This window comes from Tachypleus tridentatus, chromosome 11, assembly GCF_004210375.1.
Source record: "Tachypleus tridentatus isolate NWPU-2018 chromosome 11, ASM421037v1, whole genome shotgun sequence".
Lineage (NCBI taxonomy): Eukaryota > Metazoa > Arthropoda > Merostomata > Xiphosura > Limulidae > Tachypleus > Tachypleus tridentatus.
Window position 1 is genome coordinate 96,404,581 of NC_134835.1, and position 121,896 is coordinate 96,526,476.

General features: G+C 31.7%; 3 long non-coding RNA genes across 6 annotated transcripts; 1 reads left to right on the forward strand and 2 right to left on the reverse strand.

The window, feature by feature from the left end:
* Positions 1-4,717: 4,717 nt before the first annotated feature.
* On the forward strand, positions 4,718-109,586 carry LOC143232849 (uncharacterized). 2 transcript variants are annotated; one of them, XR_013017814.1, is made up of 3 exons: positions 4,726-5,020; positions 20,314-20,363; positions 109,394-109,586. It is a non-coding gene; the product is annotated as an uncharacterized LOC143232849 (long non-coding RNA). The 2 variants fall into 2 exon arrangements; XR_013017815.1 differs by lacking the exon at positions 20,314-20,363 and having other exon boundaries at positions 4,718-5,020.
* LOC143232848 (uncharacterized) lies at positions 25,764-37,791 on the reverse strand. Its single transcript, XR_013017813.1, has 2 exons — positions 37,683-37,791; positions 25,764-27,787 (listed from the first exon to the last, which is right to left on the reverse strand). It is a non-coding gene; the product is annotated as an uncharacterized LOC143232848 (long non-coding RNA).
* LOC143232850 (uncharacterized) lies at positions 46,194-109,462 on the reverse strand. 3 transcript variants are annotated; one of them, XR_013017816.1, is made up of 3 exons: positions 109,335-109,462; positions 105,625-105,729; positions 46,194-47,062 (listed from the first exon to the last, which is right to left on the reverse strand). It is a non-coding gene; the product is annotated as an uncharacterized LOC143232850 (long non-coding RNA). The 3 variants fall into 3 exon arrangements; XR_013017818.1 differs by lacking the exon at positions 46,194-47,062 and adding an exon at positions 49,121-50,015; XR_013017817.1 differs by lacking the exon at positions 46,194-47,062 and adding an exon at positions 52,813-53,283.
* Positions 109,587-121,896: the final 12,310 nt, after the last annotated feature.

Sequence of the window (121,896 nt, forward strand, 5' to 3'; positions counted from 1 at the left end):
ACGTGCTTGAAACTAGTTGGAGGATAAAACTGCCAGCGGTAGTAAGCGCAGTAAAGCATATTATGCAAGTGGCTTTCGTTAATCACGAGGAAGCCCCATTAAATACAATTTAATAACGATAAGTAGTAGAACTGAATTAGGTTAATTTACACAACTTGACAGAGACGTAAGATCTGTAAATAGATTTTAAAGAAAACGGTAATGGATTAAGTATTTCTATTAATTTATATGTTTGAATGAAGTGAAAAGCTGTTCAAGAACCTTCAATGTTATCTGTCCTGAATTTTGAAATGCGAAGAGCGATTAGTCTACAACGACCACTGATAACTCTTAAACTCTACTTTACTAACGAGCACTAGCATTGATTATCACATTACCATACCTCAACTCGCAGACTGAAAGAACTAGTATGTTCGAGTCTAATGCTTTAACCACCAGGCCATGCGAAGCCACAAATTTCGACGCTATATTTGATTCCCACAGTAATTTGAAGCAATCAGACTGCAGTTAGTAAAATGATAAGAGATAAAAGTTATATTTCAGTTTTATGGAAGTTGTTAGTGTGTGTGTTTTCTTATAGAAAAACCATATCGGGCTCTCTGCTGAGCCCACCGAGGGGAATCGAACCGCTGATTGTATGGTTGTAAATCCGTAGACATACCGCTGTACTAGCGGTAAGTAAGTTGTTAGTAAATATAGGTTTATAACTACTGCTAATATAAATATCCTTGTTGTTTCCTTCTATTCAAGACATAGACAAGAATACCTGATATCTTCATAAACCTTTTTACTCTAGAATTTATAAAATATATCCGCTCTCATTAGCTTTGGAAGAATAAAAACGCTCTATATCCATCACTTAGGTTTAAACATAAAGCATAAACTCGAGACAGTATCTGGATTGTTCTTTGGTTGTTCGCTAGGCACAAAATGCTAAGTGATCTTGCAAACAATAACAAACATCAACTAAAGATGGATTGTCGTGACGATAACGTATAATTGATATAAAACATTGCTATAAAAACTACACGTCTCTTCTGCTGGCCGAAGTTATGTGGTAATACTTTCGAGAATGTAAGAACTATTATGCAGAGTAAGTCAAGCAACCACGTTAAGCAGTGAGTGAGTGGCCTGCCAAGAACTAAAACTGCGACCTTGGCATTTAGGCAGTTTGTCCCTCAAGTGACGGTAGAACTAGATAGAAGGAAGAGAATGTGTGCCTGTGTAAGTTGAGGGGAGGATGATATGGGGAAAGTTTAGTATAATGGAGTTTGACACAATTGCTTAAAGAGGGAATTTCCCTTCCAGTAGGATTGTCTCGCTAGTGGAAAGGAAACGATTCAGAAGAGGACAAATATTTCTTTAGATCTGACGTAATCTAACATTCATAAAAAACTACGTTTGATAAGAAAATCAATAGAATTATACGATAAGATGCAGTTAGTTGCACAGGTAACCAGTTAGGATTTTTCCTTACACTTTCTGCTTCAAATCTTCCTGATAGATAAATGAAATATAGAAGACTTGAAACCAAAAACGGAAGACTTTCAAAACGTCGTTCTCTACACTTGTGTCTCCACAGAGGCATTTGCCGTCCATTCTACAAAGTTTCATCACGAAATATAGGACTTTTAAAGTTTAGTATATAGATATTTTAAAATGTGTTAAAACATTGGTCAGCTAATTGATTAAATCCAGAAAACGCTGTTTTATGAAACAAATCCTCCAGCTTCTCCAGAGAGGTTATTCAGTGGGTATAGCAGGTAGCTCAAGAAGGCTTTGCTATAAGAAAACACACATACAATTTTTCCTTGATGTTAATGGTACAGGAAACAAAATATCTTTATTAGATTTGCACGATAAAGAAAAAAGCTAAAGATAACTATATGTTACTTAGCTGAATATCTTAAAAAGCTTTGGAAACAAAGTTAATAATATTGTAATTTAGTGTAGTTAAACTGAATTTCAAGTTGCTAAGGGCTAAATTTAACTAAAGTGCAGAAATGGGCAATGTTTGGCCTTTTGTTACGACCTTCACTAGCTCGACGATGCATTTTACAAAATCTGTACAATCAGTACCTTCCACTCTACATTAAAATTTTCTTAGTAATACACTCTAATTATATTAATAATAATTAAGAAAAACAAAATTAAACTCAAAGGGTAAGAGTAGCTTTCACAAACCTACGAGCAACAATAATAAAAGAGTAATTCTTAAAGAAAGAGAATTGTGCAGTTATTATAAGTTTTAATCAAAGTAAGTTAGAAACAAAATTCTGTGTATATTTAACTTTTTTTAAAAGCATATTATGCAAAGATGTGTTCCAGCGGGAGGGGACAGCAGTAAGTGTACTAACTTACAACTCTAAAATCCTGCATTCGAATTTTCGCGGTGGACAGATCGCAAATATTATATTTGATATTTGATACTAAATTGGTAAAAAATAGTATTTATAGCAGGGACTGAGAGAAGTATTGAATAAACATATACATGAAGGCAGATAGTGTTTTTATGTGTCAGAAAGTCACACAAGGTTACACAAGGACTAGTTGTATATAGCTATCCCTAAGCAGAAGTCACCGAAATATCTTGGTGTGGTGGAAATTAACCGTTACAAAGCAACCGGGCATAAACAATGGACCCTCATATCAGCAGTTCGGAATGTTTACTAGACCACGTATGGCCAAGCATATAACGAAATACAATAATTTATAAAATAAGGTCATAAAGTAGGTTTTGTCATACGTAATATTTTAATTTAATCTTTGCAAGTTGAAACATTAATATAGTGCATTAAATAACGTATGCTAAAGGATTTTCCATCGAATATTACCTATATTTTGTTTCCAGTCATCACACCGCTCTTACCTAAAAATATTCGACCCTAAAGTTTTTTCCAACGTTTCCCTCCAAAAAAAGAATAATCTTCCGATCGACCCAAACGAAAAAAGCTTTTCGATTCATTTCTTTTTTATTTTCATCAAATTATTGCACTAATCTGCTACCGTATTGTGTAAGAAGAGAATCACAAGAAACCACGTCTCTAATTCGTTAGTTGGTGTGGTGTGTCACCGTTGTCAACCAATTCTGTTGAGCTTCAGTTCTGTCAGTGCCAAATATTTCAATATGGTATATAGAATAAAAACTGTCGTCTTTAAAAAATGCACTATTTTTCCCTAAAGGAAAGACAGCGTCACACTCTACTGGAACAGTTAAAGGCGTGTTCGAATCATACCATTTTAAAGTAGATTCGAATAATTATGAGCAGACATGTTAATCTGAGCGAATCGACCAATAAACACGTTCGGTGTTAAATCAATTGCATTACACTGTCGACCCAAAGCAAAATGCCTGCGGAAGTTGAAAGTACCATTAGGGCAAATAATACAGTAACAAATTACAATGAGCCCAACACTCCTTCTGCACACTTTATTTTCGAGGATGTGAAAATAAAAGAAAAGAAATGCCTACCTATCTGCCTTATTTTTTCAGCATATAATAGGAAACAACGCATTGTTTTCTATGTATTTTGAAATAATAGCTTAAATTGAAACTATTCAAAATATTAGACATTATATGATGGTTAAATGTGGAAAGTAAAAAATATTAATATATTGGTGCGTTTCGTTTTAACCTATATCGGAATTCATTTTCGAACTTTTTTTGTAATACACCTGTCTGAAAAACAAAGAGAAATTAAAATGGTACTGTATAACATTTACAATCTCAGAGTCCAATGAAACTACCTACATTCGTCCCAATACTCCCCATACAGGTTATAGTAACTTTCATACACATGTGTTGACTTAAAAGTTCAAAGTGACTAAATGACTAAATTTTGGTAATATTTAAACTGAGTAAATATTCTCAAATCATGGTAAATAATTCTTCAAACCTAAGTGAAATTATGCTAATCTTCAAATGTACTGTAATATTTAAGCCAGAAGAAATTTATGTAGTCTTGGGAAGGCTTATAACACTAAAACTCGAGGTTCAATACCCGTGGTGGTCACAGCACAGGTAGCCTATTATGCAGTTGTGCACTTTAAAAAACAAACCAATAATGTAGTCTTTGAAGTCTGGGTAAATTACACTAGTCTTCAAACATAAATAAATTACAGTTGTCTTCAAAAGTGAATACATTACAGCAGCTCTTGTATCTTATTAAAATATGATAAATGCAGTAGTAGAATGACTACGAATATAGCTAACTGCAACGTGTATTGTTTAAGAAGTTGACAAATAACTTACATTATGTTTACAACGCAGCTGAAACAGCTTTAATAAAACTATTGTTATTTAATGTGGTGTAGGAAAAGGAAGAATATTACGTCAGAAGCTGTTTATCGGTTCACAAAGCTATTGTTCATTTGTTACTCTCTGTTACTAGCTGACAGGAAACGCACTTGTAGTTATAGTTAACGGAAAAAAGTTATTTTTCACATTTTTACTGCCATATGTTTTCTGTTTAAATCAGTCATCTATACCTGCCTGTTTCTCGTGAATCATTAGAAATTAAAACATAGCATTTGATAAAATAAACCGGATATGCTTTTATTTTTAAAAGAAAGGACATAAATCGAGAAAGGAGAACAGAGTTATTTATTCTGTATTACAACTACAAGTGAGTGTAGAATATAGTTTACGACATTCAGTGAGTTAACCGAATTGCATTTCATCCTTGACATTTACCGTTTGCTGCTTCGACGTCAGATACCATTTAATTTCTCAGAAGCTTTCCTTGAACAAGTCATATTTGATTCATGACATCTGACTTCTGCTTATTTTATTGTAGGGTTTCATTCTCCCTTCATGGTTATATTATCTTATGAGGAATTCTTCAGATCGCGAATACTATCAGTATAAAATTGTTGACAAAAGGCTTCATCACAGATATTTAGATTCAAAGTATTTATGCAAAAGTTATATATTAACATTATTCTTATTTGTAAGGAGTATTCAAACAGCTGTGGATAATGGATTATAGCATTTAGAACTGGCACCGACTGACTTATGGAGGTAATCAACTTCTTACTTATGTAGTTTAGAATATGCGTAATTTCCTTCATGAAACTTCCCTCATCATCCACGGGGAATTTTTGTATATAATTACTAATTTAATAGTAGAGGTATGTCTGTCAAATATGGAGATACTTATTTAAAAATACGGTTTTTATCAACACTAAGTTTTATTAATTTTGTGCCAGAAGGAGGTCAATAGTTTGTTAGATTTCAGTAGAAATCTGAAAAGTCCCGAACAAAAATAATTACTTTTACTAAAAGTTTTAAATTAACTTTATTTAACTGATTTTAATTTCATAGATTTTAGCACTGAAAATTACCTTTGCTTCTATGCCACATTTTATGCTTTTATGTGAAAATGTTCTTTCGTGAAAAGGCTCGGCTTGGCCAGGTGGGTTAAGGCATTCGACTCATAATCCGAGGATCACGGGTTCGAATCCTCATCACATCAAACATGCTTGCTCTTTCAGTCGTGGGAGCGTTATTATGTGACGGTCAATCCCACTATTCTTTGATAAAAGAGTAGCCCAAGAGCTAGCGGTGGGTGGTGATGACTAGCTGCCTTCCCTCTAGTCTTACACTGCTAAATTGGGGATAGCTAGCACAGATAACCCTCGTGTAGCTTTGCGCAAAATTAAAAAACAAAACAAAAAATCTTTCGTGTATCCTCATTTTATTTATTTAAAACATTTTAATGAAAATATTATGTTTTTTTCTTCAAAAGCTAAGCTAAACGTTTTAAGCTAAGATTCACAAGTTTTTTGAGTAAAATTACAAAACGTTTGAGATAAATATTTTTGGTCCTGCGTTTAAATTACCGATATAGTATATTTTGGAAAGGAAATATCTCTATCAACTTGTTTCCAGATTTGTACGGTTCAGATAATTTTATAATAAATTTACAAATTATCACTAATAGTATGATATTCGAATAACATGGGAAGGTTATTTAAATAAATAAATCCCTAGAGGGAATAATGAAACATTTTTTTCTTAAACTCTATTTTATACACATATAAAATAGATACATGTTGATGTATAGCGGGTAATGTTTCCGCTCTTTGAGCTCTATATGCCAATATCGTATGCATATTAATCACCGATATTATTATGGCAATAAAGTAAATTTGATGTTCTTTATGATATTAAATATTTGGGTTATTTGTTTCATAATAATTACCAGTCTCGTTTATCTTTCCATTGTTATGAGTATTGAGTCAATCGCAAGAAAAGATGAAAAAGTTTATATGTTTACAATGACATCCAAATATTACTCAATCCATACAAGCAGCATACATAATTAATAGTAGTTTCTGTAGTTTGTCTGTATAAACTATTAATGTATTTTTAAAATATTTATATGTATTATGACCATTATAATACATATTAATAGAACATACTGGGAATAATTTAAAGCTTTCTGCTTAACGTCTCACACCATTATTAATAAATAATAATGGCTTCTTCAATAGAAATACGTTGCCAGAATGCACTTCCCTCTGCTGCAATCAATAAATTAACGAAGAAATGATATATTTTTAATATCTTTTTTCAAAGGAGATCTATACAACTCTCTAAAAAATTGCAATTGATTTTAAATAGTATTTAATATATTACTTTGAATATGCTTGTTTTTACCTATGTTGAATTTCACGCAAAACTAGTTGACGGCTATCTTCGGTAGTTAACCATACATAGTTTCAAATCATAGAGTGGAGAAAAGCAGCTAGTGAACATCGTCTATTGCTAACTGTTGAACTACTATTTATTAACCAATAGTGGAATTAATCAAAAACTTATAACTCTCTGAGACTGAAAGGACGAGCATATTTGGTGTGACGGGAACATACAAGAGATTCTACAGGAGGTAGTTTAAAACAATACAACTTAAACTACACTATTTATTATTAACTCAAAATGTGAAAACTCTGTAATTAGAACATAGATATACTGAGAAAGGATGTACTCTGAGTTTCTTTCGGAAGTGACTGTAAAGGGCAAAATCTTGTGAAATTATTTACTATTTAAAGTCGCTAACAGTAGCGAAGGAAGATTTCTGCCTTCGAAACACACAAAGGAAAAACCAACTACGTGTAAAATGTATCGAGAACTGGATAAATTCTATGAGAAACAAACTGTTGAATCATTACTATATGAGGTTTACATATGAGGGAAAATTTCTTCGTTAACGTAATTCTTTAAAAGAAAGGACTAATGAATCAATAATTGTTACCTTATTGAAGAAACTGTATTAGAGAGTTGACTGGGTAAAATTTCAGGTGGATACTATGAAGAGAAAAACTAAATATAATGTTCAAAAATTCTTATGTTTTCAACTAAATTAAGCTTTGAGCAAGTTATAAAAATGTTTGTAAAGTATACAGTTGGAACAAATATTAAAAGTGAAAATACATAAAACTGACAATTTTGTATAGTTTTATTTTTACGACAATAATAACTATATATATATAATTGCCCTTTCCGCAGTGGCACAGCGGCACATCTGTGGACTTTGAACGCTAGAAATCGTAGTGGGCAGAGTACAGATAATCTATTGTGTAGCTATGTGGTTTATTTAAAACAACAACATATATATATATAACTAAAGTCGGTAAACTGTAAGGCACTGTTAAATAAGTTATATCTAAAATGGCTCGGTACTCGACTCGTAATTCGCGGGTTCGAATCCCCGTAGCACCAAAATGCTCGCCCTTTCAGTCGTGAGGGAATTTTAATGTGACGGCCAGTTCTACTATTCGTTGGTAAAGGAGTAGCCCAAGACTTGGCGATGAGTAGTGATGACTAGCTGCTTTCTCTCTAGTCTTACTGCTACGCTGGAACGTTTAGCGCAAATAGCGCTTATGTAGCTTTGCGCAAATTTAAAAAAACAAACAAACATACACCTAAAACGTAGGTCTCAAGTGAACCAAACTAATGAAGAATATTGCTGTGTGTATTATAATAATATTTCAAATGTAAATTATGAAATGTTTGAGATTCACATGTTAACTATTTCAACGTGACGATAGAAAAAGAAACGAAGTAGTATCAATTATATCAAAACTAAATTGTATATATGTATCAAAACCAAAACACATACAAGTTTCTACATGTGGATAAGTATAACCTAAGAATTCTTATTTTTTCCCTTCTATATCATTTCCTACTGGTTTTATGTTGTTTTTTTTTTTTTTAATTTTGCGCATAGCTGCTTGAGGGCTATCTGCATCAGACGTCACTAATTTAGCGTTGTAAGACTAGATGGAAGGTAGCTAGTTATCACCACTCACCGCTAACTCTTAGGCTACTCTTTTACCAAAAAATAGTGGCTTTGACCGTCACATTATAACGCCCCCACAGCTGAAAGGGCGAGCATGTTTGGTGCAAGCGGGATTTGAACCCGCACCCTTCGCATTACGAGTCGAACGCCTTAACACGCGTGGCCATGCAGGGCCCAGGTTTCATTACTTCAAACGATAATAAACATTTTTTGAAATCTAAAAGTATAAAGTTCAATCTTTATATAGATTAAATACTTTAAAATTTACTAAAAATACTCAAACTACTTTTCATATATATCCCGTCCGAAAAATAGTAGATTGTGAGTCTTTAGTAGTCTGTAAATTCATTTAATAAGGCTTTAATTATAAAATGAGTCAGTATTTTTTTACAAATGGTGATTCAGTAACATTTTTTTAATAAGAACACAAAAAATTAACGTTTGTAAATTTTTGAAGCATACAGAAACCTTTATTAAACGGAAAAGTTACAGGAGTACAAAACCGCATTAGTAAATATAACGTAACCTAATTTGCTAAAATAGCTTGTTGCCGAGACTTCTAGATGCCGCTCCAGCTGCAATAGCGAGATGCATATTCGAAAAACAGCAGAGAATGCTCGTGATATAAGTGTCCTTACCGGCAACCTGGAACAGTGTTTATATGCAATTGTTTCTTCATCGTGCAAACTATCACGAAACCATATACTGCTGCATACCATATATTCCCGACATCAGCAGAAAAAATAACCAACATTTGGCAAAATAGTAACAAAATATGACATTCCAGTTAATACCAAATTTATTCAAAAACCAGACACAAAACTAAGGTCTATACTATGTAAAAACTACACTGACAAACACAACACCAACATTATTTATAAAATACAATGTGATAACTGCCATGACTTTTACAATGGAGAAACAAGTAGAAAAATGGAAACCAGATTCAAAGAACATAAAAAGTCACCTTCACACGTTTTCAAACACTGCAAGTCAAATAAACACAACATAACCATAGAAAACACTCAAATACTAAATAAAGAAACAAACATAAAGAAACGCAAAATTAAAGAACCCTTACTTATACGACAACTCAACCCCAAAATAAACCAGTACAAAGGAACATCTTTATACCTATGTTAAAAATAATATAATGAATAATAATAGTAAAATAAATAATATAAAAGTATATATTCAAACATCTAAGCACGCCCTCTACATTCCAACTCTCAGTTACACAACCCCTTTCAAACATATGGTCAGCTTCCGGTCAGTTACCTCTTCCTTTCTTTGTGAACCTGACGATGACGAAGAAAGTCGAAACCTTTACGCATCTCTACGTAAAAAAAAAAAAAATATATCAACCCAAACGAGACGTTTTTACATATATATTTATCTCGACATCACTTAGTTAAATTACTGCTAGCTAAAGGATTTCAGCTCAAAATAACATGAACAATGTGAATTGTCCGTGGAATTAACTTAGAAAATAACTTTGTTCCGTAGCAGCAGTTAGAAGCGTAATACCCCCTGCTAGTACAGCGGTATGTCTTCGGATTTATAACGCTAAAATCAGGGGTTCGATTCCCTTCGGTGGGGTCAGCAGATAGCCCGCTGTGGCTTTGCTATAAGAAAACCCAACAAACCCAACACAGAAGCGTAATTGAGTTACTTCTGTATGCATGGCTCGTGAGTTGAAGAATATATTGAAGTATTTTTTGGAGAAAATGTAGCAGTGTAGAAACTTATAATGACCTAATTGATCTTGAGGAATAGATACTAGAGCTAATGAAATGAAAGCATTGGTCTAGCATCTTAGAAACTCTTTACATGAGTTTATTTCATGCTAAGTGTTAATACTGTTCATAGTTATTATTCTCAGGTTCTTAACCCTATTAAAATAACAATGATATTTCTTCGGGATTTTCATGCAGTATTTTTGAAACATTTAATTCGTATATAAAATTTTCTCAATAAAATTGAACACTTGACACAAAAAAAGCTAAAATTTCTAATTGTGAAATGCGATAATAAATAAGTGATTGCAATTAGGTTTAATTTTATTTTGTAGAATGCAAAGATTGATCTTAATATTAATAAAATTTTGTTAACTAGCTTAGAATTATGTGAAAATGTTGACTAGATTTTGGGTAGCGTTGTGTTAACCTTATAACATGACATATAAAGAAAAAAGGTCTTCATTTTAAAAAATAAAGTGTAAAATAATTTGAAACAATATATTAAATTTTAAGCATGTCATAGTATAGCTTTAACCCTAAAAACTATTAAAGAATTACGAGTAATTTTAAATTACTTAACATAATCTTATTAATATATTGATCAGTTACTGAGGTTTACAAAATCAAATTTGAGTTTAAGTTTAAATTATACCACTTATTAGTTGATTTGAAAACTAGAACTTTTCTCTAAGATTGCCAAATTTATTGATATATTTACATAAATTAATAATATATTCTAAAAATATTACAAGCACACCCTGAACAGGTTTATCTGCTATCTCATGTTTACTTTGTTTCGTTTTCTATTAGATTACTTTTGTACTTTGTTTAAGTAATTCATCAGCTTAATCTACTTTGATAATTTACTGTACTAACATATTGTATTTCTAATGAAAAGAGTATTCAAGAATTCAATAAAGTTTTTTACAAATATTTTGTTTTTAGTAAGTTATTAAAAAGTTAAAATTTAGTTTATTTAATTGTAATGATTTCATATTCTCAACTCATTAGTTACTTGACATATACCTTATATAGTTAATTTAATGAAACGGTTAATTTTTAATCTGATAATAACACGAAATATATATGAGAATTACTGTTTTTTGTTTATTTATCCTAATTATGTATTTACACAGAATCAGTTATACATTTTAGGATTACCGGTTCTTGTTGTGAGTGATTTTGTTTATTTTATTTAGTATATAAAAGTAATCTCGAGTTTAAAATTTTACCAGTTAGGAAAAATGATGTATGCGTGCAGACCTAGCTCCGTGCCTGAAGTATTACTGTTTTATCTAAAATACTTTCTAGCCCCTCTTTTTAAATATAAACTATATATAAGTGTTTAAGATTATTGAGAATTACTTACGAACTGGTTGTTTAACGAGTGCAATGCACTCCCATAAGGGATGTTGACCATATCGAGCTAAGATTTTAACATAGTAACAAACTGGTTTCTAATTAAGTTGTATAAGAAAAATAGCTCGTAGTTTCACTAAATTTGTATTGTCTTTGATAATAACGACGTGTAGAAAATACATTTTATATAGTAGCATATCTAATCAATATAAAACTGTGTATAAAAGTATTATTATAAGGTATGTGTGTATCAAAATATCTTAAATCATTTTAAAGTATAAATTTTCATTGAATACTAGATTGAAATGTCATAATTACTAAAGAGCCAAATCAATAGCCAGGATATAAGAAATACAATCTACGTGGGAGAGAAAATACGTTGTTTTAAATATTTATTTTAATACTTTGTTTAATCTGTTTAGTGTTACTTATTTTACACATTATTAATAAACATATCTCATTCAAGGAAACCTTAAACATGCTAAATAAAATCGTTTCAAAGGCAAATGCAAAAGACTCATATTTTAATAAACAGTGAATGACGGTGAGAAAAGTTTAAAACTGAAGAATGTATCAGTATTCATATTAAGGTAAATAATTAAAAGAAATTATCTGTTATAAACTCTGACAGTAAAGACTATACGAAAAGCTCTGATAACTGCATTGACAATAATTGTCAATTCATAATACATATTTTCAACTATCTGTTGTTAATTTCAATTTTAGTTGAACAATCCATCTAAAAATGCACATAGATATCAGCATAGGGTCTATTATCTACCTGTCCTAGAAAAAGAGGTGCAATGTGGTGGTTTCTGTAATTCAGAAAAGAAATGAAGTTCTGTCTCTGTTTCAGATAACACAGAAAACCTGTAGGGTATCTTAGTCCTCTGTAAAACGACAAGAAACCGAAAAAGTTTTTATTCTCACGGAAAATTTTGTAAAATAGTCGAACTTTATCGTATTCTTTTTCCACAAAAATGTGTGAAATTTGATTAATTATTTTCCACATTCCAAGAATATATGTGAAACTCAGGGTCTGTAGTTGAAGATTTAAAATTAATTGATATAATCTATCAACTGTTGAATTTACATTGTAAAAATCATCTCATTTTTAAAAGCCTGCTTTGTGCTTTTAAAACAATCGTTATAACGGAACACCTTCGTGTAAAAATCACTAAAATTGGTCGAACATTTGGATTATGTTGGATCTTCAGTGAAAGACATTGTTACTTTTTTTTAAATGCTTGCTCTGGGTTATATGTTTATTAAGATCAAAACAAAATAATTAATCATATTTTTCGAGAAATTAAAACTTTAGATAGCTAGGAAATTACCCATTTTAGGCCTATATACTTTCATTTTAGCACTATAACCTAGAGTGAATTATCTGTAGCGATATATCTACGAATTTATACCACTAGAAACAAGGTTTTCGACACTCGCGATATTCAGAGTATAGGTAGCTCATTGTGTAGCTTTGTACTTAACTCAAAACAATTATCTCTATGTTTTTATATATTTTACATAAATCTGTTGATTAAATATATAATTTAAAAATCTTTAAAAAAAATAATTTATAAAAGTGGCTCCATAGAGATGTTTTATACGTTTCTTAATCGATTATAATTTCAAATAGAAGTACATAAGAATGAAAATTGTGAAGGCGCATGTGTATTAATAAATAAACTGGGTTTAAAGAAATTTGGAATTGTTTTTTCTGTCCTCATTTAGAGTTTAACAATTAATGTAAAGAGACTGAATATTACGTTTCCTATAAAAACATAATATTAAAAATCTAACTAAAATTAAAATATTTTTTATTGCCTTTCATGTTTTCTCTCAGTGCATTCATAAATCGTTATGAATTCTAACACTTGAATTGATTCAGACAAGACACAAAAAACATAATTCATTCACTTATAAGCATCCGTAATTTAAACTATTTTTAAAACGAACACTTAAGGTAAATATACTGCTCAAAAAATTAAAGGAACAAGTACATGTTTCAGGACATTTTTATCATAACTAAATTTATGTATGAAACGCATATCTGTTCATCTACAAGTGCATTTTTTAAGCTTGCGATTGAAGTTTGAAGCAGCTCAAACGAAACTCACCTCACTCAAGGATAATACAACTCAAGGTACCCTATATAAGGCTGTTACGTGACACTATGCATTCCTCATTAATTCTCGAAACAAAAACCAACATGGATCTTTTGCGATTCGTTTTGTCAGTGTGTAACTTCATCTTGTGTACCCAAGCAGTCAGGCGCCATCTGACAGGGAACGAGGTGGCCAGGGCGGTCCAGATGCTGGAGGATGGCCAAACCCAAAGGAGGGTGGCGCAGCGTGTCGGTGTGTCACCAAGCGTCATCATTCGACTTAGGCGACGCTACCAGGAGACGAACTCTTATGGAAGAAGACCAGGTCAAGGCTGTCAATGCTGCATAACAGCCAGAGAGGACCGCTACATCGTGACTACCGCTCTGCGGGACAGGTTAGCAACGGCTCTGTCACTGCGAAATGACCTTCAGCATTCCACTGAAGCTCGTGTGTCGACCCAAACAGTTCGCAATCGTCTACAAGAAGGATGCTTTAGTGTTTGACGGCCTGCAAGAGACATTATTCTGACAGCGCGACACAGTGCAGCCAGGTTGGAGTTTGCTCGTCAGCACCTGGACTGGGAACTTCGTCAATGGGCCACCGTGCTATAAACAGACGAAAACAAGTTCACTGTGTCTCGTGATGATGGACGTGCGAGAGTGTGGAGATGCGAAGGAGAGCAATTTTCCGTTTGTAACATTGTACAAGTCGACGCTTATGGAGAAGGTTCTGTAATGGTCTAGGGAGACATATGCTTGGGTGGCCGCGGACTTACTCATACTCGACAGGGGTGTTCTGAACGCACGACGATATAGAGACAAAATTTTGGAACCCGTTGTGAGGCCTTTTGGCGGTACTGTGAGCGATGGGTTCATTTTCATGCAGGTTATCGCACGAGCACACGTCGCCAGACTGTGTATGGATTTCTTTGACGAGGAAGGAATAGAGACTTTTAAGTGGCCTGCCAGATCTCCAGATTTAAATTCAATTGAACATTGCTGAGATATGTTGTCTAGGCGTGTTAGTGAACTCCAGCACCCCCTTCAGAATGTACAGAAACTCCGACAAGCCCTGGTAGACGAGCCCTGCCATATCCCAAGATAACATTGATAGACTGATTCAAAGTGTGCCAAACCGTTGTCAGGAGTGTGTCACAGTCCGTGGAGGTCACACTAGATATTAAATGTTTCAAACTTTTCTTGAATAAACACATATAAACTATTTAAAGTATTGTTTTATATGGGATATCAGTTTTGGTGATATTGGTCATTTTTAAAATTTTATTTCTCCATGTTTTACCGTTCATCACACATTAAAAAATGGATACAGATGAAACTGAAATGAAGCAAATCATCTAAAAACAAAAATATTATCAAATTTGAAACACTAAGATAAATTACATAAAAAAACATACTTGTTCCTTTAATTTTTTGAGCAGTTTAGTAGGAGTCGTGCAAAGTTCTTAAGATTATGAAACTTTGTCATAAATATATATGCGAAAGTTATAGCTACGAATTGAAAACAAATTTTTCTAGCATCTGTTCAAAGTCAGTGAACTTTGTATAACCTGTTTTGTTGAAATGTTATCCTTTTCTTTCTCTTTGTTTTATTGTGTACACACGTTTTAAATAATTATGTTTAAGGACATCCATAAATGAAAACTGCAGTTCAGATTCTTCAATGTGCCATCAAGTTTGTTTGTTTTTACGATTATTATCAAGTCCTTTTTCAACTACATATCTTTTTGCATCAACATATCCTAAACCTTTAACTGACTTTTAAATATATATTCTTAGCGATAACATTAAAATGTTATACCAGGTTTTTTTTCCTCACTTTTAGGTTCAGAAGACATTTAAATAAAACTCCTCAATTATCATGAGGCAAGGTTGTGTCGCATGCGATAATGGTATTAATGTCGGTTCGGCGTAGTCTTCTTTCAAAGTAAGACGAATGATAACGCCTGTAGGATCCTACTAAATGATGCTGTTACAAAATAATTACGGTCGTTTTTGATATCACCAGAACTGCGTATGGAAGATGGCTTATTATGTAAATAATATACAATTCTTAAGCCTATGTCTAAAAAACGTTTTTTTTTACAAAACAGAAAGCTATGTATAAAATGTTATGATGAAACTCTAAGTCATCGAAGAACTTCATTGCGTTATACCAGTTTCTTTCTTATTGGCTGACGTAGTTAATAAATCAGATTATGTAAACTTTGTTTAAAAAAGAAACCTAACCCAACGTCTTTGATTGCAAAATTCCTACGAGATGCATTACACGTGTACTAGTGAATTTTAACAATGTTCAAGTACATTTAAAATAATTATTATATAACTTGCTACTTCTTTCCGTCTTCCTGCTAATATCTAATTCTACAATTTAGAAATTTCTAGTATGTGGACGGTAGCGTAAGTTACGAATTAGGCAGATTTTGATATTTCTTTCTTTTTGTTTCTAATTAAGCAGATGGCTACGCAATGGGCTGTCTGTACTTTGCTCACCACGGGTATCGAAATCCGGTTTATAGCTTTGTACGTCCGCAGATACTGTGTTGTCTTATTACTAATGTAAATTTACTTTAAACCTTAAAATATTTCAGATGTGTAATTTTGTCACTATTATTTGCAGAAGATTTAATCTCTCAGCAATTAAAAAATGCTTGTCACTTTCTGTTACATTCTGTACATTGTAACACTAAAAGGTTTACATCCTTGAACAAATATAGATTATCTATAATGCTTTACGTTCATTTTAAATACTCATCAACTGATGTAGGTTTTGTATGCTTTACCATAGGTATGGAAACAAAACTATGAACTATGTTATTACACTTTAACATTAATTTAAGTTATCTAGAAAATGCCCTGTAAAATCTATAGAACTCTTGAACTGAGTCGTTGATTAGTGTGTTACTTATGATTTTAGCATATCTTTAGTAAAATATTTTATTAGATGTAGCTATCTACATGAATACCAAATGTTCAACTTGTTTTGAATATGATACGTATTTTCGGTAGAGATACTGATATAATTGTATGGAACATTTTCTTATTATGTATTCTTTACTAAATGTGTACAACATATATATGAATATAATGAATACTTTAAGCTAACGTATTAAAATTCGACTGATATTTTGTTAAACTGATAATTCATTTCTTACACAAATATTACCGACGGGGTTTGAATATTGAACAATTTCCTGTTTATGGCTGTTATGACAGTCAAGGTAAAGAACTGACTTTAGAAAAGGTAAAGTCACTTATTTTTTAAGTTTTCGAAGTATGGAAATGAGTAAATTTACCCAATGGGATCAATATTAATTATATATATATTTAAAGTGACTCGTATGATATTTAGCCGCGTATGGCCAAAAAGTTAACACGCCCAGATTGTGAATGGTTCGCATTCTGTTGTCACAAATACGTGCTCTATACTTCAAGACGATGGGTGTTTCAAGTAAGTGACTTAACTGAAGTACCAGTCCGTTGAACAAGTGATATAAAAACGTGTTAGTAACAAAGGATAGGAAATTGTGCTTCTATTTTTTTAACATGATAAACAATAAAACTCCAATAAAAATACATAAATTACTGGTAATCAAAAGAAAAACATACTGTTTTCAAGAATATTAACAATAGTGGTTATATAGTTCATTCTAATGCTGAGTGATATACAAAAATATATATATGTATCTATATATATAATCGTCATTATGAAATGTGATATTTATATCATAACTAACTTCAAGTTAAAGATGTATTCTAAAGACGGATGTTCACATTCACAAATTTTTAGAATTTATACAATGCGATACCAAAGGGATGATAGTACATTCGGTAATTATTGCTCGTGGTTCACCAATCTTTGATAAACTAATGCATTATATAAAAAATGTATCTATATAATTGACGGGAACTGATTTTATACGACCTTTCAGTTAGGAAATCAATGACCCGGTTTGACAAGAAGAAGAAATAGTTGAAATACTGGTACTTTTTAATTTCGAGGTTATCGAGCTATTTTTGAAGTTATTGTTTACATACTACTATAAATTTTGTTACATCCAATTATGTATTGTTCAGATGTGTGCATAAAATATATGTAACGCTCTTAATTAGCAGTAAACGGAAGATTTGTACTTTTATGCCTGTTTGAGTCAATAAATTTAAAAGAAAGTAATTAAAAATTCACACTTAATCGCCAAAAAAAATTATATCAAAGCATATTTAAGCTTTTACAGATTATTTCATAAGTAGATATACTGTCAGTTTAAGTGTAGGTATAATTTCATGTGAAATTTTAAGCACAGACGCTTTTTGAGTGTTGTACATATCTGAAACATTATATCTTCTAATTGTTGTTATATTTTAACAACATACATATTAGCAGACATCGAGGCTTCTGTATCTGTTTTTGTCAAATTGTCCCCCAGTAGGACAACGGTGAATCTTCGGATTTATAACGTTAAAATCACGGGTTCGATTCCTCTCGGTGGACACAGAAGATAACCCGATGTGCCTTTGCTATGAGAAAAATAGAAAACATATATGTTCTGTCGACTTATTTTTTTCCAGACTATCTTGACTGGCCTTTCAGTGAGGATAAGTCTGAAGAATGTTTATCATTAAAGTTCGGGTTTCAATAACCGCGATGGGTTGATTATAGAGAGAACACTGCGAAACTTTGTGTTTGACAACAAACAAACAAGTTTTTCAGTTGTGCTTAATGGAAACAAGTGGAATTTCTATTAGTTGTATTGGGTAGATGCAAGACCAAAGTCAGATAGACTTTGTGAAATAAACTTCTTTACTGGCACATTTTTAAAATTCCCGGTAAGTTCCTTTACGAGGGCGAGTATTACTTTCACTTGTAGAATTTCATGCCTTTTCAGTTTATGCACGTTTAACTAATAATTTTGATATTTGTAATATTAATCAAGGAGCTTCCACAATTGAGTCTTTTATATCACGTGCTTTTTGTTCTATATTAACCTTTGGATTTTTCAATATACGAAATGTTTGTTTATATCGAAACTCGGTATTTAACGTTGTAAATCAGCAGACATATAGTGGTACCACTGGGAGGCAATTTAAGAAGAATACATTATTTCTATTATAATATGCATACAATATTAATTTTGATGTAACATATCGAATTAACTCAATATAAAAAGTGGTGCTAAAAAATCTGTTTTCCAAACACAGACTTATGTGAACTATAATATAACAATCTAATGTTTTTCATTTGAGGTTTAGAATATTGCTCTGATGCTGAATTTGACTTTTAATTTGTGTAATAAAATGTTTTCATTTGCTAATATTATATATATATATATATATATATATATTGTATATAATTAAACATAAAGACTATAGAACAACTAAGATATTTGTTTTCTGTTTTCTTATCCTAGAATTATTTTGTTTTTTTACTTTACCTTATCTAGAACCATTTCGAACAGCAAGCTTGTATCGACAGTTCACATGTTGCATTGTTGTAATAAGCTGTTTACTGTGGTCTCGATATTGTTATGAGCTTCCTTAAAGTGTTATTTTATCGTACGAATTTGATTATGTAGTTTAAAAGCTTATTGAGAAACAAATCTGATTCAATCTTGTTACCACATTTTTAATATATAATCTTATTGATTACTATACTGTAAAAAAATTGAGTTAATAACTACAATACAAGCTCAAGTTACAAACAGCAAAGCCGTTGTGGGCTAACATAAGAGAACACAAATGTATTGGTTGATGTGCACTTTTTGTCTTGAATCTTATACATTCTACGTATATACACACATGATAAATAAGATAATTGTTTGTTTGTTTTTTGAATTTCCCACAAAGGTCCTCGAGGGCTATCTGTGTTAGCCGTCCCTAATTTAGTAGTGTAAAACTAGAGGGAAGGCAGTTAGTCATCACCACCCACCGCCAACTCTTGGGCTACTCTTTTACCAACGAATAGTGGGATTGACCGTTACCTTATAACGCCCCCACGCCTGAAAGGGCGAGCATATTTGGCGCGACGGGGATGCGAACCCGCGACCCTCAGATTACGAGTCGCACGCCTTAACACGCTTGGGATAAATAAGATAAATAAAAAGCTTTCAAATAAACACAAGCTTCAATCGAAAACCGCATGTCGTTTATATTGTTAGAAAACACACATTTATTGTTATAGCAATTAATGGTGTTATAGTAGTTCACCAAAGTATGTGTTCAGGAACAAATTTTGTGTTATTTGTGAAATAACATTGTTTGTGCTAATTTACCGCACTACTTTTTAGAGTGTTCCTACAAATGTTTTAGTTTCACAACTTTGAAGTCCTTTCCAATTTCAGAATGTAGATGAACTTATACAATAATGTAAGAAAAACAACTGCAGAATGTTTCAACTTTATAATTTTTTGCACTGAAAGTGCTGTACAATTTTACAACTTTAGCGCGAATAATGAATAGGGAAATAATAAAAGGATAAAGAACATAACAACTGTTCCCCTTCTCCACCCTCCAGTGGCTTTTAGGAAAGTTAAAAGGCTTATAAACTCTAAATTCAAGCTTTGCTACCCATGTTGGATACAGAACAGATAGCTTATTGTGTAGCTTTGTACTTGAAAACAAATAAACACACACTAACCTATTTCGATAACATTTTTAACTTAGAATAAAACTTTTCAGCTATTTAAAGAGAGACTCAGAATTAATATTTATCGAGTGACAAAAGGAATTAAGGGTAAAGTATAATAGCTGTGTTTGACCTTTCATTTGTTCTCTTGGTGGTTGTTCATAGGACAGACGCTACTTAAAACTGGTCAAGTGACGTGAGAAAGCCTCAAAAAAGTAAGTCGTAAAATTATGTTTTGTTATAAAGATTATATTATTGATTAAATACACGATTTTTCAAACAGTGTAATAAAGCAGAGGAATCAAAGCTAAGAGGCGTAGCTCCAATTAGTTATTTAAGACCACAAAAGAAAAACTCACTAAATGATATTTATAGCTAACTGATGGTCCTTAAAACCTGAAACATAGAGCACCATTTCATAATCCAATTCAGGCTTTTTGTTTTTCGACAACTGATAGAGCTCATGGTTTGGTAAGCCAGATTTCACAGCAGAGAATGGTCTAGGATAAGTAAACAGAATACGTATGAGAGTCTTCAAACGATCAAGCAAAGAAATAATTTATAACATGTGGGAGAATGCTCTTGTATCTTGTATAATATAAATCATGAAGCTGCTGCTCTGTAATTTTCTTGAACAAAATCTTTTTTGATTTACAACATATGTGATATCAGTAAAAAATGATCCACCCTTTCCGAAGTACAAAGAAGAAAGCTTTGAAGTTGTCGGTATTGTTCGACAAAACTTTTATTTAATTTTTAACTCTGTTGTAATGGTGTTATAATGTGTCCAACCATGATCAAGGTTCTTTTTGTCTTATTAAAGCCATTGTATCGTTAATAATTATTATGCTAATTTAAAGTATAATAACCTAGTTCATTTATAGTGTGGTCTGAAAGTTAACTAAACAATTTTGTTGAAAATGTCCGAGCGTGTCTGATTTATGTTTGATTTATCAACTACTCGGGAAAGTGGTTTGAATCTTGGAAATAAATCAGTTCCTCGTAAAATAAAGACATAAACTGTGTTATAACGTAAATTTCGAGAACGTAAACTATAATATACGCTCATTTTTGAATATGTTGATGTGGGTCTCAATAGGAGTACAATATGAACTACAGTTTTCTTTAGTCCATAAATCACTTTTGATGTTTCTAACGTTGTTGTCTAATTTACGAATTTAGTGAGATTTTTAAATGTCACTAAGCCAATTAGATTTTGTTTCTTAGAAACTTATTTCAGGTGAAAAAGAAAGCGAAAAACATCATATATAATATTACATTTTGCTTAGATATTGATAAAAGATTTTAAGCATTAATTTTTGATTCTTATGTTCATGATGAAACGATAATCTATAGCTTCTAATTTATGCTTGCACGATAAGCGTAGTGACAAATAAATATAGATGTGACGAAGGAATTGCTTAGATGTCTGAATGCCTTTCGGTAGCAGGTTAGTTTACTTGTTTTTTGGAATTTCGCACAAAGCTACTCGAGGGCTATCTGTGCTAGCCGTCCCTAATTTAGCAGTGTAAGACTAGAGGGAAGGCAGCTAGTCATCACCACCCACCGCCAACTCTTGGGCTACTCGTTTACCAACGAATAGTGGGATTGACCGTCAAATTATACGCCCCCACGGCTGGGAGGGCGAGCATGTTTAGTGCGACGCGGGCGCGAACTCGCGACCCTCGGATTACGAGTCGCACGCCTTACGCGCTTGGCCATGCCAGGCCGGTTAGTTTACTTTCATATGACTAAAAAATTTGCTTTTCTGCACTTGGTGAATGTTATCACTATATTTATACTAACAAATCACTCAACCGATTAAATTTATGTTATAACTAGAGCCAAAAACGACTCATAGAAATGTGAAAACATATTCACGCAGTTATTGATAGAAAATAGCTTTGAAATGAAAAACATTTCAAAGATAAGTTTGTATCGCCTTAAGTGGAAATGTCAGTACACACTTATGATCTAACAATATATCTACAAGTATAGTGTTAACAGTAGTGGTGTACCTTCAAATATCACTGCCGTGGAATCGTACAGAAAGCTGTCCAAATATAATGAAGCAGTTGGTGTCAGTTACACAATCAACATTCTATTCACCACTCTGTTTAAAGCTGTTGAGAATATGATCATAACAAATTTTGACACTGAAGTTTTTTTTTTTTTACAAAACTTAGTGTTTTTGATGATTTTGTAGATAAAAGTTACATAACTGTACCCGTAAAATTGCTTAGGAATTTTTAAAATTTCAGACAAACACCTGCTTCGAGATATTTTGTGTATCTTTCCTTTGTCAACGATGTACGTAAAATATATTTTCCAGTTTGTTTTAGAATCACTTTTCTTCATATTTTATCATCTTTGACTAAATAAATCTTTTATCACTTGAATTGTTGTGAAAATGTTTTACATGCTAATTAAAAGACAATCTTATCTCTACAAGGGAAACCTCTGATACTTGAATATATAGTGTAACTATAACTTGTTAATTCAGCGAGCACTTTGGCTTTTATTCACATTTTCTTAAACTCATTTCTTTTACGACTTAAAATTTAATAAATGGATATTGAAATATCGGAAGCATACGATACCCCTATATGTCTTGTACATGCTGGTGCATTGTATCGTGTGGTTGTAGTAGTATAATAACTCGATCTTTTGTTGTTATTTTCAGAAAATATATTTTTAATAGTACCAAAGGCAAGCCTCTTGAAGATCTCGTTAAATGAAGCTACACACATTGATATGAATAAACTATATTATTCTAAATATAATTCATGAATGCGTACCCGCGGCTTCGTGTATTCATCAACAGAAACCTATTTTTTTCTGTACTGCTTTAATGCTTGTTTTACAACTTTGCTTCCACTATCACAACAAGTATATTTAGAGTAGCTTCAGCACACAATGCCAAAAAATCTCATTAGGTCGAAACGTATAACGATGTGAGTTTAGCTCTATATAAATACATAATTGTAACCTTGATGGTTCATGAAACGTGTATATGGATCCAAATTAAATTCAATTTCCTTTCGAGTTTAAAACGCCCGTACCGTCCTTCTCAACAACATGGCGACGCTTTCTTGTTACAGCACTTTAATAAAAGGAATAGTGAGAGAAACCTTGCAGCATATTTTAATGGTACACAAATGTTTATCTCTTACGTAGTTGTACTGAGCACCTGAGCTAAAAATTGATCTATTTATTTTCTAATGCTTATATTATTCATCTCTATATAATAAATAATGAAAATTATTATTAGAATATTTAGAAGATAGCATCATATTTTGCCATAAGCTGTGATTATTTGGAATCATTGTTTAGTTTATTTTTGTGAATGTAAGTATACAGAAATATGATCTTATTTTAAATCGTACTCATGTCAGGTGCAGAAACTGCGCATTATCAATATAAACAAAGTATGAGGGTTAAACTTTGGAAATTTTGCATGAATGTGACAATTGAAAAAAGAGCTTGTAACGTAATAGCTTATTAGATAAAGCTTAATGGAAAATCTTAGGTTCAGCAAAGTGCTCGTTCAAACTAAATGGTCCATGCAGCTCCTAAAGTAAAAGTAAAATTATTATAGTAAATTTTTCTTTTTGTCAAGCAAGTGTTCCGAGTTTGTTTGGAAACTGATATACTTACTTAGAGTAGAGTTGAACGTATAAGAATTCTCATTACTCGTTCATATAGATACAATTAAGTTGATCACTTACTTACAGTTTGGAGACAATAGAACCTGTATTATATGATCATTCATATATACGAGGTACATTGTGTCCGGAAAATATATATTTATCTTACATATGTAATGTTTTTTCTCAACCCAAACGAGCCGTTTTTACATATATATTTTTCTCTACAAGTGGGTTTTTTCGACATCACTGATTATATTTATCTTACTTACGAATTTACAAATTTTCTCTTTTGAGCAGAACAAGCTGGGTTATTCTGAGGTCATAGGCATAACTTGGGTGGAGATGTCGTGTACACGTAGGTCTCTAAGGAAACAATGACCTTCATTAATCGATAAAGTTGAATTACCTTACGCGTGTTTGCTGGTTTTGCCAATCACATTCTCGTGGTGGTGTTTTGAAAGTAAGAAGTAAAGCACATCGATGATCATTATCTCTTGGTCAAGTTGGTGTTTTAAACCTAACAATAATTCATTTTAACAGATACGTTTAGCTACAATCATAGTTCTTAACATCTGTTCTTGCTTAATTAAAACATAAAGTACAACATAAAAAACGAAAAATATACAATTTAATTTATATTCACTGAATTTTAAAATAATTTTACAATTTTTATCTCTTCTTGAAATATAACACGGGAGATAAAGAACAAATAAATAGACAGTAATTAACTAAAGTAATTTGATTTTATACTGCAAACGAGTTTGTATTCAGTGTAACATTACCCGCTGTTTAATTTCGAAATGATTTTGGTAAACATAATACAATGAACTGTACACTTAAAAAAGAAATTTTAATAAATAAAGCTACTTTAAAAATGTTACAGCAAAATACAAATTCACTTCCATTTATAATAAAGACAACCTCGAAGGAAAACCATTTATACATTTGTAGCAGTTTGAACTATTTAATGGCATTTTATCGTTGGATTAAGTTCATGGCTCACTCTATGAACAGTAATATCTTCATGAGTAAATTCAAGAAAATCGTTGAAGCAATAAAGCTTCTCATATTGGTGTTCATTCTATCTGGGAATCAGCCATTTTAGAAAACCATTTAATTTGTATACTAATTAGTTTATAATTTCAGGCAACGTACAACATAGAGGTGATAAGACCAACACTACAAACAATAAGATGTCTTTCAGTTTAACTTAAGGTTACTTTATACTTGTGAGTGACTAGTGCTGATATAGTGTTTTACATCTGATTGTAGAATAAACATAAAGTTCTACGTGTAAACTTAGTAGTGTTGTTTTTCATTATACATGATAAATTATCAGTTATTTCATTTTCATAGCAACATACAATGTTTCTGATTTGAATGAACAGATCACAAAAAAAAACCTTTATAATTTTTATTATTAGCTCCTTGCGGTTTAAAGCAGTGCAAATGACTATTATACTTATGCATCCACGAATGGTGAGTTTCAGCATAAGAGTACAATGTATGTAAAAATAAAGTAGATATGAAATATTTGAAACATGTATTAATAAAATAATGGTAAAAACTGAACAGTTTTCTTTGTCCTTGTGTGTAAAAGTTGATACAACCTAATAATTTATTTTACTGGTTCAATATATATACATTTGTAAATAAAGCGAGTTTTCACTTACATGTCTATTCACAAGTATTTAAGTATTTAACTTACATTAAATCTCAATGTAAATTAAAAAAAAACAGAAAAAAACAATCTACCGTTGTAATAATCCACTATTACATGTATTACTTTTTTAATCAAGAAATACTCTTACACGAACTATTTCACCATGTTATAGTAATGATGTATTTCAGGACGGTTGGTATTGGTATTAACACTTTTACTAATAAAGCTGAGAACAACGTTTCGACCTTCTTAGATTAACCTGAAGATGACCTAAGAAGATCGAAACGTTGCTCTCTGCTTTATTAGTAAAAATGTTAATACCCATACCACCCATCATGAGATACATTAATAGCTTAGAAGCCTTCGTCTTTAGCTCGATTAACTATCACAAAGTTGAAAGTAATATCAGTCGCAGATGAAAAATGTCATTCAGTATCTGATAAATTCTTATTTTTCCTGAAAACATGCTATTTTATACGAATATTCAGACATTTAGAACATGTAAAGTGGTAGATGGCAAAATACCTTTTCTTAGAGGTGTAGCATTCTATAAATGAACAAATAACTTCATAACATGTTTAAATACAAATTTACTGTACATGTGTGAATAAGTTCTCTCTATGACTGAAAATAAGTTCTTTATAACGTACTGTAACATTTCACGGTAACATCATTCCCATCACTTTTTTATTCGTTTTAAATTTTGCACTTTAGAGGCAAACACTATAGTTATCTTTTACTTATGTTGCTATAAACGAAGTTAGTGAGACGTTCATTATATTTCGAAAAGAATTTAGTGTAGAGTTATTTAATTATACACAACGGTAGTTCATGGTCAGCAGGACATTCCCCCAACCATTATTTTTAACGAAAACTCAAAAATAAATTAACCATTATAGATGTAAGTTTTGATTCTCTACTGATTTGATTAAGTTGAATATCAACTACTCCATAGTAGGTTGTTTATTTGTTGTTAATGGGCTATTTGTGTCAAGGGTATTGAAACACAAGACCAGCTCTCAGATTTACCATTGAACTATTAAATGGCCACTATTTGGCAGAGAAGTTTTGATGTCATTCAAAATTTGTAGCCCATACTGGAAGAATTTACACATTTTTATAAAAATTAAGAAAAAAAAAACGACCTTTATGCTCTAGATAAATATAAAAGAATATAATTTTATTTAAAACAACGTTTCGCCTTTAAGGCTTCTTCAGGGATAGTATAGAAAAATATAAAATAATAGATGATTGCACTGTTATTTTTGGATTTATTCTAAAACATCGTAGTTTAATAATACTATTTGTCTTCCCTTCAAATTTTGTTGAGATGTTTAAAAGATATTTTGTACTGGTGACAGTTCTGACACAGTGGGAATTGTACTAATAGTCTAGCATTGTGTTTTTCATAATTAACAGTTTATAAAAAACTGAAAACTTACAGTATCTCCCAAAAGGAATACAAAGTCCTTACTAAGATTAGAAACAAACGGATTTAGTTTTAACAAAGTCAACTTCTTCATGTATATTAACTAAACCAAAAGATCAATGAAGGCTAGTAAATGATGCTTAGTCATTTCTAATGTATTATATACCTGTGTGCAGATAGATAAATCCTATATAGTATATGATTTCTTACGAACTGTTGAAGACACCAGTTTTCAAAATCAAACTAAATTATGTAACACAAATTTTGTTCCTGGATAGTATGTGTTATTTCTTAATTGCTTATGTTGTAATAGTACAGAAAATGGCCATTATTCTCTTCAAACTTTGCTTTTGTGACCTGGAAAATGAAACTAAGAAATTAACATTGTGGCAGAAGGAAACCCTATTTTGACGAGTGAAAAAGCTTGTAAAATGTCGGTGATGCTTCCTCTGACTTGTGACTTGCACATTTTCATCTAACAAATCCTACTCCTTGAGCCTAGATGTCAAAAGCTCAGCATTCGGCTTTGTTAGACCAAGATCTATGATCAAGTCATTCAGGTCTCTTTGGTTGGGGTAGTATGGGTTTCTCTCACCAGCTGCACCTATGAAAATGTAATCTGGATCTTCAACGTCTACCTCCTCATCTGATTTGCTGCTCTCATCTGAGAATGGCTGCTTTCTCTCTGGCGGGGTGGGTACAGGGAACTCAGGGCAGTTTGGCACTGAGGCGATGGATGATGGAAGGTCCGGATACATGATAGCAGATGCATTGTTGCCAGCCCGACTTTTGAAAAAGTCCACCGGGCAGAATGGCAATTGCTTGAGTGGTCAGCGGGTTCACGCCAAATTCTTGGAATAGCGAACTTTATGGCTCTCTTTTCCCCTCTGTACCATCCTGCAAAAGAACAAAATAAAATTGTTATTATGAAGAATAAGTTTATTTCATCCACAACTAATGTATAATAGATTCATGCAAAATATTTTATGTGTGATATCTTTTTCTATACTAATTGTCATCTTGCCTTTTATCATTGAGAAAAATCTTATTCTTTATCGTGTACAACCCACTGTACTGGGTAGGAATTAAAAAGATGAGCATATATGAACTAATGTATTTTTATTGTTCAGTGTTTTAGTATATCAAATGATATCACAGAAATTACATTTATTCTTTCAAAAAAATGGGTTTTGAATATACAGTGTATTAGTACATGAAATAAGTTCCGAAATTAACAGTGAGCTTGGGCCAAAAGGGACGGAAATTCTATTGTGAAACTACTACAAATGAGAGCAATCACAATTCCGTATAATTCAGTTAATTATACTTGCGTAACAAGTCTACAGATCAATTATTACCTGCTCTGAGTCGATTTCGTATATATGGGTATATAATAACAACGAAAACAGACTAGTTTCTTTCCGTTGGGTATATGTTTTTAACGTTAATAGTATGATGGAAAATTGAAAGTAATTTTTGTGAATAAAAAAAAAAACGCATTGATAAAGCCGCCTTAACTTTCTAAGAGAATCACGCGATTTCCCTTGACTGGGAGCCGACGACATTACAACTACCTTTTCAGCTGAGTATTTGAATGTTGATCTGTATCTTCATAACAACATTTGGCTCCTGGAACATTCTTTTCCAACAAATTTATTCTGAAAAACGACTCTGCGTGTGCCATTCTGTCAGCCAAACAGCCGGTTTGTTTGTCCGTACATTCTGGATCCACGTGCGCTCACTATAAATAGCATTCACATCATCGCGCTGTGAGTCAGCAGACCCGTAACCATGATAAGGCCTATTGACTGAAAACGTTTCAGTTTTACTGTATTCTGTGCTGTTTATTTCAGAAAATTGAGAAAGGACGAGAACAAAACAAACAAACTCGAACTTATCAGCTCAAAAATGACATCACAGTAATGGGAAGAGTTACTGTAAAGGAAGAGATCATGGTAATTGTAGCTTTTGTTCTTGCGGTTACTGTGTGCCAGTAATCAGGTTAATATGTTCAGATAGTAAAAGCATGTACCTTAACAACTATAGCAAATATAATCTTTATATACAGGGTTGATTCTTACATATTTAAACCATTTTGAACAAGCAAGTTAGAGCGTTACGTGAAAACCTACACATGTATAGACTTGATGTGTTATGACATGTATAAAAACTACATTCGGACATTGGAATTTCGTAGGTGAGGTAATATTACCAAAATTTGATCACTTTGTGAAAGGTATGTAACAGCCCTTTCTGGCATAAAATGTTCTAATGCTTAGGTTACAAAGAAACGTTCAGATCGGAAATTTGGGATTTCAAGAATTGAGATATTCCTTGCACTCATGACAACTGAAAACGAAGGGATGTGGATCAACGTGGGTGTCAGAGCCACTCATAAAGAAAGAAACAAGTTGAACCCCAACAAAAATCAGCCCCTTCCCCAAATAAAAAGCATCCTCATATCTTAGGTTACAATAGTCAATATAACCAAAAAAGTCTTCCACCTGGAAAACCGACACAGGTTTTCGGTGTAACACACACATATATAAAAAATTACGCATGAAATCAGTCTTGAGTGTTGTAGTGCAAATGTGAATCAAATCTACGGAAAAAAAAAACAACTGACAGGTTTGGTTTGATTCTCGTGCAAAACTACACAAAGTCTACCTGCGCTAACCGCCCCTCATTTAACAGTGTGAAACTAGAGAGAAGAAACTAGTTAACACCAATGAATAACAGGAATAGCCGTCACATTGTAATTCTCCACGAATCGAGCACTCTAGTCACCAGGCCACCAATAGAAAATAGTTTTGGTGTATTATTGTATCCTTTAACTGGAATTTTTTAAAATATGATATTTATTGCCGGTTTTTATACCGTATTTTTTCATAAATCTATTTTTGTTAAAGACCTTTTTTGCATATAATTTTGTATGCTTGTTTTATATATTTTTAAGGTTCAGTGTTGTAGTATAAGTATTATTTGACCTTTATTTAAGAGTTTAGGTCTGTGCTTGTTTCTATCGTTCAGGTTTAGTGTTGTGTAATTAATCAGCATAAGTATAATCTATTACAGGTGCGAAAGATACTACGATCACCTTGCATTTAATAGGTTTTGAGATTTAAAATTATTGATTGTTAGAGAAGACTGAAGGGAAAGGAAGGAGGATGTAGTAACTAGAAGAATGTTATGTTTTCTCCCTTCTTTACCTTAGTAAGGCGAACAGGCCTACTTTATCAAAGTATTTGAAATTTTCTAAACATATGTATTCAGTGCACATGTTGTTCTTGACATATAGTGAAACCTATTGTGGTCTTGACTTTATTCTTATGCCAGTCCTTCACTATCATAAGTAATCATTCCAGTGTGGTGAACCCTCTATAGAACATGTTGTTAAGCTAGTTTTAAGTTAATGCATCTTCTAGCTGTATCTTAATAGGTCATGGATCAAAGGCCATGTCGTCGCGTTTGTTGACTTGTATTCAAAAGTTTATTGAACAATCAATTTATAAATATATGTCAGTAAGTTTAGTATCAAACTGTAGCATATAATACAAATTTTAGTATTGTTTATTAGTTGATTTCGTAATTTAAAAATAAATATTAAAATAACACACCTAAATATCGATTTTTTTAGCTGATATGTTGAATGTAGTATTGATTAAAATTAGATGCTTGTGGTGTAGAAATACTAAGTTTATAGTTTCATATGAATTAGGAACTGAAATTACCGATATTGACAAGATAGAATATAAAATAAAAACCTTAAATATTTCTTATCTGCTGACATCTTGCCGATATACTGAGTCAAACACAAGTCACCTCTTTCTTTTTTTGGAAACGGCCTCTTTTGCAGCATGTGAATAATCAACCGAAAGCTCAGAATGTCTCTGTAATCGCTTTCTCAACCATTTTAAAGTGGTTTGAATAAAGATTTCAAGATTTTGATTTTTAATAAAATTTAAAATACAGCTTAGCTACTAAGCTTGATAAATTATAGTGATATTCTATGGTATCGATATAGTTATTTATAATTTTTGGATTATTGTGAATTTTTAAAATAATGTAAACTTGCCGAAAACATAATGTAATCAAATATAAAGTTGCATATACTGATAACACTTAATCTTTAGATTTTATTAATAAAATAAATCAGGAAATCTTTCCCCACAGATACATGACGAAAATATGACAATGCCACATGCGATGCAAATTTCTTATATCAGTAGCTGGTACTATATGTGTGTGTGTGTGTAGAATACGACAGTTGTAAGAATAATGTTATTATAAGTTGCCAGAAGTTCTATGAATTATTTACAACATTTTAAAGAAGTAATAAAGTAGATGAATTTCGAACATTATTCTTACAGTGCAAAAGAAATTCATGAATTGTCTAAAAGATTGGTGCTATTTTAGGAGCAATATCTAGCAAATGTTTTGTTAAGCATGAAAGTGCTAAAAGCGAATATATATTATGTACATGATAAATCAAAACGTTTGTGTTTTATTCTAAATTAACGACCTCTTGATTTGGTTTATTACTTTTTCATCTTTGTTTTGATACATAATATGATTGTAAATGTAGAAAACAAATCAAGATATACATTTTCTGTCTGATATTAATGTAATATTTCAGATTATATGTCTTGAGGGTACGGTGAGCCCTGGACTTTGTACATCATTTTTTATGTGGATATATGTCGAGAAATATGTGATATTTACTAACCTGGTGAAAGAAGTCAACGTTAACCTCAGCATCGTAGTATATATTTTTTAATAATCTTCGGAAAGAGATCACAATGTAACAATGTAGGAATAGATATAAAATTCAAATAAACTGTGACCGTTTCAATATGATAGTCTGATTATATATCCATGTTTGATGACCTATTAATATCTACCAAATGTAAGTATTTAATTATCGATAATTCAGACATATCTATATAAACTTAGCATTAACAAAAGTAAATTAAATTTACTACGTCACATATTGTACTTAAGACTTAACCCTTGTAGTAAAAATACACATTCACATTGAAAGTAGTTTCAGTTGACTTGTTTTGTTTGTTTGTTTTGGAATTTCGCACAAAGCTACTCGAGGGCTATCTGTGCTAGCCGTCCCTAATTTAGCAGTGTAAGACTAGAGGGAAGGCTGCTAGTCATCACCACCCACCGCCAACTCTTGGGCTACTCTTTTACCAACGAATAGTGGGATTGACCGTCACATTATAACGCCCCCACGGCTGGGAGGGCGAGCCTGTTTGGCGCGACTCGGGCGCGAACCCGCGACCCTCGGATTGCGAAGCGCACGCCTTAACGCGCTAGGCCATGCCAGGCCTCCTTCAGTTGACAGCTGTGATGAGCAGATAATTTACGCTTGTTGAATGTGCACGTCTATCAACAACTTCATCTAATTTATAATTTCGTTGAGATTACATTTTTCTACTTATAGAAATGTTGATCTGTTATTTAAAAATTCGGCGCAATTTTATCATGTTTTACGTTTTCGGCTTTAAAAATAATTCTACTAAATATTAATATTTGATTTCTATTAAAAACTGTAAACAACTCGAATAATTTGAATAACCGTCCAAAACTGTTAAACGTTCATATAATTATAAGAAAAACATTTTTCTTCTATATTTTACTTAGGTTTAACTGTGTAGTTATCCCTTTTTTTTGTTCCTTCGACAACATTTATCAAAGCATTACCTGACAGTTTTACAGTTTGACCAATAGAGACCCGATGTTTCAGGCAAGTATGGATTCAATAAAATGCATGTTTTGTACGATTTGTTTACACTCTAGAAGCACAAATAAAAACAGAAATATTTCAAATGTTTTAAAATTACAAGTTTATTTGGCATGTTGTTAAGGTGTTTTGGCCTGTTAGTTAGAAATGAATATATGTATCATATATATGTGTTAACTATCAGCAGGAAATGATTCATCACGGTTCAAGAGATATGAACCCTGATTGAAGCTCAGCAGGAGGCGAATAGTAATCCGCTAGAAGTTAAAGGTAGGATCTCAGAAGGACAACGAGTACTGTAAGATAGGCATTACCTTATCTTTATTGATAAAAGGACGAGACGTGAAATGTTGAACGCTGAATAAAGCATTTCATGATGAATTTTAAATATACTCATTTGACCTATCTCCGTGATGGTGTTCTCGCTGAAATCGAAGCCAATGAATCATATTCTGGGAAAGTCGTGAGCCCAAAATATTGAGTATCGCACATAGAATAACACCTGTGAACACAACAGGCACTTTTTGTGCCCAGTGTCTAAAGTAACAGGTTATAAATATAGAATATATAAAAATATACATGTAACCAGAGGTAAAATGTGTGAAGGAACAAAATACTTACACTTTATGGTTACTAACGCGATATATTTAGATATAAGAGTAAAAAATGTTAATTGAAACGAATCGGTTGATATGTTTTCTTTCGGTTAGGCTACTTTAATGTCAAATTTCACAACAGTTTTGAAATTTTAAAGCATTAAACCGGAATAATGTGGCATGTTGTCAGAAATATTTGTACGTGTGTGTGAATGAGTGTGATATCTCTGGAATAAAATACAATACAGATCTATGATAACTTGCAATAAGAAAAGTTATAAGAAGTTAACAGTGGTGTTTTCTAAACAGGCAACTTGATCATAACGCCAATTTAAACACCACTGATAAGCAAAACCATTTAGGACATTTTAATATAATAACAACGCTAAAAACTCTGATCAGTGTGAAAAATGGCAGAATAAACGTAATGTGAAGCTTTTTTACGTTTAAATAAATCATCACGTATCTGTTTATTATATATTGATGGAATAGTTAATGCAAAATATTAACAAAAATATTTCACTAAGACTAGCAATCATTTAATTATAATTGAGTCAATTTATATGTCTCTTAGATACTATGAATCATAGATATATTATTTTATTTTCTGGCCGCAGTGGTCAAAAACACGCCTCAAAGAGAACATATTATAAAACTGATGACAGAAGATAGCCCATTTTAATTTTAGTATCTTAGAATCTATCTATTACAGACCTTTTGAAAGGCACCATCGGTTATATGTTCTCAACAATTTGTAAACACATAAAGAAATTGTATGTATTCTAATTGGATAAGTGATTATATTAACGTTTGATTAGACAAACCCAGTGTAATATGCGCAAGATAATAAATGTTATATCACGTTCTTTATGTCAGGTTGACTTTGTAGTATCAGATATACTGATAGGTTCAACTCATAATAGTGATGATGACATCATCTGTGGCAAACGTTCACGTTTAGAAACAGTGTTTAAATTGGTACTGCGCGTGGTAACCTTAGACTTGTGTGCGGCTGCTCGGCCGTTGAAACCCATTTCATGAAGCTCCCGACGAACAGCTCTTGTGCTGACGTTGCTTCCAGAGGCAGTTTGTAACTGGGTAATGAGTGTTGCAACTGTGGACGGACGATTTTCAGGCGCTACGTGCTTCAGTACTCGGTACTCCCATTCTGTAAGCTTAAGTGGCCTACTGCTTTGCGGCTGAGCTGATGTTGCTCTTAGACGTATCCACTTCATAATAACAGGTGGCATCCTATGGCAGTGCCACGTTGAAAGTCACTGAGCTCTTCAGTACGACCCATTCTACTACCATGTTTGTCTATGGAGATTGCATGGCTGTATGCTTGATTTTATACACCTATTAGCAATGGGTGTGGCTGAAATAGCCGAACCCACTGATTAGAAGGGGTGTCCACATACTTTTGGCCATGTATTGTGTATCTGTATGGATCTCATAAGCACAGCTCTTATAGATTTACTATTTATTCCAACAGAGAAAAATATATCAGTATACATACTAGTATTTCAGTGGACAAAACACTCTTATTAAGCACAGGTTTTTGACATTAATAGTAACGATGTGATTATATAAATATTAGTATTCTTTAAAACAAAGCAATATCGCTAAGTAAAGTTTATTCAGTTACGTAAAATTATGGTAGTTTGTATCTTAATATTAAGCGGTATTTCAATGTTAATATTTTATCCATTAAAAGCAAGCTAGAACATTAGCTTCTGTTTGGGGTGTAAATAAGTTCAATCTGATCGCAAAATAACCGAAATAACTTGTTATGTGTGTTCATTTAAAATTTTTCGCATAGTGATGTTCTTATCAGCAAAGGTACTGTTTGCAGTATGATACTCACAGATCTAAACTTACTCATATGAATGATTTATTATAAGAGGTACTCGGTATGGCCAAGTAGTTAACTCGACTTATGATATGGAAGTCACAGATTCGAATCCCATCCCACTAAAAATGCTCGCTCTTTCAACCATGGAGGCAATATAAAGTGACAATCAATCCTACTATTTATTGGTAAAAGAGTACCTCATGAATCAGCGGTGGAGTGTGCAAGCTGCCTTTCTTCTAGTCTTATGCTGCTAAATTAGAGACGGTTAGCGCAAATAGCCCTTGTGTCCATGTGGTTGGGGCGCTCGACTCGCAATCTGGGAGCCGCAGCTTTGAATTCTCGTCACACCAAACATACTAGTCTTTTCGGCCGTTAGGGCAGTTCGGTTAATCCCACTATTCGGTGCTAAACGAATAGCCCAAGAGTTGGCAATGGCCTTCTTTCTAGTCTTACACTTCTAAATTAGGGACAGCTAGCAAAAATTCCTCATGTATCTTTGTGCAAAACTCAAAACAAGCAAGCAAATACTTTACGTAATTCTGTATCACGTTTAGAAACATGTGTCAAGCAAAGCTTTCCGTCTAACGCTAAAAATAAATTGGTTGATAACTTCTTGATTTATTTTGCAATAAAGATCTTAATGATATTTAGTTTCGTTTGGGCTCTTAGTCTTGTCAAGGAACAGGAACATTTATTCTAAAGTCTATAATATACCATAAACTAAGGTTTGTTTAATACACTTCGGCGCAGATGTTAATATGTTAATGGATGGCGTTCATTAAAAAACTCGTTAGCAATGTCTTACTTTAGTTATTAATGACATTAGTAATATCTCTGTAAAAATAAATTAAAGACATACATTTATTAAAGTGGGTCTAACTATATGTTGGTAGACTTATGGGAAGTTTGTATTATATAGATATATATTTTAGGCATATGTGTTTGAGCTTGTGTTCTTGTTATGTGTGTTAAATGACATTTTTCAACAAGAAAACCTAAAACAGGCCATGTCTTTTTAATATTTTTCGAAGAAAGGGCATGCCACTGTATCTTACTGAATTATCGTCAAAATGATAATATCTTAACTTTACATATTTTGAACTTGTTGATAATTAATCCATTCTTCATGCATGTTTCAAATGTTGCACTACCTCTAATGTCAAGAAATATTGCTATGCAAAAAAAAAAATCACAAATACTGAAATAGAAAACAACGTTTTAATTAAAGTTTATAAAGTGATGTGTTTTTTTTTTTACTGGCGCCAATAGAAAAGTGGTAAACTTTAAGAAGCACCCCTTGTTTTATTATTGGTCTCCTCATTCTTCATTACGTTCAGTGGATATGTATCATTTTCAGAATTCAGAGTTCATTTAAACGTTTTCGCATAGTGGCGTTTTTATCAGCAAAGATGCTATTTGCAGTATGATACTCACAGACCTAAACTTACTCATATGAATGATTTATTATAAGAAGTACTCGGTATGGCCAGGTGGTTAACTCGACTTGTGATATGGAAGTCACAGATTCGAATCCCCATCCCACCAAAAATGTTCGCTCTTTCAACCATGGAGGCAATATAAAGTGACAATCAATCCTACTATTTATTGGTAAAAGAGTACCTCATGAATCAGTGGTGGAGTGTGCAAGCTGCCTTTCTTCTAGTCTTATGCTGCTAAATTAGAGACGGTTAGGGCAAATAGTCATTGTGTAGCTTTGAAGAAATTCAAATGTAACCTTCTCTCAGTTTTTCCATTATGTAGGTTTATTAATTTTAGAGTACAGTGTTTGGCATCGTATAGAAGAATATGAAGCATAATAGAGTTATTACAATTGCTATGACGTTTAAGACGATAAAGGTCATGATATGAAATATTTTATGAGTTATTAACTTATAGTGACAAAGGTGAGGTGTGATGATGGACGTTAGTGTCAGTACAGGGTTTATGTTTAGATCGCGGTCCGGCATGGCCAAGCGTGTTAAGGCGTGCGACTCGTAATCTGAGGGTCGCGAGTTCGCATCCCCGTCGCGCCAATCATGCTCGCCCTTTCAGCCGTGGGGGCGTTATAATGTGACGGTCAATCCCACTATTCGTTGGTAAAAGAGTAACCCAAGAGTTGCGGTGAGTGGTGATGACTCGCTGCCTTCCCTCTAGTCTTACACTGCTAAATTAGGGACGGCTAGCACAGATAGCCCTCGAGTAGCTTTGTGCGAAATTCATAAAGCAAACAAACAATGTTTAGATCGTTATATTTTCTTTTGAGAAGTAACTTGCGCAATATTATGAAGACAATTAATTCTGTGAAAAATTTTTTGTTTAAGCGATGAAACGTTTTTGTGTTTATATTCTTAATGCAAAACTACACAATGGGCTATCTGCACTCTGTTCATTGTGGAGAATCGAGTCCTGGGTTTTAGCGCTGTATATCCATAGACTTATCGTTTATCCACTGGGAAACATTAAATGGTAGAGAGATTAATAATAAGCACAAGCGATAAATGAACATGAATTTTAGATTTTAGTCACGCTTTAAAATAGTTAATGAAGAAAATCGTTTTCACGAGAAACATGATTTTTGATACAAATACTTACCAAAATACTTTAATGACTTTACATTCGGAAGTTGTTTAGTCTCCTGCAGTTAGTGTTGGGCGACATTTCCAGTCATGTTGTCTTAATGGCTTCAGAAATGATGATATTTGCTGGGTATATTTGGGATTTCCAAGGGCATTGCATTCATATCATGGTGAATGCCGGTTAGAAACCCCAAACATACCACAACCTCTCGTTATATTTAAATCCTTATAATCCACTGACATCTCCTTAAAAATAAAACAAAAAAGATAATATAAAAAGATCAGGTACCTTAAAAATTATTTTTCTTACTTAACGAATAGCTGTGAAATAACTATCATGAATATCTAATACCTAGAATAATAATACCATGTTTTCCTATTATCTTAAATGACATAAGTTTAAAGAAGTCTAGTTTATCTAAATGAGCTAAATTAAGGAACTATTTTTCAATTATGGTAAATTCACATGAAAGTTCATTATTATTGTTCATGAAGTAAGTATTTCGGAATAACTGATAGATCAGAAACTATAAATAAGCAATGAGAACGGTCAGAGACGTGTTAATAATAAAATGTTTGATCTATTCTGAGATATAGAAAAGTATAGGAAAAGACTAAACTTTTGAAATAATAGTAAATATAAAGTTTTCTATTGAAAAAATAAAGAAATAATATTTTGAAACAAATAATAGAGTTAATCCATTTTGAAGCACTAGCATAAATAATTCACTGACACATGAGGTTAACAATTTATATTATTAATCAAAATAATGTTTCTGAAAAACATGAAAAAAAATACAGATAGCACCAACAGAAATATACTATTGGATTATAAAAGCTATACAATTTACAAAGTTAAAGAAACATTGTTATCAAAAAATAAAGATAGAATAATTACAGTATTAATATAGAAAACTGTGATATAAAATATAAAGACATTAACACTACTGATTACACTTTACTTTTTTTTTAAAGTATTTTGTAGAACAAAACTATTGACAAACCTATAAATATAAATTCATATTTTTTCTCAGGGAATTATATTCATGCTAGTGATTATTTCCAAGATTTCCTGCAGTTAGAATTTGAGAGAGTTTTGAAAAGGCTTGATTAGTTCCAGAACTACTTGGGTATTTTATTGGTGGCGTGTTTCTATGATGTTTTACTTGACAAGGCTTAAAGGGGCAAAAAACTAAGAAGAGAGCACAAGAAAGTTAACACTTTCATCCCAGTAGGAGACATAGTGTATACCACATCTCAGACGCAAGAGGGCTGCTGGGAGCTCATCTCTTCAATGAGAGGTCTGCCTATAAACATACCACCCACGTGGACACACCTCTGTGTTTTGTAAGGTTGCTGCAAGTATTTATTAGTACGTTTTATAAAATAAATTTTAATTTCTAAAAAACAAGATCATTTATATAGTTGGAAATAAAAAACTACCTGTTTTAAGTCACAGAATATATATATATATGCGTTATTCTTATAATCACGATACATTCTCTGTGAATACCGAAGAGTCAGTCACACTGAATATAACGCTACTCACCCTGTTAGTAAAGGATTTTCACTCGTTACTGAATAACAACTGGTCTAATGTTATACAGATTACTGTATTTATGTTACCCCTGAATACAGTAGCAATCAATGCGTAAGATATTATGAACCTTGTATGAGAGAAATGAAAGTAATGTTTTTGCATATTTTTAGGAAGACTAATAATAATATCTGGAAGTTTTTTTGTTTCTTTCATCATATAAAATTTGCAGCGGAAGGGACATATTATTATTCTCTGGATATGCTGTGAAAACATATGACGTAGTGATACATCTTCATAACATGGATACATAAACATATTTTATACAGTTGGCTGTGTAGAATGAGGAACAATAAAATGGCTTCTTAAATGTAGTCAACCAAAAATCGTACGTGTGAGAAATACTGAGTTGCTCTACAGCCTTTCTTTTCAGTTCCTGCTCGACCTATACGTGTAAAAGAGTTGCTCTCTGTTTCGTTCAACAACATTAAATGCCTACAGAGAACCTAGGGTGATCTATACAAAAATATTTTAAACTTTCCTTTTCAAAATGTTCTTTTTTGTTAGCATATCATAAAATGATATTTTTGTGAGTTACTTGAAATACAAAATCATAAGTTGTAGAAACAGTTATATATAAATATGACTGTGTTTATGCAAGATTGTTATAAATGATTTTTTTAAAATTTCAAGTAATGTTTATGAATATTTATGTTATGTGTATGAATACCAGATAATTTGTTGGTTGTTCAGAAGATCTATTTAGGCAATGACAATTATAATTTTATAAAAAAAAAACTCAACCGTGTAATTTCAGCGAGGTATAATGCCGTTCATTTTAGGATCAATATGACCTTGACATTTATTTTTCTCATAATCTACTTTAGAACTGATTCCTACAATCCCATTGAAAGAAAACGAAGTTCTCCACTTGAATTTTCTCGCGATCTTAAATTTTATATAAATATTTATGCTTAATAGAAAATTTAAAGATGCTAGATCCGATGAAATATCATGTATTCCTTGAAATAAGGATCATAATATTCATCTCTATTATTATAATAGTTTTTTGTTCTCCACGCCATCTGGATATACAGTCTTGGCATGGAGTGGTCTGTTGACTAATCTGCTCGGATTGCAAATCCAAGGGTGGTTTATGGTTCACTTCTATTGGATAATCAAAGAGTAATTCAAAAGTTGTGGTAGATAATCTGAGAAATTTAAAATTAGATATGGCTACACGTAGATTGTCATTTTTGTAGCCTTGTAACATATTTCATGACTTTGATTTTATGTCTAAATTGTTTTCATTGCTGTCCTTAATCTCTTCCTACTTTTGATCCTTATTTAAAACGGTCACTGATTGGCCTGTAATAGGGTTCTGGAATTCAAAGCTCGTGGACCTGTTTTGAATTCTTGCGACACCAAAAAATGTTCTACGCAGTTTAATTTGGAATGAATTAATGTAGCACAGTTAATTTATAAAAAATATATGTCAGGTTTTCAGTTCTTAAATATATATCCTACTGAACACCTTGGCTCACCATGACCGAGTGATTAGGGCACTCGACTCACAACGCCAGGATCGCGGATTCGAATCTCTACCCCACTAAACATGTTTCACCTTTTACCCATGGGAACGCTATAATGTTACATACATTCCCAGTATTCGATGGAGAAAGAATAGCTCAAGAGTTGGCTCTGGATGGTGATGACTTTATAGACTTCAACTTCAGGTGTATGATTTATTATGCTAGAGCTATGTTTCTAGCTATATAAATTATAAGCCTGAATTTGAATCTTATGATTCATTTTATATTGGGACGGCTAGCGCAGATAGCTCTCGTGTAGTTCTGTCAGATAAAGATAACTGACATTTAATTTATAGTTTAGAATCAAACGGTTCTAGCAATTGATGCACTGTCGTTAGTTAGTGCCCTATATTAAAAACTTTCTTTTTTATAGTAAAATCTGATAACTTAGTTGCTATGAGTGAGCTAACGTAAAGTATTTTTACACTGAAATCAAGAATTGTGAGTTAAAAGTTGCAAAGAAAGTAATAATTTTACATTAATTGGTTTATACCAACCAAATAAACTATCCCTTATTACTTATAATTTTTTGTACTGAATGAACTTTGAAAGTGGGGTAGAAACAAAACATTTTATGAGTCTGTTCTAACTAATTTCAGCTAATATTGTGAGTTACGTTTTTAACAATATAAATTATATACCTGAAGTTGAATCCAATAATTTATTGTCGAAATACTTTTGATGTTTTATTTTGATTATTAATAAAATGACCAATACATACATACGTATATTTTGTATACTGAATGTGTTTATAGAACTAACAATATAACCAGCATTAGTTTTTATTATTTTGTAATGCACAAGAGATTTTTGTGGACGTGTTTTTGCTTAAATAAAAGTCCAAAGATACAACATTTAAGCGGATTGTAACTTTTTATGACGTTTCGACCAATCGCGTGGCCATTACTATATGAAAATAGAAACAGTTACCTGATGGTGGCCACATGAATAGTCCAAACATCATAAAGGAGTTAAAAAATAAATAATTGACTCAAAAGCTGTATCTTTTGACTTATACTTAAGGTTTATAGTGGATTTCCTCTTCTCACAAGAAGTTTACTTACTTAGTTACAATAAATCAGCATTACATAGTTTGGTTTCCCACATAGAAACCAGAAATTTGACAAATTAGATTACCATTCTTAATATTGTCTTAAACTACAACTAATACTTTCAATCATTTCAATTAAAATACGATAAATGTACGGGTTGAAGCCCCATAACATTGTACATTTAAATTATCTCTCAAATCGTACTTTTATAGGAAATAGCAAGAAGGTCACGTTCTTAAGCGCTAGAAATAAAATCAGCCAAAAATTGTATAATCACGTATTGATTGTCTAAGCTTATATGGCAGCGCTACTGACGTAAAATTAACATATTTTACATATTATCTGTAACAATCTATTAAATTCTAATATTTTAAATTTATCATTCCTATCTTATAGAGCTATATACTACACAAATATTAAACTATAATCTAAAGTTATCAAAACTAAAATATTTCTTAAGATTTGTTGCAGTTTATGTTTCTTACAACATTTAAAACTTCAAGAATAGCTTTATTTATATCTATGAGTGTATGTTTTAGTGTCTACAACTGTTGTTCAAGGACAAAAATAGATGATTTCAGGCTGCTAAAACAATGTAGCCCACTTCTGAAGTAGTCTCTGTTTTATTATATATAAGATGAAGCCAATTTTCTTTGCATAATACGATGCAAAATCTCCTTTTCCTGTACTTATTCAAGAGCTGTGAAACATATCAAGTCATAATACAAGTACCAATTCATGAGTGTATTAGCTTTATTTTTAATCAAAATGAGTTTTGTAAAATAGGTTCCAAAATATGAGACGTGTAATCAATTTCTTGGGAGAGTTTTGTAGGACAATACACGTTAGCCAGGTCCCAAAATGTCTTGAAATAGTTGATACAGCAACTAGAACACTGATATATATATATGTATATGTACATTACAACAAATTATTGTTTCTGTTTAATGTTCTAATGAAGGAGTTTCAGTTTTTCCAATCGAACAACACATATTTCAGTTTATTATATTGCGCAGTTCAAAGATAATAATCTATATTTTTTATCACATGTATAGTATTATTTCGTTGATTTGTTGTCATATTTTTATGAATGGAATTCGAAATACATTTAGTTTCTTAAGCCTCACGTCGCAATGAGACAAACTTGACTCCATGAAAAATATTTATGTGAATATTTATTAATCATAAGGAAAAAATTAAACCACAGCACAGTGCTGATTTTTAACGCACATATATATATATTACAAGCAATAGAAAGTAACTCTCAACTTCTTGGGTTGACACTTGTAGATTTGAAGATGGAAACACGCAGCGCTTGGGACTTAACAGGCCAGTAGACTTATTCAAGAGACTTCCACCCACTGCACCTCTAAGACCCAGGTGCTATGCGTCATAGTTTCTTGTGTTCCAAACTTGTTATTCACATTATTCATCATCTGTCCTCTATAGAGACATTATTTATTATTTTCAACCATATTTATCCATTATTAATTGAAATAACAAATTTAACTTCTACTGTCTTACTTTTTATTTACATTTATTACCGGTTAGTTAACGATCCCTGAGTACTAATAGTTTTCTTAGTGATGTTAAAAAATGAAATAAACTTTTGTGAATTTTCACGCCCTGATATTACATACTTTTTGCCAATAATATATATATATATATTTGTTTCGGCTTCCTCGTACTTGTAATTAATCGAAATGTTTCATATTAATGCATCATAATACTCGGAACCACTCCTTCCTTATATCAATAGCTTTAACACGTTTCTTCAATAGATAAAAAAATACTGTAGTTGGCCCGGTACGGCCAGGTAGTTAAGGCGCTTGATTCCTAATCTGAGGATCACGGGTTCGAATCCCCGTCACACCAAATATGTTCGCCCTTTCATCTGTGGTGGCGTTATAATGTGACAATCAATTCCACTATTCGTTGGTAAAAGAGTAGCCCAAGAGTTGGCGGTGGGTGATGATGACTAGCTGCCTTCTCTCTAGTCTTACACTGCTAGCTTCGGGACGGCTAATGCAGATAGCCCTCGCGTAGCTTTGCGCGAACTTCAAAAAACAAACATATTATAGCTTAAGATGTCATATGCTTATTATTTTGGCTACCACTGACTGCCATCTGAAAATCTTCTGAAAAAAATTACTTTTTGGTTTGATATTTCTGTACTGTGATATTATCTGAGTACGTTATACATATATATTTCAAATAATATAATCATTTATTATCCATAACACTGTGAATGCTAGGAAGACGTTTTAAAATAACAGCTATTTCGCTATATTTATGTTCTTACAAAACGTGCTTAAAAACCGTAAAGACTAAGATATTAGAGAGTGGATACAGAAAACATGTGTACATAAGAACGTCCTACATAGAAAACTTTCTGGAAATAAATATTTGTTATTTGAGTAATATCAAAGACACACGAGCACGGGTTTGGTTAAAGGAAAGAGAAAACGAAATCGTTTCTTTTGTTTAAGATTATTTTTATATATTATTAATCAATCAGTGAGTATTTATTGGTAGATTTCTTATTTAGAGTAATTATGTAATACCACTGCATTCTTGTTATGTACTCAGATCGTGGCACAATACTTGCCTTTAAGATGTAGATCACCTCCCTTCTGAGAGTAGATATTTTTTTAACGAATCAGCTTTCTGGCCATTTTAGTCTATAAGCTCACAGTAATCAGAGCAACTCTTCTGTTAGAATATACAACAAAAATAACAGCTGCACAAAGAGAGATCACATTGAAGATAATCCCACTAGAAGACTTGGCTAATATACTTCCACTAAAGAAAGTCTTATAGACTCCTGAAAGCACACTCCTACTCACTCGTAATCAAAGAACTGCTTCACTGTCGAACGTTACCTACAACTTAAGATGTTTAAAAGATACTGCACTCAGTGACGTCACCTTCTGACCGCGCCCGTTCGGGTCTACTACCCCTCCCTCTTACTAAATTTCACTCTCAGCGGTCAGTGGCATTGATGACTGTGAACTTATTGGTGGATGAAAAGCTGGAAGAACAGGCCATGAAGTTAGTGGTCGCCCTCTATCGGTGGATTTCATAAAAGCCGAAAATAATACCATTGGTCAGTGACTTCAAAACTTTAGTATTCCACCCACAAATACCTTTAATTAAAAGTTCATTGTTCACTGAAGTAACTATAAAATGATTTCAAAATAAAGATGAATGTCCAAATAATACAATTAAAACAATAATTATTTCGTTTCTTGCCAAAACGATAAGTTTCAGCGTCGTTTAGAAAACGTTTCTACGACAAAGCAGGAAAAATCCACCGGATAGTTTACGTTGACTGCAATACGGCTATTGTAGCTTGCCGCCAACTGGTTTATGTTAAACGAGTAACATGAGCGTTTTGTATACTTGCCAACTTTTTTTTAATCCGTCAAGATAAGAAAATATGGTATTATTGAACCTCGTTTTATTATCATACAGTTCAAAGTATTCATAATTGACCAGTAACAAAGTTAATTCTGTAAAACAAGTTCCAACAAAAGTTTACACAGCATTGAAATTTCCAGTTTTTATAAAACCAAATTTTTCATTATTCGCTAACTCAAACGACACTTTCCGTAAAAATCAATAGCATATGCAGATGAGAGGCGCGACGTAAATCCTTATGACATACCACCTTGTCTAGAAAAATTTTAAATGCTGAACAGGTCTTTTGCCGACCATGCCACAGCCTCTAATCAAGGGCGGTAGGTAAGACTGAACTGAGGAAAGGTGGAATGGAATGAGGTAGTGGTAAACAATGTCCCGTCAGGCTGAACTATAACTCTTCTTGCTTATAATAGCCAGCAGCTTACTCGCTGAATGATACTACATTCCGATTCCCAGAATAAAATGTCAGGTAAAAATGTCAGGTAGCATCAATTCTTAGTCTGGCGCAAATATGGTTGAGTCGCCCGGAATTTGATGTTTTCCTTTAATCACGGACAAATCTCTTCTCAAGAACTTCACACAAGATACGAAGTTAGTTTACTTTTTAATCTAAGCGACACTTTACGTTATTTTGTGAGGGTTGTGCGACACATAAAAATGCGAACAATGAAAAATTTTGGACATTTGCCTTCTTAATTAATGATACCAGCTAAAAAATCCCATAACATAAAAGAATGGTGATTCATGATTGTTGTATTCTTAGTTAGAAAGTTACACGAAGTACTTTAGGTGGGTTATTAGGGTTTGTTTGGAAGGGAAATTACTAACAAACAAAAGAAAGACAAATTCGCGATAAGGTGGGAATATTGTTGAAAAATAAAGTTACACAAACACAAAGAACTCAGGCATAGCAAAAAGCATAAAATAAAGTTTTATTGGATAATCAGCGTCAGTTTTTTTTAATTGACCACAATTAAAATAGACTATCTGACGAAACTGATCCAACAAACCTAACTTGTTACATATTCAAAACAACGTGCTTATAAAATTATAAATTTCAAGCTCTGTTGATTAGACTGCTCTGTTTTGACCCTAGAATGTTGGATTAGCAACTTTTCTGGACAGTAAGGACGAGAGATCAGTGACAACACAGACTGGACTTGTGACAAGTATAAAGGTGTAATATTCATAAAGTTCTTGCTAGAAGCGTGAAGCAAAATTACTAATGGAATTTAAGTAGGACCAAAGTCTAGAAGTATTCACGTAATTCGTAATTAAAATTCGAAGTTATAGAAAAGTAGGTTTCTTATTAAACATACTATACACAAATCAAATGTGGCCCAAACATTCACCAAAATGAGCTAGAAGTTTCAGTAGCAAAGTAAATCAAACCAAAAACATCATATAGTGATTATCATATAATTATAAAAATAACGATATTTTTAAGTTTTTGTTTTCTCCATTCACACTTGATATTTTCCTAAGTTTGTTAAGGAATTTTTGGTAGACATATTCTTAATAAAATGACTTTTATACATATTGTGTGAGCAATGCAGTCTGTTTGGTTCTAAAATTCCAAAACAATTTCTTAGAGTTAAACAAACACTTTAAATTGATACACTCCTTCGTTAATTCAGTTTTATCCGAATTTGAAAAACAAACAAACTGGAAACAGCTGATCCATTGATTTGTATATAATTATATGTGTATTTTTACCGTACATAATAACATTACAAAAGCCCTTGTAAAGTGGATCCGTCTTCTTTGCTAGGCCACTGATGAACAATATTCCCTATTTCAAAAGTAGACATATTTTAGTCCAGATATTTATGCATTTAACGCTATTATAGGTATATGAGAATATTAAAAAAAACTTTAATATTTTATGTTTTTACCGATTTCTAAGCAAATTGTTTGAATATAATGATATTCTAACAAGAATTCAACTTACGCTTTTTAACAACAGTTACTTTTTCACTTTTTAATATAAGCTTATAAAAACTGTCGTTATTCAAGAACTTTAATAAACCTATAGCAGTAGTATCAGTTGGAAAGATTTTCATAGACTCCTGTTTAAATTACGCTGGCAGAATATGAGTCAGTTGTTAATTTTATATTATTATAAACAATTCCATAGCTAGATGTTTAACAAACATACTAAAATAAAGCATAATTTCTACCAAAATATTTATTAAAACTTATCAATAATACAAAGCATATTTAATGAAAATAACATATTTGAATATATTTAGAGTTGCTACAATTGACGAATATTATTTTTATATTAATGCCGTCAGCAGAAGAAAATAATGATATTCAACAACTGTAAGTATCTAGGTTTTTGTATGGCAACAGTAGACTTGTAACTACAGGGAAAGGAAATACATTTAAACACATTATCAGTACGAATTATTTTGAAAATACTTTTAATCAGAAATTAATTTCAAAATATCTGTACTTATACGATAATAGCAGTTACCCATGAATTAAGTTTAGATTTCTACTGCAAACAGTCAAGTACACTGACAACAATTATGACAAAAATAGTATAAGCATGTTTACAGTTAATTGGACAGCAAAACTACTTGAAATTTTGATTCTAATATAAAACAGTGGTTATTTATAAGCTAATTTTGAAATAATAGATATTTTTTAACAAAGTAAGACTTTTTTTTATTGTAAAAGAAATTCATTTTATTATTCCATTACAATTTCATTGATCAAATTGTGGCACACAGTAACAACAACAACATAACATTAATAAATAATTAATAACCGGATTCGAATTTAGCTCTTCCGCGACGTTCACGACAATTAATAGTTTGGTAGTTTATTTTTGGAATAATATATTCTAAAATATACTTATTTATGTTGACAGTCGCTACAGTGCAGTAAAGCTGTGGCATTCACTGATTCCAGGAGCTACATCTCAAATTATTTTATTTTTCGATGACTTACGACGAAGTATGTCTAATAGTTTCTTTCTATTTTTATCATCTCAAATCTAGTGCGTAGCAATGAAAGTGAAAATAGATCCGTTCTGTCACTGTATAAATTCCAATATAGACCATCTGAATAACTTATGTAATTATAATATTACTATCTTTAAAAATGCGGGCAGAATATGCGTGTATATATTTGTTTGGTAATGCTTTATTCAATGGAATAGTGAGTAACACAATATTGTAATACGAAAGCAGAGAAACACTCTTTCAGAGTATCATTACACACAAATAAATCTATGTTTAGATCTTTTTTCCATCAACGAAATTAACGTGTTTATATTTATAAAGGGAATACTATCTTTCTATCTAATTTAAAAGTGATAAATAATTGAGTATGTAGCAATGATACATTCTCATGTTGGATTGAATAAGACTAAGAGTCTAATATTAAAAACATAAACTTTGAAAACAAAACAAAAAACCTTATATATTCTTCAAAAAGAAAACTAGATACTGAATCATTTTAATTTTATATGAGGCTATCTGATTATTATTTGCTAGATTGGTGATTTATTTACGAAAGAGTTTACAATTAACTTACCATTCAGATGTAAATTAGATTAATCGATATTTTATGCGACATAAAAACATCTTCCGGTCTTCCCAAAATTCAAAGGTAAAGAAAAAATAACATTAAAGAATTGCTTTGCGATTATACGTGATATTACTTTACATTGTTTTAGGAGTCGTGAAATTATAACGCTATTAAAATCTCATGATCAAGTCATGCACCAGTGGTTTGATTATAGGATTCGATATGATGAAAACTATCCATGTAGTTTGTAAACCAGTAGCATCATCTAGTACACACGAATGATTTTAGGTTTACGTGCAAACCAAGAAAATTCATTTTTTTTGGAGAAGCTATGCATAACAAAAATCGACAAAAAATAGATATTATAGATTTAATTTACTTTCAGAAGACCGAATACTATTTTCCAATAAAAGGATAACGATAACAGGTAAACAATGCGTGGTTAAATAAACTTTGTAATATTTATACTAAAAATTTTTTGTTTGTTATTGGGTTCTCTCCCTTATTTAAGTGAACTGGTCTTGATGTCAGAGCACCTAAAATATTGAACAACTTACATGGTACGGAATGTACGTGTTTTAATTTCGATTATTCTTTTGTGCTCAGGATTTGGCACATATCTTTATTTTCTTTGAAAGTTTTACTAAATACACGTTGAAGATAGGCCATACGTTTTAAAATGTAAAATTTGTAATGATATTCACTAAAAATACAATGCAACTTAAGCTAGTAGCTACATAGTCGAATTACGTATATGGGGAAATTTTAATGCCCCATGGTGAGTCACTGATAAGCTTAGAGACGTACAAGCACGCAATAAAAAACTACCTGCTATGTAGCTATGCACTAAAATAAAAACAAACAAATTTTTTGATAATTGCAGAAACAATCTAAACTCGTAACATTTTTATATATCTCAAGCATAGGTATGACTATTTAGGCATAAATATTACATGACAATTTCAGGACTGGCATGACCTGCTGATTTTGGAATTCGACACGAAATCTGCGGTTCATGAGATCAAAATCCGGCTTGAACCACTCCACCCTTTGAACTCTGGGGGCTTGTAATATGACGGTGAAAACAACTATTCCTTGGTAGAAAGTAATTCAAGATTCGGCGGTGGGTGCTGCAGGCCGATTGCCTTTTCTCTGGTCGGTAGCTCAAAATTAGGGACGTCGGTAGATAATTTTAGTTGTTTTGTCTTAAATAAAAAACAGCATGTTAGCGTGTGTAGCACAAATGAATAACATTATCCTTCCCTCAGATATCATCATAAAATATCAACAATATGCTTAGTAAGAGTATTTATCATATGAACGGTAAGATGTAGATCGGGAAGCGTGAAAGGTAATGTAAGAATATAAGAAAAACAAAGAGGTGAGAATTCATGCACATTAAGATAAAATGTAACAGATATTAGAAACAGGAAGAGTAAAGAGAAATAATATTTTTTATGTTGCTAAAAACTCATTTTCTCAATTGCTTTTTTAGATTCAAGGTTACAGCTGAGCATTATAACTGAAAACGACTAACACGTTCATGTTTTTGATCATGAAAATATTAAAGACGTATATTTACAATAGACACCGAGCTCAAAAACAGTTAGAAGTTCTGGTATTATTGCTGTAGGAAGATGTCAAAAACACCTTTATGTGTGGAACAAAATCATTTTAACAGGTAGTTTGCGTTTCGTAGTTCAGTATGATAATAGGTATAAACTTATCCGGGTAAAATATGGAATTATGTCCGCCCAATTTTCATGCAGGAACGTAATCTTTATGATGGTGGTGGTAAAAGTATAATGTGGATTGAAATGAGCATCATTGAACGTACAGGTAACTATATTCTGAGGCGATATATACCATTTATGCCACATGGTTGTTTCCAGTTGGTGAGGCAGTTTGTCTGGTAAATTGGTGAACGTACCGTACATCCCGAATAATGATATACGTCATTAATGTCACACACTGAGTGGTTATAGCATGTCGCTAATCTTAGATGTTGGAGCGATTTGGCTAGTGAATTAACGAACGATCGACAAAGGTAAAATTTACTTGAATCAACATCTAACACCTACATTAAAACAGTTATTATAAAAAAAAAACAAGAAGTTAAGAAAGAGGCAAGTTGTAAACAAGAAGTTAAGAAAGAAACAAGTTTTAAATAAATTTTTGATGAGATAGTCGGAAAGGGACGAAATAAGGAAAACAACGAAGACAATTTAAGTAAACTGACAACATGAAATAGAAAATGAATTTAAATACACTTATGTAAAAAAGTATTCAATTTACTCAAGTTGAATAGAATGTAAAATATTTGACTTATAGTCGAAATAACTCAATGCAGCTATTACACATAAATATAAGTAGTATTACGAGTAATCTAAGGAGATTGAATAAACCTTACATCTATTTCGAACAATGGTGTATGTAAGAGCGTTCTCCTATCCCTTTTATGACGGCTGCTTCCCATGCTGAGTTTAAAAATATACGCACGCAAGCAAAGCAAAACATTTACTTTTGAAAGGACGCGAGAACAGGCATGAATAATGTTGATCCAAAATTTTATTTTGTAAGCAGGATGTTCTACTCTCAATTGTTTGGAATTAATTACACTATTATTCACATTTCAACTTGGTTTGACTCGCTCTGAATTTCGCGCTAAGCTACATAAGGGTTATCTGTGCTAGCCGTCCCTAATTTAGCAGTGTAAGATTAGAGGGAAGGCAGCTAGTCATCACCACCCACCGACAACTCTTGGGATACTTTCTTACCAACGAATAGTGAGATTGAGTGTCACATGATAACGCTCCCACGGTTGAAAGGATGAGCATGTTTGGTGTGACGGGGATTCGAACCCCCGATCCTCGGATTATGAGTCAAATGCCGGGATTCATTTCAACCTAAAGAATAAAAATGTAGATTTACCGTATGTTATTGTAAGCGGACTTTTAGCATGACTGAAATGTTGAATAATTACTTTTCGCAATGAGCGCTATTTGTAGCTTAGAGCTGTGGTTTTAAGTAAAACTGATAGTCTAACACAATTAATTTTTTAAAAAAACATTCATGAATTAAATAAATTGATTTAAAATATTCCGTCTCTGGGAACGAGTATTTTTGTTTATAATGTATAAGTTTGAAAATAAAGTAATAAGTAAATTATGAAATCCGTTGCTATCAGCTAGACAGATGTGAGTCGTTTAATAAATGTATACTGTATAGCAGGTCAGAGGGAGAATTTTTTTATGTTAAGATTGATACAAAAGTTAAAATTCAAAACAATAATAGGAGAAACGTTGAGTATGAATCTAGAAGAAAATGATTTAATACCTCCTCATATGTTACGGAACTTTATAATATATGAGTTCTTAAATGAATCAAATATTTTATTAAGTGATAATTAAAGTAGAAATGTAATTATGTTGACACTGTAAACATTGATTTGATGGATGGAAGAAGTTATGTTAACGAGGATATGAATGTAAGGACTGTGTTTGGGCTTGAATCATGTATGCATGAAACAACTAGAGAAGTAAACTAATCAATTTCATGTTGATATTATGTATTTACAAAACAATATTAGAGAACAAAAGAGTTTTTTGCAGTAATTATGAAAATATCAACAACAAAACCTTACCCTATAATATTAAAATTAAATAATTTGAATAATATATGAATAATATAAAACAGTTTAAGAAAAGCCTAATTATCAAAATGTTAAAACAAAATTTAAGTAAAATAAATTATGAAAGAAATATATACTTGTACAGGTATTAATAATACATGTGTGAAATATATACAGAAACATTAAAAAACAATATAATGAAGTTACTGTGTAAAATGTTATAAAATAAACACAAACATTTAAGAAACCATGTATCACAAATGAAATGTGAGAATTAATAAAGGTTATTGATACAATTTATGAAAATAATAAAAATACCTCTTTGATAAATATTATAAAGATATTTTTAATACGTCCCTCAGGAGCCAAGATAATACAATTTGTTGAATATTAAAACTTCCAAAAAGGATGGTTTTGGAAGTATCTTTTCAAGAAAAGTTTTTATTTGTGAAACTCAGCATCCTCAAATTTCCATACTTAAAGTCACACTCTCAGCATCATGAATTAAACAACTGCCAACCTTTTAAGTTTCTACTCTCACTTTTTTTCTTTAGCCTCTAATTGAGATATGAACGGTTTCACCTGTGATTCGGTATGGAAGGTCAAAGCATTATGATAGTCAGTAGTAGGATAAGTAGACAGGAACAGTTTGAAAACAGCTATAGGCATAGCGCTGTACTCGTCTTGCTGCACTACATCTACCAAGGTGATTCTAAACGGTTGCTGAATATCTTATGCCATTTGGAGACTTCCATGCTTCTTGTGGTTGACTGTTAAGCTCGTGATAAGCTGACGGATTTCAGTCGCCTTACCAGTTCATATCATGTTTCGCAGCCTCAATGCTAAAATAGTGCGATAAATTATTCTTTTTAACCAGTTAAAATGTTTATAAATTTCAGTTCAAATCATGAAAAACCGGTTTGGGTAGTTTATGTTTTAACAAGAAAGGTTCCCCATTGGTCCGTAATGGAGTTATTAAATATTATAGAAATAAAATTAATCAAAGGCCAAGAATAGTAAAAAGTAATTTAATTTTGGGAATGTAAAATAGTTATAAAGACTAATGGAATTTTATTAACTTGTTAGTTGATAAAAAGATATTTATAACAGAAATAAATCACCTGTGTGATTTAACTTTAAGTTATAAATTCGGCAGACTTATTGATTATACACTTTGTTCGTTTGAAGTTAAACACAAAGCTACAGAATGAGCTCTCCATGTTTTGTTCACCACGGGTATCGAAAATCCAGTTTCAAGCGTATAAGCCCGCAAACATACAGCTGTGCCACTGGGGGCTGATGATACACATTAACATAGAATAATTAAAATTTCCAATTATAAACGACTTGCCCAGAGTATAAGCTTGTTTTTTGTAAGCAAATTATCTATTAAAAAATTGAATTATTATACAAATCTATTATACAAATTGAATCTACTTTTAATGAAACATACATAGTAATTAATGTGTGTATAAACAAAATAAGTGTTTGCAAATTTATAGAATGATTGTTATAGAATATTTATATTTAAAAATTGACAAAAGTTTAAGCTGTAAAAACATGTTAAAATTTGTTAAACATTCTAATATTTATGCTCATTAATTCATGATGGAATTTTCATATGAGAAGGAACTTGTATACAATTTATCTACTCTTGAATAATCTCAGTCATACCAAAGCTATTTGTTTCTTTACAGAATATTATCATAAAAATATAACACCAAGTAATGACAAAAATTAAAACAATTCATACAAGGTATATTTTACTAAAAATGCTTCATATGAGATATTTGTTGATATTTCTAGAATATTATTACTCATCAAAAAATAAAGAAGCGATTATGAATAAATATTTTAGTCAGCTTACCACCAAAATATACGATAATTTACCTTTAATGATAAAAAATGAAAATAATGTAGCTAAATCTATGGTACATTTAAGAAAATATTTGATTACCTATGAAAATGTAGAAGATATTTTAAAGTTAATAAAAAGAATTACTGTTATTTTTAAATTAAGTATATATAAGTTAATGCAAAATATTTAATGGTAACTTGAACGAGGTAAAAGCTCTTCAATTAATTATAAGTTATTTTATAATGTATTGCATTTATAATTTAATCTGTAGTGTATTTGTGTATATAATTAATTGTATTGTGGTGGCAATATTCTACGACCTTTGATACTGTTATATATTGGATGAATTAGTCTTGACGTTTGTCTATTAGATAATAATTTTTGCTCGTACCATGCTAAGCTCTTCGACACATCTCTTTTAAGAAGAGAGACTGACGGAATAAAGCGGCCTGCTTACTTATCGGATTTAAATCGATCACTTATGCGATGTTCTTGGAGACACGTTGTTTATGATAACAAAGCTGCTCTGGAAATAGCTTTTTCAAGGGAGAAGTCCAGGATTTTTTAAGACCTTAACAACATTTGATGCATGTAACATTGATGCCATGTTGCACTTACTCTTCGTTGAAACTAAACATTACATTGAAATGTTAAGAATAGTAAAGATGTTAAAACACTTCTTACAAATGTGAGTGACCAGTCATTTGCACTTCATATCACACGCCTGATTTGAATAAAAAGTAACAATATTTACATTATTATGTATCAGAGATTTTGCCATGTCAAACTTATAATATTTTATATTCCAATTATGATTCAGTCATTTAGTGTAATGTATGATTTACATAGCTTTAGTCAATTCTTAAACACAATGTTCTAAATTTTTATTACTGCTGCTTTGATGTTTTATTAAATAATAAAACTTCAAATACATGTGCAAATACGTATTTTTATATAGCAACATATATAGCTTTCCCAATAACCTTCTTTATTATTAAGGTATTTATTGATTTTTGCTTCAATTATATCTCTTGGGTGGTTCATAGAAGTTTTTCTCTTGTCATTATCTGATGCTGGTGATATTATAAAACTTTTCATTTTAAAAGTAGTTTTGAATCTTAAAGAAGTGCTACAGGTGAGGATGTTTTCTCCTAAAATATATATAAATGTATTAATGTTACAAATTTAAAGTCCATTAAACAGTTTAATTTCTGTATTTGCCATTAGTTACCTGGTAAGTGAAAATATTAATCATGAGACACCGCACAATTAGGCTTAACAGGAATATTGTTGTGTTGTTCATTCGTAAAAACAGTGAAGTTATGTTAAAATGTTGTAAAATCAAATTATCGTTTTCTGATATATGTGATGAATAATTATGTTATCGTAAAACCATGTGAAGTAATCATAATAGATAAAATCATTGTAACTTAGGAATTCATCTTTATATGACAATGTGTGTATAGAAAATAAACTCAAGATTGGAAAATGTACACATTTGAGGGTAAAGGAATATATTATTAGAAACACCAGTTCTCACTTTCTGAAAAACCTCTGAAGTTCATTCCTACGTTAATACTTAAGATATATACTAAATTCTTTCACAAAACTCTGTTAGGAATGTTTCGGTTAAGAAAGACTTACGAAGTACTTTAGGAATACAATTATCTGGAATAAATAGATATTTTAAACAAAACAAAAGGTCATTTACGTTAATCAGAATGTGTACAAAGTAATCTAATGTGTTATTAATACGTTTTATTACATATTTACGTAATATATTCTTCTTTTAATTGACTTTAACAAGGTTTCTTTCAGTTTATTAAGAAAAATATTAAGTTAGGAAAGATATTCAGAATTTCCTCAATACAGACATGAAGCACTTCGTGAAACATTTTGAGAAAAATCTTCTGTTTGCTGTTAAGCTCAAAGCTATACAACTACCTATTTGTGCATTGACAACCACTAGTATTCAAACTTGATTGTTAATGTTATAATGTCGCAGAATTAAACTGTGGGGAGAGGTTCTTAGGAAAGATATAATTCTAATTTATGTCTTAAAAATGACTTCTTTCGTTATACTGATCCCAGGTTTTAAGGTGAATATTGATGTTTACTTACATCAATGATTTTTTCTTAAACCAAAGTTACTAAATTATCTTAGAAATAAATAAAGAATTTTCCCTTAGGATGAATGGAAACCGCATTCGACAAATCATCTAAACTTTTGTTAGATATAATGAAAGTTACTATTTTTGTTAATTATTGTGCTGCAAAGGTGAGTATCTAGAACAATTTAAAACGTCTGTTGCAAAATGTAAGTAGAGTTATCTGAGCTCATGTATAGCGTTGTTGTATGACTACTACTAATTTTTATTCGTCACTTTACAATCCTTTACTTGCAAATACGTATAAACTTATCCAGGATTCTTTTCTTTTTACTGTAATTATAGTTTTTACTTTACAATATGAAAGTACAGACTTTCGTTTATTTAGATATGTAAGCAATTAAGCTTGAACTTTAATTTTTCTGAAGATCAATTTTCGCCATCGATATGTATAAATATATACATACTATCTAGAACACAAAGCTAAAGTTATTAACATTGAGAAAATTTAGGTAATTTCTTTTGAATAAAATAGAGTATGCTCAAGAAATTACTCTATAACCATTGAAATAAAAATGTAAAATTGCAAGACTTTAATCTGCGAAGCCACTTAACAGCTAGTAGCGATCCAATAAATAGCTTTAGTGCAAATAACACCTGGCTTACCAACTATTGCTAACTAAAAATTTTGGGTTGCGTTTTATGTTAAGAAACATTGTTCTAAATTATCGCGTCAAATGGCGTAATTCTCAAGTTTTACTTCTTCGAAAAAAATTCTGAAGATCACGAAACTGCGTGTTTCTGATTTAATTTAATTATTTTTTAAAATTTTGCGCAAAGCTACACGAGGGCTATTTCCGCTAGACGTCTCTAATTTAGCAATGTAAGACTAAAGGGAAGGCAGCTAGTCATCTCCACCCACCGCCAACTCTTGGGCTACTCTTTTACCAACGAATAGTGGAATTGACCGTCACACAACGCCTCCACGACTGAAGGGGCTAGCATGTTTGGTGTGACTGGAATTCGAACCCGCGACCCTCTGATTGTCGAGCACCTCAACACCTGGCCATGCCGGGCCGGTTTAATTTAAATTCGGAAATAGATCTGTAGGGTAGAAAGATAATAAGGATATAGGAACTCATGTTAATTTTCAGATCACTTGGTCACTATTTATAGACAGGTATTTCTCAACTTGTGTTGAGAAAACATCAACAAAAATAAAAAAAAAATTAACTACATGACAGAGAAATCAACTCGATATTTTTATTCATGGCAGTTCTCGTAATAATTCTCATTGGAGGCTTTCTCTGTAACTTCTAGTTTAAGCAAATAGTTCAATAATCCTATTTTTACATATATTAATATATGCACCATATAAAATCACAATTGCGTAGCATAAATCATGTAACATAAATAAAATGAAAAAGATTATTTCTGTTATATTGTTGAAATATTCTTTGATGCTTTTAGCAAAAAATAACTCAATTAAAAATACTAAAATTAATTTCTTTACATTTATATTAACAGAAATGACTAGTAGGAATGTGTTATAAACTGCTTATAGCCTCAAGTGACTATAATTATAAGTCATTTGTCGAAAAGGGTGAATTATACAGAGAAGTAGGATCGGAAAACACAAGACAGTTTATAAAAGTCTTTGAAATAATACTGAAAAGTTGAAAAATACTTTATACTCGTACACCCTTTTTTACACAAACATAAAAAAACATTTTTTCGCAATAAATAGCTTCGTTTATGATATTATACAACGAGCTTCTGTCACTCTCACGATTGACCGTGATGCTTGAAAAAATTCCGAGTATAACAACGAAGTTGCTACATCCGGCAAAACGGTAACGTTTCGAGTTTGTTGCACCCCGAAGTCAGCTTAAGTTGTTTGTTTTGAAAGCTGAACTTAAAGTTATCTAGAATAAGTTTCACCTGCATAAAACACATTAAGTGGTTGTACTTGATGATAATATATTAAATAAAACCTGAAATTGATATTACTGGTTTATCAGTCGTAATTATTAGAAAACATTGACGTGGTAAAGCCAAAATCCAACTTTGAGAATACAACAAAAATATTATATTGTATGAATCATACTATTGTTATATTTCTCAAAATGCTTTAATGTTTCTTGTACTACGATTATTGTCTTAAGGTGAGAAATAAAAGTTTTCTATCAACAATTTTCTAATCTTGAAAGACAAAAATAGTTTATTAATTAAGCTAATCATTACCACTGGGCTTAATGTCATTTGTGCTAATATTTTTGTGCTATTCGTGTAAAAAGTACATAAAGTTGGTATATAATGCAATTTAGATTAGAAATAAGGATAGAATTGTTTACAGCTTATCTACGCTTGTTTATAGTAACACAAATTTACCTGATATTGCAGTAAACTTAATCATTTTGGGAGTAATACAAAATTTATTTTACTTCTAATGTGTCGATTTATTTATGTTATTTACATTCTAATCTAACAAGTCAAATTCCTCAGTGAGAAATGTCACGTGTTATACTTTATATACCTCCCACTAGTACAGCGGTATGTCTCCGGATTACAATGCTAAAATCAGGGGTTCGATTCCCCTCGGTGGACTAAGCAGACAGCTCGATGTGGCTTTGCTATAAGAAAACACAGTTATACTTTATTTCGGACGAATCTCAGATTTATTATATTACTTATGTCAAATAACGCGAAATTTCAATTTTGATTTAGAAGTTTATAAAATGATAATGTGTCAATTTTTTGTTATTTGCCAACGAGACTGAAACACAAAATTTCCCTTTTTAACAAACATATATTTTAACATACAAATATAAAAACAATGCAATTTATAATAACAATTATTACTAATACTTATTACAAATGATGGTTTATATACAAGAGTTTTGAAACTCACAAAAACTGCTTAATTTTATATTCACTCTAGAACCAAACAATGTTTGGTGTGACAGAGATTCAAACCCGCGACCCACGGATTACGTGTGTCTTAGTGTTAGAAGTCTTCAAACTTACCACTGAGGGATTTGAAAAAAAAACAACTAATATGTTCGTTAATAGATGGTTTTAAAAATTAACTACAAATTGCATTCACAAGACACATTATAGAGGGCAATTATAAGGAAACCTTTATATTTAAAACTATTATAATAATTATAATTGAGGAAAATTATCATAAATCCACAAAGAAGTATAATTTTTAGTTAGGGAAGCTTGGAAGTTGTAGTATATATTCATTCAAGAATAAACAGTTTTTAATATGTGGTTTTCTTTATTACTGAGTACGGCATTAGTATAAATGAGATATATTCTATTTTTTTTCTCAGCTATGTCATACAATATGCTAATAGTATCGAAATACTACAATGGGAATTCCCATCAAATGATTGCAATGTTTCAAGGTTATAAAATGTAACATTTGATATATCACTGCCCTCCGGTGGTTAAGAGGCAAGTTTGAGGTCTTATAACGCTAAAAATTGCAGGAGAGCACAGACCGCGAATTATGCAACTCTGTGCTTAACAATAAAAAGAAAAAGGCTATATTATTATAGCAGTTAATTATTGAAATAGGACAACATTATGTGCTAGTGCAAAATTCCAAGGCTATTCAAACAAAAATAAAATATGGTTTTATTCAAGTTAAAGAGTGAAATGTGGTATTTATGATCATAATGTTTTGGAATCATAAAAGCACACTTTGGTGAAAGTTTGTAACGTTAAGGAGCTAAAGTGTGACAGTCTTTCGTTTATCATTATTAAGTATTAAAGCTAATATGCGACAGAGCTGTATTTATTTGTCATTCTGTCAAGACAAAATGAGATATTTCATTGGAAAACCAACGAACGCATCACCATGTATATAACTACTTAATTTTAGTTTGTATTAGTGCATGATAACTAGCTACGCAACATGTACGCAATTATTTATGTTTAATTGCGTAGCAATACTATCCTTAAAAGTATATACTTATATTTCTGTTTAATAACTTCACCAGTTTATTAACAAGTACATACATGGACATTTCTCCCTAATTAACTAACACTACACCACATGTATCAGTACGTATTTCTGCTTAAAAGATAATTCTCATTCCATTCATAGTAAATATATATTAATTTTTCTGGTTCATTAACTAGCGCAACTTTATATGTTCTTAAAACATGATCTTTACGAATGGAATAACAAAACGTAACCAATGTCTCGCTACTCACTAAAACAATAATCACTGAGGTTAATGTAATACAAGGTTCGTTGTATATACTTCTGAAACACAAGTTTAAACAAACTCAGGAAATGGATTTTTAGAGGATTAAACGAGATTTAAAATCTCTAGTATTTTTTAGGGATACATCCAAATAAATGGTTTTGAACATTTGGATTATGTGTTAATAATAAATAACAATTACACTCTTCGGGAGGGTTCACTGTTAAACATGGTTTGTATGTGGCTTGCTTTATTATTTTAGTTAAACTTGGATATCTGTCACGTCATTTAATGTTTTAAAGGTATGAAACCACACAATGGGCTATTTGTGTTTTGTCCACCACATGTATCAAATTCCGGTTTCTAACGCTGTAAGTCCGCAGACATACCGCTGTTCCTCGGGGAAGGGGTGCTTTCCGTAGACTCTAAAATATTGTAATAACAATCTCTTTGTTTAAAGCTAACAAAAGTTACATAGGCTTTGGAGTACCATTTTAAGTACTATATAGGGTAAACATCTGTTAATTGGACAAAAAGTTTGACGAGACAGAAAAATAAAAAAAAACTGCAATAAAGGCGAAGAACAAGAGAGTACGTGAAAAATTAATAAGAGAGTACCTGAAAAATTAACAAGAGAGTACATAAAAAATGATAAACTTCTGAAAAATTTAAAAAGATATTTGTAAATATTCTAGTTGTTTTGCATTTTCGTCTTGTGGTGGTTGGTAGAAAATTTGAATAGTTATAAAGCAAATATCAGGTCATCACTTTTACTCAGAATCATATGTGTTATTCAGGAAAATTAGAATATGGTACAAGTGTTTCAGAAATTGACAGAAAGTGTTCATATGCTTTCTGTCATTCTCAGAGAAACATCGCGTTTTCGTTAAACGAATTTATTGGAAACACTATGTTTTATTGAGAGTGATTTAGTGATGCTCACAATAACACACAGACACACATTTTATTCAAATCACCATTCACGATTTGCTGAAATAAAGAAACATAAAGAGAGAGAAAAAAAGAAGATATACAGTGTAATATGTTCACACTCTACTGAATAAAACTTATGATCTTCAGTGTGCTTCTTAGATGTTTAGATATAATCCATTTATATATGAGGTTTAATTTATATATCACCTTGTAGGCGTATATAGGTATATGTACATAGTTATGAGCATATTAAAATATTAACAGAAATATCTGTGGTAGAAATCTAAGTAAGCTGAGGCAGTGAAAATATAAGATATAATATTACTCTTAATAAACTGCTCCGCCTTCATCGCTATAAGCCGAGTTTCGATGCTAGTGATGTTGTAAGTGAGTGAAATAAGGTTTTAAATGTTACAAATTGTATAGATAATTTGTAGCCTCACACTCATAAACAAAGAACGAAAACTGACTTTAAAATTAATTGTCTCAATAAAGCAATTCTTGGGAGAGTAACATATTAATTACATATAATTATACGATATGACATACAGCAACAGAAGACAGTAATTCTAAATTCACATAGAATTTTCGTTGTTACCTTATTCAACTGGTCTAGTTGTCGTAAGTGATGAGGGATGGGGCTTTATTCTTTTTTTTTAATGTAATTTACCAACGATTTCGGTTCAAATATTTACTGCTGTCGTTAACGTTCTAATGTTTCACATTTTGTAAGTTATCGTATGTTATTGTACAGTCATCGTTAGTTATGTAGGAAATATATATAAACCCATATTTTACTATAAACAACAGTTTTATTCTTAAGATAGCTTGATTACTATTCTAATTAATTATTATGTCTGTAATTTAATTCGCTTTTTGCGATGATGCGATTTTTCTTTCATTGACTAACATTTCTAGGGCAGATGACATTTTGGGACGCAGAATATTGGACGTAAAACACATATCAGATATGTTCAGTGTGCATATATATATCGGACTATTACATGGGACCCATGTGTTGATTGTTATTTAACGAGTCTCGTACTGAAGATGTACGTGACTTTACAAATAAATATTGTATGAAACTGTATGTTTTTCTTAGAGCAAAGCCACATCGGGCTATCTGTTGAGCCCACCGAAAGGAATATTGTATGAAACTTCATTCTAAACTAAATAATGAAACTATAGTTTTCAATTTACTATTGAAAATTAAAATTATATGTAGCACCCATATAATATAAAACATTACAAATTATCAGATTCTACAGGTATTTATTACGGTATGCATTGAAAGATTTATACAAAAGACCCATAATAGGTAACTAAGAAATAGTTTCTTGTAGAGCTACTTCCCCGTTACAGAACGAGTATTATATAAAATACCCCCTAGTGAGGAACTATTAATTCAACATGTAAACTTAAAACGTTTATGTTATTGATATTCCTTTTCTGTTTTGCCCATAAGTTTTGTAAAAAAAAAGAAACATTTCTGTCGTGAACTTTAAAATTTCTTTAACAGATAGCTTTAAGTATTACTATTCAGGTTTGATTTGTTTTCTACGTTAATTTGGCAATGACCTATTCGATTAAAATCGTTACGTGATCTCTTTCTACGGTTTGCTGATTTAATAATGAGTGCAAGCTGTTAGTTCTTCTGATGTGCTCATAAACCACCAGGTACGGCTGATAAACGAGTGGAGATTACTTCATACATTATAAACAATATTGCTAACTCGTATGTAACCAGATTTTACTGTTTAGTTGCATAAATTTATATTATAGTTTTATAGAAGCAGATGCATAGATATTTTGCAAACCACAGAAATGACCTGCGTTACAATGTAAAACACATACAAACTAGATTTAATGCTGCAAAATAATAGTATAAATACTGTGATTAAAACTAAAAGACAAAACATTACATATAAATCCTTATGTAATATGCTGAATTGACCTTAAATCAGCCTTTCCAACAACTTAGACATGTGGAGAGTGTTTCCAAATCTTTGTCAAATTTTCACTTAATTCTGATTTAGTGTGAGTTGAAAATAATTCAGTTACTTATTTTATATGAGTAAAATAAATTACAAAGGTATGGATACAAATTATAACAGCGTTTGTTACTATTCTTATGATCAATAAAATACACCATCATGTATTGTTTTATTTGTTTGATTTTGAATTTCGCGCAAAGCTACATAAGGACAATCTGTGCTACCATTTCATAATTTAGTAGTAAAAGATTAGAGGAAAGGCAGATAGTCTTCACTACCCACCGCCAACTCTTGGGCTTTTCTTTTACCAAAGAATAGTGTGATTGACCGTAACTTTATAATGCCCCCTCTTCCCCACGGCTGAAAGGGCAAGCATGTTTGGCTTGACGGGGACACCACTATGTAATACATTCTTCAGGAGGTAATTTAAAATAATAAAACTTAAATTACACATATGTTATTAACACAGAATGTGGATCCTCTATAATTAGAGCAGCGAAGGCAGGTTTCTGTCTTTAAAACACACGAAGGAAAACCAACTACGTGTAAAATGTATTGAGAACTGGATAAATTGTATAAGAAACAAATTGTTGAATCATTGCTATATGAGGTTTAATATGAGGGAAAATGTCTTCTGAAATTAACGTAATTCTTTAAAAGAAAGGAATAATGAATCAATAATTAATACCTTATTGAAGAAACTGTATGAGAGAGTTGACTGGGTAAAATTTCAGGTGGATACTATGCAGAGAAAAACTAAATATAATATTCAAAAATTCTTATGTTTTCAACTAAATTAAGCTTAGAACAAGTTATAAAAATGTTTGTAAAGTTTCCTTTTGGAATAAATATAGAAAATAAAAATACATAAAAGTAAGAATTTTCGAGTTTTACTTTTACACATATATAATTTCTTATTTTAACTAAAAAACACGCCGAAACAAAAACATATTGTTTCGGCTTGTTTTGAGTTAAAATAAGAAATTATATAATTAGTCAGAGTTTTGGATTTGCTATTTTTAACGCAGTCCTTCTTTATGATTTCACTGTTTAACTTCATTAAAATGTAATTATTTTTACCATTATACATATATATATATTTATATAACTGCTCTTCTCTAGTGGCACAGCAGCATGTCTGCTTGCGGACTTACAACGCTAGAAACCGAGTTTCTATATTGCTACTGTGGCAGAACACAGATAGTTCACTGTGTATTTTTGTGGTTTATTCAAAACAGCAATATACAAACTGCTCAAAAATGTTAAAAGAACAAGTAAGTTCTCTTATATAATTTTTCTCAGTGTTTCAAATGTGATAATAATTTTATTTTTTAGGTAATTTTGCCTCATTTCACTTCCATCTGTATCCATTTTTTAATGTGTGATGAACGGTAAAACATGGAGAAATAAAATGTTTAAAAATGACCAATATCACGAAAATTGATATCCCATATTAAACAATACTGTAAAGTGTTTACATGCGTTATCTTGGAGTTCCTGTACATTCTGAAGAGGGTGCTGGAGTTCACTAACACGCCTACACAACATATCACATCAATGTTCAATCGGATCTAAATCTGGAGATCCATATACAGTCTGGCAACGTGGGCTCGCGTGTTAACCTGCATGAAAATGAACCCATCGTCGACAGCACCGGCAAAAGGCCTCACAATGGGTTTCAGAATTTCGTCTATATATCTCTTGCGTTCAGAGCACCCCTGTCGAGTATGAGTATGTCCGTGTGGCCACCCAAGCATATGCCTGTCCTGACCATTAGAGAACCTCCTCCATAAGCGTCAAATTGCACAATGTTACAGACGGAACGTTGCTCTCCTCGGCGTCTCCACACTCTCGCTCGTCCATCATCACGAGACACAGTGAACCTGCTCTCGTCTGTCCACAACATAGTGGCCCATCGACGAAGTTCCCAGTCCAGGTGCTGACGAGCAAACTCCAACCTGGCTGCACGGTGAACTGTTTGGGTCGACACACGGGTTCCAGTGGAATGCTGAAGGTCATTTCGCTGTTGCTAACCTGTCTCACAGAGCGGTAGTCACGATGTAGCGGTCTTCTCTGGCTGTTGTGCCACGATGACGGCCTTGACCTGGTCTCCTGCCATAAGAGGTTGCCTCCTGGAAGCGTCGCCAAAGTCGACTGATAACGTTTAGTGACACACCAACGCGCTGTGCCACACTCCTTAGGGTCTGACCATCCTCCAGATGACGCGTGACTGCTTGGGTATAGAAGATGAAGGTACACACTGACAAAACGAGCCGCAAATGATCCATGTTGGTGTTTGTTTCGAGAATTAATGAGGAATGCATAGACACACAATTCTGGCAGTTGTTTAGGAATAAGATTAATATTTCTAAGGAGATATTAACCCTCCGGAGTGCTCGAAGACTAAACAGTCCTCTTTCAACCCTGCACTTGGTAGACATTAAGAATTTTGACTAAATGATTATTGATAATTTGGGTTAAAAAATTGATAAGTTTAACATGGATTTGGTGAGTACGAATCTGGTAGGCGTGGCAGCTGACAAAGTGAAGGCAAAGTCGACGCCCGATCGAAGAAGAAGCAAGAAGCAGGTCGGCAGATAAAATATCAACGACATCTCAAACTCAAATATAGTTTCACGTGACAGCCTTGCATTGGGTACCTTGAGTTATATTCTCCTTGAGTGAAGTGAGTTTCTTTTGAGTTGCTTCAAATTTCACTCGAAAGCTTAAAAATACACTTGTAGATGAATGGATATGTTTTTCACACACGAAATTAGTTATGACAAAAATATACTGGAATATGTACTTGTTCCTTTAATTTTTTTTAGCAGTATAGTATTCTGTATATTTTATTTGCACAATGAATATTGTTATATCATATCCTACTGGCAAGTACCTAACACTGAGTGTTGTAATAGCCCAAATCATAAACTTAACAGTATGAGGAAATGTATAGATCGCGCTGACAAGTGAATGATATTAAAACAAATTGGTAATATGAAGGTTAAGAATATATCGCCCCGGCATGGCCAGGGGGTTAAGGGTTCGAATCCCTGTTACATCAACCATGCTCGTCCTTTTCAGCCGTGGGAGCGTTATAATTTGGATCAATCCCACTGTTCATTGGTACACTTGTAGATGAACGAATATGCTTCGTTCAAAAAATATACTAAAATATGTACTTGTTCGTTTAATTTGTTTAAGTAGTATATATAACTAAAGGCGCTAAACTGTAAGGCACTATTAAATAAGTTACATATAAAATGTAGATCTCAAGTGGACCAAGTGTATTTTAAATATAATTATGAAATGTTTAAAAGTTATATGTTGAGGTCAATAGGCTTAACTATTTCAACGTGACGATAAGAAAAACCAAACGAATTAGTATAAATAATATCAAAACTAAAATATATATATGTATTAAAACCAAAACACATACAAATTTCTAATTGTGGATAAATATAACTAAAAATCCTTGAGTTATTTTCTCTTTTATATTATCTTCTACCGGTTTTATGACTTCAAATGTCACTCTTCAGGCTGGAATTTCAAAGATATTAGAAACTCTTAAGTACTACTATCGTACAAACCTGAATAAACATTTTTCGAAATTTAAAAGTATAAAATACAATCATTATAAAAGTTAAATATATTAAAACATACTCAAAAATGAATTACTTTGAGCTTATCAAATATATTTTATTTTCTTCTTTTATAATTTTTATTTTGACTAAAACGTTATTTTAAATAAAGGTTTTCCTGTTGTTAAAGTAAAGTAATTTATTTTCATAATGCTTAAAGTATTAATACAAAATATACTTATTTATTACCTTTTTTGTGATTTATAACAATAATTTTTACAATTTCAACTAACCTTACTAATCTAAAGTTACTGTTACCTTCTTATCTAATAGGTGATCATAAACAGAACACATGAAAATATAGTTGTTTAAAATAAATTTGGTAGAATGTTTGCTGGCATATAAGCATTGTCGTTTTCTTTGGGAAGCTAATGTGAAATATATGTAAATTCAGCCATAATTTTAAATTGTCTCTTTCAGAAACAGAATTCATCACAATTTAGACAATCTAAAATATAGATACCACATTTTTAGAATTCCAATTAAATGAATGAAAAACAAAATATGTTATTATTTTTCTTATTACTTGTGTAGTGTTAATATGACTTATATTACAAAAACCAAAATTCTTTCACAATGAAATACCATTCTTAGGAAATTCTTTTTTTAAGACTTACTAATAAGCTTTCTGAATACTAGGGTGTCTTAAAACTACGAAAACAATAAAGAAGAATGAGAAATATGTCTTGTTTTACTTTAATAACGTTTAACTGTAATTCTAGAATTGTAATATATCATTTAAAATGTCTAAATTTGATGAATTCTTTATTTCATATTTTTCGCGCCAATCTAAATAGCAAGATATGAGGGTAGAAGTGACAAAAGGGATCACAAAAAAGACAGTAAAGTATTTTTTTAATGTGAAGTTAATGAAGTACATTTGAGATAACGAAAGTCCTAAAACTGAGACCGATCGCTAAAATATTAAATGATTTATTAAGCTTTAAGAAACCTTAATACACACAGCAACATTTAGGAATGGATGGTCGCTGAAAACAGTGGTAAAATGAAAGGAGGATCTATGAACGATTTTATTGTTCTATTATTGTTTAACCAAAGTATCTATTTTAATAGATATACACGTTAAAAGTTATTGTGCCTTATCTTTATTTTCCCGAGAAATAGAATGCATTGAGGTATAACAATGTAAAATTAATTCTGATGTGAGGACCCCGTGAAGTTACTACGTGTCACGATAACTGATTGATTGATATTATGAGAATAGTAATCTAGAAACCTAAAAAATATTGTGTTAAAAAACTCTTATTAATGAAGTTTGTTAAAACTTTACATGTACATGTAGTATGGATGCTACCAAAGAATTACAGAACTATAGGTTTTTGTTTTAAGACATCTTTCTTTCGATGTACCTTTCAACACTCGAGCTAAATCATAAAAAAGTTCAAATTCTACTCATTAGTGAAATCGTAGTCAAACAGTTGTCTTAGCAAGTATATAATTACCTTTTTTTACTATCTATTAACATGTGCGTGTGAGTTACCGTAGTTCATCACAATTCCCTCTTACACTTGTTACTACAATAACTCTACCCCTTTCACTGGTGTAATGTAATAAAACATTGCAATAGCTTCTTGTTAAAAACAAACAAACAATAAGTTTATTAGATTTTGGTCTTAAAATCGTTTAGAACAAACAAAATAAAAGTGATATTACAGCGATGCGGAATCAAAATAAGTAATAAATGGAAAGTACTCAACTTATGAAATTTTAATGCAAATTTTAAACGAATGATATTTTATTTTTTTATTCATAAATTTCGTATTTTAAAACGGAGGTCTAGCTAAACTATAATATTACTAAGAGTATTTAATAATGTCTTTGATATCTCAAAGTGTAATATTAGGTACTATAATAGATGTAGTGTTTTTCCAAATAAACACATTTTAGTAGTTTCGAGTAGGATGGTCAACAATAAATGCGATTAAAATTACCCCTTTCAATAACAATAAAAAAGACCACAAAGCCTATTTTTGTTCGAATAATATCTCGATGAAGAAGAAACCAAAACAATCTTCGAAGTTATTTTTCTTGTAATTTCAATTACATCTAATATTTGAATGTAAACATTCAAAAAGCACATATTGGTCGCTGGATTTTAAATTATAGAAGCTATTTATTTTAACAATTATTTTTTTCTCAATTGCTCTTTATGACAATCTTAAATCAGTAGTTAGTCTCTAATATCTTAATAAAACAAGTAGGTTATCTTTCAATAAGAAACTTCTGAGCTAATACCTATAATAGACGTTTTTGTTAGAATAAAGAAAAAAAAAACTTTGCACTCAAGAATTAAAGGTTAGTATACACGAAGTTTTAAATTGTTGGACAAATAACCTAACACTGGACAGAGAGGAGCTTTAAAATGTTAAAGCTATTTCATTTTTTCGAAGAGTGTATTACTATTACTGACTGTAAGATAATATTAAATTGAATATATTTTGCTCGTTACAATTCACTGTCTTAAAAATTCATTTATAAAAATCCCTCTTATTTCTACTATAATGAGCAAACATTTCGTGTATCAAAGTGTTTTTGTATTTACTTTACATCATAGTTTTACGTTCATCAAACGCTAATGTTGTATTCGCCATGAAATATGTGTTAGGCTTTTCTATTTAAAACCCAGCACAAAGTAAATACGCCTGACATTACTCAGAATAACATCATATATTGTTACTGCCACTTTAAATTTTTGTGAATCTGGTTTGGAGGACTTGATTACAGCTTTAAATATATAGAATATTCCCACTTATTGTGTGAGTTGACGGATATCGAAATAACTGAATATGTTTGTACATTATTATGAGTACGTTTTCTTGTTCGTATCTTTATTTTCACGTATATTTATCATACATGTTAAGATACATTTCCATGGTATAGAGTAATATTCTAGAAGTAATGACATTTTATTTCGATGAGCATTTCTACTAAAAGGGGAAATAAATAAATAAAAACCGAATTTCTATTCATATTAACCAAATATTTCAAATGTATTTCCATGATGATACTGCCATAAACATAGAAAATAATTATCTCTGTTAGCGGATTCAACTCTCTCTCACCGAATATTTTTTACCTTTTCAGTTATAATGTGAACGGTCAACCCTATTATTCTTTGATAATGGAGTAACACAACACTTGGCGGCGGTTGGTGTTGACTAGCTCTCTATCACTGCTCAATATGGCCAGGTGAGTTAAGGCGTTCGACTCGTAATCTGAGGGTCGCGGGTTCGAATCCCCATCGCACCAAACATACTCGCCCTTTCACCCGTGGGGGCGTTATAATAAGTAGCCCAAGAGTTGGCGGTGGGTGGTGAAGACTAGCTGTCTTCCCTCTAGTCTTACACTGCTAACTTGGGAACGGCTAGCGCAAAACGTAGCATTAAACAAACGAAGAAGCGTCATTGACATGATTGATATATTTATAGAATTAAGTTAAGTTTAAGATATATAATGGTTTTTAAACATTTTCAAAATATTTTATAAAGTCATTATAAACTGCTAAAATAGTAACAGATTTTTTTATCATTCTAAATGAGCTAAATGTTGAGACAAATGTGGAATTAATTACAAGTGCCAAGGCAAATGCGCTTCTATTGTCCGTTTGCTAAGAGCATTAGCCAAGAGGAATTAGAACAGAAGATAACCATCTAATTATTAAGATGGAGACGATTACACTTTTGACCATTGATAAGTCCTTTTACATCATAAACCAGCTAATGACTTTAAATACATTTAGTCCTGGAAGCCCTCTGGACATTTTTGTGTGACATATACGGAGCATTAGTCTCTCTGAAATACACTATACAGGTCGGGTCTATCTCAAGTTATGTAAGCCAGTCATCACGGCAGCTACAGTGTGCAAGCAAAGAAATAGCATTATCTTTTTTTACCTCGGTTGTACGTGCATAGATTTTAATATTTGAACTTTACCCACGTGCTACTTCAACAGTTTTATCAGAAAAATTCAAATTTGTAGCGTTTATTATAAATTCTAATTACTAGCTTGCGAGCTCTTGAAGGTTCTTGATTAATTAATCCAATATAATGTTTAGATAGAGATTTTATTTATGTTCCACATTTTTCTTTTTTCTATTTTCGTTAACATTTTATAACCATGTTTTTAGGAAATGAACAAACTATACGCATATACACGTGAAACAACGTATTCAGGCGTTTATGATTTATAGCACTGTGTAGCTTAGAGACTGTTTTGTGAAACAGCAAACTAACCAAACGACTGACAATTATTTTCCCAATTTGATTTACATAAATGCTGATCTCAATAAAGTTTATTTCATTTCTTTCTATCATTTTTATTTAAGTACCTTTCTCTTATGCTTTGTGTAAAAACAATGCAAATTATTTTACTTTTAATAATTCGAAAGATATTATATAAGCATAAACTTATGTTCATGTTTATTTCTTACCGAAATATAACTTGCACTAATATTGAAACTTCAGTAGACTTTAAAATTTACGCTTAAACCTCAAGGTTAAAATTGCGAAAATTGAACACAAATATTTGTAAGCTAAAAGAAAATAAAAACAAAGGAGTACGAAACTTTTCTGGATATATACATATATTTAACGTATTTAATATAATGCCCCTTGTGTCTCAACGGTAAATCTGTGGACTATCACTGCTATAAAAAGCAGGTTTCGAAACTCATGGTGGGCACAGCACTAATAGCCTATTCTGTATCTTTGTACTTAACTACAAACAAACTAAATAATATAAGGGTTTAAACATTAAAATGACTTAATTAATTGTAAATAAGGTACAGTTACTGGGAACTTTAAAACTGATAGATTTCTGAGCAAATCTTATTAATTAAAAATATCACACAAACTACAGGTGTAATGATCGCCATTCTCCAGTGTTATGAATTGATATGGGAGATAAGGTTTGTTTCTTGTTTAATATTATACTTCAGCATCTTTATCATTCCAACCTTTCAAAAATTATCTATCCTGAAATTTCAAATATTTGTTTATTCAAAACATTATCTTGCCCGCCTTGTCTCCAAGCAGCAAAAACATACTTCACAATTAATATTGAATCAATAATGACAGTGTTGGGTGTGAGTCCTGAAGGGAATTTGGTCGGAAGTATTCTCTGTTGCTATGGTGTATGCATATTGAATAAACAAATTTTAAACCCAGATTTCCTTAATATCCAAATTATTGAAGGATAAATTTGTGCAAATTGGGTATTTAAATGTTGTTGGCCATTGTTGTTCACACATCTCCTAAAACGTTTACAATGATTTGATTTTAATTATTTAATCACAACTTTTTCCATTGTTAGTTTCGAAAAAGAAAGACATTTTTTCATCGAATCACAGCACCATCTATGACTGCACTATTTACAAGTCGTTTACTAGCTACGTAGTTCAGTTTTTGAATATAGGTGATATCATTTATCTAGTGAAACGTTGATAAATTAATACCAAAACATAATATTAAAAATACTCTCTCTATCTGAAAATTATAATCCAGAACATTGAAGTGGGTTTCTCGTCATCAAGAATCAAGTAAATAGCTAAAAAAAAAAAAAAAGATATTGTAAGGAACTTTCCCCTTCCTCAAACCATCGTATATTGGACAATATATTCGAACCTTTAATATTTAACAATCTCTGTTTAGAGCCGAACTGAGCTACTACGCAGAGATCTTATAACAACAACAAAAAGAAAAAAACATTAAAAGACAAAATCTGACATCTTAAACTCTTGTCACGAGTCCGACGACTGTTAAAGACTATGGACAGTGAATAGCATATTTTAAATGTACATACCACAGATTTTTTTTTCTGGATACATATTCTGACCAAATCTTGTTACTTTCAATGAATTAAGCAACATCCGATATTAAACCGAGATCCATCGAAATTTTATTGTACTAGGTCCTCTTTAAAATCTCTCAAGATTTTAAACAATATATAAACAAACAAACAATGTACGATCGGATTGAGAAAACTAATATTGTTCTAAACAGTCAGACACCAGTAAAAAATAAGATCAACAACGATGTGTGAGTTTTTTTACATAAGGACACGTGCGCTTATTTCCAGAACGTAAACAAACGAAAAACAGTTATTATAACAAAGCCACATGGGGCTAACTGCTGAGTCCACTAAAGGGAATCAAACCCCTGATTTTAGCGTTGTAATTTTGTAGACTTACCTCTGTACTAGCGGGGGACCCAGAAATAAGAGAGATGTATGATTTGACAGTTTACCGAACTCTTAATCAAATGCACTATAAAAATTACTGACAACAATAAATTTCTGAGTGATTGTTCTTGTCGAGAAGTAAGCGAAGTCGGATTCAAAGCTAATACGAAAATGTAAAGCAGCAAAATACCCAATATTACAAATGTAGCAGTAACTGTGCTCAAAACGTAAGATATCTTAGAGAAACTTCGGTAAAGGAAGTTCTGTCCAGCACACACAGAGAAGTATTTCTGCGTACATGAGCGGTGAACTTACGGATGTATCCGATGACTTGCCTCTAAAATGGAGATGAGAGTAGAAAGAAGAGAACGATTCGAGATAAGACAAAGAACAAAGAATACAAAGACTTTTACCCAGTCAACTGTAAAACTATTTCAAGGATAAGAAACGAGAGGAGTACTAAAATAATGGAGAAATAGCTGGGTTATAGTGTGTGGGTGGTCCACTATTGTAGGGTAGAAACACTTAAAACAGCTTAATGACTGCTCGGATTAAAGAAAACAGCAGAATGATGCTATGTATCTCATTCTTAGACTTATTGTTTTCTGGATCCGATGGGATACCTAATTACTTATCAAAATAGTTGTATTTTCTGTTATTAAATCAGAGACAACATACTAAACGTATTATTGTTAAGTTCATAATAGCTGAAACTCATTTTATCTCCAAAAAGTATTTTGCTTTCCCTTTTGTAGCACTTACATTCATGAGGTCTCATTTTAATAGCCATTTGATCTTTTAACTTTAACTCTTTAAAAAGTATAAGTCACAAATTAATTTAGATTTAGTTGAACGACACTTGCCGCTTTTCAATAATAAATGTTTATGACGAATAATATATGTTAAAGTTTGTTTGTTTGTTTGTTATTGAATTTCGAGCAAAGCTACACGAGGGCTATCTGCGCTAGCCGTCCCCAATTTAGCAGTGTAATTTAGCATATTCACAAAAGCCTGTCACTCTGTAACTAGGAATCAGAAGACGGTTTGATACATTATTCGTATTTGCATGCTAAAACGAGAACTTTCTGTGGTTAAAGAAGAAACTAAAACATATTTTTTCAAATAAAATGAAGTAATTTCTAGCTAATGAAGTGTTAGTAGAATATTTTATGAGAGTTCTTACACTACTCTTAGTCTTTGACATACACGAGGGTTCTAAAATTCAAACTACATGATCCCCTACTATAATGTAATATTCTACAACAATTTATAGCACAACAGGAATGTATCATTTATTTCTTTGAGAAACTACTTAGAACTGTTTGTTTCAAATTAAACACAAAGTTACACAATGGTCTATCTGCATTCTGCCCACCACAGGTATTGAAACCTGGTTTCTTGCAATGTGAGTCTTCAGACATATTGCTGTACCATTGTGGGCCTTTCTAGAGTTTAAATAAAGTAAATTTACGATATGTTCTTGCTTTAGTATAACTTCACTACAGTAGGCTTAAATTTTATTAGTTTTGTTTTATTTTAGTGTTATTGTATATGTATAACTTAGCCTAGCCTAACTGCTTATTTATACGTAAAACTGGTTTTAATTTATGCTGACTTTATTTATGTTTATACCTTAACATCACTTCACTGTAAGTTCAAGTCTTAATCTGGCTGTGCATTAAGTCAGTCATATCCCACTCACAAAATTAAGTTTGAGAAAAGAGAAATACACTCTTAAGAAAGGCATCAGGGCAGTATTAAATACAATAGCTTAATGAATAGTATTTCTAGAAGAAATATAAATGATTACGAGATTGATGTGACAAGCGATATTTGAATTATATATGCGCTGATGTGTGAGAACTTATTTATAACAAATTATGTGATCAACAGTTTATTTTGCTATGATGTAAGCATTAACGATAAGAAACTTCAATACCGACTGCATGTGTCAAAATCCTGGAATATATTTTAATAAAGAATCTCATAATCACGATATCGTAAGATTGTTCGTAAGTTAATAACTATTCGCTGCTATGTTATATATTATATTCCTCTGTGATAGGTAACGTGTAAAACAATTTTAAAAAGTGGGTGATATCAATTTAAACGATATTTTATAAAAATACCCTTAAAGGATATACATTCCTGAACTAGCGTTCTGTGACTTCCATCTTTAGGATCTCTTCAAAAATTTACTTCCAGACGTTCAATATTTTTAAGGGAGTTGAATATAAATGGATTGATAATTCCACATTTTTATCTGAGCAGTTATTTAGGTTCAAAAAATTATGAAGGTTTGTCCACATTTATGTCCGTTTATTAATAGTAATCTGACATGGTCGACTTACAACAAATAAAGCCCAATTTCCTTATATCTTGCTGAATATTATAACAAATTTTTATTTGGGTTACGATTCATATCTGTACCATCCAACAAAATAGTATTCAAAATCTCAACGTCAATTCATCTATAGAAATATGCACACTTTGTCGATAGAAAACTAGTGCTCAAAGTTGTATGCAAACACAAAGTTTGTTTTGAATTCCGCGCAAAATTACACGAGAGCTATGTGCGCTAGCCGTCCCTAATTTAGCAGTGTAAGACTAAAGAAAAGGTAGCTAGTCATCATCACCCACCGCCAACACTTGGGCTACTCTTTTACCAACGAATAGTGGGATTTACCGTCACATTATAACGCCCTCACGGTTGAAAGAGCTAGCGTGTTTGGTGCGATGAAGATTCGAAGCCGGAACTCACGGATTAGGAGTCGAGTGCCTTAACCACCTGGCCATACCAGGCCTAAATACAAGTTAATTACAATGATTTATAATTGAAAATAGTATGCTTTATAGATTGAAGCACTTAAAAATGATGATATTTTAACAAACAGCAAATTATCATATCATGTGAAACATTTTGCTCCTAATTCCATTTCCTTCAAAATAAAGAAACTTCCAGTCAACTTTTGTGAAAATGATCATTTGACTGATTAAACTTGCTTTCCACTAACTGGTTTAAATATCAAACTATAGAATTTATAATAAAGAAAACTAATGGTTTTTATTCCTCACTTTACAGACTAAAAACTTCTGCTTATACAGGTTTATTTTTTATTTTGTTTATCTAACAGAATTTCTCATAACGTCAACTTTAATACTGCTAAATTCTGTTACTTACAGACCAACAACTTCATTCTATTTGTCATTTCGCAACTTTACTAGTTTAACTAGACATGGATATTTAGATAATTGTATTGACTTCTGTTGCAACAGAAACTATGATATCAGGTATTAAAGACCTTGTCAAGTAAGTCTATAATTTTTTTCATTAGATTTCAATATCACCTTTTTTACCTCCATAACTTGTCTGGTATGATTTTACTGTTCTGAACATTTCTAATTACTTCAATTTTACAGAAATATACCAGCTGCCTAGCCTACACTACATAATGTATTTCTGAGTGTAATGTGAATTATTAAAATGAGGTCATGGTAGCTTAGTCAGTCATTCAGAACAAAAACAAAATAAAAAATGTTTTATTAAATGATCTCATGAATTAGTATTTTAATGTTGTTATAACCTTTGTAAAATTTTCGAAAACAAGCTTAAAATTATGAATATATAAAATATTTATGTTTAAAACTAAAATATAACAAAATAAGAGACATTTCACAAATTGTATTGGATATAATATATCATCTAACACATAACATAAAACGTAATCAATGCAACTCTGAATCAACCAGATAATAAATCAAAATTATTGTAAATTATTTTTTATTGCCGCTTTATAACTGTAGACGTTCATTTGTAATTATATGCCATTCTGAAGTGAAATTGAAAAATATTTAATTCAATGTCATTTTTCAATTATGTTGAAGATCTGAATAATTATTACAGTTCCTGTAAATCTATTTTACACTAAGCTCTGTTTGAAATTAAGAAAGTACTTTGAGAAATTTATTTTTCTTATATAATTTTGAGTAATATAACAATCTGAAACCTCAGTTATGTGGGTTAACATAGCGTCATATATATTTTTATTTTGTAATTCAATGCTTATAACAGGAAATTATTGATCCTATTTCGATGTAACTTTCCAATAATAAAATCAGTCTGAGGTTTAGCTGTATATTAAATAACTGATGAAACTAAAACCATAGTTGTTTTTTAAATGTAAATTACGTTTTGAAGATTTGTCAAGGATGAAATAAAAAACTGTGTTGATAATTTTTATCTATGTTTTATTCTATTCTATTTGCATTCAAAAGTATAAACAACATACTCATGATCTCTGGGTGGCAAATTTAGAATTTCTGCACCTCCTTTGTTTTTTTTTTAATTTCGTGCAAAGCTGCACGAGGCCTATCTACGTTAACCGTCTTTAATTTAGCAATGTAAAACTAGAGGGAAGGCACCCAGTCATTACCACTCACCGGCAATTCTTGGGCTACTCTTTTTACAACGAGTAGTGGGATTGACTGAGCATTATGACACCCCGACAGCTGGAATAGCGAGTATGTTTAATGTGATTCGAACCCCCAGCACTCAGATTAGGAGTCGAGCGTCCTAAACACATGGTTATATTGGCCCTCTGAAACTTCTACGTCGTTCTTAACTCCCCCCCCAAATGTTAGTGTTGACACATTCCCGACTTTATTACGACATTATAGAAAACATATAAAGTAAAAGATAAGTAGTAACTATTTCGAAGTATATTTAAACTTTAATGAAATACGCCCTTTGTTCAGATATTTAGATTTATATTCAGATTAAGTACTTACGAAAGCTTTAGAAAAAAAATTGAAATTAATACTGAGCGCATAATGTTTGTTTTATTATAACAAATTCACATTGAGCTATCTGTTGAATTCGCCGAAACGTATAATGAACACATCCAAAAAATTTAAACGTAATATTATATTTTTATTATTATACTTTTATTATATTTTTAATATGCTTTTATAAATTTTAACAAGTTGTTCAAATGTTTGTTATTATTATTATTCAGGTTTCTTTCTCCCTGCTATTGAAAATTTATCGAAAATGTATCGCACGTGTTAAAAATGCTTCCTGTGTCTATATTTTATACGACTGTTCGAAGACCTTGCATGAAGGAATTATTGTATATTTTGTAGGTGTATATATAGATGAATCTGTATACATCGTGTTATAACAGAAAATTCTGAAAATGGTGATCACAGATCACTGAAACTTAAGGTATTTCAAATTTGTTTTGAGATTATACGTATTATTTTTTGTGCTTTGACAATCATACACAATATGAAATCTGATGGGAATGCAGATATACGGTCATAATATCAATATCGTTCATCTTTCTTCATGTTTCTTTTCAGTGCAGGTATAAATTACTTGTACAATTAGAAGCGTCATTGAACTTCTTGTTTTTTGAAAACAATAATATCATGTCGTCTCTATGTTTTAATACAGGACATTTTTGCCGCGATACATCTTATAGCCAGCAAGACTTTCTGGTTTGATATCAAGGGCAATGCTCTCAAAAGTAAAATGTATTGAAACGTGTACATATTTTTTCTCTTAAATTCGTGTAATTTTAAAACTCCTTGCTCGCTACGGTTGGCTGACAGTCACTGGTAAGAAACGAACTGTAAAATTTATACATACAAAAGACCTAGGTTTTTAATTTTAGGTGCAAGAATGCGAATTGTACATACAGGTGTATAACGTTAGTCCTTGCAGGTTTTTAGCTTAATCTACAGTACTAAAACTCTTATCGTAAAATGGCTATCTGTTTTGCCCGAAGCAAAGACCACGTGAGGTTTTACGTCTTTATACCTTATAGTACTTCAGAACAGTGACACACAGTATGATTTTGTAGTTATATATTTATGAGTTACATATAACGTCACAATGTAACTTTAATTGATTTGATATGTAACTGTTTCACATGGGGAACATGTTTTACTTCCAGTTCTTTACGTACCTTTTTTTTTAAACCAGGAAATGTTCAAATATGCATTAAGTAAGTAACACAAGAGTCATAATTATTTCATAAAGGCAAAGACATACTTTGTGAGGAAATAGTGTGAAAATTGAAGACATTTGTATTCTATAATTTTTTTATTATTAACACATTTATTAACTACTAGGAACAATCACTCATTAGTTTACTATAAATAAATAAATCGCCGTTTATTTGCCAGTAACATTTTTTTTTCTGCAACTGAGTTAAGCAGTTCGCAATTACATATAAAGTTGAACTACCTTACATTTTATTCAGGAAAGTAGTTTCAAACAAGCTATGTTTTTCTTTGATTTTACTAATTTTGTTCTTCAACAATATTCCATTTCTATATTTTTTGTTCACTAAAATAATACTTTTGGTTACATTAGTTAAGGTGTTCTGGAAAATATTGCAATGATTTGGTTTGTTTGATTTTTTGGGGTAACACAATAATTACAAGGAATTATATAAAAAATATACAATCTTTGCTAAAACATTGCTGCGCAGATAGCCCTCGTGTAGCTTTGCGCGAAATTCAAAAAACAAAAACAAATCACTGCTCATCCCGTTTTTTGCCTGATTTAATTACTTCACTTTTTCACTTGAATAAAGAGTATAATGTAATACATTTTACTTTCCATCTACATAAATGGTATAATCATACATTTCATTTCAGAAATAAATAATTAACTCTTACTTGCCACTTTATTACAACCCACATAAAACAAGATTTTTATAAGTGCTTTAAGACAAAATTGTTTTATAAGAACGACCTACACTTGTTAATACAGTCACTGCTGATACAAGTTGTGACACACGAGCACGTATTTAAACATGTTTAACAACTATATATTTGAATCGCTGTGAATTTATGAGCAATCGATAGTGGTAAACCGTTAAGTGTAGACTTACGACTATAAAGAAAAGAAAAAGAAAATTTGAAGACAAATATTTTGACTGTGAGACTATGAAAAGATATAAGTCCAAAAATACGAACAACATTTTGAAGAAAGGTGCATTTTCAGTATTCGGCGTGAAAAGAAATACAAATAAAACATTTATTAATTAAAGAATCATATAAGAATCACTTAGCACTTCATTTTCACAAAAGTTAAAAGTGTATACTATGTTTATTTAGTTGAGTATTTGAAGTTAACCCCCATATTGTTGACCTCTATAAAAATACTATTATTCCTTGCAGCAAAAATAAACGATATCTACCTTTATACATCCAATTTAAAACATTTGTAGGGTAAAAATATTTATCAGATGTAACGGATTTTTTTATAGGCTTATTTTAATACATACACTTGTTTCGTATAGTTTGTTTTTTTTAGTTGATTATGTGTTGCGCAACTACCGCATGTTCTCGAAATTTGTAGAAGATGCTTAAGAGTAAAAATCAACAGTATTTGTTTCACGAAAACGCGCGCTAGAGCAATGTTGAAATTTCGAAATACTCACGTGATTCGCATAAAACCTGAAAGAGTGAAACAGAAGATTATTATCGATCAGCTATAGTCAGTGTAATATAGGCCTCTGAAGCTAGAATTGTGATTAACGCTTATTAATTGGAAAACTACAGAATTTGATTAGAAATGTTTATAGATCTCAACTTCGGTGAACTAATTTTGGACGTTAGTATTTCTACGAGAACATTAAAAATCTTCGCCGGAGAAAGTCATCTTGCAAGGATGTGAGGCCAACCAAGCTAGCTTGCTTAAGCGTGATGTAATAATTGTTTGTTTTTGGATTTAGTGCAAAGCTACACGAGGGCTATCCGCGCTAGCCGTCCCTAATTTAGCAGTGTAAGACTAGAGGGGAGGCAGCTAGTCATCATCATCCACCGCAAGCTCTTGGGCTACTCTTTTACCAACGAATAGTGGGATTGACCTACATTATAACGCTCCACGGTTGAAAGGGCGAGTATGTTTGGTGCGACAGGATATCGAGTCCGCGACCCTCAGATTACGAGTCGAACACCTTAACCCACCTGGCCATGCTAGGCCTTGTGTAATAATATCGACTCAGAATTAATATGCTGGTCGTAGACCTGAATCGTCGATAAAATATTCAGTTCTAGACCAAATATAAGACCCGGTATTGTCGGTAATTTTAGTAATAACCGTTATTATAAGTTGCATTGTTGCTTTTTTTTGCTTGTATATTAAAATATAATTGTGTTAAAAAATGAAAATTGTGTGTACTAATCTTATTGGCAAATATCATATATTTGATACACATTAACATTTAGTTTGCTCCTAAATTAAAATTAAGATTTCCAGTTATTTAATACGTAACGTACGTAATATAATAAATCAGGGACTCGTCCGAAATAAATTATACGTAAAATAATAAATTGGAAACTTGTCCGGGATAAACAGTAATACGTAAAAGACTATAAAGGCTATAAATTATGAAAAAAAAAAATTAAATAGTAATTTTCCCTCTGAAGAAAATAATCTTGTGGTCATGAACTCTTTTGACATAAGGAAGGGAAAAGGTAAAATTTATCTTTGACACGCAAAAGCCTAACAGAATTACTGGAGAACACGAACCTAGCCTTGTTGTTTAAATTTGCTGGCAAGACTTTTCTTTTCTCTTAAAAATACACATTTGCCTTAAGGGTAGACACACTTGTTTCTGTGTCATGTTGGGTTTGACGTCGCTTGATTAACCTGATTGGCCCGGCATGGCCAAGCGTGTTAAGGCGTTCGACTCGTAATCCGAGGGTCGTGGGTTCGAATCCCGGTCGCACCAAACATTCTCGCCCTCCCAGCCGTGGGGGTGTTATAATGTGTCGGTCAACCCCACTATTCGTTGGTAAAAGAGTGGCCCAAGAGTTGGCGGTGGGTGGTAATGACTAGCTGCTTTCCCTCTAGTCTTACACTGCTAAATTAGGGACGGCTAGCGCAGATAGCCCTCGAGTAGCTTTGCGCAACATTCAGAAAAACAAAACAAACAAAACAATTAACTTGATCCAACTGGTTACCCTTAAGCTGTAGAGACAGACGTTTCTATAGATAGCGCATAAACTTAGAATGAAAGTTTTTGTACAATAGAAACAATGATAAGACTTTACCAAAAAGGAAACCTAATCAGCATGTACTTGTGAATCGTAAAATATTACATCTTGAGTTTCTGTTGAAATGAGAGAGTATTCATTCACACAATGTAAGTTAGAGGAAGTAAGAGACAAGCCAATTTATTTTTTACTCAGTCAAGATATGCTTGACAGCAGTGCCGGTCAGTGACATCCCAAATGAAATAAATGCAATAGGATTTCTTAAGTTGCTTGGTAACCCTTTACCAACATTTTGTATTATAATTCTTATCCAAAAGTCAACAGCATGCAACAATAGTTTTCATTCATTATTTTTATCATAAATATATTATCCTTTGCACTGAATAACAAATCGTCCGAAATGCAGAGAATTTGTAAATAAGAAATAACAACAAAACCCATTCTGGTTATTCAAATTTGAATGAGTTTGTTTTGTTTGTTTGTTTCTTAATAAACACAAAGCTATGCGTAACACGAGTATTGATTTGGTTTTGTTTTAAATTTCGCGCAAAGCTGCAAGAAGGCTACCTGGGCTAGCCGTTCATAATTTAACAGTGTAAGACTAGAGGGAAGGGAGCTAGTCATCACCACCCACCGCCTACTCTTTTACTAACTAATAGTGGGATTGACCGTAACAGTATAACGCGTTCACGGCTAAAAGGGCGAGCATGTTTGGTGCGACGAGGATTCGAACACGCGACTTTCAGATTACGAGTCGAGTGCCTTAACCACCTGTCCATGCTGGGCCACGCGTACTGAAATGCATTTTCTAGTGGTGTAAGTGGGAGCATTTGCATGAGATATGTTCCCCAAAACACTCAATTATTTTATTTTGCACAATGTTATATGCTATTTGTTAGAGGCTTGATAATATTCAAATAAGGATTCAGTGTAATACCCTTTTTCAAATATTATTTCGCTATATTTATTGCATGCTTGAGGTCAAAGTCAGACAAATCTTGTTGATAGAAAAATGGCGTGGCAGGCACTGGTTTCCTTGTACCTGTCTTTAGCCAGCGTGCCATCAATTTTGTGTTTCTCTCTAACATTTTCTAAGATGCATATCCCCCTTGTATTGGTCCCATGGCGTGCTTCACTAGCCTAAAAAATTATTCGTCGTCATTGATCAACAATTTAAATATGTATTAATTTGTAAAGAGAATTATACTCTAGATCTTTTCATTCAAATATTTAAAGTCCGATGATCATTTCGTCATTTTGACTTGTTTATCTCAACCACGTAATGGTTTTGAGCAGCTACACACCCACTGGGCTACCACCATTTCGTGGTAGTGTCCCCACCTCACTGCTTTGGATGTAATAATGGCATTTGTATTTTCAGCTGAGTCATTAGTACGACCTCATTAGATTGTAGTTAAGAACAAGTAGACGTAAAGCACAAACTGACGAATCAGTTAAATGTTTGAGGAGAAATTAAAATGTATCTGTAATAAAACGAGTTATATACGTGTTATATATGTGTGTGTGTGTTGTTTCTTCACATTTCTGAAGAAACAACACACACATATATAAACATGTGAAAAATAACATATCTATAAATACTTAAGGAAAAACAGGTATGTACAAACATGTTCAGAATCACTATGTATATAGATGAACATGGAAAAATCAGCACATACAGGCACATATGATAACGGAAGCAACATCAGCTCTTCAGAAACTTGTCAAACTAATTCGTACATATCCATTGCTTTTTAAAATAACATAATATATTTTGAACTCTTCATTTTTAATAACATAATTACTAATTTTTAACACGAAAAGAAAACTGTAGATTTGAATGTTTATGTTATCATCGTAATTTTTAATAAGTTTGGAAGATACAAATTAATAATACTTATTTTATTTTGATAGCTGCTATCAAAAGTGTGTACCTATGAACTATGATACAATCCTTGTCGTACTTCATGTAAAAAAAAAAAAAATTATCCTATAAATATACTAGATGCGACAGCTTTTTAATATATAACTTTCGATTTATCGAAATACATTTCATGAAAATTTTATATAAAGTAAAAATTCTACCTTATTCTACACTGCTTATTTTTCAAATGGTAACAAACATCATCTTACATTCTCGACCGATTATAATTCATACTGTGCTGGAATCGAAGTGGTATAAAATGTTATTCTACTTCGAAAACCTGTAAACCTATCGATATATCTTAAAACGTGATTACTAATAAATATTTCACCCTATTTGTTGTAGTAATAAAGTGTAGTTTACAGTGGTCTTTACATAAATGTTATTTATTTCTAACTTACCAACGCTTAACGTTTTAAACGTACTATACCTGAAATAATAAGTTAATACTGAAAAATTACTTGCAGAAGCTTCCTATAACAAACGTTGTGAGTAACGTATATGGATTTCATTGCCACCAATAATTTGGCATTGGCAACTTTGCCATAATATAATGTCGAACGCTTTTGTAGAAGACCAAAACATAAAATTATTGATATACATATATTCATATACATACACAAAGTAATGTGTATGTATATGAATATATCAATTATATCGTTCTTTGTAGATCTGTGGTTTGTAATTCGGATTTGTAGTCTACGTATTAGGTTCGAGACATACTCACCTAAATGCTTTTTTCATCCTTAAGCAAGATACTTTATTCAACTCGCTTCAGTATATCCAACCGTATAATAATTAATATCGGGTAGTTGGGAAATGAACTGAGATGAGTTGATATTCCATGAAGAAGGAACGTGTCACTATTTTCATCTGCTTGTGCTACAGGAAGTAGAAATTGAGAACTTACTTAAATTCCTTACGAAAGCATAACAGAGATTAAGTTGCTCAGAACTTAACACACCTTTTGCTCTTCGATGGTTCAGCGATAAGCTTGAAGACTTACAACGCTAAAAATCATGGCGTGATACCCGGTTTGGCTCATAACAGATAGCCTTTTTCAGCTTTGTGCTTAGTAACAAACTAACAAGTCCAGCTAAGTTTAACAATCGTTTGATGGTGGAAAACAGTCTTGTTTTATTTTTTGATATACTGCTACATATGGACGAAACCTTAACTTTATATACTGGTGTGAAAACATACAGATTTGTGTATTTGATGTCATAGTTTACTATTATGAATATCTCTTAGTGTTCTGCAAAAAGAGTATTCCACGTAAGAACGAGAGAAAGCTTAACGTATATCATATTCCTTTGATAACGAGAAAAGGCGTATTGCTAGCAGAAGATGAAACATAGAATTTGTGTGAGGCTATGTTTAATACTAAGTAAATTTGAAACACGTTTGGCATAATATACCCCATTATGCAAATAATAATAAGTATTATTAGCTAACATCTTAACAGAGGATGGAACCACAGAATCAAAAACTGGGTGTAAACATCAGCTCGATAGACTTGGATATTTCGTTGATTTAATATATTACTATTTTATGTTTTATCTACAGTCATCATGTAACAAAAGGTTTTTCGGACAGCGAATTTAAATTGCTGCTACTTTTAAATCTCATCACAGCTATTAGAGTGTTTACTTACTCAAAGAATACACATAGAATTATATTACCTTTTGATCTGTTACTTTTACTGTTACGTTAACTATTTATAAGATACATTAAGAATAATGTATAAACTTTTGAACAAAACGTAGTGATAACTACGAGAAACAAACAAATATTATACTTGCGTCAAATGTTCAGGTGTGAAAAAAAATTGGCTCGAAAGTGACAAATGTACTTAACTGTTATTGTATTTAGTTGGTACGTTTTTTCAAACCACGTTTTATAATATTTATCTATAAATAAATGAGTACATAAAGAAAAATTATATCGGAATAATATATCGAATTGTGTATAAAGTTTAAAACTAACTTTTGAATTACATTTTATTACATATATTTTGAATCACAGAACTAGTTAAAACACCTGTTTTTGTTCATTTCGATCTAGAAATCGGTATTTATTTTAAAGAAGTAAAATTAAATAAATAATGTTTTAGTATAAAACCTAAAATTGAAATGAGCCCAAAAATTACAGACCTACATTACAATATAATACATTTAGAGAATGTTTTCAACGAATTATATAATCCATTTCGAGAAATTTTATAAACAAAACAGTAATTCAAACACAAAATTCATTAAAATATTTATAAATTTATAAGAACCTGACGTATTGTTATATGATGATTACATAGATTTGCAGTTTCAGTTTTAATTCTGAAAAAACCCATAAAATTCGCTTGGCCATATTTCATCATATTTTAAATCTACATAATATATTTTACATTCTCCTAGTGTCTAAGGATAGTCTGATGGCTTATAATATTAAAAATCGGGTTTTAATACCCGTGGTTGCAACATCACAGATAGCCCATTGTACAGCTTTGCACTTTATAACAAAACTGCTAACCATACCAGTATACAACTTTTTTTTTATTTTACATAAATTCATTTCAAAGTTATAATACACTAACCTTCACGAAATGCTTATTTTTTAAAGCCTTTAGCACTTGGCGATAGATTAATCACCCGTTGATATATATATTATTTTAGTATTAGAACAGCATTTCAGATTGTGACAGGTATGTCCCAAAATGCCCTGTATCACGTATTATGATTTGTCTCGGACGTGTCTTCAATTTATTGTTACGTAGTCAGGTATTGCGATTTCAACTAATCGAAAATTTGGATTTAAAATTTAATTGAATGTCGATATGTATCAAATTTATGATATTTGCCAACAAGATTGATACACACAAATTTCTTTCTAAACACAAATATATTTTAAAATATAAACAGAAATACAATATAAAATAAGGGTTATTATAGATAATAGCACTATGTATCATAAAATTTGTTCCTGGATAGTATGTGTTATTTATTAATTGCTTACGTTGTAAAAGTACAGAAAATGGCCATTATTCCCTTCAAACTTTGCTTTTGTGACCTGGATAATGAAATTTAGAAATTAACCTATTTTCTATGTAAAAACGGGCAAATTTGCACATTTTCATTTAGATAAGGTCAGAATAAAACAACATATGAATTAAGATTTACATGTATTTACACTAAATTTATACAAAAATGTTTAGAAGTGAATAGTTTTTTGAGATTTGCAACTATAGTGTAAATCACTTTCACGTATCAGTCCCCAAATATAGTCTCCCATCATGTTATACGCTCTCAGGTCACAAAATCAAAGTTTGAAGAGAAAAATAGGTCTTTTCTATTTACTTTAGGCATAAACAATTGGAAATAACACTTTTTGCCCAGGAACAAGAAAAAGTAAAAATTTTGTTACATAGTGTACTTTATGTACAGGAGTCTTACAAACTCAGCCCCGCATGGCCAGGTGGTTAAGGTACTCGACTCCTAATCCGAGGGTCATAGGTTTGAATCCCTCTAACAACAGACATCCCTCCCTCTCAGTCGTGGGGGCGTTATAATGGTACGGCCAATCTCACTATTCATTGATAAAATAGTAGTCAAGAGTTGGCGGTGGGTGGTAATGACTAGTTGCCTTCCCTCTAGTCTTACACTGCTAAATTATGAATGGCTAGCGCAGCTAGTTCTCGTGTAGCTTTGCGCGAAACTCAAACCAAACCTCACAAACTTACAAAAAAAGTTTTTATACACTTAACTTGATAGGAATGCTAGCTAGCTCTATTCATTACACGTAGTTATTCCGACGAAAATATCTAACGTCCTCGTAGAAATACTGACGTCCGAAATTAATTCACCAAATTTTGCAATGTTCGAAAACTATAAACTTTCCTGGTCTACTATTTGCGTCCCCCCAGCGGCTCAGCGGTATGTCTGCGGAATTACAACGCTAAAAACCGCGTTTCCATACCCGTGGTGGGCAGAGAACAGATAGCATATTGTGTAGCTTTGTGCTTAATTCAAAACAACAATCTGATATCTGAAGTTTCCGATTAATAATAATTTTTGTCAGTTACAGTGTCCGAAGCTTAGAGTATAGTGACTGTAGCGACCTAACAATATAAAAGTGCGTATATCCGTGTCCAGTTATAAACTTTTAGGATGAGGTTCTCAGAAGTTCAATAGTATTCGAAGATACGCCAGTACTATCGTAAAGTATATATTGTCGATTCTGGCACTTGAGAATCTTCTACAAATTTAGATAACAGACGGGGCTTGTGCAATACATAAATTAAACAATATTAGTTACATACATTTTTAAATATATATTAAACTGAAACAAACTTAAATATTAATATACTATTAAATCCGTTATAACTGCAAGAAAACTAAGTTACTAAACTGGTAAAAAATTACAGGAACAAATACGTTTTCTTATATAACTTATCTCAGTGTTCCAAATGTGATAATATTTTTATTTTTTTTAGTTAATTTGCCTTATTTGTGTTCTATCTGTATCCATTTTTTATGTGTGATGAGTGGTAAACCATGAAGAAATAAAATTAAAAAAAAAGGCCAATATCACACCAAAACTGATATCCCATATGAAACAATACTTTATAGTGTTTACATGTATTTATTCAGAAATGTTTGACACATTCAATATCTAGTGTGACCTCCACAAGCTGTGACACAGGAGTGACACCGATTTGGCACACTTCGAATCAGTTTATCGATGCTATCTTGGCCTATGGCAGCCCACTCATTTACCAGGGCTTGTACGAGTTCCTGTACATTCTAAGAAGGGTGCTGGCGTTCACTAACACGCCTCGACAACACATGCCAACAATGTTCAACCGGATTTAGATCTGGAAAAATGGCGGACCACTCACAAGTTTATATTCCTTTCTCGTCAATGAAGTCCATACACAGTCTGGCGACTTGGGTTCGCGCGTTAACCTAGGTTAATGGGTTCCAGAATTTCGTCTCTATGTCTCGTGCGCTCAAAGCACTTCCTGTCGAGTATGAGTAAGTCCGCGGCCACTCAAGCATATGCCTGCCCAGACCATTTTAGAACCTCCTCCATAAGCGTCGAATTGCACAATGTTACTGGCGGAAAATTGCTCTCCTCGGCGTCTCCACACTCTCGCTCGTCCATCATCACGAGACACAGTGAACCTGTTCTCGTCTGTCCACAGCACAGTGGCCCATTGACGAAGTTCCCAGTCCAGGTGCTGACGAGCAAACTCCAACCTGGCTGCACGGTGAACTGTTTGGGTCGACACACGGGTTCCAGTGGAATGCTGAAGGTCATTTCGCTGTTGCTAACCTGTCTCACAGAGCGGTAGTCACGATGTAGCGGTCCTCTCTAACTGTTATGCAGCAATGACGGCCTTGACTTAGTCTCCTGCCATACGTGCTCATCTCCTGGTAGCGTCGCCAAAGTCGACTGATGACACTTGGTGACACACTGACGCGCTGTACCACCTTCCTTTGGGTCTGGCCATCTTCCAGCATCTGGACCGCCTTGGCCACCTCGTTCTCTGTCAGATGGCGCCTGACTGCTTGGGTACAGAAATTGAGGGTACACACTGACAAAACGAGCCGCAAAAGATCCATGTTGGTGTTTGTTTCGAGAATTAATGAGGAATGCATAGTTTCACGTAACAGTCTTGTATAGGGTACCTTGAGTTGTATTCTCCTTGAGTTACTTGAAACTTCACTTGCAAACTTAAAGAAATAAACTTGTAGACGAACGGATATGTTTTTCATATATAAATTTAGTTATGACAAAATTATACTAAAATATGTACTTGTTCCTTTAATTTTTTTTGAAAATAGCATAAAGTAAGATACACATAAAATAGGTAGATTAATAGTATGAAAGTGAATGGTAAGCACTAAAAAAATGAATTATCTGAATTGTAAATGCAATGATTTTCCGAATTCATATACTCTGCATGAGACCATTAAAAAACGAGGGAATTTCACTAAAGAATATTTGAAAATTTTCATATTGGTAAAATATGCTATTGGAGAGTGAAACAAGAATGAATATTTTCAAAGGTCAATTACAATGCAATTAGTTCTTAATTTTGCATCACATTTGGATACACGTTTACTCTATCCAGTGCAAACATATATAAATTAATACCACGTGTCAGATCTACTTTGTGTAATCTCCATGAGACTAACAAAACTCTAAATCTACAACTTGCATTTAGAGTATGTGTGTTTGTGCATACTTCTTATAGCAAAGCCACATTGGGCTATTGGCTGTGTTTACCGAGAGGAATCGAACCCCTGATTTTAGCTTTGTAAATGCGAAAACATACCGCTGTCCCGGCGGAGGAGTACATTTAGAGTTAGAGCACATGAAGTGCTTGTTTTACCAAGCCTTTACTAGCTGGTAATAAATTAATTAAACTGCGCTGTAAGAAAAAACTATATAATTATAAAACCAAAGAGAAATAAAATAGATAAATTAGTAATTTATATAGTTAGTGTAGTGTTTTATATAAAACACTAGTGTGCTATATATATAAAACACGAAAACTTCAGACAAAGTTTAGCCCATATTAGTGTAGTGTAACTGTATTTAATTTTTTATTTCAAGCAAAATCTCTTTATCAGGAGTGCAGTAAACTAGCTTTTAACATGTTTAAAAATAGTTTGAGAAATAGAAAAGGAAAGTATTATATTTTATATATAATAATTACAATATTTTTAAATGTTTATCTTTATTAGCATTCCAAAACTCGGGGTTCAATCTTTTGTTACATACACTGGAAAACATTAACTTTCATTTCTATTCATTCAATCTTTTCCATCTGTAGAACCTTACTTGTAGATATAATTAAAGTAGTTGTTTAAACAAAGTGACATCTAGATAAAGTTTAAAATTTATACAGAATCGTATTTGACTTCTAAGAATAGTGATAACATCTGTAATAAGCCTACTAGTAAGCTGCCAGTTTTTGAATTACCTTAAAGAACCGATATTTCTACACGTATTCGATCACGGAATTTGCTTAATCGACTTTAAATAACGCCAGTTACTGAGCTATTGACAGTATATTAACGAGGCCTGAAAATAAAAAAAATTGTACGAATAATGCCATGGCTTGCTCAAGGTACACAAGGTGTGTTACTAATGTTGAATATAAAGGAATAGGAAATTCAATAAATCAGATTATCAGAGTGGAGTCGTACAAAAAAAGATAGCAGTTCGCTATTTTCCAATATTTTCTAACTTGATTAGAAGTTGCGTTTTCTTTTGTCATGATTTTATATACGCATTTTTGTCGCAAAACTTTATTTGAAGTGCAATTATTGAAGTTTTTGCAATCCAATGGAAGTGTGGAACGAGTTATAAATAAAAAGAAAACATCTTAAGTTAAGCCTTAAGATTCATGCAATGGATCAAAATTGTTTACCAATTAGCTTATGAATTAGTTTTTGAGGTCTCAGCAGGGACTGGTAAGATAAAAGTCTTAAGAGTACATACAGTTGGTGTTATCAGTTTAAAACCACCTATGAACTATAAAAAACACTGGCTTATACCCTCTTAAAACAACGATTGTAGTAAACAAAGAAGTTATTTATTTCAATCATTTTACAATAACAGTTCAAATGTTCTTTAAAGTACTTGATATGAGCTATCGTAAAAAGCTTTTAACCAATATACAGACTACAACAAACGGCTTTAGTTCTTAAATATTTGTATTGTTTTTTTGTTGGCTTGGTTACTTGTGGGTTATTCTATCAGTCTACGGATTTTAATTTTGCATGTAATATCTCTATATTTTATGACGTATAGTTTCAATTAACAAATATAGTAGGCGGTATTTTAGTTTATAATTGATCTGTATTTCATTCGTACGCATAAGATCCAGTTTTACTATATGGTAGAGGTTGTCACAAGTATTTGAACTGAGTTTTACGCGTGAAAGTCCTAATTTAAACGATTGTATTGTAATACACATATGTTTAAGGAAACTGTGTTGCTATATAACAATTGTTATAGAAACTCATATAAAATGGGTTATAAAAATCAGCTTAGGGAATCACTTAGATAAGAATCATTTTATTTAAGAAATAAAATCACACTAAGAAAGCAAAAATGCATCTTACTTTGTTTAAAATCACTTAATTTAATTATTATGAGCTTTGTTGCCTTATTCTTGTTAAAATATTCATTCTTAAGAACATTTTGCTTAGTTATTTGGACTCTTCAGCAAAATAAGTAATAAACTGAAAACCTGTTAAGCTCTAAAATAAGGCCTCGATACCCTTGGTGTGTACAGCACAGAATTATTTACTGGATTTCAGAGACTTGTTAATATAACTTACAGTTTCTTTCTATATTTCTATATGAAGATCACGAATTCTTAAAAATCTGACAATGTGGGTACCGTCTGAGAGTGACGATAAAATTTCACTATTTACTGTTTTCATAATATTAAAAAATGTGTGAAATATTTCACCAATGATATTTTTTACAATTTAATGAGCTTCTTAATGTAGAACATCCCTCAAACAATTTGACTAAACACTTTTATATCATTTATAAAAAAAATAAATAAATATATGTATACATTTCTTTTTAATTTAAGGCTTTTCATCAACTATTCAAATATTTGTAATCAGCAATAAAAGTATTATACATTTATTTATTTGTTTCAGAAATTCGCGCAAATTACATAAAGGCTATCTGCGCTAGCTGTTCCTAATTTTGAACTGTGAGACTAGACTTTAGAAGAAAGTAGCCTGTAGTACCAGCTGAATTACTTTAAATCTTATGGTACAACCAACCATTTGTTCATAGTTTGAAGACCCTAGTTACTCGGCCATGCAGAAAAACAAAAACAAAAGATTACCGAGCACAGTGTTTAGTTCCTTTTTTGTTTAGATTTTTAACTCACTAGGATCTAAATTAAATATTATACTTGGATTGAGCGATCAAGAAATCATAACTTTATTTTTATCGTTTGAAACTTGATCTTTGTTTGTTTTTATTTTTGTATCAATTATACAAATTAAAAACGTTCGTTTCAACTGGATATTCAATACACTTTATTTAAATGCAGTGGACCTATTCTGAATCTGAGCTTAACTAAAATATCCAATACATGATCTAGTGCAAAAATATGAATGAATGTGATGTACACTATAAATATATGAAGAAATATTTTGCTAAATAATTAATAAAAATTAGGAAACATTACAAAATACTGAAAAGTATTATCAAGCATAAAAACGATATGAGAGGTGATAACTATTATTTCTTGGAAGGGAGATTCAGAGAGAATAGAAGAAGTTCCTAGAAAGTTAGAAAAAACTGTGTTCACATGTCCCTTACGTTGTAGAAATAGAATATAAAGAATTTTAAAAAGATTTAAAGTTATCTATATCTTAATACACGTCTTTAATAATTTACTATTATGATACAACATGTATTGATAAATTGAAACACGATGGTACAATTGATTTGCTGAAAATTATTAAATTAAACGAAAGTTAAGACAGTTTTTGGTTTTAACCTTACATCTAGTAGCCGAAAATTTAGCAACATGAGTTAAATATTTTATTAGGTTTTCAGATACCAAAATCCTTAAAAATATGAAAACCGATGTTTCTACTGAAATGAAATATTAACTTAGGTAAAACATTACTACAACGAAATATTACGTTGAAATCATATAAAATAGGAAGTATTAAATATAGAATGATGATACACTAGCCTTAATGTAAAAAGTATGTAAGCGCAAATAGCCCTCGAGTAGCTTTGCGCGAAATTCAAAAACAAACAACAAACAATAGTATGTATAACGCTTTATGATTTCTATCAAATGAACGATGTTGAACTGTTGTCGCTTGAAAATTGTTTTAAAAATTAATTACCTAGATATGAAATTAAGTTATTTTAGGACAACGCATGACTTACAAGAAACTTTCGTTTGAAATACTAAAGTTATATATATATAACCTGTATAAAATATTACCACGTATATCAAATAACTGGAATACGAAATTTGAACACAATCTTAGCTAAGCTAAATTATACTTAAAATTTCGACCAAGTACTTGCCTGAAATATAAAACATAATTATGATACGTGGGAAGGCTATACAGCTCTCAACTAATACTCATGTGTGTATATAACCTAAGTCACATTATATTATACCTTGGCTGATTCTTCTTTATATGCTCAGATAATCCGTATATATTATTGCCATTTCACAATCTAAACCAGATATATACATATATTTATATTACGTTTACCTGAAATTAGTCAAGTGTTACCTAATATTAGCCAAACTATAAATATCAATGTGAATTTGATCTTAAAGTGTAACTTACCAAGTAATCATAGCAAAATATAGGATTAAAAGACAATACCTATGAAAGTTTAGTTTGTGATATGGTGGAAACAGTTAAAATCGAAAATGATTTAAGTTTATAGTTTTAATTTCATAGCATTATTTTATACTGTATACACATTTTCACAAATAGTGCTATAAATATTTTACCATATATAAAATCCATCTTTAAGCTGATGTAAATAAGCTTTATTTTTATAGCTTCAATATTTATGAAGAAATTAAACTGAACAAAATTGACTTACTCCGACGTTATTTAAGGTTTTCAAATTAATTATATTCCTTTTTAACGTGGTTAACCTAGGTGTGTTATTGAAGCTCTAACAGTTAAATTTATACCAAACTTTTTCCGTTTTAGAATACCATTTTAACCTGATTGGTGGAAAATGTAATAAAACTCACAGTTTTTGTTACACATTTTAATACATTTATTATGGTAATTAAATACGACAAACAGTTTTATTCAAACAAGCGAAACGTGTTTGGATTTTTTAATTAATAGGTTGGCTTTTGTTTTAGTTAGATTAAAGGATGTTACATTTTAGTCTGATCGTCGACAATTGGATATGGTTATAAATTTTTATGGGGGGTACGGGTACTCGTCCCCCCCAATAATCAGGTGAATGATTATAACAACAGGGTTCGTTTATAGGAGGCTCACAATGACTTATACTTAAGCGCTTCTGTTTTTCATGGATTGGATTAGGCTGCGTTAATAGAGCTATTTGTCTTATGTGTCAGCACGTCTATCTATCTATAATCATTATTATTACAATTTTGGTTCTGGTACTACTTGACACCTCAAAAATGACTATTTCACATTTGTTATGCATACACGGAGAGTCCAAGTATAATCTTTCACCGAAAATAATGACATTTGATTAAGAAGGGAAAGGTTTCACTTTTGTCTAAACAAATTCACCACAGATAGATCGATTACCTCAAAAAGTATGAGATAAGGATCATTCTGATGACTTAAGTTGGGTGCAAAAGCCTACGAAAGGAGGTACCGGAAATACCATAAAGTATCAAGGCTTGACAACGAGTAGCGTGATATTATGCACTGAACTGTTTAGAGGTGTAAGCTGAAATTCAGTTCACGTACCTAATTTTGATGTTTTGTCTTTACGTGATATATTTATAGATTGCGGTACCGGGTTATAACGTTTTATTTCTTGTGTGCATGGTATTGAATGCAACACAATATTAAAGAAAGCTCATGAAACTTTATGTATGTCTATAGTGGAAGAAATATAGTGAATAATTTAATAACATCTTGAAAGACTGAAGGTTGAGTTGAATTCTTTAAGAATTTCAAACTAATCTATCAAGCATGTGAATGAGGTGGAAAAACACGTAAGGCGCTGATTAAATCACTATATCACAACATTCTAATGATAAGTAAGTTAATTTAAGGATATTTAACAACGCTGTTGCTACACTGTATCGTTTCTCAAAGGGATTGGTAATGCTTTGCAAAATATAATTGATATGACACATAACTGTGCTATGACATATGTTTTGATCAAGATGCAACTGAAAACTGAATAAAATGTAACAAACCAATTAAACATTAGAAAAATAGAATTAGAGAAGAGCTGGTGTATGATAAAAGATATCTGATGCACAGGAAATTGAACAGTATGAAAATATCAACAGAAACTAGCTAAGATTGTTCTATATAAAATGGTTCCTACTTTGGCCTGAGGCGAGCGAGGTAATACAAAAGCTCTTTTAAAATTCCCAAAGTTATATTTATACGACCACAAGAATGTCCCTTACGGCATTAATTTTTATAGAGGGAAAAAAATTATGCTTTTAACATGACAGCACAGTCAAAAACAGGTAAGATATTATTGATCGATGAGAATTTATAAGAGAAATAAGCACAACCAACTAAGCTTTACTCTAACGTGGTCATTTACGACTATCATTCATTTTTCTTGACTGATTCATATGCTGATAGGAGGGCGTTTTAGGTAACTCGAATTAGTGATGGTCTCAAATTCTTACCTTATACTTTTGTTTATGGCTGTTACCCCATTTTGTCAAATGAAAACTATCTAGAAGTATGAAATTTAAGATCATGACGTTAAAGCACACGTGAGACCTTCAATTACTGAGATGTCAAGAGATGATAGTATTAAACAAATAAATAGCAATAACAGATTTTTCGAGGTTGCTTTGAGAGAAGTATATTGCACGATCTTATCTGACCGTTAGATAATCTCATGCTATGTTTGTATATAAATCAACATTTACATTATTTTGATATTACTCTCATTCTTTGTTTCATCATTATCTTAATTTCAGAGCCTATATTAAATATGGATTTGGCTAGGTTGATAATTTTGATGTCAGTACATTGAATGTTGAAAAGTTTAACCTTCACTTTCAATTTTATTAAAATTTCTCAAGTGTTTATCTTTAACAGTTAGATTATTAATGGGAAACAAATAATTTTGCAAACTTCTTAGAAGTGCAAGTAATAAGCTATAGCAGTGGCGATTAGCGTGTTGATTTTATTTTTTATTTCAACTATTCTAAAAGCAAAATACAGTCATGGGATCTTAATTCACATCAAGGACATAATTTGGTAATAGAATAATAAATTTTAGGTTAAATACAGTCAGTTATACCACTTAGAATATGTATAGCAATTGGATGAAAACTTCAAAATTACTGTACACCAAGTATTAATAGTAATTAAAACATAACATTACTAAGAAGTAACGAACATAAGTTAAAATTGGAAAAAAATATTGAGTCAATTTCAAATGTATGTTTACAATGAGAAAAAACTTCTTTTTCTCAAAATGTATTCTGTATAAAACAACCAATCTCTGAAAAGCTACTGCGACTGTTATTATTTATTAAAGAATGTATTGCACAATCAAATTCATGGTTTAGTTATTAGATTTAGACTAATGATTTACCCATGTAAATAGTTTGTTTTTATAAGAAAATAGACGCAGAAAATTAGTGAAAGCAAGAAGCAAACTTTTTTGTTATTAATGCCATTTTTAGTTATTTTTAAATTACACAGATTAATATACAAATATACGAAAAACTACTTCAAAGGAATAACCGAAAATCTATTTATTAATATTGTATCACAGTGAGAAGTTCTAGACTAAAGTTGAAACGATAAGTGACATCATGGTAAGAAAAAATAGATTCCAGTTATCCGTTTCAAGTTGTTAATATTATTACATAAATTTCGTAGCCTTCGCCACAGTACCTAAAACCTCTGATTATGAAACACCTAAACAAATTACAAACACGAAACTATAATAATTTTATTTTAGATTTCTCTATAAAAATACATTTTAAGAAAAGTTTTCTGACGTAATGATATATTTCAATAATATTTTCTGAGAATTTTTTACTAATCATGTACAGATAATTTTTTACAAGGAAAAAATGCACTATGTGAACATTACACTAATAAAAAATTAATTGTTTCTTAAGAAAAGATAAATTACTTTTTACATTAAAATTTAAGTTTTTGGTGGCTCATAATTACATTTATATAAAATAACAAGTAAGAGAAACAAGAAAACCATATTTCCACACAAACAATGTTTTGTATTCCTACACAGATTTATTTCAACATAAATAATGTTGACGTTTGTAGGTTTTGTAGGAATTTTCTTGCTCATTTAAAAGAAAATATTTTTCGGAATCACCAAAAGCTTTCATTATATAATATCCAAATAACGAGAAAATGGGTTATTAGCTGGATGTGGCCTTTTTGTTAGCGTACTCGGACTGTGAATCTAACATTTCTTGGTTCATAGTCTATTACCAAAAAAATGGGCTTCGCACCTTGAAGGTCTGTGAATTCACTGTAAGAGTGACGGTAAAATCCCTCAATTATTCCAAAAAGAGGTAGCTGTGGTGAAATATGTTAATTAGTTAACTTTCCACTTGCTTATTAGTTCAAAGTTATGTACAGCTTTGTGTTCACTAGACTATTAGTTCAAAGTTATATATAGCTTTGTGTTCACTAGTCTATTAGTTCAAAGTTATGTAGAACTTCGTAATAATAAACCTTTTAGGTTAAAGATATGTACAGCTTTGTATTCACTAGCCTATTATTAGTTCAAAGTTATTTACAGCTTTGTGTTCATAGACTATTACTTCAAATTTATGTAGAGCTTCGCATTAATAAACCTTTCAGGTTAAAGATGTGTACAGCTTTGTGTTTACTAGCCTATTAGTTCAAAGTTATATACAACTTTGTGTGCACTAGTCTATTAGTTCAAAGTTATGTACAGCTTTGTGTTCACTAGTCTATTAGTTCAAAGTTATGTGCAGCTTTGTGTATAGGAGTTTCGTAGTTTTGGGCAAAAATTGTGAAGTCTGTTGTTTCAACGGTATAATTTCGAAATTTACTAGATATCCACTTTATTCGGATCTAAACGGAGAAGGTGGTAGAGAATCCTCATTCAGTCGTTAATATGTTATGCACTTCATGAAACAAGGTAACAAAACGACTGTAAAGAGGAATGTGTCTTTCAAGCTTATCTCACAGATTCGAGATTTACTTTGAAAAGGTTTCATTAGACAAATGTGTGCTCTTTACATTAGTCAAGGCCTTTGTTTTTCTGTTAGTAATTAAGTCCAGTGGTTTATGCAATGATATTCTACTGCCACAGTCCATTTCTTGCAACTTTATTTGCAAGATAGTTATGAAAGTGGGTGTGTATTGCCATGCATTGAATATTTCTGTCAGTAATTCTGGTGTTTGATTACAATTCAGATCTACCACCTGGTATAATCTTATTTCTTCTCTTTTTGTTACACGTGTTTGCACCAACACAGTTCCCTCTTACATCAGATATTTTTGTTTACCTTTTCCATTGAACTAGAATGGGTCTTGGATCAGCCTACCAATGAAGCTGTCTTTGCCACTTCGGCATTTGCTGGAGATGCATTCACTATCAATCCTTTTTTGGAAAGCTTCAATGTTATTGTTTTTCCCCGCTTCTATTAGATTAGCTTCAGCATCGTTTTTTCTAGAAACTTATAGTGTTGCAGGCATCACCTGACACATTAACCTAATTTACATCTGCAGTTTGGCACATAGGTTGTAGAAAAGCGACCAGGCAATCTTCACTAGTGATTATTTAAAATTGGTAAATACTTGTTCAAAATAAAAGATAGAAAAGGGTAAAACTTTAACGCTTTGTTTTCAAACATCTTAAAATTGAATTAATGTTCGCAACTCCAAAGAGTTTTCCTTTTTCTCATGTTGCATGTATGTACATATACATATAAAGTCTCCAAACACGTACTTGAATGTTTTGTAATTGACGTGACCTTGATTATTTGATTGATTCTTGTAAAAGTTTTTATAACTCGTGTAGTCTGTATCGCTAATGCTGTCGTATAGTTTTTTTCCTATGCAATGAAAAGTGGACGAAATTTTAAGTTTTATTTATGAATATAAAAAAGGCTTATTAGACAAAGTATAGAGTATATTGATGTATGTAGCTTGATACAGTACATGTAGCTTCGTAATAGTTTCTTGATAAAAAAATAATTAACGAATTGTAAGCAATATTAATTTTTGGTGGATAATATCAACTATCACTACTTGACTTGTTGTTTTGTAAATATGCCAGTACTTATTTTATTTAAAAAATCTCATGATAGAAATAAAACAGTAAAATGTTTAGTTAGAGTTGCTTCCTATGCTTCAAGTTTAGTGTTTATTTCCCATCCTTTTTTCTTTTCGAAAAGTGTAGCTTCTTAATCAATGCCATTCTAAAAATAATTTTATTTTTCAACGTTATTAGGACCTATACAATTAATTGTGGATACAATACACAGAAATAAAACATATTTGGGAAGTAACAGAGAGAAACTAAAATGATGAATAATTTAAGCTAGCTTCTTAATTATAAATCTTTACATCATTATTGTATGAAACCAATCTATACAGCGGCACATGAAAACAAGTGTTTCTTTAACGTCTTACCGTTAAGTTCAATGAAATATATTTCGAAACAGCGTACAAAAAATTAAAGTATTAAAATATCTTTAAATACATCAGCAAAAGTAAGCAGACTACCTAATAAAATATGAAATATATTTTATTATATTTAATAACCAGATCTATATTTTGATCAGTTAATAATTGTAGTTTAGAGATATATTTGCTCTCGACAAACCAGCTAGATCAATGATAGATGATCATTTTATGTAGGTTTTATACGTTTCTTGGTGTTATAGTTAGATCTTGATTTAGTTTAAAGGTACACAACTATGGCCTTTTACTATAAAAAACTAAAAACTACTATGTTACTAGCAATTGATACAATTTTGTTATTTGACGTTTTTTCTTACTGCTGTGTTTTTAAATTATTTAGTGAGAAATGTTTCTCTGATGTCATATAATTTCTATTATTTGAAAAGTGCTTAAGCTTACAAAGTCAGAACACTTTATTTATTAACCTATCTCAGTAAGATATTGCAGATTCCACAACTAGAAGTATATAAAAGTGACATTATGGATGTACCTTCGATTTCTAACAAGCAAATTTTAAATATAAAATTTTATTTTCTGAGTTATAGGAAACCAACTATAATAAACTTAGAACGTTTATAATACATAGATGTTTATTTATCAGACACAGTGGCTGCAGAATGGTAGTGAGGTTATAGAAAGTGGATAAATAAGGGCAAACAGCTAAAAAGAAAAAGCAAGATTAGGAAATATAGGATAGAATACATGAAGTAATACATCTCAAAACTATTAAATTGCCATTAATTCTGGAGTATGGATAAAGTGTTACTGTAGTAGAAAAAGAAAATGTAATATTAACATGTATAAAAATAATATACCTAATGTGAAAGTAGGAACAGTAAACATAATGTTCAAATGTTGTAGATATAGGTATGCCTGTAGCATTAGTAGATAATATATAATTTTACTAATTCGAACTTGTATGCCAAAGTAATATTTCTTAGACTAGATTTGAATATTTGAAAACCTGAATCGAAAAAAAGAGTATGACATTGCTAGTTGATTAAAACTCTTGCATCGGAATGCGAAGTTGAGGGGTATACAATTTAAATTCAAATTCGATAAAATTAAAGGTACTGCACTTTGGGAGGAATTTTTCCCCTGTACACTGCCTGAATTTAACAACTGGGTTGTAGGTTCGAATCTTTTCGCTAAACATGCGGTGAGGACATTATAAGTGACAGTCACTCCCACATTTAATTAGTAAAAAGTAGTCCAAAACTTGGTAGTGGGTGCTGTTGATCTTCCCTCTAGTCTATTGCTGAAAAATTGAAGATTGCTAGTGTGGATAGTCTTTGAAAGCCTTGCGCGAAACTCAACACAACAAAGAAATAACGAAAGAAGTTAATAACGAAAATACTGATTTAAACATATTTTTCTTCAGAATTTCTTTTACCCAGTACAAGAAATACGAAATAACAATGATAATTGAAAACATATCAGACTGCTATAAGATTCCGCACTCAACTGAATTGATGTAAATGTGTACATTGTTTTTTTGTAATAGGTGCAAGGAACAAGTAACGATAAGCGTCATCAGTTGCTAGTAAAGAATAGCTTATTTCCAAAACCAGTTTTTCCTCATATTACTTTGCTAATGCAAAGATACAGCATCAGGTAAGAGCTGAGATCAAGAGTTATGAAGAAATAATTTCTGATATATTTTAAGACTAAATCAGACCAGATTCTTTCTTTTGAACATTGTTTTTTCTTTCGCTCCAAGCTACACGTGCTATATCTGCTAGCCTTCCCTAATTTAGCAGTGTAAGAGTAGAGGGAAGGCAGCTAGTCATCCCCACCCACCACCAACTCTTGGTCTACTCTTTTACCAACGAATGGTGGGATTAACCATCACATTATATCGCCCCCACGACTGAAAGGGCGAGTATGTTTGTTGTTAAAGGGATTCAAACCTACGACGCTAAAGTTGTAAGTCGAGCACCCTAACCATCTGGTTATACCTGGCCCACTTGAACATTGAAGAAACATAAAAGTGGATAACAAGCACTGAAGTCTGTTGATAAAAAAACAACCTTTTAAACGTTTCTTTCTAAAGCAGATGTTGTTTAAAAATGAATTATATGCAATTTGCGAATTTTGTAAGCCACAATATACTTATTTACGAGTATTGTGTAAAATATTGGTATTTTATAAGAATAAAAATGATATTGTGCCCGATGCGTACATGGTGTCTCGTTTTCTAGGAAATAATTATATTTTCGATTGTCATAAAAATATTTTTTAATTAGTATTTTCTTAACAAAAGACTAGCGTTTATGCAGATAAACAGTCTAAGGAAAGTCACTGCTAAATGCTCACCATAAGACTAATATCTAAAGTACACCACGATAGGTATACCTGTAGCATTGGCAAGCTCGAATTATTTAAATTTGTTAATTATATTAATTAGAACTTGCATGCTAAGGTAAGGCTTTTTAGATACGATTTGAATATTTGAAAATATCAATTGAAAAAGTGGACAAGGCATAGCTAGTTTTTTCTCATAATCCAACTAATGTGAGAATAAGATGATTTTTCATCACCAATTTCAACAGTGTGATCGCAAAGAAATATACTGGTAACGACGGTCCAGTATGTGTTCGAATTGAATATCCATGTCATTTTCCAGCTGCTATAGGTAAGTGACGGTTGATATATCATGAAAGTAACTTGTGTATATAAAAACATTGTAGCGATTCTGGTTGTCAATTGAACTGGCAATGTTAATATAAAAAAATCATTTTAATATAACGTTTGGTTTCGTTCAGAATTCCGCGCAAAACTACACGAGCAGTGAAAGACTAGAGGGAAGGCAGCTAGCCATCACAACTCACCGCCAACTATCGGGCCACTCATTTACTAACGAATAGTGGTATTGATCGACTATATAACTCCTCCCCCCCACTGAAAGGGCAAGCATGTTTGGTGGGACGAGAATTCGAACCAGCGCCCCTCAGAATACGAGTCGAGCTCTCTAACCACCTGACCATACCAGACCAATAATATGACGTACACAACCCCCTGTATAAGCAGCAAAGCGTGCTTAGTAAGTGAATTTGTTTTCCAAAAAACAACTAGAAAATAAGGTAATTTAGTGTAGTAACGTCAAGAAGTTGTTAAATTCGACATTTTCTTTAAATTATATTGCGGATTGCAGGTTGACGAAATACAATGGTAAAATTGTAATCGTTTGAACTTACTAATTTTCTGTGAGACATATTAAACTATAATTTTATCTAAAACCTAAGACTTTATAACATGTGTTTAAATAGTTGTTAATAAACTTCATGCATTGGTAGAGCTCTAATCATTGTTAACTAACTTACCGCAGGAGCTCTAACGAACTTTTATTCACAATTTGTTCTCCACTTTCTTTGAATGCTGTTTCACCAAAGTGTAAATGTTAAAAGTGATATCACCGAGTGTGCTTAGTCTACTATGCTTTCCCGAGAAAACATAACAAGGACAAAATCATGACTGCTATTGATAACACAGGCCTACGAATTTAAACTTCACAAGAGCTGTTTTGGTTTCAATAACATATTTCCCACAATTTGTACCTTCCTCAGTGGCACAGCAGTATGTCTGCAGACATACAAGGCTAGAAACTAGCTTTCGATACCCGTGGTTTTCAGAGTACAGATAGTCCTTTGTGTCTACTTACTAACTAAACAAAAAATAATTTTTCTATAATCCAGCTACGCAGATTTCGAAAATAATATTCATTTTTTTTATCTCTTACGAATGTTTCACAAGTCTGAAAGAAAAAACTTACTTAGATCAAATTATTATGTCATTCACCATAATGAACATTTTTTATTATAATGTTTGCTAACAAAAATACAAATAAACTGAAGAAAATGGATGAGCAATGATGTCAAACGAATATGCATTCTCATTCATCCTAATTTTATTTTGTGAAAGCTACGTCTTTTAGTTTCAAAACTATGTGTTGTGGTTTCTCTTTTATTTATTGTAGGTGGAACATCTCGTTTCGACAAACATCAGTAGTCAGCCATTATGCTATTGTTACCCTTTCCCTAATAATTCCTCTCAATTCCCTTGATGTCCTGATGAAACATTTCCAGCCGTTTCAGGTTGAAAATAATCCGTATCGTAATTTCTATTGACATCAAATTCATAATCAGATGAAACCGTTTCAAGAATTTCTGGTGGAGTAGGTACAAATACGAGCAACAGGTCTTACAGCAGACTGAATTTCAAATTCGGGTGTTATAGCTTTACACGTTACATGAACAAAAATAGCAGTTATCACCATGGTTTATAGACTCATGTCAGACCAGTGGAATTCCAAAAGGCAAAGCCTTTTTCTTACCTTTAGTCTATTGTGTCAACATTTCGACACAATCGGTACAAACTTTGTGCGGAACCCATGATCTGTCTTGTTTTATTCCAAAATATAATATAATTTACAATAAATTTACCAAAAATACAGGATATGTTTGTCTATTTATACAACCTTTTGTTGCCATAACGATCAATAAATATTGTTGAAAAGAAAAATTATTTTGAAGTGCACGCACAAATAAATATTATCCAGAAATTATGTATCATACAACCTGTTAAATGCTTATATACTAGCACTGTGTTTCTCATATTTTCTAGAAAAATCGATAAAACTCTCACGTTGCGATTGGTCTAAAGAAATATATGTTGTCAACATTTTAAGCATAACAAAATATGACCTAATTTAATGAAAATGATTTACTTGTGTAAAATTACATATTACGTGATGGACAAAAATGGATATCATTTTCGGATTTAGCGCAAAAGAATTATTGTAGAACTTGTAAACATCTCAAAACAAGTTACGTGTAAGTAAAACATATAATGCCATGGAAGTTATACAACTTACTTATGACCCCTCGTTAGTATAGCGCTATGTCTTCGGATTTACAACGCTCAAATTAGGGGTTCGATTCCTCTTGGTGGGCTCAGCAGATAGCCCGATGTGGGTTTTCTATAAGAAAACACAACACACAATTTATTTATTTTTTCAGTTCTTTTAACAGTGTTGTATAAAGAAAAAAAATCTGAAAAGAGCCACAGAAATGCCAGTTTATTTTGAGTGAATTGGTATGTATTTATTATACATAAAAAATAATAAAACATCATGATAAATAAATATTCTGATTGAATTAAGCCTTAAGAAGCATTCCTCTTTTGAACGTACAACCTATGTGAATCCTAATTTCTGTAACTTGTCTCTGATACTTACAAATAATTTTCGTTCAATAGCAAATCACAGACTGCTTTAAATTTTTCGTTGTCAAGATAGAAGACCCTCCAGTGGCACAGCGGCATATCTGCGGATTCGCACTACTAAATGTTTAATTCTAAACAAGCAAGCAAAATAGAGAAGCATAACAGTAATAACAAGTACGAGATGCTTAACTTATATCTCAATTTATAACAAATTTGTAAAATAACATTTAATGAAACTGATGATCAATATCATGCTATTTTTGCTAAACAGATAAAATATAGTCTCCAAAATAAGGTTAGGAAAACTAGTTTAAATGACTGGTGAATAAATTACACATTTAATATATATCGTTTATTAATACACAAATATATGCAGAATTATCAATATTATAAAAGGGTCGGTTGCAATGTTTATATTCAAGATGCAGATATTCAACCAAGCTGTGGTCACCTATACCAATGAAATGCAGACGTGTTCAACAAAGCTATAGGCACCTATATTAACTTGATGCACACATCTTCAATCAACTTATTAGTCACCTATACTAAAAATATGCAAACATACTCAGCGAAGTTATAGTCATCTATACAAAAAAGTAGTCCATGGTTTAATCTCTTTGTTTGTTGTGACGCAACATTTTACACTCTTTCTGACTTCTTTCTTTACTTTCTTTCTGACAATATATGTATGAACAAATATACATATATTGAAGACGATTTTTTTACAAGTCAAACGACTATAAATGGTTGAGATCACTATTTTATTAGGCAAATGATGCTACGCATTTAGTTTTGGTTACTTTCAAAGATTTTATAATGTTTGGAAAATATGAAATGAATAATAAACCAAAATAATCAAATTTTTGTACATATATATATAATAAGAAATATAAATTATACAAAGGTATTTAATTCTTAAGCATCACCTTGGGTGAATTATAATTCATTCATTGCATTTATTAAAGATGTGAAGATAAGATTAATATCTACATCCTAGATTTTAAGTATGATCTTAAATTATATCTATTGGTGGCATGTTTTATATCAGTGCTGTAGTTATGAAAATCCCAAAACAATTACAGCCTATGGACACCAAAGAAGTTAGAGAAAACATAAATAGAAGTTTACCCTTATAAAAACTTACTTCTGATACCTGTTATTTTATTCTTTAGAAAACTGAATAACTGATGACTATAAAAAACAATTGCTATGTAAATGTGCATTGAAGGAGGAATAAAAAAGTCAGTTATACCACTAAATCATTTACAATGATCTTTTTTATCCAGTAACAATATAAAACCTGTTGTACCCTCAAAAACTAACTTTAACTTTTAAACATATATATGTAATTGGTGATTTTAGAAAATTATTTAAAAATACTTATTGAACACAAAATTGACAGTAAATAAAATTTTAAATAATAGCAAAATAAGGTATTACATACAACAATGTTCTAAAATTATTAATTGGTATAAGACAAATGAATTAATTGTTCGTAGTGCAATTTACAGTATATCAGTTTTTCATGCCAGAGTTTGTAACCATTCTTGGACATTAGTTTTCATCTTTTTAAAGACTTCTATTTAAAAAGTAAAGAATAACTTCATAAAAACTGAACAGTTTTATTTTGTTTGATATCTTGAAACAGTCTATTTATAGCTGATGCAGATCTGTCTTTAAATATGATTTGTTCTTAATCCAATTCAGACCTATCGTTTAAACTGACAACAATGCAACAGGTAGTATACAATAATATGTAATTTAGATATAAAAGCTATTTTTTTCCATATCTTATGTGAATTATAGTTTACACTCAGTACGTTAAACTATCATCTACAAATCTTGGTCTACGGAAAAGATTGACTGTTTTCCAAACTTTTACAGTTCTTAGTTCAAAACCTAACTATTTTACTTGTTTCTTTGTTAGGTAATTTAGAAACAGACTTCAAACCGGAGCTGTTCATTCATAATTAAGTATTTTGTCATCCTGGAACTAAAATAACATGCTTAGCAATATATTATAAGGCATGCGCTAATTTTAGGATTTATTTACACTTCTTTAATCTAACTTACGCAACATAAAAAATACTATCTTTAAGATGTATTTGTCTGTAGTATAGCCAGTGTATATATCCTATTATTTATACTAACTCAGTAACGAAGCTTAAGGTTTTTGATTATTGATCTGTTGTTATGTTTAAATGGTTTTATTTCTGTAGCTCGGAGGAACTATACCTTCATGCAGGTCGGACGACCTATTCTTAACAAGCTTTGTTTTATAGTACATAATATTGTTTGAGGTTTTCATTTTCCACGAAGAATGTACCAAAATCATGTTTGAAGATGTTGACAAATGTAAGCTCTTTAGGGTAAGAAACTTCATCCTAAAGCATGAACATGTAATAGTAGTTTGTATATCACAATAAAATGTTGAATTAACATCTTAAGGATTGTCTATATATGTATAAATCGAGAACATTTGTCTCACTTTCCTACCATTAACTCAAGAACCTTTCTCACGTGCGCTAGAGAAGACAATCAAACGTAGCTTTCTCCATTTTCTTGCGAAGTGTCTTAATATGTTCACTGAACATGTATGAATTAATTAGAGTTAGTTTGATACACCTCTACTTGCTTTATACCTTAACTAATGATTTATAAAAAAGATGTTGATAACACAGTAGGAAAGTATTTGAGAGGAAAAGTTAAGAAATATAGAAGACTACTAATTAGGAGTAATGTTCATTGCGATTATGTGCGTTTCATTCAGATTTAAGTATAAAGAAACTAACATCCATGCAATAGTGAAAATCAAAGTGAAAAGAGTGTCATTATTCAGCAAGATGCTTCCTTCAGTGATTGTGGGGTAATTAAGAACACTTACAACGCTAAAACTAGGTTTCCATACTCGCAGTGGCACGGCAGAGATAGTTCATTGTGTAGTTTTGTGCTTAACAACAAACAAACAAACCCAATTTGTAACCTCAAATGTCTACAGTATTTTTATGTTTTTGTTTTTCTTAAAAAATATTCTTGTTTTATTTCGAAAACAAACATAAAGAATGTTAAGCCAAAACTGCGACCTCGAACGATTATTCAAGTATTTCAAATGTACAGAATATTACGGTCACATGAGACGCAATTCGTCGGCCAGATTTGATACGTTTACTATTGAGTAATGAAATAATACTTAATGTTTATGTATAAGATGACTGTCATAAAAACAAGCTCCTTTAAAATGTACTTGATAAATTCAAGTATTTTTGTTTAAATTAGCTATAAGCAACAAAACTTAATGCTATGTTCATTACAAAGACGAATTAATGATTGCAGTAACATGTATATGAAAGGGATACATACATAAAATTAATTTTTTCTTTTCGTCTTTACTAATTTCACGTTTTCTTTGTCGTTGATAGACATTTAGTTGTTCCAGTGGACTTTTATTGCCGCCATAGGGCTACAAAGGCGACAGCACGACGCATTGCTGGCAAGGGACAATTCCCACGATGATGGAAGGTCCTGGCACTTAAACACCCCAAGCAAGAACCGGTTTCAGTACGAGACTATTGTATCTGGGTATCGGCCCAAGTAAACACAACTTCGTTAGTTTGTTCTGGTGGTCACTAACTTAAAACGATAAGTCGTTTTTTAGAGCCAATTATGCACTTACATACATTAACAATAGCATATAATGAGAGTAAGAAGAAAACCATGTAAAGTACAACAGGATAGAAACTAGTTAACAACTGGATTTAAATTAAGAAAAAAAATCAATATGTCTCACGTATATCTTTCTGTTTTTCAAAATTAACTTAATAAGAAATATGTTTATGCAATCTTATTTCTGTAATGCGGAAGAAAATAACTCCTAGCTAGTAATGAAACAGTGCAAACAAATGAAGGGTATTTTTTGGTATAACAAAATACTTTGGATGACACTTTATTTCTTTATTTGTTTTAATTCAAAACTAAGTAAATAATTATTACACAATTCCTGTAGATATGAATCTACACTATTATTTACATTATTTTCTAATGGTATTTCTAGAAAATCAAAACAAATAAATACTCGACATGTGAGTATTCATTTGATATAGACAAGAACGTTTAACACAAATACACAAAAATGTTTCTACTACTTAGACGGTTTTATCTACCTTTATCAAGTGAGGCATATTCGTCAAATAGGGAATTAATATCTTCAAACCAAATCAATTTCAGCTATTTTTTTAACTTGTTCAATTTAATAGCCCAATTGTCAAACAACAAAGCATTTGTTTTAAGATTAGGCCGAAGCCATTATGTTTTGTTGCGTGGAGGTATAAATATTATAATTAAAATTTTCCAAACTTTTAGCAAAGACTTTTGGAGAATGTACATTGCGCGAAAATAACTGTCTTGGTTTTACAGTCATGTGAAAAAGTTAGGACACCCTAAGAAAGCCTGTGTATTTTTGTAACATTTTTGGATATATAGATATTTAATCTCAATTTTAACAATACTGAGAGATTATAGGAATATAACTAAACAATTAAAACTGAAGAAAAGACTTTTTCAAGATCTTCTGTAAATGTTTTTCTACAAAAATGCATATTCTAACTGAGGAAAAAGTTAGGACACCCCCACATTTATTCCCACTTAAAATGGCTTAACTCACACACGGGTGTACCACACCAGGTGCACATGATTAGAAGATCGTTACTCAGCATTTCGAATGAGGCTTGCCCTATTTAAACCTCAGACATTTAGTTTAGTGTGCTCCTGTCTGTTGAAGTGAGAGTGAGCACCATGGTAAGAGCAAAAGAGCTGTCTGAGGCCTTCGGAAAGACAATTGTAGCAGCTTATGAGTCTGGTAAGGGATTTAAAAAAGATCCCAAAAGATTTTGAAATCAGCCAATCTGCTGTCCGGAAAATAGTCAACAAGTGGAGGGCTTTCAAAACAACTGCCAAAATTCCCAGGTCTGGTCATCCAAGCAAGTTCACCCCGAGAGCAGACCGCAAGATGCTAAAAGAGGTCTCCAAACACCCTAACATGTCATCACGGGACCTACAGTTTTCTCTGGCTACTGTTGATGTAAAAGTGCATGCCTATACAATCCGAAAGAGACTGCACAAGTTTAACTTGCATGGAAGGTGTGTAAGGAGGAAACCTTTGCTCTCTAAGAGAAACATCAAGGCCAGACTGAAGTTTGCCAGATAAAATGTAGACAAAGACCAGGACTTTTGGAATAATGTGTTTTGGACAGATGAGTCCAAAATTGAATTATTTGGACACCAGAACAGAGGCAAGTTTGGCGTAAACCAAACGCAGCATTCCAGGAAAGGAACCTCATACCAAGTGTGAAGCATGGAGGCGGAAGTGTCATGGTTTGGAGCTGCTTTGCTGCAGCAGGACCTGGACAGCTCACTATCATAGAATCCACAATGAATTTTAATGTGTATCAGAGGGTGCTTGAGGATCATGTGAGACCATCTGTAAGAAAATTAAGGCTGAAGCGGAACTGGACCCTGCAACACGACAATGACCCAAAACATACCAGTAAATCCACCAAGGACTGGCTGAAAACTAAGAAATGGAGAGTCCTGGAATGGCCGAGTCAAAGCCCAGATCTTAATCCCATTGAGATGCTGTGGGGTGACTTGAAACGGGTTGTACATGCAAGAAAACCCTCAAACATCTCACAGCTGACAGAATTCTGCATTGAGGAGTGGGGCAAACTTTCTTCAGACCGATGTCAGAGACTGGTAGATGACTACAAGAAGCATCTCACTGCAGTTATTTCAGCCAAAGGGGGTAACACTAGTTATTAGGGGATAGGGTGTCCTAACTTTTTCTTCAGTTAGAATATGCATTTTTGTTGAATTACATTGACAGAAGATCTTGAAAAGTCTTTTCTTCAGTTTTAATTGTTTAGTTATATTCCTATAATATCTCAGTATTGTTGAAATTGAGACTAAATATCTATATATCCAAAAATACACAGTTTTTCAAAGGGTGTCCTAACATTTTCACATGAATGTATATTACTGAATTAAACTTCTCATAGTTACGTATTTGTTTTCTAAATAAGTTAATCTTGCTGTCTATCCATGTAACTATATGAAGTCAGGTCACTGTACATCAATTAGATAACTGCAACCAAGGTTTCTGTTACAAGTGCTGCTTGACAAAATTTCGGTTACCTTTTTCCAAGCTTAGGAATTCAACAAAAAAGTTATTTATTTTCAACTCGTATTAAAACTAAAAATTGTATGAATATTTATCTTTTACATTGTGAGTAATTTCAATATTCTACTGGTTCTCAGAAAGGAGTAACATACCTGCTGAGTTTTCTTAAAACAATGAAATTAATATTCAGGTTATATTGTGCCAAAAGATTATACATCACGAACATTAAGAGCTTTTTTGATAAAACAATGTTTTTAACATTGTAAGTGAATGGTTAGTTATGAATTAAATTTAACTCCTGATAATTTAAGCATTTTTTGTTTAAATTATATACAAACAACAAAAACTTAATGCTACGTTCATTACAAAGCAGAAATATATGTCTTTATATGCTATAAAGACACAATATTTCTAGTAATAACTCCAAGGATAAAGGTTTCACTCCTATTTATAAAAAAAGAACAAAATTGAGAAGTTATTTTTTAAAGTTTATTTTGCTGAAGAATTTCAACCAGCAGTAAAAACAAGATAATTTCAATTATTTATTAAGATAACGAAACATGAATTCGATTCTGTATAAGATAACAAAATGTGGAAATATAGATATAGTACGAGAGAGTAGAGATCTACCTGCTCCCAGATCTGAACAATAATTTAATTCCGAGAACACGTTTTTATATCTAAGACCGAAACAAAACTGACAAATGCTTCAGTAATAAATAATTTCTGCTGATTAATCTTTCATATTTTTTGTATTTGATTAACATATATTGGATGTACCAAACAAATGCATTTGATTTGAGATTTTTACAAAGAAGTTGTTATTTTACTCTATTCCTAGCATTAGAATTGTTATATACCTGAAACTCTTAGGTAAATGAAATAATAAACTTACACATATTTTTAAATAACTAACACATAATGTTAAACCTTTGATTATTGTAATGAATAATAGTACTTATTACATTTCTTCACTGTAAATTTTTTTAAGCTAAGCTTGACCCAGTAGTTATCTTACCTTATTGTGTAAAAAAATAAATAAATAATAGTTCAAGAGTTGATGGTAGGTAATATTGACTATTTGTCTTTCTTCTGGCCCATCATTTCAAAATTAGCGCAGATAGCCCTCTAGTTTGTTTGTGCAAAATCCAGCAAACAAATAAAAGCATCTTATGAACAACAAAATGACTTGTTTTGGTCAAAATATTGTTCCTTTCTAACAAACGAAGAGTATATGATGATTTAATATTTGAGGGTCATTATGAGCATTAATCAAATAGCTCATCAAAGTTTAAAGTGTGAAGTAAGTAGTTTACAGATATAGTAATGAAATTAAATATTTACACATTACAAATTTCTCACAAAACTGGCCCGACATGGCAAGGTGGTTAAGCCACTCGACTCTTAATCTGAGGGTCGCGGGTTCGAATACCCGTCACACCAAACATGCTCCCCCTTTCAGTCATGGAGGCGTTAAAAAGTGACGGTCAGTCCCACTATTCTTTGGTAAAAGAGCAGCCCAAGAGTGGGTGGTCCCTCTAGTCTTACACTGCTTAATTATGAAAGGCTAGCGCAGATAGCTCTCGTGTAGCTTTGCGCGAAATTCTGACGAAACTTATAAAACTAGTGGACAGTAGATGCTTTTGAATAAACGTTTTGTAGAATAACAAACGGTAAAAGAAAATCCCTCACTCCACAAAAACACTTTTGTGAAATGTTTTCAAATGTTTTGTCTTCCAGAGGCTAAGTGTCTTTATATTGTAATAACAAGCTACAAAATTTTCTTCACAATATGTAATTGAAGTTAAAAAGCTGAGTAATCCAGTGTTTCCTACCAAAATGTTATTTGTCAAGGTATCTAATCGTACTTTCAATACATTCTAATTATTATAGGTTTTACTTTTCATATGGGCCCGGCATGGCCAAGCGTGTTAAGGCGTGCGACTCGTAATCTGAGGGTCGCGGGTTCGTATCCCGGTCGAGCCAAACATGCTCGCCTTGTCAGTCATGGGGGCGTTATAATGTGACGGTCAATCCCACTATTCGTTGGTAAAAGAGTAGCCCAAAAGTTGACGGTGATGACTAGCTGCCTTCCCTCTAGTCTTACACTGCTAAATTAGGGACGGCTAGCATAGATAGCCCTCGAGTAACTTTGTGCGAAATTCCAAAACAAACAAACAAAACTTTTCATATGTATTTAATAATTATATGTACTTCTAAAAGAAATTGTTTTACAGAATTAGTTTTGTTAATTTATATACTACTTTATAGTTTTGATCTTGGTCAGTTTCGTAGGATTGTCATGGTAATTTTTAGAAATCATAAAGTTTTGATATAATCGGTTTATTTACCCCAAAATCTTGAACTAAAATGTTTTTGTCTAATTATCAGAAAGAGCCAACATTGGGTTTAGTTCCAACTTTTCAATTTATTTCACCTCCATCCATTACTAGCAAAATCGTTTTTCTCTTCCATTATTACTATATTATTTGTTTACTTTAAATATCATCTTATTTTATAAACTTCATTTAAATAAGTGCAGGTACGATATTCAGATTTTATTCTATAAAAATGTCAATGTGTTTTTTATGGTCTATGGTTTCTCTTTTAGATTACTGAGAAGCAACGTTGTGTCGAGAAGCTGATTTTCATAGAAATTACTTAAAATTATTTATCTTTAAATGTTCAAGTAACACAGATGAAAGAAAAACATATTTCAGTTGTATTTTTCTCCTGTTCCATAATTACTTCATTTTACTTCTTCTGATTCAAATACATTTATATCATATATATTGGGTGATATATTAATTAAATTTCAAATAGAATATTATTACTTGATTATTTTACAATGGTAATAAGCATATGTGCCGAGCTTAGATAATTGGTTAGTGTGCCAAGCTAAGGATCAAATGAGTCTAAGGCTCGAAACGTGATGCCGCTGAACAGGCTTTGTATTAACCGTGTGCACACTAATAAATTGAAAGGCAATCCAGAAAACTGGACATTGGAATAAGTCCTTGTGGAAGCGGGTGCTGTCACTTGGTTATTAGTTCCAGATAAGAGACAGCCATACATTTACAAAGATGTTTATAACCTGGCCATTTAGCCCAGATGGGCATAAGGTATCATTGAAGTGCAAAAACTTCAGTAACTACTGTGTTTTTTTCTTGATAATTATTTGGGTAATTCACGATTCTTGAGACAGTATTGAAAGGTAAGTGAATTTACGTGAAAGAAAGTGAATTACTGTTTCCTTTTTAGGTGTAATGTACATATTAAGTTATAATGAAACATCGTTGTGAAATAAAAGATCAGCATAATCAGGGACACAAATAAGAAATTAAATATTATTGGAAAACCATCTGTGAATCAGTATATATATGTATATCTTATAAAACGTAACTCGTGGGCTACCAATGCAAAGGATGTTAACCGAAATAGAAGTAAGCTTATTTCGACCCGTATAAGTGAAGAGACAAAACGAATCAACTAGCCTCTTTTACTGTACATTATTTTTCAAAAGCATTTCATTTGAAAATTTGCCAATCTAAGATATAGCTAATAATAATAATAAAAGAAGAAGTGAACTCGCAACAAAAGTGTATATATATATAAGATGGTTATAGAATGAAAGAGAGAATTGTTCTTTTTTGTTAGTTAACTTTCAGTTAAACGACCTAAAACACAAGCAGTGTTTAGTGTAAATCAGGGACAATGTTTTATTAACACTAGGAGAAGGCCCAGAGATTCTGCTATTTTATTACTCGATTTAAGGATGTTGTGACGCCTACAGTGAATTGTTAGTCGGATCAAGTCTACAGAAGATATTATTCGTTAAGAAGAACACGAACCTCCATATGTAATTAAAGTGAGGAATTGTGCTTTTACGTAATTTTTATGTCTGAGCATTTCGTCTTTCCTCATATCAATCCACGTGCCAAATGTTTAATGTTATTTATCAAAAACAAGTTGTTGTTTTTATGCTACAGTTGTGGGCATTTTTTAAAGTAACAGACAGTTTCGTTATCCACTTCAGAGGCTTTCATTGTCGTACAGCGGAATATATGCGGACTTAGAATGCTAGAAACTGGGTTTCGATAGCCGTGGTCGGCAGAGCAAGAATTATCCATTGCGTAGCGTTGTGCTTAACTTCAAACAAACAGGTTCAAAGAGCTCTTGTGATGGTACTGCTGGATGCCTCTCATATGATCACTGAATCCTAGTGGTTTCTGCCCTAGCCATTTAACTCATACGGCATAAGAGAGCTTTATTCTCTTAGCGACAGTTAAGAATTTTATGGAATAGTATCTGTATGATCATTTTGATGGTTAGATATTTGTCTTTCAAATAGTAAACACTCCATGAAATCATATTAAAAAGTTACATTTTGGTATTTATCACGTGAGAGCTCAATGCATGGAAAAAATAATGTTTTTGTTTTATTGTCATATATATTTTCATGTCAATATCCTCATACTAATTCAATTACACAACCAATCTACGTATTTTACACTTTAAACGTGCCCATGAAAAATCAAGGTGATTCCCAAATGTAAGTAGCATAAGCCTTTTTTGTAATTAGATGTGTAAAAGTGAAAGCAATTATTGATAATTTTTGTTCAATTACCCGTTACAACAGTTACCAGTATCTTATGCGTTTTACAGATTTGTCTTGCCTCAACGTACACAAAAAATGGAAGAAACTATGTAAACGTTTATTAAGAAACTAAGTGCATCGGATTATGTTTTCCAGTATGGGTGAGAACTGATATGTAATTGCTAAAGATAATTTTGAATACACTTTGATAAATATAACTAACAAAGATTATTCGTACAAACTTATTTAAATGGTGTCTAAGCTAAATATAAAAAAGCATAAACAACAATTAAACAAAAGGAAAGGAGTATTGGATTACCGAGTCATAATAAATATAAAAAAGCATAAACAACAATTAAACGAAAGGAAACGAGTATTGGATTACCGAGTCATAATAAATATAAAAAAGCATAAACAACAATTAAACGAAAGGAAACGAGTATTGGATTACCGAGTCATAATCTTCCAAACCATTTTGCTCTAAAATCTAAATCAACTCTGGAGAAACTTCTACGCTACGTAATTTCCAATGATATCGCCTCTCCTGCCCTCTAGTTACAATCTCGAGAACATAGGAGCCAGTCTGTAACTTGTATTGCCGTAGGCGATTGTCTAGCTTTCCAAAAGAGTAAACAGTATGATTCTTCAGACTCATCAAAACGCCGTATGTCTGTAACTGACAAAGGAAAAGGTTAGGGCACGTTAAAAAAACACTCATTCTCTCTTTTTTTATATAGAATTCGAGTCAAAATACAATATGTATGATTAAATAATTGGATTGTAAGAAAAAATTAGAAACAGTTTATCATAATTTCTGGATACAACAAAGACTATTACGCTATTATATTATTACGCTGTGAAATTATAACTCAAACCACGGAAAGTGTAGACAAAATGAAGCTACACAGGAAATTTCAAAACAACTACCTGTCAGAAATATTAAAAAAAAACAAATTTGTTAAGAGTTTGGACAGAAATAATTAAAACAAATTAAGGTAAAAAACTTGACTACCACAGTTTTGATAAAATACCAACAATAATTTGCAGCACTTTTCTTTCAATATTAAGTTATAAATTGCTTATTGATTACTACTAAAAAGAATGTTTGAATATGTTAGAATGTTAGTGGGTAAATTGTGTTAATAATTTTGAATCATTTTCGTACTAATGTATTGGAATAGAAACATAATAGTTCTAGGAGCACTGAAAAATTCAGTTTAAATTAGTAGTTGTTTTGAATTAAACACAAAGCTACAGAATGGGCTATCGGTGCTCTGCCCACCATGGGTATCGAAACCCGGTTTTAGCGTTGTAAGTCCGCATATATACTGCTGAGCCACTGGGGGGCCTTAAAGAGTATTATACTAAAGTTTGGAAAATTTTTAATTATGATGCTCACTGAACCAATTTTAAATTAATGGATCACTTTTGATATTTATTTAAATAACTTAGTAAAATTAGAATAAAATAGTTTAGAAATTCTGATTTGTAATTAAATATTGTGGTGACTAATGAAGAGTATTAGCATAATTTGCCTTCGATTTCTGTGACACAGAATAAGGAAAATAAAGAAAAGACATAACATTACGACAAGAATAAGTCTCAGTAATTTTAACATGGCTTTTTTGTTTCATTTTCATGTACAGCTGCACAATAGTTATATGTTTACTGCGAGAATTGAACCCCAGAGTTTTGCGTTGAAAGTTAGTAAACTTACCGTTGACCTACCGTAGAACATATGCCTTCGGAACAACATAGTAGAAACAAATGGAAAATAATGAACTTTTGGAGCTGCTTGGAATAACTTAGAATAATGACTTAACTAGTAGAAGCTTTTTGGCCTTTACACCTTTCATGTATTGACTCATTCATTGGTCTGTGTAATGCAGAATTAACTAAAATCCACCTCTTTTCACTTTATATGCAAACTTTGATCAACTTTAAAAATATATATATTATTACATTCATTTTGTTTCATTTTCATTAGCTGTTAATTGTTGGTTATCAACTTAGAATAACCTATTATTTACATTTATACACAGCATGGCTAGCTTTAAAATTATTGCTAGTAATATCTTGAGTTCACTCTGAGTGCATCATTAACTACAGTTAATCTGGTTTTTACTTTATATATAAATCCAGGAACAGGATAAATTCTTTGTTATTAACTTGAGACATCTTGTACCTCACATCATAAACAAACTTTGAAGCCAACATAAATCCTATATAGTGTTAATTTCACCCAGAGTAAACTTATTTTTGTTATAAACTTCTTACAGTATGGTACAAACTTGCTTAATACATAACAGTTAACACTATCATACATTCTTGTCTTTATTTAAATAAGCTCCAAGAACTATTCTACTGCGATCCACAAAATTAATGCAGAAAAATAGAGAGTTTTTAAAATTATCACTGCTTCTATCGCCCATCTACTATCTACTTTTACAAACGAAAAACGGAAATGTACATCACATAATAACGCTCTCACAACTGAAAGGTGAAGTGTATTTGGTGACGGGATTCGAAAGATGTTCCATAGTTTGCGAATCTTTTGCTGTAACTACCATGCCATTCTATGTCAACATATAAGGACTCGTTAATGTTGAGCTTGTTATAATGTTAGGATAAGATGGGTATTATAAACTATTATATCTTTGAAAGTGACGATGACATAAAATTTGACGGTATCAAGTTTCACTTCATCTCTTGAACTAAAAACAGGTGTTACAGTGTTAACGTGGAAGTTCTGAAAAAAAAAGCTACATCTAAAAGTGTGTGTTCTTTTTCCATAAGAAAAACTGAAATTAAATAATATGCCCTGGAGTATAGTAAGGGACGATTCTTCAGATAATCATGTCTAGGTTTGAGCAACCAAATACGTTGGATAAAGAAGACTATGTAATGAATTATGGATATAAGGAGTTGTAGTATATTTTACAGACCAGGCCGTATTTTGCTTACAGCTATTTAATAATGTGCCTTCATACAGACAGAACTTCCTCTAGGAACAGTGCCTGGTTTCAAAACTGTGGGCTTAATGCAAGACTACTTTAATTAGGGATTATATTATAAATTGTAATGTTGCTCAAAATGGGATGAAGATGCATATTAGGACCAGTGGTTACATTTGAAGCTGACTATGATGAATATAGGATGTGCTGAACTGGCAGCATAAAACGTAGTCATGCGTTCTTATATTTAGAGAATTATAGGACTGCTTTTAAATTGTTGAAGTTAAAGCAAGAGAGACGTTAGGTAAAAAGTAATATTCAAAATTAGCTCAGTGCATGTTATACGTAAGAACCTTGAAATTTATGTTAATAACAAATATTTTTCCTTGATGTTAATGTAATATAACTAATATTGGAACTAACATCCAAAGCTTTAAAGCCGGAAAATATGTTAACATTTAAGAAAACATAGTGTTAGAATGAGGTAACAACTAAGTAGTCTGTTGTTCTTTGTTATAAGCACAAAGCTTCACAAAGAGCTATCTATTTTCTGCTCGCCATGGATATCGAAACCCTGTTTCCAGTTGTATAAGTTCGCAAACATCTCGCTGTACCACTAGGGGGTAGGTAGTTTAAAGGTGATATTAAGTCATAGTATTGGCTTAAGAGTGGAAAATTGATGCTAAAAACAAACAAAACCTGACCTTGATGTATGCACAGGTTATAGTAAAATTTAATAAATGATTAAAATTAACGTTTTATAATCACACTTTATTGCATTTGTCAGCCGATTTCTATTTTAATAACACTCTCTAGATTTTAAAAAATACCCAACGTCCGTATAGCTAGGGAACTTTGAGTAATCTCTGCTTGAATATATATCATTTTGATCAAGCTTATATATTATTTACCTAAGTTAATATCACATTGAATTTTGTAAGAATATAAACAAGTTAAAGTATTAAAGATTTTACTTTTGTAGCTCAAAATAAGCTGTAAGTGATATTTTGCCACGAAAATAAATTTGCATATATCTTACATTTACTAGGTTCCAAAATAACGTTTACTCGATGTGTTTCACAAATTGGATGAGAGAAACAGATTCTACATCAACCGTTCTCCGGTGGGTCAGCGGTAAGTTTATAGACTTAAACACTAGAATCTCGAGTACAGTTATTCGCGATGGACAAAGCATATAGCGCAATATGGCTTTGTGTTAAAACAAACAAACCACATAATTCATTATACGAAATTATAGCAGTATTTACAAAAAGAGAAAATTCTTTAACAGGGATAGACTGTGAGGTAATGAAAGGTATTTGACCTTTCTTGAGGCTTGCATTTGATTGCAATGTTTTTATAAAGTCGTGATAAGAGATATACGTTTTTTTGAGGATATCTTATAAAAGATATTTCAGAATTTCGATACACTTATATTTCTGCACTATATTTTTGCTGTACGGAAAGCTTCTCTCTTTAGGTACAAAATATTCTATTATTGTCCTCATTATTTCTATTAGTCTGCAATAGTTTTATTGTCCTAAGACTTCTACATGTTTTACAATAATTTATATACAGTTACGACAGAAAGTATTCGTACCCCTCCGTCCTGAGTAGTTTTTTGCTCATAACTGAAAAAGCATCACGATTAGGCTAATAGACGTATAGTATATTATAAAATACGAGTCTCGTGTGTCTCTTTCCGATATTGCTACACAACTTAATGTGCCGAAATCTACTGTTCAAAGCATAATTGCCAAGTTTAAGCTTACAGGATCAACTGCTAACCTCCCTCGTTCCGGACGCCCCACTAAAATTACAGAGAGAACCAAGAGGAAGGTTCTCAGAGAAGTTAGTAGGAACCCTCGTTTAACATGTAATGACATACAGAAACTGGTAAGGGAAACCGGGGTTGAAGTAAGCACTTCTACAGTTACGAACATGTTACATTCTTCTGGGTTTAAAGCATGCCGTCCTCGTAGAACTCCATATTTAAAGCCTGTTCACTTAGAAGCGCGATTCAGGTATGCAAGAAAGCATGTAGATAAACCCTTTACCTATTGGAAGAATATTCTTTAGTCAGACAAGCCTAAAATCGAGCTTTTCTGCCATAATGATGTTCGCTATATTTTCCGTAAGAAGGGTGAACGAAATCTTCCAAAGAACACTGTCTCTACAGTTAAACACGGAGGTGGCTCG